Source organism: Euprymna scolopes, chromosome 45, assembly GCF_053919585.1.
Source record: "Euprymna scolopes isolate OS-2025 chromosome 45, ASM5391958v1, whole genome shotgun sequence".
NCBI lineage: Eukaryota > Metazoa > Mollusca > Cephalopoda > Sepiida > Sepiolidae > Euprymna > Euprymna scolopes.
The window spans coordinates 38666873-38802731 of NC_136526.1; the positions used below are offsets into that span (position 1 = coordinate 38666873).

Genomic DNA, 135859 nt, shown 5'->3' on the forward strand with positions numbered 1-135859 from the left:
AGAAGAGAACACCGGTTTGGCTTCGTAGTTCTTTCATGTGAAGTTATTTAAAATCACTAAACTAAGCTGCAGTGCTCTGTGGCGTAGTGGTTAGCGTGCTGGACAATTCACATTATATTTTCACGTTCGCGCCGACCTACCGTAGTCGTTTTTTTTTTTTCCTAAACAACTGGAATGGACTTTTCTTGGTGGCCGAACTGTTAACGTTGCAGATGTTTTTTTTTTGTTTTTTTTTCACACTTTATTTTCCTACTTTTACTCATGACTCCGGGTTTGATCCTTCCTACTTACCTACCATAACATTTTTTAAAACTCCCCTCCCCCGTCCCGTAAACCAACACTCGGACAACGCCGGGTGCCCCCGCTAGTCTATCTATATAAATAAAATGAACTCATTTTTTCCCGTCGGATTTTGACCTTAATAGGATTAAAAATCAAGATATTTCATGCAAATATAATATGCACAAACGGCAGAACAATATCTGAGGTGTGTTATAGGCTTATTATTTCTCAAATTCCTCGATAATCTTAGATTTCTATACTTTTTCTGCTGAGAAGTCACGGCCAAAATCGGTTAAGATCAATGGAAGTGGTAAAATATTTTCTCTCTAATAAATTCCTCCTCCCCCTGCCACCACTTAACACCGTTTGGGGATCGTTCACAGGGAACAGTTGAGAAGAGAACACCGGTTTGGCTTCGTAGTTCTTTCATGTCAAGTTATTTAAAATCACTAAACTAAGCTGCATTGCTCTGTGGCGTAGTGGTTAGCGTGCTGGACAATTCACATTATATTTTCACGTTCGCGCCGACCTACCGTAGTCGTTTTTTTTTTCCTAAACAACTGGAATGGACTTTTCTTGGTGGCCGAACTGTTAACGTTGCAGATGTTTTTTTTTGTTTTTTTTTCACACTTTATTTTCCTACTTTTACTCATGACTCCGGGTTTGATCCTTCCTACTTACCTACCATAACATTTTTTAAAACTCCCCTCCCCCGTCCCGTAAACCAACACTCGGACAACGCCGGGTGCCCCCGCTAGTCTATATAAATAATCTATATAAATAAAATGAAATCATTTTTTCCCGTCGGATTTTGACCTTAATAGGATTAAAAATCAAGATATTTCATGCAAATATAATATGCACAAACGGCAGAACAATATCTGAGGTGTGTTATAGGCTTATTATTTCTCAAATTCCTCGATAATCTTAGATTTCTATACTTTTTCTGCTGAGAAGTCACGGCCAACATCGGTTAAGATCAATGGAAGTTGTAAAATATTTTCTCTCTAATAAATTCCTCCTCCCCCTGCCACCACTTAACACCGTTTGGGGATCGTTCACAGGGAACAGTTGAGAAGAGAACACCGGTTTGGCTTCGTAGTTCTTTCATGTCAAGTTATTTAAAATCACTAAACTAAGCTGCAGTGCTCTGTGGCGTAGTGGTTAGCGTGCTGGACAATTCACATTATATTTTCACGTTCGCGCCGACCTACCGTAGTCGTTTTTTTTTTTTCCTAAACAACTGGAATGGACTTTTCTTGGTGGCCGAACTGTTAACGTTGCAGATGTTTTTTTTTTGTTTTTTTTCACACTTTATTTTCCTACTTTTACTCATGACTCCGGGTTTGATCCTTCCTACTTACCTACCATAACATTTTTTAAAACTCCCCTCCCCCGTCCCGTAAACCAACACTCGGACAACGCCGGGTGCCCCCGCTAGTCTTCTATATAAATAAAATGAACTCATTTTTTCCCGTCGGATTTTGACCTTAATAGGATTTAAAATCAAGATATTTCATGCAAATATAATATGCACAAACGGCAGAACAATATCTGAGGTGTGTTATAGGCTTATTATTTCTCAAATTCCTCGATAATCTTAGATTTCTATACTTTTTCTGCTGAGAAGTCACGGCCAAAATCGGTTAAGATCAATGGAAGTGGTAAAATATTTTCTCTCTAATAAATTCCTCCTCCCCCTGCCACCACTTAACACCGTTTGGGGATCGTTCACAGGGAACAGTTGAGAAGAGAACACCGGTTTGGCTTCGTAGTTCTTTCATGTGAAGTTATTTAAAATCACTAAACTAAGCTGCATTGCTCTGTGGCGTAGTGGTTAGCGTGCTGGACAATTCACATTATATTTTCACGTTCGCGCCGACCTACCGTAGTCGTTTTTTTTTTTTCCTAAACAACTGGAATGGACTTTTCTTGGTGGCCGAACTGTTAACGTTGCAGATGTTTTTTTTTTGTTTTTTTTCACACTTTATTTTCCTACTTTTACTCATGACTCAGGGTTTGATCCTTCCTACTTACCTACCATAACATTTTTTAAAACTCCCCTCCCCCGTCCCGTAAACCAACACTCGGACAACGCCGGGTGCCCCCGCTAGTCTATCTATATAAATAAAATGAACTCATTTTTTCCCGTCGGATTTTGACCTTAATAGGATTAAAAATCAAGATATTTCATGCAAATATAATATGCACAAACGGCAGAACAATATCTGAGGTGTGTTATAGGCTTATTATTTCTCAAATTCCTCGATAATCTTAGATTTCTATACTTTTTCTGCTGAGAAGTCACGGCCAAAATCGGTTAAGATCAATGGAAGTGGTAAAATATTTTCTCTCTAATAAATTCCTCCTCCCCCTGCCACCACTTAACACCGTTTGGGGATCGTTCACAGGGAACAGTTGAGAAGAGAACACCGGTTTGGCTTCGTAGTTCTTTCATGTCAAGTTATTTAAAATCACTAAACTAAGCTGCATTGCTCTGTGGCGTAGTGGTTAGCGTGCTGGACAATTCACATTATATTTTCACGTTCGCGCCGACCTACCGTAGTCGTTTTTTTTTTTTTTCCTAAACAACTGGAATGGACTTTTCTTGGTGGCCGAACTGTTAACGTTGCAGATGTTTTTTTTTGTTTTTTTTTCACACTTTATTTTCCTACTTTTACTCATGACTCCGGGTTTGATCCTTCCTACTTACCTACCATAACATTTTTTAAAACTCTCCCCCGTCCCGGAAACAAACACTCGGACAACGCCGGGTACCCCCGCTAGTCTATCTATATAAATAAAATGAACTCATTTTTTCCCGTCTGATTTTGACCTTAATAGGATTAAAAATCAAGATATTTCATGCAAATATAATATGCACAAACGGCAGAACAATATCTGAGGTGTGTTATAGGCTTATTATTTCTCAAATTCCTCGATAATCTTAGATTTCTATACTTTTTCTGCTGAGAAGTCACGGCCAAAATCGGTTAAGATCAATGGAAGTGGTAAAATATTTTCTCTCTAATAAATTCCTCCTCCCCCTGCCACCACTTAACACCGTTTGGGGATCGTTCACAGGGAACAGTTGAGAAGAGAACACCGGTTTGGCTTCGTAGTTCTTTCATGTGAAGTTATTTAAAATCACTAAACTAAGCTGCAGTGCTCTGTGGCGTAGTGGTTAGCGTGCTGGACAATTCACATTATATTTTCACGTTCGCGCCGACCTACCGTAGTCGTTTTTTTTTTTTCCTAAACAACTGGAATGGACTTTTCTTGGTGGCCGAACTGTTAACGTTGCAGATGTTTTTTTTTTGTTTTTTTTCACACTTTATTTTCCTACTTTTACTCATGACTCCGGGTTTGATCCTTCCTACTTACCTACCATAACATTTTTTAAAACTCCCCTCCCCCGTCCCGTAAACCAACACTCGGACAACGCCGGGTGCCCCCGCTAGTCTTCTATATAAATAAAATGAACTCATTTTTTCCCGTCGGATTTTGACCTTAATAGGATTTAAAATCAAGATATTTCATGCAAATATAATATGCACAAACGGCAGAACAATATCTGAGGTGTGTTATAGGCTTATTATTTCTCAAATTCCTCGATAATCTTAGATTTCTATACTTTTTCTGCTGAGAAGTCACGGCCAAAATCGGTTAAGATCAATGGAAGTGGTAAAATATTTTCTCTCTAATAAATTCCTCCTCCCCCTGCCACCACTTAACACCGTTTGGGGATCGTTCACAGGGAACAGTTACTTTTACTCATGACTCCGGGTTTGATCCTTCCTACTTACCTACCATAACATTTTTTAAAACTCCCCCCCCGTCCCGTAAACAAACACTCGGACAACGCCGGGTGCCCCCGCTAGTTTGAAATAAATTAAACTACTTTTGCTTGTTTAAAGTCAAAGGTGTGGTTATGTTGCAATGAATGAGAGAATAATGCACTTAGAGAATTGCTATTTTTCTATCTTTTTTGTGTTCATTGAGCCTTTTTTCCAATTTACGCTGAGTTTCACCAACGTATTTATGATGGCAATTATGGCACGGAATAGTGTATATACCTCCATCGGAAACTGGTTTCTCATAGAGATGTTTCGTAGTTTTTAATATATGTCTTATGGTTAGTGATGTGGTTTGTACGATAGGAATTTTTAGTTTGTTTAGTGTGTCATAGATTATTGTATTATTGGTGTGTAGGTAAAAAAAAATGTCTGTTTATGAGAGAAAGGTCTGGTGTGTATGATTTTTTATTATTATTTATTCTGAAAATATTTGTGTGGCTTTTCTCTGAGGGACTCCAGCATTAATACTGTGAGCTTCTGATTTTTGCCCCTCAACTACTACTCTTATGAACCTATCAGAGAGAAATGATTTAATAATTGAGAAGACATTTCCAGCTCTACCGTAGCTGGAGATCTTGTGAAGTAAACTTTTCTGCCATACCCTATCAAAGGTCTTTGATATGTCAAGAGCAATTGCCCTAGAATGGTTGCCCCTGTCGAGAGATTCGCTAATCCTATGAGATATAACTGTAGGCACATCTGCTGCAGATCTAGGAGAACGGAAACCATATTGAGTGTCACTAAGAAGGTTATTTTTGCTGAGATGGTTGATTACTTCTCTATTTAAAACAGATTCCAGCAACTTACAATGTCATTTGAGTTATATATATATATATATATATATATATATATATATACATATATATATATGCAGAGAATGGTAGGCAGCTTAGGATCCCCGTTTTCTATTTAAAACATTTATATAATGGTTTTCTTTGTTCATCCTTTTATAGTTGAATTCTATTTTATAATTGAAGACTTTTGAGAAATCGACTTATTCAAGTGCTAAGTCTATTTCTCTTTAACAATTTTAGGTTCATCCATATAGTTGAATTCTTTCACACACACACACGCATATATATATATATATATATATATATATATATATATATATATATAAGTTGTTTTTGTTTATGTTTTTGTTTAAGTTGTATATGTTTTTGGATATGTTTTTTGATATGTGCATATATTTATGCATGCTTGTGTGTGTTTGTATATATACGTATATATATATGTGTGTGTGTGTTATTGTATATGTATACATATATGTATATATATGTATATGCGTGTGTGTATGTATGTACCTGTATGTGTGCATTTGTGTGTCTGTGTGTATGTATATGTATGTGTGTATATATATATATGTATATGTATGTGTGTATATATGCATATATAGTTTTTATTTTTAATTTTAACTTTTTAATTTTCAATTTTTAATTTATTTACTTTCATTTTTTTTTTAATATAATTATCCACTGACTCGTGTCTCGTCGTCTACGGCTCATCAGAGTGGCTAAATGTAGCGAGATTCGAAATCGCGACGTAATGGTAAGAAGCCTAAACTCTTACCACTGGACCACATCGCACGACGTTATTTTATTTATTTTTGTTTTTGCGATAGGTTTTGAATAAATTCAATTATTTATACGAAAAGGCTCCTTACCATGAGGTCCCAATTTTGAATCTCGCTAGTTTCAGCTACTCTGATGAGTCGCAGACGATGAAACACGTGTCAGTGGATAATTCTACTTGAAAAACAATGTATAATATGTATAAAACAATATATATATATATATATATATATATATATATATATATAATGTTTTGAAAACATTTTAGTAATGGTTTTCTTTTTATCCTCATATAGTTAATTTCTCTTTTATAATCGAAGATTTTGAGAAATCGGCTGATGCAAGAACTAAGTCGTTTTCTATTTAACAATTTTAGTTAAGGCTTTCTCTCTTTTTTCTTCATCCATATAGTTGAATTCTCTCACATATATATATATATGTATATATATATATATATATATATATATATCCATAATTCACACACACACGCACACACACACACACACACATATATATAATTTATGTTTTATTTCTATTGTTTATTTTTCACTTTTCACCTTAATATTTTGTTAATTAAAAGAAATGCTGTTATATTTTTTTATTGAAGATGTACAAAACAGAAATGTTATTGTTATTTAAATAAAATAATTGTACAAATGTTAACTTTGATATTGTTGGATATTGTGATTGCCAGGCGACGCCGGATGACTCGATGGAACGAGGAGACGAAAGATGGCACTGTTATTGAAATACGAAACATTTCAATAGCAGATGTTTAAATTGCAATAAATTATTTACCACGTCAAACTTTTGAAGGAAGAAATATTTTTAAAAATAATAATTTCTACAGGGTTTTGCGATAAACAAATATGATTGGAATTTTGTAAAGTTTGTTAAATATTTAGATAATAAATTCATTCGAAATTCTAATTACAAAAATAATAATTTACCAAAACAATAACATAGGCCTGGTTGCGTGACGTAATGTAAAAAAAAAAACAAATAAACGAGTTCTCATAAATTCACGAAACACAGAAAGAGAGAGAGAAAGAAAGACAAAGAGCGAGAGAGAGAGAGAGAAGAAGAAGAAGAAGAAGAAGAAGAAGAAGAAGAAGAAGTTGTTTGCCAGTTACAGTCGAGAATGGCTGCCAATTGATCCGATAGAGATTTTATTCATGCGGTCCGTGGAAGCGTCTACTAGAGACCATGTAGCAACTAATAAAATGTTTGAAAGTTCAGAGGAAACGGGAATAAAGTAATCGTGCTATAATAAATAAATAAATAAATAAATAGAAAAGAAGCTTGACTTTTTTTTTGTTGTTTTTGGCCTTCGGGCCGGGATCAAATGTAGTATCTGTTCCGGCAGATACTGTAACCCCACATATCAGACCTTGGTCAATGGAGGGGCAACCCTTCATACCAATTGTCACTATCCAGCTCCCCTACTCCCCGGGGAGTTGGTCCCCATTTCCCCATCACTCCTCACATTAAAAATCGACCTTGTGCCTAATTTGCTCAGTGGGGGAGCAAATAAATACTTGGTCAATGTGGGGGCAACCATTCATACCAATTGTCACTATCCAGGAGCTGGTCCCCTTTCCCCCTCCCTCTCTCTCTCTCTCTCTCTCCACATTAGAAAACGGCCTTGTGCCTAATTGGCTCAGTGGAGAAGCAAATAAATACTTCTTGGTCTTTGGGCCAGGATCAAAGTGTAGTATCTGATCCGGCAGATACTGCAGCAAAGACCATATTCGGGAGCAATCCCATATATAAGACCTTGGTCAATGTAGGCGCAACCCTTCATACCAATTGTCACTATCCAGCTCCCCTACTTCCCGGGGAGTTGGTCCCCATTTTCCCTTCACTCCTCACATTAAAAATCGGCCCTGTGCCCAATTTGCTCGGTGGGGTGAGAAAATAAATACCTTGGCCTTCGGGCCGGGATCAAAGTAGATACTGCACTTAAGTTAATTTGTACCAGTCAATTGAGGGGAAACCCTCTATATTGGGAGAATTATTAATTTTGGCAACCAGAGTACCCTCTTTTTGCCTACTTTTAGGGGAGCTGGTTTTTACCCCACATTAAAAACGGCCTTGTGCCTAATTTGCTTTGGTGGGGAAGCACATAAATACACTTAGTGCCATGTCGTTTCTCTCGGAGGAAAAACATCTCAACAAAAGGACTTCAACGAAACGACCGACTGCCTTACAACAGCGACTATGAAAAAGCTGTGTTTTCCTTTTTTCTGCTGCCAATCAGACAAAAAATATTATTCGTCTCGCATACGTTATTTGTCCCTTTTGTGAACAGACTTAATAGCTGTAAACACCCATATACGCAAACATACAGAAAACGACGAAACTATATATATTAACAATACCGAAAGAGATTAAAAGAGACTCGTCACATATATACACAATCTAGATGAGACGATATGCTATATAGACACGTTATATACGAACAGTTATAAAGAAACATACACAACAGACGATACGTATATATATGATGATAGCAACGTCTTGTCAGACGAGTGCCACTCCCTCAGACACTTAAAGTCAATGAGCCCAAAAATGACCTTTTTTTAAGTCCTACCGGTGAATTCACACGCTCAAGCAGGCATGACACTGAAGACGGTCATTGAGATCAATTATTACATGCTTCCAGCATTTCAAGCTTCCACGCGTCACAACTTTTCCATCGCCACAGGACCATTTGTATAGTCAAATGCCTAAGGGAGTATCTATACAAAGATGATGTTACAGAGTCTTAGCTTTGTACGACAGCTAAGTCTCTCTCTCGGTTGAAAATGTCGAGATCCAGCCACAAGCAAGAGCAAGATAGCCAGCAACAAGTTAAACTGCAGACCAGCTTGATGCGGGTACTGGTCTCTCGCTTTATGGTTTTTTAAATCAGAGATTCTCCTAGAAAGGTTGCCTTCACCACGGCATGCAGGAGCCCTCTCCACCCTCAACAAGCACACATACATACACACAAACACACACGGTGCTAATTGGCCGTTGACGCTGAAAACGGGTTCATTCGCCCTTTGGAAGGTCTTATTTTTTAATGCTACAGGGAGACTAGCCACCCTCCTCACCAAAAAAAGTCTGGTGGTGGGGGGGGGTACCAGTTTAGTCGCCAGTGACCCGACCATGATGCAGGTAGTACTGGGTTACATGGTACCAGTAGCATATGACATGACCTGACATATATATTTAGGCATACATACATGATGATGATTGCAACGTCTTGTCAGACGAGTACCACTCCCTCAGTCACTGAAAGTCCATGAGCCCGAAAACAACCTTTTTTTTTTTTTTTTTTTTTTTTTTTAGTCCTGCCAGCGAATTCACACGCTCAAGCAGACATGACATTGAAAACAGTCCTTGGCATACATACATATATATATATACATATACACACATACATACACATAAACATACCCATAAACACAGCAAAAGACATAACATGACATACTGTATATATGTACATGTGTATATACACACGCACACGTGTATACACACGCACACGAGTATACAATATGAATTCGGTTTGATTTACAGAGTGTTAGCTAAACATTTTCTCTTGTGAACACATCAATTGACAGTTGTAACTTTTCCGTTGCTCGAAGAGATATATTACTAAGGAATCTCTACTTTCCAAGGCTAAGGTCTACGTGAGGACAAGAGTTAATTAGGTGAGTACACCCTAAGTTGTATAATAAAAATGTTATCAGAAAAAAAAATGAATGAAATGAACACAATTAAAAATGCAGTTAGAACACTTTAGGACAAGTATTTGTTGATATTGTAGTCGAAGAAGATATCTTTGAAGCCTACATAGTAGCATTTTTGTCGTAGTTTGCTCACCCTATGTCAAGTCATTGGAAAGAAACTCTGTTTATGAAAATATAGCCTACATAGTAGCATTCTTGTGGTAGTGTGTTCAGCGTAAGTGAAGTTATAGGAAAGAAACTCTGTTCATGGACATATTGTTAAATGTAAACCATATGGAGCAAGAAAAGAAAGTTGTTTTCAATTGTTTGTTTTAAAGTATGTTGTTTTTTTTACAAGGTTGTCACCACTTGTCAAGGCTCGGAAGCCACTCGGGGATAAGGGTTATTGCGTGTACAGTACGTTAGTGTTGAGATTTGATAAAGTGTCTTACTTAAGGGGGCGGTTCATCAGGAATTTGTTTATGTTGGACTTGAAGACATCCAGGTTGTAGTCAGGTGGGAAACTGCTGGAACAGAGTTCAAGCAGTTATTGGAAAGAAACTCTGTTCATGGAAATATAGTTTAATGCAAAACATATGAAATGAAGAAAAGAGAGTTGTTTTCAGTTGTGGTAACACAGGTGCAACTGACATCAGTAATTAATTATCTAATAAAATGGCCATGCAAACGATTTCATTTTAATATATTCCAATCAAATATTTGATGATTAATATGTGCGCTTGAGTTGGAGAGTAATTAATCTCAACTAATCATTATCATCGATTTTATTCTATCTTTCTGATTTACATGCAATTTCGATAAAGTTTAATTTTGCATTTTTGTTAATCAAGATAAAATTAAAAGAAAATGTATTATTTTGAATTATTTTTTCAACAGACTACAGGCTCCCTTCAATAAGTTTCCAAACATTTTCGTAAATGAACTTTTATTGATAATACACACATGAGACTCTAGTGGCCTTCTAAGTAATCTCCTCTGGCTGCAATATACTTATATTGTTCCAACAATTTCTGGAAGAGCCATGGAAGTCCTCTTATGTGAGCGTGTCAACGACTCTCGTCACGGCCTCTTTAATCTCCTTAATTTTCTCATAACGGCAGCCTCTTAGATTCTCCTTGAGCTTGAGGAATAACCAAAAGTCACAGGAAACAAGGTTTGAAATATAGAGAGGGTGAGGAACTGCCTTGATGCCCATCTTGGTTAAATATTCTGCGACAAGGATAGAGCACTCTTGGAACAAACTTCGCGCAAATATTCCGCATCTTCAGTTCATCGTGTACAGTTCCCACACTGGCATCAAACTGTGCACTTATTGTCTCTATAGACACACGACGGTTCTTATCCATGAAATTCTTTATTTGGCCAATCAGCTCTGGTGTTTTAACTTCATTACTCCTCACACTCCTCTCATCATCTTTCACAGAATCCCTGTGTTTCTTGAATCGCTTATGTGACTCAAAAACTGATGCCTGATTCATGCAAGTTGGTCCGAAAGCAGTCCGAAGCATCCCATACGTTTCGGTGCCATTTGTTCCAAGTTTAAAACAGAAGTTTATTGCATATCGTTCTTTTAATGTGTCCTCACACCTGGATTGCGGTTTGGAAAATTATCAGCTGTGACAATCAGGCTTTAGTAAGGTATATTCCAATTCCTGCTGTAGCTGTTTGTTTAAACTTGAAATCATAAAAATTGGTCAGTTATCTCATAAGATGTATAACAATAACATACTGAATTTTTAAGAGTAGTCTATGAATATTTTATGAATATTTTAAATGAGTACACAAAAGAAGTCTGGAAAATTATTTAAGGCATCTTGTATGTAGACTTTTTCAAAAGATTAGCTTTTTATATAAAATTAAAAAAAAAATAATAATTAAAAATGTAAAAATTGTAACTGAATGGCATTAAATACGATGTTTTATGTATAGCTTGCAGAATTTTGAACTTTTATTAAACGAATATCTCAACTTCTTTTATAAATTGGAAATATTGCAGCAATATTGAACTGAATACATAATAACTTCCAAACTGATCACTCTTACATCGTACTAGCAGGGAGACCTGACGTTGCCCGGGAATGAAATGAGGATCACAAAATATTCTAAACTTCCAATACTTTTATTGTCATAAAAAACGTTAAAATCGCCCATTCTTCAATCAAATCGATCCATTGCCTGCTCTATTCGGGAACGCACCGAGGTGTACACGGAGAAAGCTTCACACGCCTCATCATAGTGATGTAGTCTACAATGCATTGCACTGTAGAGAACCTACTGTTGATTTTATAAAATTAATTTTATATAATGACACGAATTAAAGTTTAAAATGTAAAAGTCCAGTATCATTGTTCTTTTATGCACTAAACAGAAATATTCATTTCGAACGCGCCCCCGTCTTGTCAAAGAATATACTGTTGATTTTATACGCCGGGCCATTCTGCTTGTGCGGTGATAAAACTCTTCAAGTACACTGGTAATGTTATGCTGTATAAAGTGTAAACTTTGATCCAAATCGGAGTGTTCCTTGTTTTATAAGATTTTTTCGATTATGTATTTCGATACAACACCTGTCTAAGAACACTCTCAGGCACATGAAGTAAATTTGTGTGAAAGTTTAAAAGATAAGCCAAGCCGTTTAAGAGTCCGTGGGGAACGAAGTCACACATACGGAGACAACGTGCCTTTTATATGTATGTAGAGCTATGTACGTATTCTCAGATTCTCTTATGCGATGCCCGATTTGGTTTATTTGCAAACGTAGGTTTTGCAGTTTCTAATAAATATTATGTAACATACATTTATAGCGCTGTTATTTTTTATTTGTGCTGTTCTTACGGTACTGTTACATTAGAGTATTAGCATGATTTTATATTTTTTCAAACTTGACAATTCGTTTTCATCTTCTGCCGACATCATACTAGTGCACGAAAACAAAAAATATATATACCAATTACGAGTAGACGCTCTCCGTCCAAAAATGAAAGCTAAAATAATGCTTCTCTTGTTCTTGCTATAATATTCATACTTCTATAAAAACGTCTCAATCAGTAAAGTTAAAAAATATGGATACCAAAGAAAGAAAAAGTCTAAGCCTAGAAAGTTTAAAGAAAAAGGGGTGTTTTGATTGGAATAAAAAGAAAAGGTTAAAAACAACAAAGAAAACTACACATTTTGGAGATAGCATTAACGATTTCCTTCCAAATTAATTTTATATGGCGGGGAATATAAGACCTAATATTCGCTTTCACCCTTCCTTTAAATATAAGGGGAAAATAGCGTTGGTTTAACGGACAACATATTGCGACTATATGCAATTACCGAGCTGTTAGCAAAGCTAATATCGTAAATTTCAATTCAACACTAAAAAACTCCTTTCAAGTTAATATAGTACATGGTCCTTAATTGCAAAACTAGACGATCGGAAAATGTACGTAGTTGTTAGTAAAAATAAAACCACAGCATAATTGGATATGTTTTTATTTAAATTATAACGTTTTTACTTATACTATGACGGTCTTAACAGAGCTGAAAGAGAGAAACAGACCAAATACCAAGGTCTCATGTATGATATGAAAAGAAACTGGAATCTTAGGGAGATATCAATCATACCAGTTATGATAGGTGCCACAGGACTTATGAAGAAGAACCTGAAGTCCTATCTAACTAATATTCCTGGTGAACCAAGTGCAAAAGAGATTCAGACAATTGCACTTAAGGGAACAGCGAGGATACTAAAAAGAGCTCTCGGTTGGTTTCAATAAAAAAGCTGGGCAATGTTGGCAGCTGGTTTGGCTGCCCCATGCCCAGCATTACAATTTTCAAAGGAAGAAAAATAAAAAAGGGTTAAAGCATAATAGATAATTCGATATCAATCGGCCACCATTGCTTTTTGTATGTAGAAACTCTAATTAGTTTCACATTTGTTGAAAAAGAAATTCCTCCTTTTCCCGCGGATTATCTCTTTTTCCTTGTGAGTTTTTGGGACTGTAAAGATTCTGTAAGAAAGGAAAAACAAAACGTTATGAATGAGATGACGAGATTAAAAAATCAAGAAGTATAAGCTATGGCTGCAATTACTGAAGAAAATATGAATTAATTTTGATATTTTATTTTTTAAAAAATATCGAAAGCAAGCGTTTTCCCGTGTTAAGATTTTGTTTTAATTAGAAATCGTGAATATAATAGAAAAATATGAATTTATAAAAACAATTAATGTCCACATAGCAAAACTTTACATTGCTCCACACACACACACACCTTTCACCACTCCCGGGCAACGCCGGATACCCCCGCTAGTAACAGATAAATGACAAAAGTCAATATGTTTAATTACTTGCTTAACACACATTTTTCTTTATAAATCAAGCTACAAATGGCTAAAATTAAGCAAGACCAGCAGATTTAATACATAAAGAATGTCGGCTCTCACTGTTTACTTTATTGAACAAGCGAAAAAAAAAGGCAGAAATTAAGTACATTTACAACAGTCCTTTAATTACTTACAGATATGTAGAAAAATCGATTTTTTCTTGATAAAAAAAAGCTAAAAACTGCTAAAATTATGCAAGATTAAAAAGATAGAATACAGAAGAATGTCGGCTTTCACTGTTTTATTGAACAAGCTAAAAATTGGCAGAAATTAAGTACATTTATAACATTCCTTTTAATATACAAGTATTTAGAAAAACCGCTGTTTTCTCTATATAACGAGCGACAAATTGTAAAAATTATGCAACATAAGCAGATTTAATACATAAGAAAGTAAGCTTTCACTGTTTACTTCATTGAACAAGCTACAAAGAAGCAGAAATTCAATACATTTACAACATTCCTTTAATTACTTACAGTTTGCTTAGAACAAATTGTAAGATATTCAGCATCGTCAAATTTGTAATATAGACTTTTGTCATTTATTTGTTATATAGGTGTGTGTGTGTGTGTGTGTGTGTGTGTGTGTGTGTGTGTTTAGATATGATAAATGCTTATTATAACCTACTTAATATGAAAGACATCGGGAAATTCCAGTAAGAGAATGAACAGGACACAATATAATAAACGGACGTTTTGAATAGTCAAACTGCCAATTTCTAAAATATTTTATTGTGGGATTATTTACCCCTGCAGTTAACATTTAATTGACATTTTTAAAAGTCTTGTAGACGTTTGTAGACGCCATTTTTATCACGACAGAATTTTTTCACTTGTATTCAAAACAGGAATTGACAACATAAGAGTCAATAATCTAAGACAACAATAGGTCGAAATGCATACAAAAATATATAAGTTTATTCACTTTCATACAAGTTGAAACGTAATAAAAACTTACCTTCGCCTAATTTGTTTAAACAATTCTAACTATGATACTTTGCTGGCCATATCATTCAAACACGGTAGTATTTAAATATCTGGTTAAGTGGCAGATTTAGTCATTTAGAACTGCTTTAAAGCTTCACCGCTCATTCATTTTTCGACCAAATTTCAAACAATTCTTATAGCTATATCATCTTCTCAACTATATTGTGAAAAAATATTTTCAATTTTCGTTCAGTAAAACAAAAGTTATGATGAATTTTCTGGTGTAAAAAAGCGTAAAAATATATAAGGATGTGAGCGACGTTTTTATGACTAGTTTCCATAGCAACCACGTTGCTTCAGCGACTACTGATGCTACTAATTCGAAAAGAGAAGTAACGAGTGTAAGCTTACACATGGAAAAGTAAAGGGCTGGTTGTTAAAACTGGAAAAGGAAAGCCACCCTTTAATTAATATTGCTCCCAGGTCCACTCTGACCCGGAGTGGTAGTACCTGTTAGGGTTCCAACTATGGGTTAAACAGAAACCGACTTGAAAACAACAAATATATTCTATTAAAGAATTTTACTTCAAAATTTTTGGATTCGACATTAAATAACCCGAAAAGGGTTGATATGCCGTAAAACCAAAACAACCAACCAACCAATATATATATATATACGGCATAATCGCGTTAACACACGAGTTCTTGTCAGATTACCCAAGTTAAGCAACGTTGAGCCTGGTTAGTATCATATGGGTGACCATTTGGGAATTCTAGGCGCTGTTTGTGCTCTCCGCTTATCTCGGCATTTGTTTCCAGTCGTCCTGTACATACACTTCACTTGCCACTGGTATTTTACAATGTTGACTCAGGAGATGTATGGTTGGAGATTGCGCACCTCTTGCCACAAACATTTCATGCGCAGACACCCCTACGTGGGTATCCATAGTCTGTCAAAGACTGAAGGAGCTTGCTATATATATATATAGGGTAGAACGATAAAATTGTCGACCTAAAAAAGACATGATACTATAGCTGTTTGGTGTAAATTACATTGAATAGGTGTCAGCTCTGCTACATAATCAAGTTATCTGAATTGATTTAAAAAAAAAAAAAGTTTTAAAAAAAAGAAAGCTGTAGTGTTGTTTTCTTAAGAGCGACTCTTTTATCGTTCCACCCTTCACACACACATATACATATATATATATATATATATATATATATATATATATGTGTGTGTGTGTGTGTGTGTGTGTGTGTGTGTGTGTGTGTGTGAAGGGTGGAACGATATATATATATATATAACTACTTCATTTACTCACATAAAATTAATATATAAATTTATGCGTAAACATTAAGAATTTACTTCAAAATTGCTCAATACGTAGGTAGAGCTAGTGAGTTAGTTATAAAATATATATGGCGATTAAGCTACACTGAATATTCCGCGTTTCATCCACTCTAGGATTTTCAGGCTTATGCGCATAAGCCTGAAGAATCCTAGAGTGGATGAAACGCGGAATATTCAGTGTAGCTTAATCGCCATATATATTTTATAACTAACTATATATATATGTGTATATATATATATATATATATATATATATATATATATATATATATATATATATATATATATATACAGGTGGCAAAAAGAAAGTCTGCATTTTTTTTCAAAAATTGCAAATTTGAGCTAAATTTAATGCAACTGTTTAAACAAATATACCTCATTTGATTCGCCTTTTATTTCTGTATAATTTTGCCTGTTCATATTTGATTTCAATTAAAATATTCTAGTGTTCACGTCAATTTAGAAAATAACTTCAAATTCAGGACGTAAAAAGAAAGTCCGCACAATGGAAAATCGTTATTTAAATGTAACTTTAGGACATTAATCCAACACAAACACAACAGGAACACAATGAACTAGTTAATATTTAGTACCACAGCCCTTCTGAAATTTGGCAGCTTGCACTCTTTTAGCAATTCCTTGAATTAGACTGCAGCAATACCCCGGGTAAAGGGCATCCCACTCTTCTTTAATTTATGTCCAGATTTCTGTAAAATTTGAAATTTTATCATTGCGTAACTGTTGCTTGATGTAATGCCTTACGTTTTCGACAGGATTGAGGTCTGAAGATTGTGCAGACCAATCCAAACACGGAATATCATGCTATCCAGGAATCTCTTGACAATGCCAGCAATGGAATGGGAGCATTATCCTGCATGGAGATGGTATTATCATCCAAATTCCGACCAAAGTAAGGTGGAAAATGCTCAGTCAACATATTAATGTACTTGGTCGATCTTGCAAGCGAACTATATGCCATAGACCATTGGTACTAATAATGCTTTTCACCAAAACTGAACCTCCACCACCTTGCAGCGTTGAAACTGAGCACCTAGAATTAAATTCTTCGTCTTTCCTCCGATGTTGCTTTCTGTTCTTTACAGAAATCATTGGTTTGCGTCTTGCAACATATCCTCACAAAGTAAATTCATTTAATCTGTTCTTGACAGTAGAAAGAGTGGAGCACTTTTTAACAAGATTGCACTGTTGTTGGATTCGGGGAGCCGTTTCAAATCTGTTTCTTAGGCTGCGGATTTTGATAGCATTGTCTTCCCTGTTAGAAGTAACGACCAGATTTAGGGGCATCACAAACACTGCCGTGTTTTTGTTGTTTTTGCGCAGTCTTTCGTACCATTTTCTCAATACATTTCAATCTGCGGCACATTTCTCGATTGGATAAACCAGAAAGGTGGAGATTAATGAGCTCCTGACGATCACTAAGAGAAAGTCGTGGCATATGGACTAAATGTTACGTGGTATAACCTGAGAAAACAAAAATTAAGATTAGAGATGCTTTGTTGCCTGTTGGTAGATATTTTAAACTGATTTCGGAGCTGGTTTTAAGCGAATTTGTTGCTGCGGACTTTCTTTTTGTCTCCTCAATTTGAAGCTATTTTTTAAATTGAGGTGAACACTAGAATATTTCAATTTAACGTCAAACTTGAACAGGTAAAAGTATAAAGGAATAAAAAGCGAATCAAAGACATATAGGTTGTTTAAACAGTTACAATAAATTTAGCTTAAATTTTTTTTTACACAGTGGTCACCACTTATCAAGGCCCGGAAGCCACTCAGGGATAAGGGTTATTGCAAGTACAGTACGTTAGTGTGGAGATTTAATGAAGTGTTTACTTAAGGGAGCGGTTCATTAGGAATTTGTTTACGTTGGACTTGGAGACATCAAGGTTGTAGTCAGGTGGGAAGCGGGCAGACGGAAGAAAGTTCCACAGGCGTGCAGTTCTAAGAAAGAAGCTTTGTTCATGGAATTTACGTGTTGATTTAGGGACAGATAAAGGTTGGGGGAAATTTTTGACAGTGGATTCAGCATGACGCGTGTTTTTCGTAAAAGATTGGCGAGGGGGGACCAGAGTTTGGAGTTCTGACGAGCACCTGCCATGGAAATAACGATAAAAAAAGACTCACAACGTCTCTTCTGTGGGAGAGAGGTTGCAGGAAAGAGAAAAGGGCATCCCCCACTAAGCCACGAAGTCTATTTTGTACTCTGTCAAGGCAGGATAGGCTGTTTTTAGCAGCTCCTGCTCAGATATGGCAGCAGTATTCCATCCTTGGACGTACTTGGCTTTTATATAGATAGAGAATTGCATCAGTAGTGAGATATCTTTTGGAGCGGTAGAAGGATCCCACAATCTTTCCAGCGACCTTGGCAACAGACTTGATGTACGTGTTCCATTTCAGATCAGGAGTAAAGGACAAGCCCAGAAGCTTGTCAAAACATGGAGCTTCTCCTAGACGAGAGCCATCCATTTCAATTGTTGCCAGATGGGGATCAGAGCGTTGATGATGTAAAGATAGTTCTTTGCAGTTCTTGACAAAAATTACAAGTGCGGACTTTCTTTTTGCCGACACTGTATGTATACACACATGCACACACACACACACACACACGCACACACACACACACACACACATATATATATGTTTTTATTTTTAATTTTATTTTCATTTAATCTTACTTTTTTATGAACATCAAAAATGAACTATTTTCCTTTATATTTTAAATATTTTCTAGATACATCTGCCTTACTTAAAAAATACTAGGTTTATTTTTGGTGCTTTTAAAAAAACTCACCCAATATGTTTTGCTGATGAGGAGACTTTGTTTAAAAAAACTATATGATAAAATTATTGTCCGAGACTTATTGTCTATCTAAATAAAAACATCGTTTCCGAAACGATCGTACAATTTATTGATTTTGTTTGTTCTTCCTTATGAAACAGATTTTTAATTTTAATTATAAATTATCAATCATCTTACTCAACATTAAAATAGCTCTAGGATATATATGCCTATCGAGCTTATATATATACGTTACAACGAGCACTGCTTTCTTTTATTTTAATTGTATTCATGAATTTACTAATACATTAAAATATACTCTCCTCTTTAGACTGTTTTTCTAATCCCTTAATATATATATATATATATATATATATATATATAATATAAAGCTGAACGTGTGTGTGTGTGTGTGTGTGTGTGTGTCTGGTCACGAATAAGCTCCTATATGGTTGACTATTAAAGAAAATTGATCACATATAATGATAGAAGATGTATCAAGACACAGGAATGGGTATGTTTGATCTGGCAGAACGGTAGTTCATTAAAATTGTGGGGTCTTCGTACGCGCCTGGTTAACAAAGTAATGAAATAAAAATATTAAAAATTTAAAAAAAACGTTTACAAGGGTTTTTTATATAGATGTACATAATAATAGTTTGATAATTATGTTTTTACTTAAATAGGAATGGTATAACAAAATTGTTGGGTCTGCGTTCGCGCCTGGCCTCCATGGAATAGAAATAGGCACAAATTTAATAAGGACTTTTCATATCTATTTGCGTAAGTATACTTTGATAATTATGTTTCAGTTTGAAGAAATATGGTATAATAAAATTATGGGGTGTTCGTTCGCGCCTGACCTCCATAGAATGTAAATATGTCACAAAGTTTAACAATGTTTTTTAATATAGATCCACGGAATATTCTGATAAATGTTTCAGTGTGAACAGGTATGGTATAATAAATTATGGGGGTTTATCTATTTTATTTTTACTTTCATCATATTTTGCTTTGGTTTTGATACCCCCAAATTCGAAGCTATCTCTTTACAACCCTTCCTTTTCATAACTTATCATACATTCATAAATCAGAGTCGATTTTCTGTAGGCTTTTTTTTTAACCCAGTCAACGACGGGTACTTTTGCTGGTATATATATACATATATATATATATATGTATGTGTGTGTGTGTGTGTGTGTGTGTGTGTGTGTGTGTGTTTCAGGTCAACTGGTAAAGGCGTAAAAATTGTATACGTTTATAAGTATGAAAATACATACGCATGATCAATGACGAAGTATAATTCGTTATTATTTGAAAACGCAGCGTCGACTGTTAAATCGCTCAGTGGACTTTTAAGGTCACTGTAGTCCAACACAACAGCCGTTTCGAATGGCCTGAATTCATATAAATATCCTCTCTGCAAAAAAAAAAAAAAAAAAATGTAAAAAATCTGTCAATTCAGCCACCTATACTTTGAATTATAACGCCCTCGTTATGTAAAATGTAGAGTATTTTCTTTGGCTATGAGGAAAACTTGTCGTCAGATTATAAAGAACTCAAGCCAAAAACTATATCGAACCATAATAATGTAAAACATGAGGATAAAACAACCAAAATGACAAACGATGCATTAATTTTAATTCAGTGCTATTCAAAACCTCTATTTATACACAAGTATGAGTTTTTGGAGAAAAATAAAAATGAGTCCCGAAAGGGATGTTTTTACCCCTAAACCATCCCAGGTCTACAGCTCCACAATTTCCCCAGGGTAAAATATTACGTTTCCAGAAGTATATTTTTATGGTCTTGCGTTTGGGTAATTTTCAGCAACATCTATGAGAGGCGGAAACGATTGGGAGCCTATAGATGATGAATCGCCTTTCAGCCAATTATCCTGCTTCATCCCTCAACGGGGCCTTATCTGGTTGGTTAGTTAGCCAACATATCCCTGCATATTAATTAGGGACCTTCATAAAGAAAACAAGCAAAAAACTATATCGTCCACTGACTGATTTTGGTTATTTTTCCCATTTTTAAACCTTGGCCTGATGCAAAACATTACGTTTACAAGAGGTAAATGACACATTCAGTTTGGTTCCATTCTTACAAGATCCTTCGGTCTTTGACAGACTGTTGATACCCACGTAGGGGTGCCTGCGCATGAAATTTTTGTGGCAAGAGGTGCGCAATCTCTAACCACACCTCTCCGGAGTTGACATTGTTAAATACCATTGGCAAGTGAAGTGTATGTACAGGACGACTGGAAACAAATGCCGAGATAAGCGGAGAGCACATGCAGTGCCTAGAATTCCCAAATGGTTACCCATCTGGTACTAACCAGGTTTAACGTTGCTTTACTTGGGTGATCTGACAAGAACTCGTGTGTTAACGCGATTATGCCGTCTATATATATATATATATATATATATATATATATATATATATATATATATATATATATATAGTAGAAATGGTAATTAATAAAAACCAGAAGAAAGTGCTCAATACTGTGGTAGAGAAAATATGCGTTTTATTTTTTATTACCGTATTTTTCTGTTTAGTTACATTATTGCTTCAGCTACACGACCGTTTTTTTTGGCCGTCATGTAGCCTCAGATTTTCTGTAAAAGTCTGAGGAGGCTACATGACGGCCAAAATCCGGTCGTGTAGCTGAAACAATAATGTAACTAAACAGAAAAATACGTTAATAAAAAATAAAACGCATATATATATATATATATATATATATATATATATATATATATATATATAGTGAATAAATGACAAAAGGCTATACTCCAAAGGTGCGCAATCTTCAACCACACCTCTCTTGGGTCGACATTGTTAAATACGAGTGGCAAGTAAAATGTATGTATAGGACGACTAGAAACAAATGCCGAGATAAGCGGAGGACATACACAGCGCTTAGAATTACCAAATGGTCACCCATCTAGTACTAACCAGGCTACACATTGCTTAACTTTGGTGATCTGACGAGAACAGGCGTGCCAACGCGATAATGCCGTATATTGGTTGCATTCAACAGCCCTATTTAGACACAAGTATAAATTTGGGGAGAAAAATAAAAATGAGCCCTAAAGGTTTGTGTTTTACCCCTAAAATACATTGCGGCTCAAGCTCCATAATTTTCCCAGGGTAAAATATTACGTTTTCAGATGTATATTTATATGGTCTTTCCTTTAATTAATTTTCAGCAAAATATAAGGGTCGGAAAAGATTCAATTGTGAAAACAACTACCAAGATGAGAGCGATAGTCCAAAACAATCAGAATTGATACAAATCCTCATCTAAAAAAATAAATTAAAACAATTTATCGAACCATAATAATGCATCAAATTTATAGAAATTTTGTTCAAATGAAAAAGAAATGAATTTGAAAACTTTACAAAACCGATTAATGCTGACAATTTTTGTTATTAAATAAAAAAAGTAATAATTTGTCGGATTGCCGCGTTAATTCTTATTTCAGTCAAATAAATTCTTTAGAGTGAAATGATTTTGGCATTTCTTCCAAACAAATTATCTCTACTTAAACAATGATGGTAATAATGATTAAAATGATAACTTAAAAAGAAAAAATTAAAGCGGTTTTTGGCACTTATGTATGACGCAGGCCGAGATATACAGTTGCCTGACTATGATTGTTTTTGGCACTTATGTATGACGCAGGCCGAGATATACAGTTGCCTGACTATGATTGTTTTTGGCACTTATGTATGACGCAGGCCGAGATATACAGTTGCCTGACTATGATTGTTTTTGGCACTTATGTATGACGCAGGCCGAGATATACAGTTGCCTGACGATGATTGTTTTTCAAGGTCAAATATTTAAGAAAAACAAAAGTAAATTAATTTTTTTTTATTAAAAGTCTACTTTTCACCTAGAGCGACTTCTTTACGTTAAATAGTTTGAAAAAAGGTACTCTTACATAATTTGACCCGAATTCTCGTGAATTCCCGTCAAACATGGATCGGCCGAGACCGGCAATCACAGAAGGTTTGAGGTTTAAAACGGTACCAGCCTCGTGAAAATCCGCCGCCTGTGTCGAAAGTTTTAAACATACATACATACATACATACATACATACATACATGCATACATACATACATACATACATACATATGCATACATACATTTAAACAGACAGATGTGATTATATTATAGACTAGCCTGGATGCCCGGCGTTATCCAGGTGTTTGGAGGTGTGTGTTAAGCAAAAAAGTGGTAGCAAGCAGGCAGGCTCGAAGGGTTGGCTTTAAAACGATATGGATCTCGTGAAAATCCGTCGCCTCTGTCGAAAGTTTAGGCAGACATACAAACATACATGCATACATACATGCATGCATACATACATACATGCATACATACATGCATGCATACATATATACATACATACATACATACATGGCCAATTTTTGGATATTTGTCGCCCGAAGGGTCGTGCATAAAAATGATACCGACCTCATGAAAATCCGTTTCGTGTTAGAAGTTGTTAGCAGACATACAAAAAATGTTCTTTTACTATTGCCAACCAATGCACAAAAATCCAAATTTATATATATATATATATATATATATATATATATATATATATATACACACACACATTTAAACAGACAGACGAAATTTATATTATAGATTCCCTGGTCAGATTAGTTAGATCTCGAGATATTCTTTGCTTTGTTTATAATTGGGCCAACTGATTATACTATTATTATTATTTTCTACATATTTATTTATGTATTGTTAGAAGCTATTATAGTTGTAGATGTTTTGATGATTTGGGTGTGATAGTGTAAAAGTGTTTTATTAATTACACTACCCCATTTTACTTTTTTATGACTTTCTGTACCTGTTGTAGATATGCACTATGGATGTATTTTGAATTCTTGTGGGATTAGATTATTCGCTCAGTGTACAAGACAGAGCTCATGTAGTTTTATTGTCAGGAACCAGACTGTAATTTTTACAAGAATTTTGTGTCAAGTAGGATACTAAAAATTAAAACGAAAAAACATATTTGAATGAAACAAAATACGCATCAAGTGCGCTTGAAAGCCAAATCACAACGTAATATTAAGGAAAATAAACAAATATTTTACATTCTTGAAATTTATAACATAAATATATTTCCAAGCTGAACTCCATCCTCAGTATATTGTTTTCTTTCTTTTTTTTCTCTTCTTCTTTTTGGGTTGCTAACGAACAGTTCTAACATTTTAAAATACTTAAAACAACGCGCAGATCTTTACAGACTTTTCTTTCTCCAACTTTACAATTTTGGCTAGAAAGAAGAAGAAAAAAAGAAAGACCACAACATACTGATGATGAAGTTTGGCTCCGAAATATATATTTATATTATAAATTTCAAGCAAGTAAAATCTTTGTTTATTTTCCTTATATTACGTTGTGATTTGGCTTTCAAGCGCACTTGATGTGTATTTTATTTTATTTAAATTAAATCAACGTTTCTACAATGGAACTCACACCTTTGACGTTGAAAACATATTTATTTGTTTTTTTTATTTTTTTATTTATTTATTTTTGACGAACATTAAATTCTTGGCAATTATTAAAGTCTTAAATTGTGTTCTCTATTCCCGACTTTGGTTGTATTGAGTTTTTATTTGGTTGTTATTACTATGTGACGACATGACCATCCACGGGGTCAAATCCTCGGCCGCGGGTTCAGTGGGTGTTATGCCAGTGTGCAATAGAGATACGGTATTCTTCATTCACTTCTTGAACCAAGAATTGATATGCTGTCCGTCCTCTATTGCCAGTTATTGGCTGAAAATTCAACAGCTACAAGATGCCGCCACACAGCGATAAGAGACAAAAATCAACTGTTTCCTACACTAATTATTAAAGTAAAAAAAAAAAAAAATATCATTTACAAATCCTTTTTTTTTTTTTTGCAATAGCTTGATAAATTATTTTCAACAGTCAGTTATATGAAATTTATTGCTCCTCAGTTGACGGGTGGCGACGGTTAACAGGTAGGGAGAAGGTGTGGCGAACATAGCTGGGCAACTTAAACTGGTTATTTATATGTTTCCCACGAAACAAAATGTGACACAAGGTCGGTTTAATGTGGGAGATAACCAGCTCCCCTCAAAAGGGGATTCTGCAAAAATAAACAGACAGAAGTATATGGAAGCCAGAAGTAACTGTAAGAAAGAAATAGCGACACCTAAGAGAAACTTTACCGAAACCACCAAAAAGACACATCGAAGCACAGAAATTGGAAACTCTACAACAGTGCAGTAAATAATGGGCAATCAACTATACCCCCATTATCCAACAATCATGAGTTTGTTTGCTCAGCAACCGAGAAGGCTAACATGCTTGCCAAGTCGATTCGCCTCCAACTCCACATTGAACCCTGCTAACTACCCCCCTCCCTAACTTTCCTTTGCGGACAGACGCTACACTAGACGATCTGAAAATCACCCCTCTTGACACTTCAAAAGCATGTGGACCTGATCTCATCCCGGCTGTGCTATTAAGAAAATGCTCCGCCGAAGTAGCTTCAGTTCTCTCCAAACTTGTTAACAAATGCCTTAATGAATTTTGCTTTCCTGCTTGCTGGAAAACTGCTTCTATGGTAGGAGTTTTCAAGAATTCTGGCGAAAGAACTGACCCATTAATTTATCGCCCCATTAGCCCCCTCTCACTTTTCGCCAAAATATTTGAGTCCATAATTAACCAAGCTATAGTCCATCACCTTACAGTTGCTAAACTTCTTACAGACCAACAATATGGATTTAGGCAGGCCCGTTCCACAGCAGACATCCTAACTGTAATCTCTGAACGTATATACCATTCACTGGACAAAGCAGGGAAGTGTAGAGCGGTAGTCCTAGATATATCTAAGGCTTTTGACAGGATATGGCATTAAGGTATTCTCAGAAAAATCAGATCATATGGTATCACTGGAAAAATATTTAACATAATAAAATCCTTCTTAGATAAGAGAAAAATCCAGGTTGTTCTCGACGGTCGTACATCTAAACAATATGATATAAATGTGGGAGTGCCTCAAGGGTCTATTCTTGGACCTCTATTATTCCTAATATTTATAAATGACCTCCCTGACAAAATTGTTTGTGAGATGGGTATATATGCTGACGAAACCACGCTCTATAACAGACACGACACGAAAATAAACGGATACATATCTAAAGAAATGGCAGAAAAACTAGAGGATGACTTTTGATTTGTAGTGGAATAGATACAAAAATGGATGGTCACCTTCAATGCTGCCAAGACTTACTTGTTTCCTTCAATAATTACAAGAAACCTTCTCTACCACCAGTAGCAATGGCCAAATACTCTTTATCTGAAAGTAATCTTTTAAACTCCTTGGCCTAACGTTCATAGGAAATATGAGTTGGAACAATTACATTGAGAGCATTGTCAGGACCGCTGCAAAGAAGGTAGGTTCTCTCTACCCTGCTAGAAAGCTACTAACGCCCGAAAGTATCCTGTACCTCTATAAGGCCACCATTCACCCATGTATGGAGTATTGTTGTCATATTTGGGCTGGTGCATCTGCTACTAGTCTCTCGCTCCTGGACAAAGTTCAAAAGAGAGTCGCCAACCTGATAGGTCCTGAACTGTCATCTAGGCTTCAGCTTCTGTCCTATCGACGAAATGTTGCATCCGCCTGCCTGTTCTACAAGTACTTTAACGGTGAATGCTCCGACGAACTGCAAGCACTTGTACCCCCTCGACGTAAATACCTCCGACGGACCCGACAAGCAGCAAAATTCCACCCCTTCACAGTAGAGATCCCTAGATGTAAGAGAGCCTTCTACTCTGGTAGTTTCTTCCCCAGAACTGCTAGACTTTTGAATTCCCTTCCGGGACCCTGCTTCCCCAACTGTACTGGCATGCAGAAGTTCAAGTGTAACGTGAACCGACATCTTGCTGCCCAACTCCCTGCATAGTACCCCTGTTGTTTATATCCCTGATAGTAGCTCTCTACATCAAAGTGGCGATGTGCCTTGTTTGGGACGAAAATGTAATAGAATATATATGTATAATTATCCACTGACACTGACATAATGTTTTGTCGTCTAAATCTCTTCCCCGCGGCTAACTCGCACGACTAATAAATGCATCATTTTTATGTAGATGTTTTTATTTGTTTTTCTGAGCGATATTTTAAAAATAATATATATGCTGCTCCCATTTAGCGGATACAACGGGAAAATTATCCCAAACTCGTATTTGGGTAAAAATGCACTTTCGTATAAATAATTGAATTCATTAAAAAAAAATAATAAATAAAGTATCGCTAACAAAAACAAATAAAAACATCTACATAAAAACGCGATACATTAGCCGGATGGTAGAGGTTGAGGCTTCTTATTAGGGGGTCCGATTTCGAATCTCGCTAGATTCAGTCACTCTGATGAGTCGTAGACGACGAAACAGGTGTCAGTTTATATATATATATATATATATATATATATATATATATATAGAGAGAGAGAGAGAGAGAGAGAGAGAGAGAGCGAGAGAGTAATCCACATACAGTAGTGTTTCGACAAGCAACTACCTCAAGCCAGAACTCAACCACCCGAACAACAGTCAACGCTTCCTACCATTACGCTATACGGCTGCTGCTATGCGGGTAGTGAATTAACGATGTTTTCACACAAAAGAGCATCGCTTAATATGCTAATAGCAGTTTGTATATCATTACCTATATATATATATATATATATATGCGTGTGTGTGTGTGTGTGTGTGTGTATATATTTATATATATATATACAGTCATCCATATGCAGTACTGTATATATATATGTATATATATATATATATATATATATATATATATATATATATATATATATATATATATATAATAAAATAAAAATTACAATTAAATTTACCAAAATGATCCAAGATGGTAAAACTAAAGTATATTATAAATATTAAAGATTTAATCTTTATAAAGTTATCTCAGCCAGATGTAAAAGCTCAATAAAACCAAATAGGAGATAGAGCTTATAATAAGGGCAAACAGTTAATAAAACATGTTAAATAAACACTTTGAATAAGAGTTAAAGACATATTTAATTTGAAAAGGAAACACTTAATAAGTGGATAGTCCTTAATCTGCGGAGTTTCGAAGAAATACTTTCTACTTTTTAAGTGTTTCCTTTTTAAATTAAATATGTTTTAAACTCTTTTTCAAAGTGGTTTTAACATGTTTTATTAACTATTTTCCCTTATATATATATATATATATATATATATATATATATATATATATATATATATATATATATTTATAGTCATCCACAAACAGTAGTGTTTCGCTGTTTCACAGCTCATCAGTGCGGCTAGACAAACAACAACAACAACAACAGCAACAACCTCAAGCCAGAGTCGAAACCCGATTCCCCATACGGAAATCGGAGCTTCTAAGCGTTGCGCTATACGGGCAGTGAATTAACAATGTTTTGACATTGTCCAAAGTATCTAAGCTCAATTTGTTTACACGAAGAGTATCGCTTCATACGCTTATTCCTTCCTAAATGCTCAACGTAAGATAGGGAGCATTATATATATATATATATATATATATATATATATATATATATATATAAAATTTCAATTAAATTGGTAACGTAGAAATATGGTTTTATTCGCTTATAACGAACCAAGAATTACATTTATATATATATATATATATATATATATATATATATATATATATATATATATATATATATAAATGTAATTCTTGGTTCGTTATAAGCGAATAAAACCATATTTCTACGTTACCAATTTAATTGAAATTTTCAGAATATTTATCTGTAAAGTCAAAGAATGTTTGCATGTTATTAAAATAAATTAACATCGCAAATTATAAAAATATATTAAATAAAATAAAAATATTTTTCGTAAATGCAGAACTATGTTCCATTTTATTTCCGGTTTGCAGGCAATTCACGACGATTTGACGATTTCGAATTTCGGATTAGAAATGTAATTCTGAGTTCGTTCGTTATCAATAAAACCATATTTGTACATTACCAATTTATTTGAAAGCTTCAGACAGTCTATAAATTAACATCCCAAATTATAAAAATATATAAAATAAAATAAAAATATTTTTCTTAAATGCGAACCTGTGGTCAAATTTTATTTCTGGTAGAATGCACGTTGGAATGATTTCACTACGATTTGACGATTTCGCATGACAACATTTTCAGTGTTATAATAGGCATCTCTTATTTTTACATTTTTTAATTTCATTTGTTTATCCAAAATTTACATTTATAATTCATAATTTATAATTCATTTATTTATTTCATCCATCAAAAAATAAGTTTTATTTGTTTGTTTGTTTTTTAACGGTATCTCGCATTCCAAAATTCCATTTTTTTAATTCAAATTTCAAGTGTTTTGGTTAAAGCCAAGCCTACCTAAAATAAATTTAATTCTTAAAAATTGTTTCGATCGAATTCATTTGCTTTCTTCTTCACGTGTTTCTTTCCGTTTATTTTTTATTTATTTTTTATTTTTATTCTGATATTCAACAAATTCCTTGGTAAGTTTTTTTTTTCCATAAAATTCATTTGCTGTTTTTTTCATTCAATCTTATTTCTACATTTTTTTACGGCATCTCGCATTCCAAAATTCCATTTAGAAGTATTTAGTCGAAAATTGTAAAAAGCAAGAAACAACAGCAAAAAATATACCAATACAGTAGAATGTAATTATCTACCAACCTAAATACTTTTCACATGCTAAAACAAAGTTTTTTTGTGTTTTTATTTTTCTAATTTCAAAATATGTTGCACCATTATTGTGATGTTTAATTTGCAGTATATTTCAATTTGACTTTTATTATAAAAAGTTTGAGTGTAACACTAAAGAGAGGCCACATCAGACCTGTAGGGTTGATGTGACGTTTCTTTCGGTTAAAAGTAATTTTTTGTTCCCGGACGATGATCGGGTTGAGGCAATAAAAAATTATTATTAATTTTTTTTTTTTTGTGAATAAATTCTGAGCTAAGTCTGTCTTTGAAATGGCGGCGGCAAGAGTGCCTTTGTAGCGAGAGGTTAAATCACATTATAGACTTCAAAAGCGAAAAAGAATGCATAAAATATTTTTGATCTACGATGGCCGGAATCATAGTGGTACCGTAGCCGGAGGGGTGGGGATTTCACACCCGCAATTGGCAAAACTATGAGCCAAAGTTGACCTGTGAATTTGACAAGTTGAAAAGTCGGGTCGTTTTTGATCTAAGAGAAACACACGCAGTGATTCGGCATTATGTTTAGAACAAAGAATAGGAAAAAAAATGAATTGTCCGAAATTTCAAAACAATAAGATAACGTATCGAGAATTGTCATTTGGTGAATCAGGTCGACCGAAAATGTAAGTTATGAAATATTTTTGCTCGGATGGAAAAATGTGTTGTCCGATAAGTTCAAAGCGACAAATGCATTCTTGGTCTTTTGACGTAAACAAAATGTCTGATATAATAGAATAGCCGACAACCAGAACTTAATTCAAAGGTAAACTAAAATTCCTTTGAATTATCAAAGTGAAAAATGAGATCAATAGATAATTTTAAAACAAATAAAATCGCGTGATTTGCTTTAAGTCAAAGGAAAATAATTTTCTTGGATATGGAAAAAAATTCCGTTAGTAAGCCAGGGAGGAGTTAATTAATACAACGTGTAAGTTGGGCGTTAATTAAAGGAGGAGTCAGTCCAATTTTGGAAATGGACCAATGAAAAAGGGCCCTGTCGAAGTATAATCAACCAATGAGAAAAGGCCCCGTCGAATTATAATCAAGCAATTTGATTGGTCGATGACGAACATGGGTGTCGTCATCATTCCATAATTGTATTATAAAAGAAATGAAAAATCAGAGATTAAGTCAGTAAGAGAGAACGGAAGAACAGAAGAAGAGAGAGTCCGGAATCAGAGTCTCGGCAGAATCACCTCTCTCTCTCTCCCCCTCGCTTGTTGCCTGATAACTCAACGCTTATAACGTGTCGATCACTTAATGAGAATTACGCAAAATCCGCGATACCGACCAGGTATTTCAACAACAGAAGCTCAGTTGTAGAACTAACTGCTTGCTTGAATTAATTGTCAACTATATGTATATGCTGTAAATACTTCTTTTATGAATTTCCGAAATATATATTATATTAACCAACCTCCGGAGTTTTGTTGCTGATGTGCGTTGATCCCTATATATGTACATTCTTTATTTGCCATTTGTGACACCGTATCCGTCAACGAACACCCAGGATAATTAGACGATCCACGGAGAACAGGCCTTGAGGACCGAGCATCCGAGAAGAATCCCCAACGCCTTAACGAAGAACTCACTGGGTGACGCGACGTACTAACGGTTGGCAGACCTGGTTGCCCAGTCGACATATCATAACTGTACCGACCAGGGTGCAGAGCATAACTGGGCCGCGATCAGGGGTCGAGGACGTGTAAGGTCACGTTGCAAGGTCACATGAGTTTATGATTTGTTTCCTGCAAAAAAAAATACCCTCTCTGAAGAAAAACAGGCAAAAAGCCTTCTGGGGAGCTAACCGCTTCAATATAATTCCATAAACATTTTATATATTGAATATACTAGATTTATAATTTTTTATGGTAGGAAGTTAAAATATGGAGTTTGGGGGGGGATTAGCGATTTTAGAAAATGTGAGATGATAAAAGTTAAAAATCTAGCGATTTTCTGGACATTTATTTCTCCTGATCTCGCGGGTTTTTTTTAAATCTCAGTTGCCAACATTGCATCACTAAAAAACACTACAGGCTTAATGTAAACAGAATGTGTTTACAATATCGGTAAATTTTCAATGGGTTTAATCACATGATTATTGATAATGTAATCATGTGATCTAAGTTTAATTTAAATTAACCACACGTGGTCGCTTTCATATCAAATATTCATCGAAAAATGGTAGGTACACACAAAATGAATGCCGATGCTCAAAGTGTATAAACATTTTGACTCCTCACTTTACTTAAAAATTCACGAAAAATCAGGAAATTAACAAATTCTAATGAAAATTGCAGTATTTTTCAAATAATGATCGCAGAATATAATGAACTAATTATTTTTACTTAACTCTTAGTGAAAATGTTTTATTTTGTTTAAACAAAAAATACCTTTACTAAACAAAAAAATTAGTTTAAACAAAAAATACCTTTACTAAACAAAAAATACCTTTACTAAAGTTTCAGTAGTAAATAAAAAACGCAAGAATTTATTTTTGCTTTTTTTTATATAAATAAAGCATCGGAATTTGTAGCAATAAAAAATAATTTTTACAAGAACATTACGAAAAAAGCCCCTAAAGTCCGTATTAATGAATTCGATATAACTCGAAGAAAATGAATTATTGGATATTATTCAGGAAATTAAAGATTCAATTATATTCCTATTTCAGTCACCTAAATTATTTAGGGTGAACTGAGTTTAGGAATTTATAGCCAAACCTAAATATTTTTTTGGGCTTAAAAAATAGCATTAATGCAGTAACTTAGGTAAAATTTGCATAGAATGCTCTGCTTTACGGTTGTAAAAATGGAATGGAAATTTGAATTTCGTTCCCTTTTAAATTCGGTACATTCGGGTATTCTGGCAAGGTTAGGGGTGTCTATTCCGAAAGCCGTTCTTAACATGAGTAGATTGGTAGGTGTGTCAGAAATTTCGTGATAAATAGTGAATAATTCCACCCCGTCTTTCTAAGCTTATAACTCCTCGAAAAATGTAACTCAAGCCCTAATTTTTTTCCAATTAAAGGAGCAAGGACCGAGGTTTTATTAAAAAAAAAAACATGTTTTTTTTTTAAAAAAAAGGTTTTAACTTCGGACTTTACAGGTAAATTTCTAAAAAACATTACTTTTTTTGTTTTAAATTTTTATATATTATTTATTGACTTTTTCTCTCTAATTTGTGATACATAACAGTTTGGTGAATAAATTGTTTACTTTTTAATAGACATTTCAAAATGGGAGGCGTGAATTATTTTACCCCCTGTCTTTCCAAGCTTATAACTATTCGAAATATGTAATTCAAGCCCTAATTTGTTTTTCAATTAAAGGAGCAAGGACCAAGGTTTCATTAAAAAAAAAGTAAAAGAAAAAACAAACAACGTGGTTTAAAAAAAAGGTTTTAAACTTTGAACTTTACAGGTAAATTTCTAAAAAAAAAAACACTACTTTTTTGTTTTAAATTTGAATATATTACTTATTGACCTTTTTCTCTTCAATTTGTGATATATAAAACTTTGGTGAGTAAATTAATTATTTACTTTTTAGTAAACACTTGAAAATTGGGGGGGGCGTGAATTAAAAAAAACGTTTGTCTAAAATATTATATTCAGTTTATTGGGAAGAGCATAAAATTTCACATTGACCCTGAAAATATCGTAAAAATAGAATCAATAGAAAAATTTTGATAGATTTTTAAAATTTTAAAATTGAAAAATATTGAGTTCGTAAAATTCATTACTGTTTTTTAAAAAATAAAAAAAAGATATTTCTATTACGTTTAAAACAACTTTAATAGTTTATTTTGGAAGTATAATCCATAAAGAAAATAAATAACCCACAGAAATTATGAGATTTTTATATTATATTCGCAGTTTCGTGATAGGGGTGTAAATAATTCCTACAAAAATTCTGATACATCTACTAGATTATTTATTCGTTGTAAACGTATCCGACAACCTATAAATGTCGACATTTCCCATGTGAATGTTAAGCTGGACTTATGTAAAAAATAACAAAAAGATATACCAAACTGACTTTTTCGTTTAAAAATGGAATTATTTCCCTTTTTTTCCTTAAAAAAAATTTTTTTTTTTTTAATAAATATTTTGTGTTTTATATACATAAAATACAATTGTTGAATGTTACTGTTTTGATTATATTCGTTTTTTGGGGGTGGCACCATTAAAAAATTAAGAAATATTAAAACGAGGCGAACTTTAAGTTTCCATTCCATTTTTACAACAACCGTAAAACAGCGCATACTCAGCAAGTGATTTATAAGCATAATATTGAAACACTAAATCAACATTTTATTTATTTTTTTTGCATAATTAATGATGGAAGTATTTTTCTGTTTATTTTCTTAACATCTGTTAAAAATAAATAAATAATTTGTACATTCTCTTGAAAAAAAGAATCAAACTGTTCTTTACTTTCACATGTGTTCCATTTTAAAAAACTGAGCCACAGCAACGCGTGGCCGGGTACAGCTAGTATATATATATATATATATATATATATATATATATATATATATATATATATATAAAGAGAGAGAGACAGGGAAAGAGAGAGAGAGGGGGGGATTTATAAGTATGCAAAATTTGACCAACCTTCATGAGATATATAATGCCATAATCAAAGTACTTGAGAGCACATTCAGGGTCGTGCGTAGCCCCATTAAAATTTGTAGAAAACTTTACTAGTTGGAATTCCGTCATGCCAAAAGGCTCGAATGCATATATCATGTCATCTGAATAATAATAATAATAATAATAATAATAATAATAAGAAGAAGAAGAAGAAGAAGAAGAAGAAGAAGAAGAAGAATAGTATATAGCAGAAACCTAATAAAAGGTAAAAATGCATGGGCAGTGTCACTAGTGAGATACTCTGGGCCGTTTATAGGACGGACAAAAGAAGAACTGAGACAGCTCGACCAGAAAACCAGGAAACTCATAACCATGCATAATGCACTACACGCAAAGGACGATATTGACAGACTCTATCTGAAATGGAAAGACTGCGGGAGAGGACTGATCTGTATAGAAGACTGTGTGAAGGACACAAAAAAAAGAACTAGAAAGATACATAATGCAAAACACTGAAAGGATAATTATGGCAGCGAGAGATACGGAGAGAACCAACAAAACAGAAAACAGAGAGACAAACGACAAAACGAGAAAAGAGAAATAGGAAGAGAAATAACTCTACAGAAGATTCATAAGAATGACAAAAGATGAGAATAAAGAAAACACCTGGACATGGATGCGAAAAGGACATTTAAACCGAGAAACTGAATCCCTAATAACTGCAGCACAAGATAACTCGATAAGAACCAACCATATCAAAGCAAGGATCGATAAAACACAAGAAAACAGCAAATACAGACTCTGTGGACAAAGAGACGAAACGATAAACCATATAGTAAGTGAATGCAGCAAACTGGCCCAAAAGGAATACAAAAACAGGCATGACCAAATGGGGAGGGCGGTGCACTGGGAATTGTGAAAAGACTGCATTTTGAGCGTACAGATAAATGGTACAAGCATAAACCTGCAACAGCTCTCGAAAACGAGAACCACAAAATCCTATGGCACATGGACATACAGACGGACAAACTCATCCAAGCACGAAGATCAGATGTCGTAATAAGTAACAAGAAAAATCCTGTCAAATCGTTGACTTTACTGTCCCAGCTGACCACAGGGTGAGTATGAAAGAAAAGGAGAAACGAAGCAAATACACAGAACTAGCCAGAGAGTTAAAAGGGGTTTAGATGATAAGGAAAATCAAAATAGTACCGATAATAGTAGGAGCACTAGGAACAATCCCGAAAAAAAACATAGAAAAAAGAATGTTAGAAATTGGAATCAGAGGAATAGCTGTAAAAATACAACGCCTAACGATAATGAAAACAGCTGAAATATTAAGGAAAACCCTAGAATGCGGAGAATAACACAATACAATATAACGAAGAAGCGTTACAGGGAATGAAGAACAACGAAGCTGCAGATCTACACGTTCTATATCCTCCATCATGCACCCCTCCATTGTTTCACCACCGTTCCCCCCAATAGGAAAGTGATACCAAAGAGCCGAGAAGGGTCAAGGAGGATGGAAAGACCGAGGAGGGAGCACTGGCCAGACCTCCGCTGGACAAGTGCGAAGAGAACTGGGATCGTGGGGAGGGTTAGTGCCACTCAAATTCCAGTATAAATCAATGGGCAATGCCAGCGAGAAATCAATGTTAAGAGGCTGTTGCGATGATGCAAATATATTTGCAAATGCTATCGAAGGAGGAGGAGAGAGCTGGACGTCTGGGGAGACTTGTTGTCACTCAGCTTCCAGAGAACACCACAGGTCGCCAATCAGATCGTTTGCTGACTTGTGTGAAAGTTCCAGGTGAGCCAATAATAATAATAATAATAATAATAATAATAATAATAATAATAATAATAATAATAATAATAATAATAAAGGCGTGCGACAGTATTTATACGAAAGTGCATTTTTACCTAAATGCTTGTTGGAAATAATTTTCCCATTGACCAATCTGGTACGCGTTAAATTCAGCCACTCTGATGAGTCGTAGACGACGAAACACGTGTCAGTGGATGATTATATTTTTAAAATAATATATATGCCGCTCCCTATTAAGGGGGTACCAGATTGGTCAATGGGAAAATTATTTCCAACACGCATTTAGGTAAAAATGCACTTTCGTATAAATACTTGAATTCATTCAAGAAAGTATCGCTAATAAAAACAAATAAAAACATCTACGTAAAAACGCGATACATTTAGTAGTAGGGCGAGGCAGAGGTTTAGGCTTCTTATCATGGGATCTCGATTTCGAGTCTCGCTAGATTCAGCCACTCTGATGAGTCGTAGACCACGAAACACGTGTCAGTGGATAATTATATATATATATATATATATATATATATATATATATATATATATATATATATATATACATCGAGTTATCGGTTAATGATTGTGACTATCATTAGTTTTGTCGTGTTATGGAAGAATAATCACACACATGAATCACTTCAGTAGGAATACCATGGTATAGGTTCGATTCGTAGATAGCGATTAAGAATGATTAGTTACAACAATACAATATATATAAATATGAGGTAACTACTGTTGCTTAACGCTTTGCTTGCCTTTCAGAAACTAAGTCAACGGTTAGGGATATTCCAGTACTGTTAGATTAAGTCATGTGCAAAAACATCGACCGATCAGTTAATGTTGTGGCCATCATTAGTTTTGTCGGGTTATGGAAGAATAATCACACACATGAGTCACTTCAGTACGAAATACTATAGTATAGATTCGAGTCATAGTTAGCGACTGATAGTGATTAGTAACAAAATACAATCTATATATGTAGATAAAGGTGAAATTGTTTGTCTGTGTGTGTATGTGTGTGTACATTTCCCTAACGAATAACTCTGTCAATTTTCGATCTACAGACTCGACATTTGACATAAGGAGTATTGAGATTTGGGATAATCTTTTTAATCGGTGTTTGGCTAGAAATTTAGCTGTCAAGAAGTGAAAGTCCAAAGATTTGACCTTTGAAAATTCTACCAAACTCCTCCGCCAATTTTGAGTCTAAACATTTGAAAATTTAGATATAGGTTACTTGGGCATGGATCAAACGTTGTAATTCGATTTGAGCCCGAAACAATAAATGTTAAGGGGTGAAAATTCACCTCAAAGTTTTAAAAAATTGACCCCTGGGGTCTCTACCAAATTAGCCAATTTTAAGGCTAAACATTTGAAATTTTACATAAAGTGTATTCAGACATAGGGCAAGCTTTGTAATTTGTTTTCGGTCAAACATTTGGCTACCAAGGGGTCAAAGTTCAAAAGAACTTTGCGGTCTCTAGTAAAATATTCAACCAATTTTTGGTCTAAATATGATTTTTTTTACATAAAAAATATTCAGACATTGCAGCAAGCTTGTGAATCAGTTTATGAGCGAAAATTTGGCTGCCAAGAGGTCAAAGTTGAAAGAGTTGACCTTTACAGACACTAACAAACTCGTCCGCCCATTTTGGGTCTAAACACTTGAAATTTTAGATGTACGTTTTCTGGACATGAGTTAAACTTTTTAATATATATATATATATATATATATATATATATATATATATATATATATATATATATATTCACATTCAGTTATGAACAGTACATAAGGCCCGAGCAAAGACGGGCTGAACTGCTTGTATTTAATATAGACATTTTCTTGAAATTTTGATTATACGTTTGTTATGATGAGGTGCAGCGAACAAAGTATAGTGTTATCCGTTCGAATCACAGAATTAATATTTAATACAAAAAAAAGCTCAAATATAACCATATTAAACAATCGATTCCATAGAAAGCACTCACTCTTAATAACGGGTTATAAGTCCGCCAGCACCTTAATAATCTAAACTTATTTTAAAAAGCTCAAACAAAAAAGCTGAGACCATATTTTTAAATACCGCTTGTCTTTCAATTAAATTTAGAAGATAACGAAATTTCAATCAAGCCTTTATATATATACTAGCAGTTCAACCCGGCTTTGTTCGGGCCCTATGTACTGTTCATAACTTTACGTGCATATGTGCACATATATATTAAAAAGTCCGACTCATGTCCAGGTAACTACATCTAAAATTTCAAATGTTTGGACCCAAAATTTGCGAAGGAGTCTCCTAGAGACTGCATAGGTAAATTCTTTTGAACTTTGACACATTGGCCGCCTACTTTTCCGCTCAAACCCAATTAAAAAGCTTGCCCTCTGTTTGAATACATTTTATGTAAAATTTCAAATGTTTAGACCTAAAATTGGCTGAGTCGTTTGGTAGAGACTGCAGAGGTCAAATCTTTTACAATTTGACCCCAATTTTGATCCCTTAACATTTATTGTTTTGTGCTCAAATAAAATTAAAATTTTTCATCTATGTCTAAGTAACCTACATGTAAAATTTTAATTGTCTATACCCAAAATTGGTGGAGGAATTTGGTAGAGATTTCAAAGCTCAAATCGTTAAACTTTGACCCCTTGACAGCCAAATTTCTGGCCGAAAACCTATTTAAAAGATTATCCCAACCCTATATACCCCTTCTGTCAAATCTTGAGTCTGTAGACTGAAAATTGACAGAGTAATTTGATAGGGAAATGTACACACAATGACACACACGGATAATTTCACTTTTATAGATATACTAGAGTACCCCTGACCCGTTGTGCCAGTATGTTATATTAGCTATGGAATTAATGTATGAGCGTGACATTTGTGACGCAAAGAAAATAGTTTTTTGTGACATAACAGAAACATTTATATGAAAGTATATTAAAATGAAAAAAAGAATATAGATAGATTTCTATGAGTCGTTCTGTTTATAATTGTTTATTTTGAAAAAAAAAAACTTACAGCAATTAGATTATAATTGAATTATATGTGGTTTGCCATACTTATAAGTAAATGTGCACTGAACAGATACCATAATACTTATAGGGGTCAATCCTGGGCCCAACTCTCTTCCTGATCTACATCAATGACCTCCCTAAACACATACTTAAATCATTCGTTGACATCTATGCTGATGATACGACCATCTACGGCAACACATCAAAGGCTGTAAATGACAAAGTTCTCTCTGATTCTCTCTCCTCTGATCTCGAGAGCGTGGTTCAGTGGGGGAAGACGTGACTGATTACCTTTAATACATCCAAAACCAAACTCCTATCCTTACATCATCAACGCTCGGATCCCCATCTGGCATCAATTGTGATGGATGGCTCACGTCGTGGTGAGGCTCCATGTTTTGACAAGCTTCTGGGTTTGACCTTTACTCCTGATCTGAAATGGAACACGTACATCAAGTCTGTTGCCAAGGTCGCTGGAAAGATGGTGGGATCCTTCTACCGCTCTAGAAGATATCTCACTACTGATGCAATTCTCTATCTATGTAAAAGCCAAGTACGTTCAAGGATGGAATACTGCTGCCATATCTGGGCAGGAGCTGCTAAAAACAGCCTATCCTGCCTTGACAGAGTACAAAATAGACTTCGTGGCTTAGTGGGGGATGCCCTTTTCTCTACCCTGCAACCTCTCTCCCACAGAAGAGACGTTCCGAGCCTATCCTTGTTTTATCGTTATTTCCATGGCAGGTGCTCGTTTGAACTCCAATCTCTGGTCCCCCCTCGCCAATCTTTCACGAAAAACACCCGTCTAGCTGAATCCACTGTCAAAAATTTCCCCCACTCTATATCTGTGCCTAAATCAAAACGTGGATTCCATGAACAAAGCTTCTTTCTTAGAACTGCACGCCTGTGGAACTCTATTCCGTCTGCCTGCTTCCCACCGAACTACAACTTGGATGTCTTCAAGTCCAATGTTAACAAATTCCTAATGAACCACCCCCTTAAGTAAACACTTCATCAAATCTCCACACTAACGTAATGTACTTGCAATAACCCTTATCCCTGAGTGGCTTCCGGGCCTTGATAAGTGGTGAACCTCTATCTCACAGAAGAGATGTTGCGAGTTTGTCTCTGATGTATCGTTATTTTCATGGAAAGTGTTCAACTGAGCTTCAATCTTTGGTCCCCCCTCGCCAAACTTTCACAAGAAACACTCGTCTAGCTGTAAACACTATCAATAATTTCCCCCACTCTTTATCTGTGGCTAAACCTAAACGTAGATTCCATGAACAAAGCTTCTTTCTTAGAACTGCACGCCTGTGGAATTGTCTTCCGTTTTCCTGCTTTCCGGCTGACTACAATATGGTTGTGTTCAAGTCTAAAGTAAATAAGTTCTTGATGAGCCGTTCCATATAAGTTATTAAATTTACCAAATTTTCATTACTAATGATTACTATATTGACCAATTTCTACTGTACACTCTTTAACCCTTATCCTTGAGTGGCCTCTGGGCCTTGATAATGTGGTGATGCCTTTGTAAAAAAAAAAAAAAAAAAAAAAAAACCCACTCTTCTCATGTTAAATAATAATTTCGAAATAATAACATTAATATTTCAGCGTCCCAATTGTATTTTTGTTTGCTTCTTTTTCGCGTTTAAATTATCCAAATAAACAATTGTTAATACTGTCTGCTTTTTTTTTGTTTATATCCTTCATTTCTGTATTACGTTTAAGTTATTTTAACCGCCCACTCTTCCCATGTTAAATAATAATTTCGAAATAATAACGTTAATATTCCAGTGCGCGGGTCATTCGCGCATGCGCAACCGGTATGCCGTAAACCGGAAAGTGGGTTACATACCTCGTTACAAGGTCATTTGAGTTTTATAATTATATAGATTATTCACACACACACACATACACACACACACACATGTAATGAGTCAAATCTTTTAATTTAAACGCGAAAAACAAAAAACAATTGAGAGGCTGAAAACGTACACAGTAAAACAATACGTTTTATTGTCGCGTTGATTATTTATTTTTAACGCAATTATAAAAAAACATATTTTCGGGATTATTTATTTATGTTGGTAGCGCAGAAGAAAATGTATGAATATTTTTTCAGAAAGGTGTATAAAAAATGGAGAATAAATTAAAAAAAAAAAGGAAGGTTGTGGGCAAATCGCCATTGTAATATGCTATTATGGCTGTCAACCGGTTAAAGTAGATTTATTTTAAGAAAATTGCATTAAAATAACTTTAACACAATACGGAAATGAACGATGTAAAAAAAATGCAGAAAATATCAACAATTGTTTATTTGGATAATTTAAACGCGAAAACAAAACAATTGGTACGCTGAAAACGTACACAGTAAAACAATAGTTTTTATTGTCGCGTTGATTATTTGTTTATGTACGCATGCGCAACCGGATAAAGGTCATTGGAGTTTTATAATTATATAGATAGATTTTCCAAAATCTATATCAGTAAGATCAAGTGTGATTTCGAAATATACTTACGCTTAAATAGATATGATTTTCGAGTCTTTTCTGAATATACTGCGGCGTGTACCCATTTGGGACCGCTTGGGAAGCGAGTTTCGACATACGTCTTCAATCCATCTCGCTCGTCAATAACATGGCCTTTGTCAACAAACAAAATCGCCTTTCCGTCAACTGAAAGACAAAAATAATTAAAATCTAAACGTGTCTGCTACGACTTCCATATCTATGTTTTTGTGGACATATTTGCTTCTCTGGATACAGGTAGTACCTTTCAAGTCTCACCAAGCTGTATTCTACACAGTAGGACGGACGACATTGAAGGTCCTTGTCCATCACCCTAAATCTCTTATATGAGAACACGCAGCTCCATATTTATGGAAGCCGCTCAATCTAACGGGCAATGCATTATGAAAAGCTGGTTTACACGGCACAACTAGGCATATAAATCTATTCAACACAGATCACCGACTAAAGCAGAGGAGCTTAAAAAAATCAATGTCAACATAAAATTTAACTATTGAAGTATGAACCCCGTTGCATAGTGGGTATCCCTGAAAGGAGAAAAAGTTATAGATGTACATCCCTAATAGAGCTCCTAATGCGATTGTATATCACGATCGCTTCTTTCTGACAACCCTTTTCAGCCAAGATACGATCAAATATATTCCTCAGATTTTTTTTTGGACTACATCAGTTAAGTTTAGAGTAAAACTCCGAAGTCTGCGAATCAATCTAACGGGCAATGCATTATGAAAAGGTGGTTTACACGGCACAACTAGACAGATAAATAAGGTGGTACCGGTTTACTTGAAATTGAAATATAGAATTGATTATCTCCCTTCGACCTTGTGAAACGCTTTCAAACATCTAGTCGTTCACAGAAAGCATGTTTAATATTTGTAAATATTGTTTTGTGTTCCTTTATGTTAAAATAAATGTTTCATTGTTTACGACTTGTTTTATGCGCAATAGATATTTCTTGTTTGTTTATAACTCTGGTTTTATTTACACGTTAATTGTTGGGTTAGCAGAGTGCATCACATGTATAAACCCACTTGTCTTTAACATTTTCAGAAAGGGCAGACGTGCGCGTCCTAAGGGTGTTAGCGAAGCACCCACACATGCTTTCTAGAAGGCGCATTGTAATTCACCAGAGGCGCGAGTACTGATTATCTTGTTGTCCTCGGTTAATAAACATAATATTAGTGATTTTATATTGCTTTATTTGCTACAGCGATTCAATATGTTTATTCCATAGATCGAAGTATCCATTTAAGCCAGGTAGACTGTGGTGGGTTAGTACTTTTACAGTTGTTAGCTCATAGGCTTAGGGCAGGCAGTGAATTATCTGTGTTACTGCGTCCACTAATCAAAGCCCGCTACTAATTCCTCGCTAAAGGCTAATTTTTTAAAAATTATATTTTCACCCCAAACAAGGCACATTGCCACTTTGATGTAGGGGGCTACTATCAGGGACATAAACTACAGGGGTACTATGTGGGAAGTTGGGCAGCAAGATGTCGGTTCACCTTACACTTAAACTTCTGCATGCCAGTACAGTTGGGGAAGCAGGAACTCGGAAGGGAATTCCAAAGTCTAGCGGTTCTGGAGAAGAAACTACCGGAGTAGAAGGCTCTCTTACATCTAGGGATCTCTACTGTGAAGGGGTGGGATTTAGCTGCTTGTTGGGTTTGTCGGGGATATTTACGTCGAGGGGGTACAAGTGCTTGCAGTTGGTCGGAGCATTCACCGTTAAAGTACTTGTAGAACAGGCAGAGGGATGCTACATTTCGTCGATGGGGCAGAGGCTGAAGCTTAGATAACAGTTTAGGACCTATCAGGTTAGCGACACTCTTTTGGACCTTGTCTAGGTGCGAGATACTAGTAACAGATGCACCAGCCCAAATGCGACAACAATACGCCATATATGGCCGAATGGTGGCCTTAAAGAGGTACATAATTTCAGGCGTTAGTAGCTTTCTAGCAGGGTAGAGAGAACCTACCTTCTTCACAACGGTCCTAACAATGCTCTCAATGTAATTGTTCCAACTCATGTTACCTGTGAACGTTAGACCGAGGAGTTTATAAGATGTACTTTCAGATAAAGAGTCAGTGGCCATTGCTATTGGTAGTAGAGACTGTTTCTTGTAATGTTTGAAGGAAACAAGTTTAGTCTTGGCAGCATTGAATGTGGCCATCCATTTTTGTCCCCATTCCACTACAGATTGGAGATAATCATCTAGTGCTTCTGCCATTTCTTTAGATATGTGTTTATTAAAGGATAATAACCATGTACAAGAATCATGGCAACAAATTACACAATTGACGTGGAATATCGTCTTCAATCTTACTCTCCTAATCATTATTAGAATAATTCCATGATAAAATCAACAAGATATTGTTACGTGCTTATTTCTAGGAAATATTAAACATGCAACAAGTCAGACGAATTGTTTTTTCTGGAGTTATTTGGTAATATCAATCCGAATTTACAATTTTTTGAGTTTAGGCTGGTCTTCGTTCTTTTTTTTTTTTCTTTTTTTTTTTTTTTTGAAGAGTGTTCAGTCACGTGGGTATCTGAGGATGCTTCACGAATCCTTGAAAGTCTTTAAGATTTCATCAACTTTACTTTACGCCATGGATAATTGCAACCTTGTGCGATACTTCGCGAACTCTGCTGCTCCCATCTGTGGCTGCAAAAAACTGACTAAACCGTGTGTGCAGCCTTGTTTATTTTTAATCGGGGGAGGTGGTCGGATCAATGAGACGCACCCTTTTGCATCCACCAATTAAAGTCCGTTACTTATCCCTCGGTAAAGGACAATTAAAGCATAATAATCATGTACGAGAATAAAGGCGACAAATTCAACAATTTACGTGGAATGTCGCTTTTAATTGTCATTAGAATAATTCTATGATAAAATTGCTTGTTTCTAGGGGATATTAAACACGCAACAAATATTTGCTAAACATTCAGAATTAGAAAAAACAAGAAATATTTATTGTACATAAAACAAGTCTTCAACAAGGAAACATTTATTTTAATATAAAGAAAAACAAAACAATATTTACAAATATTAAATACGCTTTCTTCGAGCTACCAGATGTTTGAAAGCGTTCCACAAGGTCTAAGAGAGATAATCAATTCTATATTTAGAAGAAATGCCGAGTAAAAGAGAATATTGAATTTTTATTTCTTTGGTCAGAGGAAAAGACCGAAATCTTTACAGTTTTCAGAGTTTTTTTTTTTTCTTCGAGGTAATTGATTCATTTAAATGTTTTTTAGCGACTGACAACGCAACTCGCTTATTATTTGCTTAAATAATTTAACTGAGAAGTTTTCGCGAATAGCGTTGTTTTATAGTTTTGGCGGATGGAACATTCCAGAATTGCTATAAAATAGAATACTTTGACATTCACAATTTTAGAATATACAAGAATCACTCCAAGTGGAATATTTTAATATTCCATATTTTAGAACGTTATGGAATTACTCCAAATACTATACTTTAATATTCCATATTTTAGAAATTTCCGGAATCTCGCTCAAAAGACCATTTCTTATATTCTATAACTAGCGGGGGTACCCGGCGTTGCCCGAGTGTTTGTTTTCGGGACGGGGGGGGGAGTTTTAAAAAATGTTATGGTAGGTAAGTAGGAAGGATCAAACCCGGAGTCATGAGTAAAAGTAGGAAAATAAAGTGTGAAAAAAAAACAAAAAACATCTGCAACGTTAACAGTTCGGCCACCAAGAAAAGTCCATTCCAGTTGTTTAGAAAAAAAACAAACACTATGGTAGGTCGGCGCGAACGTGAAAATATAATGTGAATTGTCCAGCACCCTAACCACTACGCCACAAAGCACTGCAGCTTAGTTTAGTGATTTTAAATAACTTAACATGATAGAATACGAAGGCAAACCGGTGTTCTCTTCTCAACTGTTCCCTGTGAACGATCTCCAAACGGTGTTAAGTGGTGGCAGGGGGAGGAGGAATTTTTAAGAGAGAAAATATTTTACCACTTCCATTGATCTTAACCGATGTTGGCCATGACTTCTCAGCAGAAAAAGTATAGAAATCTAAGATTATCGAGGAATTTGAGAACTAATAAGCCTATAACAAACCTCAGATATTGTTCTGACGTTTGTGCATAATGTATTGCATGAAATATCTTGATTTTTAATCCTATTAAGGTCAAAATCCCACGGGAAAAAATGAGTTCATTTTATTTATATATATATATATATATATATATATATATATATATATATATATATATATAGAAAGAAAGAAAGATAGAGAAGAGAAGAGAAGAGAAGAAGAAGAGAAGATAGAATAGATAGAAGAGAAGAAGAGAAGAAGAATAGATAGATAGAAGAGAAGATAGAATAGATAGAAGAGAAGAAGAGAAGAAGAATAGATAGATAGAATAGAAGATAGAATAGATAGAAAAGAATAGAGAAGAGATAGAATAGAAGATAATGTAATATTTTTAATAATAATTACACATTTTTAATATTATTGTAATTTCTTAATACTTTTATAGGGGAAAATATCCTCCGTTGACAAATGTGACTAAGATTTTCCAAGTGTTTTTAGGTGTTCACCGTGTAGTAGATTTTATACCAGGCGTCGTTTGCAAATGTTTCGCGATTGATGTAATATACATGGACTACTCTATATGCCATATATGAGTAACATTCAATATTCTATCGTAAAAATGTCCCCAAATACGGCGTCTCCCGTCATACAAAAGTAATATAAAAACTAAAAAAACAAAAAAACAAACAAACTTACTTTTCATGACTGCATCGATTGTTGTGTATGTATGATTGCAAAAACGACCTGGCGTGTCATCTATGAGCAAAGAATAATAAAAAAAAGATAAAACTCTTGATAATTAACAGGAATAGCAAGTGCGAAAAGTGCAAAACAAAATAAACACAAAAACAGAATAATCAACACAGCATACGTTATAATCACGCTCACACACAGGTTCCCGGTGGATCACCGAAGTTAAGCAACGTTAAACATGTTCAGTACTTAATGGGTGACTATTTGGGACATCTCGGTGGTGTATGCGCTTTCCGCTTATCTCGGCATTGTTTCCAGTCGTCCTGACAATCCTCCGTGCCACTGATCTCAAACACTGCCGATTCAGAAGAGGTGTGATTAAGGCCAGGTGTGGTAGAGATTACGCAACCCTTGGCTCATAATTACATGCGCAGCTGCCCCTAAAGAGGTATCCTTTGTTTTTCGTGACTCAATAGAAGTACAAACCCCCTATTTTCCTGTGTAAATTTCCTAATCTTATATTTTTTTTACATAGTGGACACCACTTATCAAGGCCCGGAAGCCACTCAGGGATAAAGGTTATTGCAAGTACAGTACGTTAGTGTGGAGATTTGATGAAGTGTTTACTTAAGGGGGTGGTTCATTAGGAATTTGTTAACATTGGACTTGAAGACATCCAGGTTGTAGTCAGGTGTGAAGCAGGCAGACGGAATAGAGTTCCACAGGCGTGCAGTTCTAGGAAAAAAGAAGCTTTGTTCATGGAATCCACGTTTTGATTTAGGCACAGATAAAGAGTGGGGAAAATTTTTCACCGTGGATTCAGCTAGACGGGTGTTTTTTTGTGAAAGATTGGCGAGGGGGGACCAGAGATTGGAGTTCAGACGAGCACCTGCCATGGAAATAACGATAAAACAAGAATAGACTCGCAACGTCTCTTCTGTGGGAGAGAGGTTGCAGGGTGGAGAAAAGGGCTTCCCCCACTAAACCACAAAGTCTATTTTGTAGTCTGTCAAGGCAGGATAGGTTGTTTTTAGCAGCTCCTGCCCAGATATGGTAGCAGTATTCCATCCTTGGACGTACTTGGCTTTTATACAGATAGAGAATTGCATAAGCAGTGAGATATCTTCTGGAGCGGTAGAAGGATCCCACCATCTTTCCAGCGACCTTGGCAACAGACTTGATGTACGTGTTCCATTTCAGATCAGGAGTAAAGGTCAAACCTAGAAGCTTGTCAAAATACGGGGCCTCTCCCAGACGAGAGCCATCAATTTCAATCTATGCCAGATGGGGATCAGAGCGTTGATGATGTAAGTATAGGAGTTTGGTTTTAGATGCATTAAAGGTAACCAGCCACTTCTTCCCCCACTGAACCACGCTCTCGAGATCAGAGGAGAGAGAATCAGAGAGAACTTTGTCATTTACAGCCTTTGATGTGTTGCCGTAGATGGTCGTATCATCAGCATAGATGTCAACGAATGATTTAAGTATGTGTTTAGGGAGGTCATTGATGTAGATCAGGAAGAGAGTTGGGCCCAGGATTGACCCTTGAGGGACTCCAGCATTAATACTACAGGCCTCTGATTTTTGTCCATCGATCACTACTCTTATGAGCCTATCGGAGAGAAATGATTTAATGATTGAGAAAACACTTCCAGTTATACCGTAGCTGGAAATCTTGTGAATTAGACCCTTATGCCATACATTGTCGAAGGCCTTTGATATGTCAAGAGCAATTGCCCTAGAAAGGAAGCCTTTGTCAAGAGATTCACTAATCCTGTGAGATATAACCGTTAGCACATCTGCGGTAGATCTTGCAAAACGAAAACCATATTGTGTGTCACTAAGAAGGTTGTTTTTGTTGAGGCGGTTGACTATTTCTCTATTTAATATGGATTCCAGCAACTTACTCATAACACACAGGAGACTTATTGGTCTGTACTGAGAGGGAGATGATTATCACCTGAATTCTTAAATACAGGGCAAACTGATGAGGTTTTCCAGAGAGTCGGAAAGAATTTCTCTTAAGGCAGCGCTTAAACAGTTTCGTAAGTATGGGAGCAAGTTCTGGTTGAAGCTTTTTTAACCCTATAATTGGGATGCCGTCAGGGCCAGTTGCTTTACTGGAATCAAGGTTCTTGATTAGCTTGGCGACCTCATGCACGGATATTTGTATATTACCTAGCGTGTTCTGTGTTATAGGAGGAAATATGGGGAGTTGATGGCCTTCGTCGCATATGGTAGAATTGGCTGCAAAGTTCTTTGCAAATAGTTTGGCCTTGTCTGATGCTGACGAGATGACCTCTGGTCCATTGATAATGGTTGCGATAGAACGCACACTTCTGTTCAGGATCCTATTTGTTATTTTCCAAAACTGGTGGGAACCAAGCCGCTGATCAGCTACCTTGGATTTAACAGACTCTTGCATTTTGTATTACTCTTTTACAGTGGTTGCTGGCAGTCCTGAAAGCAGCTTTAGTCTCAGTGCATCTATTACGTTGGTAGTTATGGAAAAAAGTGATTTCTGTGCGCGATAGCAGCAGCACATTTTGGGGAGAACCATGGCTGGCTGTTAGGTTTTTTTGGAATTTTTTAGATGGTATGAATTGGTCTATGCCTACAATTAACCATTCGGTCAGATCTGATACTATAGAGGACACATCCTTTTTAAACATGGAGTGTAGAGGTAAATCAGATATGAATGTACGGAAGCTATCCCAGTCAGCCATAGAGTATCGGTATACAGTACGGTGGAGAGGTACGTCTGGGGACTTATTACATTTCGTTTTTATCCTAACTGATACGACGGAGTGGTCGGAGAATCCTAGAGGAGAATGAACGGAACATGAACATAGCTCAGGGGAAGTTGAGAGAAAAAGGTCTAGGAGGCTTGCATATTGACCGGGTGTATCGGGAACACGGGTGGGTTCTCGAACAATCTGAGTGAGGTCATAAGCAATGGAAAAATCATGACAAAACCTCCCCTCATCGTCTGTCTTATTTGAATGGGTCAGCCATTCCATGTTATGGACGTTGAAGTCACCACAGATGTGGATGTTAGCCGAGGGATGTGCAGACAGGAGGTGGTCTATTTTCTCAGATATGCTCTTAAAGATAGTAACTCGGCTGTTATGGGGCCAATAGAGGGAAAATATAAATGCAGTGGTGTAGGCAAGTGCAACTCGGAAACACATATATTGCAAATTAGGATCTTCTCTAGAGATATCCCTGCCACACGGGAAGCCATCTTTAATGTAGGCACATATTCCATGCCTATGGCGATCTTGGGGGTCAGATTTAGCTGTTAAGTTAGAGTATCCGTTAATTATGAACTCATCTATTGGTTAGAGCAGTACAGAGAGGGAAAGTAAGCGAGAAAAAGACAGGAATTTTTTTTGTAGCACATGAAAAGGTAAAGCCGTAACAATTACCCACTAGTATGGCATCGAGAGGCCCCACCAGAGACTACTGCATGGTACAGATCCATTCACCAAATGGAAATACAGCAGTCCCAGTACTTTGCACCTGCTGATAGGACAGCCTCCGTAGTGGTTAATCCAAGGTTCGAGTCCCTGACTATCAGGCGGATAACGTCAGCCCAGACAAAACGTTTACCTCCAGCACCCTTACTAGTGACATGGCCACAAGGATAGACATAGAGACAGAAAAATATGCAAATGAACAAGGTTGTGTAAACGATTGAGTTTGTAAAATCGATATTTGATTCTAACTTGTCTATTTTACTTTTTTTTATCGTTCCACTATATCCTTTAGAAAGCAAACATTTTTTTTTTTTAAATACTCATTCCGACTAGAAATATTTTAGTAAATTGAGTCATTTTCAATACTGTCTCAAATAACACCGTTAGTTTATGTCATAGTACATAGTAATTATACTGAGACAACTACTATTTTTTTGGATACTGCCAGAGTGCCCCCTTTTTGTAGGTGCTGATTTCCCCCACATTAAAAACGACCTTGTGTCTCATTTGCTTTCGTGGGGAAGCAAATAAATACCACGATATAAAGCCGGAAGCTTAACTGGCCCCCGCCCAGGTTTAAAGCAATGTTAACTTCTGCGCATGCGTAGCGACTCCTATCATTCTTAACTTAATTACCAGCTCAATAAATTCACTGTCCTCTTTGGCCTAATGGTAGCCGAGGAAGACTAATTTTTAACGTTTTCGAGTTCGATCCCACTTCTCTCGATCTATATTTTTTTTATCCTTGTGCCATTATCCTCCACCCGGGCAAAATTTAATTACCAACACATTGAATTCACTATCCTCTTTGGCCTAATGGTTAGTGTGGAAAACTAACTACCCACCTCTCTCTCTCTCTATCTTTTTTATTTTAACCATGTGTAAGCTATTCTTAACATCGCTTCGTCCTTGTGCTAATATCCTCCACCCGGGCAACGCCGGGTACTCTACGCTAGTATGAATATAATTTTTTTTTCTAATACAACGTTTCTTTTCTGAGAACTGGTTGTCTCCTAGATGAAACTGAACTTCTGCCACATTGACCCATTGTTTTTTTTGGGGGGAGGGGGGGCAGATAAAAGTATCGTGTGACGTCACACCTCCCATTTTCATTCGTTTTCTTAAAAAAAGTCGAACTTGAAAAACGTTTTGTATAGATAATTATATAAAACAAATCCAACTGTAATAACATTCACACTGACAGGAAGACGTTTAGTTCCAGAGCAAGCACTCTTTATCTGTGCCTAAACCTTAATGTAGATTTCATGAACAAAGCTTCTTTCTTAGAACTACACGCCTGTGGAACTCTTTTTCGGTTGCCTGCTTTCCATCTGACTACAATTTCACTGTCTTCAAGTCCAATGTAAACAAATTCTTGATGAACCGTCCCCCATAAGTAATCCAATTTACAAAATTCCCACCGCTTATATTTACTACGCTATAATCACATTGACTAATGTATACCCATTAACTCTTATCCTCGAGTGGCCTCCGGACCTTGATAAGTGGTGATTCCTGTATAAAACAAATGAGAATCTAAGTAACCATCTGATCAAATTCAAATCAAATTATTTTTACTCACCTTTTCTCTTTAGAGGTTGTTTCGGTTTCGTTATCTCCATTATTTTAGATACCAAATCCCAGTGTAAACCCAGGTTCGTTCTGTGAATAAGGCAAAGTGAAAAAAGTATTTAAATAAATGATAAGTTCTCGATTGAAATCGAATCTCTGATTCCTTGTATAACCATTGTAATGAATCCCCGTTTCTTTATTTGCAATAATATGAAATAAAAAAAAAATAAACAAATAAAATAACACAAGGGTGTGATCACCGAAGGTTGGAAGGTTCTACTCATAGACGCTGGCAATTCGAAACTGACGAATCAAATGGAGCCACGTCCTGCGAGTAACCAATCAGAAACCGGAATTGCTCCGTAGAAGTGTTGAGTCTTTTAGCATTCTGACAGATATTTTTTTCTTATCAACATGAGAAGGATCTTTTACTCTTTTCCTGCAGCGTTATAGAGTCCAAGACTTGTATGGAGCAGCTGCCCACCAACGGTTCTTCGTCTTTGAAGTTGTGCGGGGCAATTGATCACAGAAAACTCTTAATCTCCACGGCTTTTTTTTAGAGTAACTGCCCATCGTAAACTCTTCTGAAGTTGAGCGTTGATTTAAATTCAAGATAAAGATATACGTGCGCAAGCACTGAGCATCAATAAATAAATAAAATAACACAAATAAATCAATAAAAAATAAAACAACACAAATCAATAAATAAATAAAATAACACAACAAAAACTCGTCTTCCTTATAACCATTGTAATGAATCCCCGTTTCTTTATTTGCAATAATATGAAATAAAAAATAAATAAATAAATAAAATAACACAAATAAATAAATAAATAAAACACAAATAAATAAATAAAAAACACAAATAAAAAAATAACTAAATCACAAAAATAAATAAATAAATAAATAAAATAACACACATAGATGAATAAATAAATAAATAAAATAACAAATAAATAAATAAAACAACACAAATAAATAAATAAATAAAATAACAAATCAATAAAAAAATTAATAAAACACAAATGAATAAATAAATAAAATAACAAATAAATAAATTACAAAAATAACACAAATAAATAAAATAACAAAAATAATTAAATAAATAAATAAAATAATAAATAAATAAATAAATAAAACACAAATAAATAAATTAATTAAATAACAAATAAATAAATAAATAAAACACATATAAATGAATAAATAAAACAACACAAATTAATAATAAATAAAATAACATAAATAAATTACATAACAAAAATAAATAAATAAATAAAATAACACACATAAATTAATAAATAAATAAAATAACAACAATAAATAAATAAATAAATGAAATAACAAATAAATAAATAAAATAACAAATAAACAAATAAAATAAAAAATTAATAAAACACAAAAAAATAAATAAATAAAATAACAAATGAATAAATAAATAAAATAACACAAATAAATAAATAAATAAAATAACAAATATAATTAAATAAATAAATACAATAACAAATAAATAAATAAATAAAACAACACAAAAAATAAATTAATTAAATAACAAATAAATAAAACAGCACAAATAAATAAATGAACAAAATAACATAAATAAATAAATTAAATAACAAACAATAAATAAATAAATAAAATAACACACATAAATAAATAAATAAATAAAATAACAAAAATAAATAAATAAATAAATGAAATAACAAATAAATAAATAAAATTACAAATAAACAAATAAAATAACACAAATAAATAAATAAAATAACACAAATAAATAAATAAATAAATAAACAAAATAAGAAACAAATAAATAAATAAATAAAATAACACAAACAAATAAATAAATGACCTACGCGCAGCAAAATCTCGTCTTCCTTATAACCATTGTAATGAATCTCCGTTTCTTTATTTGCAATAATATGAAATTAAAAAAATAATAATAATAAATTGGAAACTGACAAATCAAACCGAGCCACGTCCTGCGAGTAACCAATCAGAAACCGGAATTGCTCCGTAGAAGTGTTTTAGTCTTTTAGCATTCTGACAGATATTTTTTTTCTTATCAACATGAGAAGGATCTTTCACTCTTTTCCTGCAGCGTTATAGAGTCCAAGACTTTATGGAGCAGCTGCCCACCAACGGTTCTTCGTCTTTGAAGTTGTGCGGGGCAGTTGATCACAGAAAACTCTTAATCTTCACGTATTTTGTAGATTAACTGCCCATCGTAAACTTTTCTGAAGTTGAACGTTGCATTAAATTAAAGATAAAGATATACGTGTGCAAGCATTCAGCATAAATAAATAAAATAAGACAAATAAATAAATCAATAAATAAAATAACACAAATCAATAAATAAATAAATAAATAAAATAACACAAATCTATAAATACATAAATAAAATAACACACACAAATAAACAAATCAATAAATTAATAAATAAAATAACACAAATCAATAAATAAATAAAATAACACAAATCAATAAATAAATAAAACAACACAAATCAATAAATAAATAAAATAACACAACAAAAACTCGTCTTCCTTACAACCATTGTAATGAATTCCCGTTTCTTTATTTGCAATAATATGAAATAAAAATAAATAAATAAAATAACACAAATAAATAAATAACACAACACAAATAAATAAATAAATAAAATCCCAAAAATACATAAATAAATAAAATAACGCACATAAATAAATAAATAAGTAAATAAAATAACAAATATAATTAAATCAATAAATAAAATAACAAATAAATAAATAAATAAAACAACGCAAATAAATAAATAAATATAATAACAAATAAAAAAAATAAAACACAAATAAATAAATAAAATACCAAATGAATAAATAAGTAAAACAACACAAATAAATAAATAAATAAATTAATAAAATAACAAAAATAAATAAATAAAATAATAAATAAATAGATAAATAAATAAAACAACACCAAAAATAAATAAATTAAATAATAAATAAATAAAAAATGAAACACAGATAGATAAATAAATAAAACAACACAAATAAATAAATGAATAAAATAGCATAAATAAATAAATTAAATAACAAAAATAAATAAATAAATAAAAGAACACACATAAATAAATAAATAAAATAACAAAAATAAATAAATAAATAAATAAAATACCAAATAAATAAATAAAATAATACACATAAATAAATAAATAAAATAACAAATAAATAAATAAATAAAATAACACAAATACATAAATAAATGACCTACACGCAGCAAAAACTCGTCTTCCTTATAACCATTGTAATGAATCTCCGTTTCTTTATTTGCAATGATATGAAATAAAAAAAAAAAAAATAAAACAAATAAATAAACAAAAAAACAACACAAATTAATAAATAAAATAACACAAATAAATAAATAAAATTACACAAATAAATAAATAAATAAAACAACACCAATAAATAAATAAATAAATAAAATAACAAATAAATAAATAAAACACAAAATAAATAGATAAATAAATAAAATAACAATATAAATAAATAAAGTAACAAATTAATAAATAAATAAAACAACACAAATTATTAGATAACAGATAAATAAATAAAAGACAAATAAATAAATGAATAAAATGACATAAATAAAATAACAAAAAAAAATAATTAAATAAAATGACACACATAAATAAATAAATAAACTAACAAAAATAAATAAATAAAATAACACACATGAATAAATAAATAAAGAAAATAACGAAAATAAATAAATAAATAAATAAAATTACAAATATATAAATAAATAAAATAACACAAATAAATAAATAAGACACAAATAAATAAATAAATAAAATGACACACATAAACAAACAAATAAATAAAAACAAATAAAATAACAAAAATAAATAAATAAATTAATAAAATAACAAATAAATAAATAAAAGAACGCAAATAAATAAATAAAATAAGAAACAAATAGATAAATAAAATAACACAAATAAATAAAATAACAAAAATAAATAAATTAATAAATAAATAAAATAACACAAAAAATGAATAAATAAAATAACAAAAATAAATAAATAAATGACCTACAGGCAGCAAAAACTCATCTTCCTTACAACCATTGTAACGAATCCCTGTTTCTTTATTTGCAATAATATGAAATAAAAAATAAATAAATAAAATAACACAAATACATAAATAAATAAAACAATACAAATAAATAAATAAATAAAATAACAAGTAAATAAACAATAACACAAATAAATAAATAAGTCAAATAACAAAAAAATAAATAATTAAATAAATAAATAAAATGACAATAAATAAATAAATAAATAAAATAACACAAATAAATAAATAAATGACAAGTTAAGCATGCATGGTCCCCCGTGAGTTCACAGTGAACGAGGCATAAAAAAACGAATCCCTGTTTCTTTATTTGCATGCTCTTCAGATTTTACGGTTTTAGATATGGGCGTATGCATACAGGAAATATTGCAATATTTTTTTATACAATAAGGTATGATCACCGAAGGTTGAAAGGTTCTACTCATAGACGCTGGCGATAGGAAACTTACAAATCAAATGGCGCCATGTCCCGCGAGCAACCAATCAGAATCCGGAATTGCTCCGTAGAAGTGTTGAGTCTTTTAGCATTCTGACAGATAATTTTTTTCTTAACACGAGAAGGATTTTTTGCTCTTTTCCTGTATTGTTATAGAGGCCACGACTTGTATAGAGCAGCTGCCCATCAACGGTTCTTCGTCTTTGAAGTTGTGCGGGCACGTTGCGCACAGTAAACTCTTAATCTTCACGGCTTTTGTAGAGTAACTACCCATCGTAAACTTTTCTGAAGTTGAACGTTGCATTAAATTCAAGATAAAGATATACATGCGCAGGCATTCAGCATAAATAACACAAATAAATAATTAAATAAATAAAAATGACTAAGTTCAGAAATTTCCCCCACCCTAATTTAGTTTGGGGCTAAATTAAGTTGAGGGAAAATTTCTGAACTTAGTCATTTTTTTATTCTCGTTTACTGTGCACTCACGGGGGACCATGCATGCTTCACTTGTTTTTTATTCATGTGTGTTATTTTATTTATTTATTTATTTGTGTTATTTTATTTATTTATTTATTTATTTGTGTTATTTTATTTATTTATTTAATTATTTATTTGTGTTATTTTATTTATTTGTTTATTTATTTTTGTTATTTTATTTATTTATTTAATTATTTATTTGTGTTATTTTATTTATTTGTTTATTTATTTTTGTTATTTTATTTATTTATTTAATTATTTATTTGTGTTATTTTATTTATTTGTTTATTTATTTTTGTTATTTTATTTATTTATTTATTTGTTTTTGTTATTTTATTTCTTTATTTATTTATTTGTTTTTGTTATTTTATTTATTTATTTGTGTTATTTTATTTATTTATTTATTTATTTATTTGTGTTATTTTATTTATTTGTTTATTTATTTTTCTTATTTTATTTATTTATTTTTCTTATTTTATTTATTTATTTATTTATTTGTGTTATTTTATTTATTTATTTATTTATTTATATCTCACCAGGATTTATTAATTTCACCAGGATATGACGTCATATCCTGGTGAAAATAAACAAAAAGTCCCAAGGTCTTAACATATTTAAATTTGAGTTCAGCACCATGCAAAACTGCTAAATAGACATACACAGGAAATTTTGAACAAATATGGTAAAATAGTTCCCAAAATGGAATATTTTTATAAGCCCTAATAAAAGCCCCTGAGGCACACCCAAGAGTTTTCGCGAAGTATAAACAAACAAAATTATATAGAAATCAGTTAGTTACAACTTTTCATAAAGTTTTATAAAAATCCAAGGCATCAATTTTTTTAATAAGCACAAAAGTGTCAATTTAAGTCATTTTAACCCGAAAGCTACCCGTGGCGTGCAACCGAAGTTTCCCCAGAAAATCCGTTCTGTTACTTTTTTTACTAATATCATGTTTAATGTTTGTGCAAAATTTTAAAAAATTCTAAGGTGTAGTTATTGAGAAAAGTGCGGACAGATGAACGGAGGAACGGACAAGAGTGAATTTACAGATCAACCTTTCTTTTGTTCGGGGGTCCAAAAAAGTAACAGTGTCAGGTTTTGCTCTTTTAAATTCTGCATGTAGCGAGCGATGTCCTATTTTTATAGTTGAGATTATTGAAAGAACATTTATTACCGGGAAATCTCTCTTTGAATGTATTATCATATATTAATATTTGGGTTTTCCTTAGAGGTGATTGTTGTTTTATATACTAAGAATGTGATCAAACAATTGCGCTTAAGTGGGCATTTTTATTTATTTAAACAAGTACAAACTCTTGTAAATTTGAGTTCATTTATGTTGGATTCTTCTCCGTTATTAAATATTTTCCCCATTACGTTTTTTAATAATTTTTACAAGATTGTCACTACAATTATAACTTCATTTTACAGTATTTTTGTCAACGTGAAAACCCGGCGTTTGAAACTGATGGCAAACACCTCGAGGAGAGACAGACAACGTGAAAACCCGGCGTTTAAAACTGATGGCAAGCACCTCGAGGACAGACAGACTAAGTTTCACACGGTCCTTTTTATCTACTAAGTATTATGCAATAGCTGATTCTACTAATTGGAAACCCCTGGAAATAAGCTGATGATCCCGGATGAAATGAGGCACATGCTGGGCGATTCTAACCTGAAGACGCTTGGTTGTCTTGCCTATAGACGGCACCACACCGATATTGACATTTGTAAACAATATTGCTTGACTGTCAGATAGACAACACGTCCTTGCGAAATGAGGGAAAGGCGCACTTTGTAAAACAAGTAATTCGTGGGGATAAAACACAAAATTAGAAGTGACAGGAGAGGAAATCTTATCTCCAAGACGTTGGTATTCAGGTCCAATCATAGGTAACTTGAAGTATACCAGAAATCCGGATGGACTATATTTAGATTGCTCAGGAAATTATTATATTTTCTTGTAGATAACTGTTGACCAATGGAGGCAGATACCCATTCATAATGAAAATAATTTTAATATTATCGATTTCAGAATATATATAAGAAGGATAGCAAATGGCAAGTGCTCGATGGGTTAAGTTTCTAATAATGTTGGGTTTGCTGGTTGTTAGTGCAAAATATATGTATATATATATATAAGTCCAGTAAAAGTAGGGTTTATATATATATATATATATATATATATATATATATGCATTTGTATGTGTGAGCATATGTATGTATGTATGCATGTATATATATATATATATGTATATATATAGTAAAATGTATAAAAACATGAAAAGTAAACAAGCTTATAACTTTTCTTTATTCGTTTTATATTGACGTGCAGGAATACAAAATGATATTATGAAAAAAAATTTAAAAACTTTTTACAAGTACATAATTTCGACCGACCATTCAGTCTTCATCAGTGTAGTGAAAGTGATGAGCATACATGGGGGAAAGGGGGGAAAGATAAAAAAGGAGGGGGTTGAGGAGGTATAGCAAATGAGAAGGTGTCACGTCAGTTTTAAATATATACGCATATAAGTATGCACATACACACATGCACACAGTACATATACACATAAAAAAGAAAAATCCAAAATTAAACATTAAATAAAAATGAAGAAACGCGCCTTTAACTGTCAATATTTTGAATTAATTAATATTATTTATTCCAAGAGAGAAGAAGAATTCAAAGGATATAAGACATTATGAAGAGAGACGCTATGAATTCATTTGTAAATCAACGGCTATTTCTCGTTCGAAAAAAGAAAGGAAACGTCGTATATATATATATGTATATATATATATATATATTCTCGTTCGAAAAAGAACGAAAACTTTGTATATAAATATATATGTATATTTATAAAACTCAAATGACCTTGTAACGGGTGTTATAACCCAACATCCGCTTTACGATTTACCCACTGCTTTCCTTTTTTTAAAAAATTTATTCCCCGCTTTTTAATACACCGTTCTTAAAAGAATTAATACATTTTCTTTTACACTACCAACATAAATAAATATGTTTTAATTTGCGTTACAAATAAATAATCAACGCGACAAGAAAACTTATTATTTTACTGTGTACATTTTCAGCGTCCCATTTGTTTTTTTTTTCGTGTTTAAATTAAAAATATATGCAAATTTGAATTTAACTATGTTCAGTGCACTTTTACCTATGAGTCTGGCAAACCATTTATAATTGCTGTAAGTTTTTTTAATAAATAATTATAAACAGAAAGATTCATAGAAATCTATCTATATTCTTATTTCATTTTAATATACTTTCATAGAAATGTTTCTGTTATGTCACAAAAACTATTTTCTTTACGTCACGATCATACATTAATCTCATAGCTAATATAACATATTAACCCAACGGGTCACGGGTAGTCTAGTATATATATATATATATATATATATATATATATATATATATATATATATATATATATATATACGTTTTATTTTTTATTACCGTATTTTTCTGTTAAGTTACATTATTGTTTCAGCTACACGACCGATTTTTGGCCGTTATGTAGCTTCCTCGGACTTTTACAGAAATGTTCGTTTATCGTGGAATGAAAGAGTGTATGATATCAGGGGAGGGGTGCGAGAAAAGCGGAAAAAAAGAAGGGGAGAAGGGGGAAAGGTGTGAGGGGGTGCTTGGTATGTTGGTAATGTTTTAGTTTTGGAGTTTAAGAACATTAGGTGGTTTTGGGGGGCCTGGGAAGTTCATCTCTGGTGTGGCTGAGGGAAGGGGGATACATGGGAGGAGGGAGATATGTGGGGGTAGGAAGAGGAGGTTACTTTAGATTTCGAGTCCTAAGGTTTAGGTTGTTAGCGTTCTCGTTGGTGAGATGATTTCTGGATAAGTATGTCTTGACCTGTTGGGTGTTCGCTTAGGTTGGGAGGCGAGAGGGCTAGGATTTTGTTTATCTATTTGATTTTTATTTGTTGTTAAGTGCTTGGAGAGGGTTAGCTTGCGGCCGTACGCACGAGCACACACATGCGCACACACACGCACACAAACGGTTAAGGCACCAGACTGTGGTAAACATGATCTGAGGTTCGATCCCTAGAAACAGTTGAACTACGCTGACGAGAGGTAACGACCTCGAAACACGCGTGTACGTAGATTACTGTTTTAAAAAATAATAAATAAATAATATATATATATATATATATATATATATATATATATATATACTAGCAAAAATACCAGTCGTTGACTGGGTTCAAAAACAGCCTACAGAAAATCGACTCTGATTTATGAAAGTATGATAGGTTATGAAAAGGAAGGGTTGTAAATAGATAGCTTCGAATTGGGGGGTGAAAACAAAACCAAAGCAAAATATGATGAAAGTAAAAATAAAATAGATAAACCCCATAATTTATTATGCCATACCTGTTCACACTGAAACACTTATCACAATATTCTGCGGATCTATATTAAAAAAACCTTGTTAAACTTTGTGACATATTTCCATTCTATGGAGGTCAGGCGCGAACGAACACCCCATAATTTTATTATACCATATTTCTTCAAACTGAAACATAATTATCAAAGTATACTTACACAGATAGATATGAAAAGTCTTTATTAAAGTTTGTGCCAATTTCCATTCTATGGAGGCTAGGCGCGAACGCATACCCCACAATTTTATTATACTATCCCTATTTAAGTTAAAACATACTTATCAAAGTATTATTATGTACATCTATATAAAAAAAAACACTTGTAAATGTCTTTTTTTTATTTTTAAATTTTTTATTTCCATACTTTGGGGGCCAGGCGCGTACGAAGACCCCACAATTTTAATGAATCATCATTATGCCAGATCAAACATACCCATTTCTGTGTCTGGATACATCTTCTATCATTATATGTGATATGTTTTCTATAATAGTCAACAAAATAGGAGCCTATTCGTGACCAGATGGTATTTATTTGCTCCCCCACCGAGCAAATTAGGCACAAGGCCGATTTTAATGTGAGGAGTGAAGGGAGGGGGAAGGGGAAAAGGGGACCAGCTCCCGAGAGGTGGGAAATGGGAACTGGTTAAATGTCAGGCATGTGGGGTTGCCCCCACATCTGGTCTTTGCTAGTCATGGCTAGTCATAGCTTGCAGTATCTGCCGGAACAGATACTACACTTTGATGGTATTTATTTGCTTCCCCACTGAGCAAATTAGGCACAAGGCCGTTTTTAATGTGAGGTAAAAACCAGATCCCCTAAAAGTAGGCAAAAAGGGGGCACTCTGGTTACCAAAAATAATAATTGTCCCAGTATAGAGGGTTTCCCCTCCATTGACTGGTACAAATCATCTTAAGTGCAGTATCTGCCGGAACAGATGGTATTTATTTGCTCCCCCACTGAGCAAATTAGGCACAAGGCCGATTTTTAATGTGAGGAGTGAAGGGAGGGGGAAGGGTAAAAGGGGACCAGCTCCCGAGAGGTGGGAAATCGGAGCTGGTTAAAGGTCAGACATGTGGGGTTGCCCCCACATCTGGTCTTTGCTAGTCATAGCTAGTCATAGCTTGCAGCATCTGCCGGAACAGATACTACACTTTGATCTTGGCCCGAAGGCCACGGAGGTTGCCTAGTCGTGACCAGGTACACACACAGACGTTCAGCTGAATATTATAGATATATAAAAATGTAAATTGAACCAAGTAATAAAGATCGTTCTTACGAATTTGAATCTGCAAGTTTCGCATCTTTGGAACTTTCAGATTTTTCTTCCGTAGGATATCCCTGTTAAGCAATGAAAAATATATGTATTAGTTGTCTTTACAGAAACGTTTGGTACTGATAACAAAGTTGAAATATTCAAGATAAACAAGTTATTTAATAAAGATAATTGTGTATGTGTGGAATATAACTATTCACATCCAACAATTCTACACAAAAAAACTGCAATTTGCTCGGACCCTATGTACTGTTCATAACTTGCCCTACATGTGAATAAATTTTATGTAAAATTTCAAATGTTTAGACCAAAAATGTCTGAGTAATTTCGTAGGGATCGAAGATCTAATTTTCTTTTTACTTTGACCCCAATTTTGACCCCTAACCATTTATTGTTTTGGTCTGAAATCAAAATAAAAAGGTTGGCCCATGTCAATGTTACCAATATCTAAAAGTGCAACTGTTTATACACAAAATTGACGGATGAATTTGGTAGAATTTGCAAAGGTCAACTCTTTCAAGTTCCGCTCCAAAACTGATTCAAATGCTTACCGCATATCTATATAAAATTTCAAATGTTTAGACTCAAAATTGGCACAGTAGTTTGCTAGATACCGCAAAGATCAAATCTTTTGAAGTTGGCAGATAAATTTCAAACCCAAACTGATTAAAAAGCTTGCCCTATTTCTGAATACACTTTATGTAAAATTTCAAATGTTTAGACCACAATTTGTCTAAGTAATTTGACCGAAGAGATCAATTTTTTAAAACTTTGACTCCAATTTTGACTCCTTAACATTTATTGTTTTGGGTTCAAATCAAATTAAAAAGTTTGATCCATGTCCAACATGTCTTACATTATAAAATTTCATGTGTTAAAACCCAAGGTTAGCGGAGGAGCTTGGTAGAGTTTTCAAAGTTTAAATCGTTGAACTTTGACCCATTGACAGACAAATTTCCGGCCGGAAACCGATTAAAAAGATATTCCCAAATCTCAGTACCCCTTTTGTTAAACCTCGAGACGGTAGACTGAAAATTGATTGGGTAAGTTAAAACTCAAAGTTAGCGGAGGAGCTTGGTAGAGGTTAAATCGTTGAACTTTGACTCCTTGACAGCCAAATTTCTGGCCAAAAACCGATTAAAAAGATTTTTCCAAATCTCAATATCCCTTATGTCAAATCTCGAGTCTGTAGACTGAAAATTGACAGAGTAGTTTGGTAGCGAAATGTACACACAGACACACAGACACACACTCACACACAGAGACAATTTCACTTATATATATGTATATATATATATGTGTGTGTGTGTGTATATGTGTATATATATATATATATGTATATATAAAGCCCAACGTCTGCGTGTGTGTCTCTCTGCACACGAATAGGCGCCTATAAGTGGGCACTATTATAATAAACTCACTACATACAGTAAAATACAAGTATTGCTTTTATATGCACGCACACACACACATTTATATATATATATGTGTGTGTGTGTGTGTGTGTGTGTATATTCATTTTCTTCTTTTAATTGTTAGTGGGTGTAGTAGTAGTAGTAGTAGTAGTAGTAGTAGTAGTAGTAGTAACTTAATATATTATAAATTTTCAACCGTATCGTACATTAGGATTATCTTTCAGTGGTAACCTTCAAAACTATATGCCAGCGTTTTTCTTTTTATGGTTGTTTTTTCATCTCCGAGCATCGATTTTGCTGAAAGCGAAAACTTATCTTGCGTCATCAAACTTATATGAAAATGTATGATTATATTTTGTTCTAAACCATGTTTTCTTCACATGTTTTTAATGTGAAAGCATTATTGCAACAAAGTAACTAGACATGTTATCGAAATGTGAAATTTTATCTCCTATTCTTAATCAGTTTTTTTTTTAAATTTATTCTAAAGGATAATATAATTTTGATGGTTTAACATTGTACTGCATAAGATTTATGTCAAAGGACGTTAAATAGATGAGTGAAGACAGTGTAGCGCCAGTTCTCCCTTAGCTTTCTTGGTATTGATTTGAAAGACGTAATGCATGATAAAATCGCACTGACGAAAATATAGCGAGTTAAGGTAAGAGGAGCGTGAAGCCCTTACAGTATCACCCCTCCTACTGATGTACATATCACTGAAAGGTAATAAAACAAATAAAAATCTATAAGGGTTTTTTTTTATCAAAACAGCGTATGGGTCACAAAGACAAAATATAGGTTGTTTACTGCAATATATATATATATATATATATATATATATATATAAATATATATATATATATATATATATATATCAAAAGTAGTGTTGGGACGATTTATTCAGTTTTTTTTTAGGATATAATTTTGGTGGTTTACCATTGTTTGACTCACACGGAAATATATGATGCAGGGTATGTACTGCATAAGATTTATGTCAAAGGACGTTAAATAGACGTGTGAAGAGAGTGTAGCGCCAGTTCTCTCTTAGCTCTCTTGGTATTGATTTGAAAGATGTTATATATGATAAAATCGCACTGACGAAAATATAGCGAGTTAAGCTAAGGGGAGCGTGAAGCCCTTACAGTATCACCTCTCCTACTGATGTACATATCACTGAAAGGTGATAAAACAAAATAAAATCTATAAGAGATTTTTTTTTATTTAAACTGCGTATGGGTCACACAAAGACAGAATATAAGTTGTGTATTGCAAAAAATATATATATATATCAAAAGTAGTGTTGGAACGATTTACCGGAATCAGAAATCGGAAAAATTGGAGCTTTTGGGGGTATTGGAATCGGTATCGGAATCGGAAAAATTTGCGCATATTTTCCGATACCAAATCCGATTCCTTAAATTATCTTTTTTTATTCGATTTTGGTTTAAGAAAGATTTTCCACTGCTTGAAGTAATAATAAAATAATAAATGTTTATTGATTTTAAACTTCCAGTATGACATAAATCTCTAGATCACCCCCTCATAAGTGTGTTTTTACGTCTAAGAAAATATATCCACAGTTAAGATGTGTTTTTACAATAATCGGAATCGGTAATTGTATCGGAATCGGGAATTTAGTACGGAATCGGTAATTGTATCGGAATCGGGAAAAATATTGGAACCGTCACACCACTAAAAGAAAATTACATAAAGGTGGAAGACCATCTAGCGTTCTCACTTTGTACTAGACTTATTTATTTTTGTCTGATTCAACTCTTTTGTTCGGGAATAGAGTAGGCATTGATTTTATAAACATTATACGAAATATACAGCAAGGTAGGGTTCAATGGAGTGTGTAAGCCTTATAGGATGATTCCTCATTGATTGAGCATAAAATAAAAAAACATATTAGAGAATTTATTATTAAAATTAAATTTAATTATTTTTATTTAAACGTATTAGATATCATTGTAAAAAAAGATATAGAAAAAATAAAATAATTCAATCTCTACGTACCTCTGCGTTCAATGTAAAACAAACCAAACCAAAAGAAATGACAGTAAGCGTCAAAATGTAAACTGAGTTAAGCTTAGGGAAGCGTGAAGCCCTTACAGTATCACCCTTCCTACTGATGTACATATCACTAAAATGCGATAAAACAAAAAACATCTGTAAAATTTAAACTGCGTATGGGTTACACAAAGACAGAATACAGGTTGTGTATTGCAAAAAAAAAAATATATCAAAAGTAGTGTTGGAACGATTTATCGGAATCAGAAATCGGAAAAATCGGAGCTTTTTGGGGTATTGGAATCGGCATCGGAATCGGAAAAATTTGCGCATATTTTCCGATACCAAAACCGATTCCTTAAATTATCTTTTTTTATTCGATTTTGGTTTAAGAAACATTTTCCACTGCTTGAAGTAATAATAAAATAATAAATGTATCGGAATCGGGAGATTAGTACCAAACCTGTAATTGTATAGGAATCGGGAAAAAATATTGGAATAGTCCCTACCACGAAAAGGAAATAATATAAACGAGGAAGACCACCTGGCCTTCTCGCTTTATACGATAATGCCTCATTATTGATTAGCGATCAAACAAAAACTATTAGTGAATTTATTATTAAAACGTGATTTACATGAACTAATTTTTTCTTTATTTAAACGTATTAGATTTAGAAAAAAAATAAAATAATTCAATCTCTACGTACCTCTGCGTTCAATGTAAAGCAAACCAAACCAACAGAAATGACAGTAAGCGTCAAAATGCAAACTGATCCACATTTTGCCATTTTTTTTTAAATAGTTAATTAATTAAATAAATGTTAATTTTTTTGTTCTTCAGAGTCGACGTCAATTTTTTTTTACATTTGCTTAAGTTAGTCGGATTTTATTTTTATATATAAGAAAACGAAACGAAAACGAAAAAAGAGGCGTGGCTTTCTTTTTTGTTTTCGTTATAAAATGACCGAGTGAAAAATAAAAAACGTGCGATCAAGAGGCGGGGCTTTAATAACTTTACCGTGGTTATCCATATAGAATGCGCCACGTAGACGGAGACAAACAGTCAGACATATAACCTTTTATATATAAGATTATCCATTTAGAATGCGCCACGTAGACGGAGACAAACAGTCAGACATATAACCTTTTATATATAAGATTATCCATTTAGAATGCTCCAAGTTACACAAGGACCCCACTCTGCCATGCGTTACGTTTGAGGAGGGTGTTAGATTTATTACCAATAGCATTAAGTACCCTTATCGAGAAATGCTTACGACTTTTTTCACAGTTATTTTTTGAATCAGCCTGAATGCTTTTCCCTTAGGCGACTAATTATCTCATCTTCTTACATTGTTCCAAATTTTGTTGCATGGCGAAACGAGTAAATAGAAAATTATATTGATAACAACAATTTTGATTCTGAAAAGACTGTAATTTCTGAGTGATAATAGTGGTTGAAGCGTATCATTTCTTCATGGTTTTTGACTTCTGTGTAATCTTGATCTTTGGAGAGATATTTTAATGACAAAATATAAGAAATAAATGCTTCTTAATAATTGTGAGTATATTATCTCTGAAAACTCGAGCGTTACATTTACTGCTACAAATTTGCGGATTAAAATACAACTGTGTCAATTGTAAATTCAATTGCTTTATATTCTATAATTATTTTCGAATTTTTTCTCATAATAAAAAATTATTTCGTTAACAGAGAGAAATAGTTATAAAGCAATTCAAGAATTTGTTATATAATGTAATAAATTGAATTTTAAAGAAAAAATTATAATGCTGCAATATTTTATATATATATATATTTACATAGAAGTCAAGGGCCGAAGGCCACTCGAGTATAAAGGTTATTACATGTACAGTGGTCAATGGAATTATATCGTAGTAATCGTTAGTAATGGAGATTTGATAAAGTGTTTTATTTAAGGAAGCGGTTTATCAGGAATTTGTTTATCTTGGACTTGAATACATCCAAGTTATAGTCAGGTGGGAAACAGGCAAACGGAAGAGATTTCCACATGCATGCACTTCTAGAAAGAAGCTTTGTTCATGGAATCTACGTTTTGATTTAGGCACAGATAAAGAATGGGGGAAATTATTGACAGTGGTTTCAGCTTGACTGGTGTTTTTCGTGAAAGATTGGCGAGGGGGGGACCAGAGATTGGAGCTCAGACGGGAAATTCCAATAGAAATAAGGATAAAATAACGACAGGCTCGCGACGTCTCTTCAGTGGGAGAACGGTTGCAGGGAAGAGAAAAGAGCATCCCTCACTAGACTACGAAGTCTATTTTGTACTCTGTTAAGGCACCTGTTTTTAGCAGCTCCTGCCCAGATATTGCAACAGTACTCCATCCTTGGACGTACTTGGCTTTTATATAGATAGAGAATTGCATCGGCGTGGGCGGTGTTCTGTTGTAGCGGATCTGTATATTTACCGATTTTTCTTCGAGTTATATCGAATTCATTAATACGGACTTTAGGGGCTTTTTTCGTAATGTTCCTGTAAAAATTATTTTTTATTGTTACAAATTCCGATGCTTTATTTATATAAAAAAAGCAAAAATAAATTCTTGCGTTTTTTATTTACTACTGAAAACCATAACTTTAGTAAATGTATTTTTTGTTTAAACAAAATAAAACATTTTTACTAGGAGTTAAGTAAAAATAATTAGTCCATTATATTCTGCGATCATTACTTGATAAATACTGAAATTTTCATTAAAATTCGTTAATTTCCTGATTTTTGGTGAATTTTTAAGTAAAGGGAAGGGTCAAGATGTTTATACACTTTGAGCATCGGCATTCATTTTTCGATGAATATTTAATAGGAAAGCAACCACGTGTTGTAAATTTAAATTAATTTTCAATCACATGGTTACATTATCAATAATCATGTGATTAAACCCATTGAAAATTTACCGATATTGTAAACACAGTCTGTTTACATTAAGAATATCCTTTTAGTGATATATTTTTTTAAAAAACCCGCGAGATCAGGTGAAAGAAATCTCCAGAAAATCGCTAGATTTTTAACTTATCGTCTGAAATTTTCAAAAATCGCTAATTCACCCCCCTAAAAAAAAACTCCATATTTTAACTTCCTACCTAAAAAAATTATAAATATAGTATATTCAATATATAAAATGTTCCGAGTTTTCTTACTATATGTTTCTGGAATTATATTGAAGCGGTTAGCTTACATATTTTATTAGCTAGTTTTAACCTGTTTTTTCAGAGAGGGTTTTTTTTGCAAGAAACAAATCATAAACTCAAACTTTTTATAATAAAGGTTAAATTGAAATATACTGCAAATTAAACATCACAATAATGGTGCAACATATTTTGAAATTAGAAAAAATAAAAAAATAAAAACTTTGTTTTAGCATGTTAAATGTATTTGGTATAAGTTTTTTTTTTTGCTGTTGTTTCATGCTTTTTAGAATTTTCGACTAAATACTTCTAAATTAAGGGCATGGCTTAGATCGTATTTTAAACTAAACTACGGAGGTTGGAAACTCCCCCACCCCACCACACCCTCCATAAAATGTACTTGGTAAAATCGATTTTATAGCGAGATTTAAGAATAGTTAGCCGAAAAAAAGGTGAAAAACAAAATAAATAATCAATAAATAATTGTTACCAAAGGCAATAATGCTACTTTTTTTTACTTACATGAATGAATTTATTTTATGTTTTAAAGTATTTTCAAGCGCTTTTCTTTATTTTTTAATCTAAAATTGCGGGTGTGTGGTGCCAAATATCTCCAGATTTTTTTAGAATTCCCCGCTAGATTGTAAACGAAATCTCCAGATCTAGCGGGAAAACCGCTAAATTGGAAATACTGGTTACGTGATGGAAAGCGGTAATAAATAATTGTCCCTAAATAAAAAAAAATGAACTATCGGTACAAAGAATACCACCTATTTATTATAGAAAAATTAAGTATAAGGTTATAATTAAAAAGAAATATATACAAACACGCATGGATACAGTAAACATATTATACCAAAACGTGGAAGCCATCCGTCCAGTGGTTCTTTAGACTATTAATTGCGAACGAACCAAGAGTTACATTTATATATATATAGATATAGGCAGAACAGAACTATTTTAACTGACGTTAAAAATCATATTATATGTATTTCTCATCAGATGAAGTAATGCATTCGTTCAATTATTTACAGAAAGATATCATAATAAAATTTATTATGCAGGGTGTTCTAAAAGATACTGACGGTTTTTAAATTTGATTAACTTCCTGATTATTTAAGTGATTCTTACCAATTTTCATATGTAGATAGACGAGCCTCTCCGTCACTTTTTGAGATACAGTCAGATATCATGGTCTACTTACACAACTTAATATAGAGTATGTTTTTCACAAGGTCTAATTGTGGTTATTAAAAATGATGTTACTCAATTTTTTTTTTACATGGGTATCACCACTTATCAAGGCCTTGAGGCCACTCGAGGATAAAGGTTAAACAGTGTACAGTAGAAATTGGAAAATATAGTAATCGTTAGTAATGGAAATTTGGTGAATTTGTTAACTTATATGAAACGGCTCATCAAAAACTTGTTTATGTTAGACTTGAAGACAACCATATTGTAATTAGCTGAAAAGCAGGAAAACGGAAGACAGTTCCATAGGCGTGTAGTTCTAATAAAGAAGCTTTGCTCGTGGAATCTACGTTTATGTTTAGGTACAGATAAAGAGTATTGATAGTGATTTCTGCTAGACGGATGTTTCTTCTGAAAGTTTGGCGAGGGGGGACCATAGGTTGGAGCTCAGTCGAGCACTTGCCATGAAAATAACGATAAAGCAGAGACAAACTCGCAACATTTCTTCTGTGAGATAGTGTTAAAGAGCATCTCTCCACTCTCTCTCTCTCTCTCTCTCTCTCTCTCTCTGGCTCTTTCATACTCTCTCTATTTTCTCTCTCTGTGTCTCTATTAGATAGTAGATCGAGAGAGAGAGGGAGAGGGTGGGAGGAGGTCAGAGAGATATTTTTGTAGTAAATCCACGTTGCAGGAAGTGACGTTTCATCTAACCGGATGTCATGTGATGCTACGTGGCAAGGTTGGTGAAACGTTGAGTCTCTCAGAAAAAGCCGAGCCGAGTAGAAGTCTAAAATGATTCTCTCCTAAGTAAGGGGGGAGATGCGCGCCCCAGACGTGGGACGTGGTAGGTACCCACAGTGGAGACCATCGATGGCGACATCTGCAGATCATGCCTGGGAGAATAAAAGGTTGAAAACCCAACATCTGTCTTCATCTTGTGTATTCCGGCAAAAACAACAAGAGAGCTCCACCCAGTTGAAGACTCTCCCAGAGCAGCAAAACCAGGTATGAACTTCTATATATAAACACATACATCCACAAAAAGTGTCTTAACCACCAGACAAACGGTTTAAGGGATCTTGGGTCCCGTTCTCTCGTCTCTTAACACTTGTAATATCTCTCTCATCGTCGTAAACTTTTTCTCTTCATTAGTAAAATGGACACGTCATCACCAGGGTACCAGTATCCCTCAAGTAAAGTGTCCAAGACCAAATCCGTTTCTTCTCCCTCCCTTATGTAACAATAGAGGTTGCAGGCAAGAGAACAGGGCATCCCATACGAGGCTACGAAGTCTATTTTGAACACTATCAAGGCAGGATAAGTCCTTTCTAGCAGCTCCTGCCCAGATGTGGCAACAGTACTCCATCCCTGGACGTACCTGACTCATATAGATAGAGAATTGCATCAGCAGTGAGATATCTACTGGATCGATACAAGGATCCCATCATTTTTCCAGCGGCCTTCGCAACGGATTTTATGTATGTGTTCCACTTAAGTTCAGGAGTAAAAGTCAAGCCCAAAAACTTGTCAAAACATGAAGCCTCCCCGAGACGAGAGCCATTCATTTCAATTGATGCCAGATGGGGATCAGGGCGTTGATGACGTAATGATAAAAGCTTGGTTTTAGATGCATTAAAAGTTACCAGCCACTCCTTTCCCCATTGTACCACATGCTCATGATCAGAGGAGAGAGTATCAGAGAGAACTTGGTCGTTTGCGGTCTTAGATGTGCTACCATAGATGGTAGTGTCGTCAGCAAAAATGTCTACGAATGATGTAAGGATGTGATTTGGAAGATCATTAATGTAGATCAGGAAAAGAGTTGGGCCCAGGATGGACCCTGAGGGACTCCAGCATTAATACTGAGAGCTTTTGATTTCTGCCCATCAACCACTACTCTCATGAACCTATCAGAGAGAAATGATTTAATAATTGAGAAGAAATTTCCAGCTATGCCATAACTGGAGATCTTGTGAAGTAAACCTTTATGCCATACTCTATCAAGGGCCTTTGATATGTTAAGAGCAATTGCCCTAGAAAGGAAGCCTACATCGAGAGATTTGCTAATCCTATGAGATATAACTGTAAGCACATCTGCTGTAGATCTAGCAGAACGGAAGCCATATTGCGTGTCACTAAGTAGCTTATTTTTGCTGATGGTTGATTACTTCTCTATTTAACACAGATTCCAGCAACTTACTCATGACGCACAGGAGACTTATTAGCTTGTACTGAGATGAGCGATCACCTGAATTCTTAAATACAGGGCATACTGATGAAATTTTCCAGGGTGACGGGAAGCAATTATCCTTAAGGCAACGTTTAAACAGTTTTGTAAGGATGGGCGCTAGTTCTGGTTGAAGTCTTTTGAGTACTATAATTGGAATACCATCAGGGCCGGTTGCTTTACTGGAATCAAGGTTTTTAATTAGCTTGACAAAATCACGTACAGATATTTGTATATCACATAACGTGTTTTCTGATACAGGAGGAAATATTGGAGGTTGGCGGCCTTGGTCGCAAAGGGTAGAATTTGCTGCAAAGTTCTTGGCAAAGAGTTTGGCTTTGTCTGATGCTGACGAGATTACCTCAGGTCCATTGATGATAGTTGGGATTAGCACACGTTTCTGTTCAGGATTCTGTTTGCTATTGGCAAAACCTGGTGGGAACCAATCCGCTGCTAAGCTACTTTGGATTTAACGAACTGAGCATATAACTCACTTGCTTTCTTCATTACTTTTTACAGTGGTTGCTGGCAGTCCTGAAAGCAGCTGTAGTCTCAGTACATCTATTACGTTAGTAGCTATGGAAAAAGTGATTTCTCTGCGCAAAGGCAGCAGCACATTCTGGGGAGAACCACGGCTGGCTGTTAGGTTTTTGCTGGAATTTTTTCGAGGGTATGAAACGGAATATACCTACAATTAACCATTCCGTCAGGTCTGATATTATAAATGACACATTCTTTTTAAACATGGAACGCAGAGGTAGATCTGATATAAATGTACGGAAGCTATCCCAGTCAGCCATAGCGTATCGATATACTGTACGATGGAGAGGTACATCTGCGGATTTATTACAGTTTATTTTTATCGTAACTGATACAACAGAGTGGTCGGAAGATCCAAGTGGAGACAGAGCGGAAGCTGAACACAGTTTAGGGCACGTTGTGAGAAAAAGGTCTAGGAGACTTGCATACTGGCCGTCAGAATCGGGCACACGGGTGGGTTCGTGAACAATCTGGAGAAATCATGACAGAACCTCCCCTCATCATCGGTCTTGCTTGAGTGAGTTAACCATTCCACATTGTTAACATTGAAGTCTCCACAGACATAAATATTAGCTGAAGGATAATCAGATAGGGCGTGGTCAATTTTCTCAGATATGCTTTTAAAGAATAGTAACTCCACTGTTGTGGGGGCGATAGAGAGCAAATATAAATGCAGTAGTTTGAGCAAGTGCAACCCAGAAGCACATATAGGGTAAGTTAGGATCTTCTCTGGAGATGCCCCTACCACATGGAAACCCATCTTTTATATAGGCACATATTCCATGCTCATGGCGATCTTGCGGGTCAGATTTGGAAGTTAAATTAGAGTATCCTTTAATTACAAACTCATCTATGCAAATACATAATTCCCAGCCGCCATAAAGGCAGGACGCTGGGAAGTGTGTAGCGGGTTCATATTGAAGACATGGCGGGTTCATATCGGAGATGTATTAACAGGACATGTATAACGGGGATGATAACAGAGATAATGACGATGATGACAATTCTAAGAGGACTTTATATTAATACATACTAAGAGATATGATGCAACAGTTCTTTACACTTATAGAGGGAAGGGAAGGAGATTCATTATTATGATGAAGGAGGCACATTACTTTTAAGGGGGTTATACAAGAGTTCGTTTATAGATGAATATACAAAACACATTTACCTTTTCAGTTATAAAGACGACATGAAAGACAGCAGTTACAAAATATAGATGACTTCTTTATTCCTCAACCGGCCGATTAGTGATATCAGGAATTCAAGCCTTTTCGACTACATGGTCTACTCTTCGCCGTTCGCCATCTATAGGTTCCCAATCTCTATCACTGTATCACCGTGTGTGATCTGCTCCGATTATCTGATCCTAATCCAACCGACTAACTTCGAACCCTCGATTCCTATATTGAGAAATCTCCTTTGTTTATGACGTCAGAAGTGTGGTTCCCAAAGTGACTACTTTCACGTGGATTTACATATGTCTGTCCAAACACACTTTTGTCAAACAAAGAATCCTCAATTTTAATTGTTTAATATCTAACCTATTTTTAAACAATATTTTTAACTCGCGTTGTTCATTCTTTTAACTGGCATATTTACTATCCAGTTATTCTAAAAGAATGGACAATAGCTTTGTTTTCGTCATAAATAATATTTAACTATTTCTAAAAGAATTAAAATTCCTAGGATTTCTATTTTAACACTTGCCTTACCGGGTTCGATTCTAGCCTTTTCCTAATATCATTTTCACTTATCTAGTCTGTCTGCTTACTTACATGTAACAATAAGAGAGTAATTCAGTACAACAGGAAAACTATGGACAAGTAAATATAAAGACTAAATGTTTATATAAAAATGAATGGCGTGGACACATCACGAATTAATGATTTGTTTGATCGCTACATTCATAGCTGAAATAATTGTAGGGTTATACGACAGTAGTTTGTATTTCGCAGTTAATTTATATACCTATAAAAGTGAGAATGTGTGTGTATGTGTGAGAGGACATTTCTCAACCTATATACTCAACGAACTTTTGACCTACATACTTGAAATTTGATATATATGGTATTCAGATATGTAGAAAACTTTTTAAAATCAGTTTTCACTCGGTAAAAAGGGCTACTAAGAGGTAAACATTGAAAAATTGGTACGTGTGGGGTCTTCAGATTGTGATCTGTTTTTCAACTGTTTCACGACTGCGCATGCGCAAATCGTTTACATGACAGATTACTTATTTTAAGAATAAGTAGATTGAAAACGCTCTTTAAAGACTCCGGAAAGCTGGCTTAATGGTTATTGTACTTGACTCACTTTCTTTTGGTTTTGGTTTCGATTTCAGCTCGAGTATTTTTTTTTATTTGCAAAAAGTGAAGTGTTTAGAAAAAAAAACAACATAATACTCGCATGCACATGTCTCAGTATTTTTTTCGTTTTTCACTTCATTTTTTCTACAAGAATTTAACATTACATTTAATACTTACTGTATTTCCGTTTATAGTAAATAAGAATTCTGCATGAATTAAAATATAATATTTATGCGTATTTTACGACCGGGTAACGCCACACGGCCTACTAGTTGTAGTGATAAAAATCGTGTAGTCATTTCGTAAGTATGAAAATGACTCATCAGTTTGATCCGAGTTTTGAAGTGACTGCTTCATTTCGCGCACCTGTGGGATGATTCCCTAGCATCGGAGCTGACTCCATTCTCATTTCCCGTTCGAGAATGCGTGCCGATTAAGCAGCTGTAGTCTCATAAGTAGGACTGGGACAACAGACTATTCTTTTCATTGTTTTGACTCTTCAGTATGTATAAGTTAATATTTTATGTTTTTTATATAGAGTATGTATAAGTTAATATTTTATATGTTTTTTATATACAGTATGTATAAGTTAATATTTTATATGTTTTTTATATAGAGTATGTATAAGTTAATATTTTATATGTTTTTTATATAGAGTATGTATAAGTTAATATTTTATATGTTTTTTATATAAAGTATGTATAAGTTAATATTTTATATGTTTTTATATAGAGTATGTATAAGTTAATATTTTATATGTTTTTATATAGAGTATGTATAAGTTAATATTTTATATGTTTTTTATATAGAGTATGTATAAGTTAATATTTTATATGTTTTTTATATAGAGTATGTATAAGTTAATATTTTATATGTTTTTTATATAGAGTATGTATAAGTTAATATTTTATATGTTTTTATATAGAGTATGTATAAGTTAATATTTTATATGTTTTTATATAGAGTATGTATAAGTTAATAATTCAGATGTTTTTATTTAGAGTATGTATAAGTTAATATTTTATATGTTTTTATATAGAGTATGTATAAGTTAATATTTTATATGTTTTTATATAGAGTATGTATAAGTTAATAATTCATATGTTTTTATATAGAGTATGTATAAGTAAATATTTTATATGTTTTTTATATAGAGTATGTATAAGTTAATAATTTATATGTTTTTATATAGAGTATGTATAAGTTAATATTTTATGTTTTTTATATAGAGTATGTATAAGTTAATAATTCAATTGTTTTTATATAGAGTATGTATAAGTAAATATTTTATATTTCTTATATAGAGTATGTATAAGTTAATATTATATATGTTTTTATATAGAGTATGTATAAGTTAATATTTTATATGTTTTTTATATAGAGTATGTACAAGTTAATAATTTATATGTTTTTATGTAGAGTATATATAAGTTAATATTTTATATGTTTTTATATAGAGTATGTATAAGTTAATAATTCATATGTTTTTATATAGAGTATGTATAAGTTAATATTTTACATGTTTTTTATATAGAGTATGTATAAGTTAATATTTTACATGTTTTAATATAGAGTATGTATAAGTTAATATTTTACATGTTTTTATATAGAGTATGTATAAGTTAATATTATATATGTTTTTTATATAGAGTATGTATAAGTTAATATTTTATATGTTTTTTATATAGAGTATGTATAAGTTAATAATTCATATGTTTTTATATAGAGTATGTATAAGTTAATATTTTACATGTTTTTTATATAGAGTATGTATAAGTTAATATTTTATATGTTTTTATATAGAGTATGTATAAGTTAATAATTTATATGTTTTTATATAGAGTATGTATAAGTTAATAATTCATATGTTTTTATATAGAGTATGTATAAGTTAATATTTTACATGTTTTTTATATAGAGTATGTATAAGTTAATATTTTACATGTTTTAATATAGAGTATGTATAAGTTAATAATTCATATGTTTTTATATAGAGTATGTATAAGTTAATAATTCATATGTTTTTATATAGAGTATTATAAGTTAATATTTTATATGTTTTTATATAGAGTATGTATAAGTTAATATTTTACATGTTTTTATATAAAGTATGTATAAGTTAATATTTTATATGTTTTTATATAAAGTATGTATAAGTTAATATTTTATATGTTTTTTTATATAGAGTATGTATAAGTTAATAATTCATATGTTTTATATAGAGTATGTATAAGTTAATATTTTATATGTTTTTTATATAGAGTATTATAAGTTAATATTTTATATGTTTTTATATAGAGTATGTATAAGTTAATAATTCATATGTTTTTATGTAGAGTATGTATAAGTTAATATTTTATATGTTTTTTATATAGAGTATTATAAGTTAATATTTTATATGTTTTTATATAGAGTATGTATAAGTAAATATTTTATATGTTTTTTATATAGACTGATGCAGTTTTCAGTTGATTGGCTGTGTCTTACTGCGTTGGATATATATATACGTGAATCAAAACAATGTCACAGCCATACTCATAATGTCTGGTAAGTAGAAACAAAGAAAATTGCGAACATTCTCACGTCATCCGCATAACTTCTTAAATTCAGCGTGTTTCCTTTTCTGTTAAACACTTGACTTTCGCGTGTCCCTAATTCGTCCTTCTTAATGCCACTAATTCGTTCATAAGCGAATTAATGCATTTATTACGTTGGTACAAAAATAATGTCGTTTTTTTACGTATATATATATAACCCCGACGGGCCGGAGCAAGTGCACAGGCTTGGAAGAAACATGCACCTGGCTCCAATCCCTGTGGCGTCACCTTTATCTCCGTCCAGTGCTCGTATTGCTTTCGCCGCCGAGGTTCGTTCACCTACCTAAAAATATTGGTCCGGCTTCCAAACTGCGTCAAAAAATCCGATCTGAAATGGACTACACTTCCATGCAACAGGCGTTCGACACACAAAGACAAAAGAAGTCAAGGATCAATTTTTTTTCATAACACGAAATAATTATTGCATTAAAGATTGAATGTTCATAGGCGTTGGTTACTTTGTACAATTTATAGGGGCTGACAGTCATTCGCTAACGAAGTTCTTTATTTCTTTATCATCAATGTATATTTTAGAAAAAAATCAATTTAGAAAAATCCAGTGGCAAGTTTCAACCAGGATCAATGAGAAGGGGGAGGGATCGCCGAAGAAAACGCGTTGCTGTGTGTCATCTTAGATATCTTCGCTTTTCGGTTTATTAGGAATCGGTTCGTTTTAACGTCGCCTTCTTATTACGAGTTCCAAATGGCTATCAGCCAATCAGAAGCCATCCATTTGTCTTTCGCCCTTCGCTAGGTCCAGTCACGTTTCGTCTCCAAATAAGAGAATCCAAGTATTTTCAGTACACCCAAAACTTCGGCAACACCCACCCAATCGCTGAACAATAACTGCTCGAACCGGCTAGCCAATCTCGAACGACCCGGCTGTTTTACTGAGTTTCTCTTTTATGCTTGGAAGAAACGTGCAGCTGGTTCACTTAAATTCTAATTTCCCGCATCAGTAAAAGGCAATAAATATCCACACGTTTTATAGCTTCATTCCCAGCTGTCGTCTTACTTTGATGACCCTTTCCTCTTCTATCTTGACTCACACATTTTCGGCTGACACTCAGAACAATCTGCGGACAACCAGGAATTATTTCTAAGGTCGGTTTCATAAGAAACAGGCTTTATCTTGAAATAAACAGTTTTTTCTCTTTAGTTTTTTTCTCTTCCAATGCCCACAAATGTGTGTGTATTGAATTTACGCCATATCAACATTTTCTACAATGCTTTAGTTTTGCATTCTCGTTATCGTATCAGCGTCATCGCTGCATCCGTAAACTTGCCACACACGCCCCCTATCGCTCTCATCCTTTACATCGTAAATGATATCCAAGCACCCACTTTCAGGAAATATATTAATCAGACGAGAAATTAAAAAATACGTCCCAAAGAAGATCAGTGTTAAAGTTCTCAAGATAACTTAGGTTTTATGCAAAAGAAAAATAGCAAAAAAAAAAAAAATTATTTTATTTTTGTGTGTGTTTGTATGTCGAGGATTGTAGACATTGTGAGGAAATGGAACGACTACGCATGTTTTTCGAGCTGAATAAACATTTTACATTAAAATTAAAAAAAATTTTTTTTTAATTATCCAGTAAGGTGGAAAAGTGACTTTTCTTTCCTTTAATAACATTAATTTGCTATATATTTGTTTTTTAATAAAACAACCCCCCTTATTTTCTTAATAATCTGATGATGGATACTTCGCATTGGACATGGATAGGAAATTAAAATAAAAATTATTTCTGCAGAACAGATAACTATACGAATTCAAGCAGGGCTCCAAGTTTTTTGTGCCGGGCGAAAGTAAGCTACGAAGTCCATTATATGATCTTCCATGTGATGGAGCAGTTTCTTCCAATCACAAACTATATTTCATTATCGAATGTAAGTATGTATATATTTTCATATTAATAAGAGAATTCACTTAATGCGCACGTACCTGTTGATCTGAAACACATGCATTCACGTCTATATATATACAAATATATATATATATATATATATATATATATATATATATATATAATGAAATACGTATTATATACGTTTGAAGCCAAAACAACGCATTATTACAAAATAAACAGACATTTATTTTGTTTGAAATTTATATTGAAATTCATAATTAATTTGGCTTCAAACGTATATAAAACGTATTTCATTTTATTCAAATTAAAACAGCGCTTCTAAGGAACAATATCTTAGCTTATATATATATATATATATATATATATATATATATATATATATATATATATATATATATATATAAAACTACTTAATTTACTCACATAAAATTAATATACGAAAGTATAGATTTATGCGTAAACTTTAAGTATTTACTTCAAAAGTGCTCAATACGTAGGTAGAGCTAGTGAGTAAGTTATAAAATGTATATGGCGATTAAGCATTATTATACATTTTATAACTTACTATATATATATATATATATATATATATATATATAGAGAGAGAGAGAGAGAGAGAGAAAGAGAGAGGCGTGGATGGATAATATATATACCATTATATACATAATGGTACGGCACAATCGCGTTGACACACCGGTTCTCATCAGATCACCGAAGTTAAGCAACGTTGAGCTTGGTTAGTAGGAGATGGGTGACCATTGGGGAATTCTAGGCGTTGTATGTGCTCTCCACTTATCTCGGCATTTGTTTCCAGTTGTCCTGACCATACATTTCGCTTACCATACATACAGAGTTCCAGCAGTTATTGGAAAGAAACTCTGTTCATGGAAATATTGTTTAATGCAAAACATATGAAATGAAGAAAAGAGAGTTGTTTTCAGTTGTGGTAACACAGGTGCAACTGAGATCAGTAATTAATTATCTAATAAAATGGCCATAAAAACGATTTCATTTTAATATATTCCAATCAAATAGTTGGTGATTTATATGTGCGCTTGAGTTAAAGAGTAATTATTTATTACATTTTCACCCCAAACGAGGCAAATTGCCACTTTGGTGTAGGCGCTACTATCCGGGGCAAATTTCGATAAGATTTAATTTTGCGTTTTTTGTTAATCCAGATAAAATTAAAAGGAAATGTGTTATTTAAAACTTTTTTTTTTCAACAGACTACAGGCTCCCTTCAATAAGTGTCCAGACTTTATCTTATGGGCCCTTTTTATTGATAATACACACATGAAACTCTAGTTTCCTTCGAAGTAATCTCCTCTGGCTGCAATGCACGTGTTATACCGTTCCAACAATTTCTGTAAGACCATGGAAGCCCTCTTGTGTGAGCGTGTCAACGACTCTCGTCACAGCCTCTTTCATCTCCTTAATTGTTTCATAACGACAGCCTCTAAGGTTCTCCTTGAGCTTAGGGAATAATCAAGTTACACGGAACAAGGTCTGGACTATAGAAAGAGTGAGGAACTGCTTTGACGCCCAAGAATAGAACACTCTTGGAACAAACTTCGCGCAAATCTTCTGCATCTTCAGTCCATCGTGATTAATTGTTTGCATAGTTCCTACACTGACATCAAACTGTGCACATTGTCTCTATAGACACACGACGGTCCTTATCCATGAAATTCTTTATTTGGCCGATCAACTCTGGTGTTGTGACTTCATTACTCCTCCCACGCATCTCATCGACCTTCACAGAATCCCTGCGTTCCTTGAATCTCTTATGCCATTCAAAAACTGATACCTGATTCATGCAAGATGGTCCAAAAGCAGTCCGAAGCATTCCATACCATTTCTGTGACATTTGTTCCAAGTTTAAAACAGTTCGTAAGTTTATTACATATCGTTCTTTTTGCGTTTTTGAAAATCACAAGCTGTGATAATCAGGCTTTAGTAGGATATATTCCAATTACTGATGTAGCTGTTCATTTGAACCTTAAATCATAAAAATTGGTCAGTCATCTCATAAGATTTATAACTTTTTTACATGGTGATCACCTCTTATCAAGGCCCGGAATCCACTCGGGGATAAGGGTTATTCCGTGTACAGTAATCAAGGGGATAATATCGTAGTAATAGTTGGTATCAGAAATTTAATAAAGTGTCTTTCTTAAGGGGGCGATTAATCAGGAATTTGTTTATGTTAGACTTGAAGACATCCAAGTTGTATAACAATAACATACTAAATTTTTAAGGGTAGTCTATGAATATTTTAAATGCCTATACAAAAACGTTATATGTTTCAGATGTTGAACCGTGTTTACGATCTACCAGCCTCGTCAGACTTACACCTCTGATCCCTCACATACTTTCTGCCTTCCTTGAATCTCTTATGCCACTCAAAAACTGATGCTCGATTAATGCAAAATGGTTCAAAAACAGTTTCGAGCATTCCACATATATCTGTGGCATTTTTCCAAGTTTAAAACAGACTTTCTTCCAAAGTGTCCTCACGTCTAGATTACATTTTGGAAATCTACCAGTTGTGTCAATCAGACTTAAGTAGAATGTATTTCAATTCGTAATGTAACTGTTCATTTGAACCTGAAATCATAAGATTTAGTCAGTCATCCCATAAGACGCATAGCAATAACATACTGACTTTTCAAGAGTCTACAACAATTTTAAATGCCATTAACAAAAGCGTCTAGTCACTTATTAAAGACACCTCGTATATTTTTAGGTGGAGAAATCAAAGGAAGTGTTCTCCAATCCATAAGGAAGCAATGGGGAAAAGGGTGGTTGCTTCTCTCTTTCATCATAATTTCTCTGCTCTCCATAACGCCCAACTTCAAATGAATTGATCTAGTGTTAGGGAAGTATCATGCCTTGACAAGCTCCTGAGACTGACAACTTCTGGTCTGAGATGAAACACATACATCAAATCTGTTGCCAAGTTTGCTGGAAAAATGGTTGGATCATTTTAACGCTCCAGTGCGTATCTCACTGCCGATGCAATTGTGGTCCGATACTGGTTAAACAGCTCAATATTTGCAGATACCCCCGTCGCAGGTCATCCAAATGTGACCCGTGCTTATCCCTCGCAGGAGATCCTCTACAAGACATTCCAGCCTAGTAGGACCCGCCAATCGATATGGTCGGAATCAATCTCACCCTCGGACCGACATGCCGCCGCCCCGTCGATTTGTCACGCCGGAAGGGAACCCATCCCATGCACACAAAAGAAAGACAGACTCAACCATCCACTCGACCGGCCAATTCAAGACAGATGTACAAAATATACACTTATACACAATTGACTCCACTAAGCCAAAAAAAATAACAGTACATCTATTTCTCTCTCTCTCTCTCTCTCTCTCTCTATATATATATATATATATATATATATATATATATATATATATATATATATATATATATATATATATATATGGCGGTGGAAGGCCAAGGGAAGGGAGGAGGCGCAACGACCCCTCAACCGTATCCGATTCTCTCAGTCTCGATTTCGGCGCGGGAACTCGTTTATGTAGTGAGGTAACGGGATGGTCAGGGCCGCTTTCTTGACCGATCGCAACTAGCAACGTCATCACAGGGGAGGTCCCATCTTCCACTGATTGCCCCTATCGATTGCAGGCTCTGTTCTCACGATCGAAAGATTAACCACGTGACCTTGTCGGTCTGGCAACTACACTCAAAGGCCAAACAACACTGAGTCATCACTCGTTGGCATCGGAAATGAAAACATGTTGTCGTTACGACTCTCACAGTGACATAGAGGTTGTTGTTTTCATGAAAGTATGGAATTTATAAATCAAATCTTTCTTTCAGCAGTGTTTGGTTGCTGTCACCCGGGAACACAGCGATACTTAATGAATAAAACAATCATATCTGCTCGGCATTCTCCAATTTTTCCGGAGTCTCCCCCTCCTCCTCCAGGGGCGGTCACGCCACACAATCCTCTATCTGTATAAGAGCCAAGTACGTCCTACAATTGAGTATCATTGCCACCTCTGAGCAAGAACTGCACGGCGCGCCCTATCTTGACTTCGAAATCTAGTAGATTATGTTCTTTTTCTTTTTTCTGCAACTGGCTGAGCTCCAAATATATGGCCCGCACTTGCCAAACTACTACAAAAACCACTTGACTAGCTACAACCACTAGCAAAACTTTTCCCCCATTCTTTTACTGTGCCTAAATCGCAGAGTTCATGAACAAAGCTTTTCCTCTTGAACTACTTGCCTGTAGAACACTGTTCTGCTGGCCTGCTTTCCAGCTGTTAAAAACATGGTAGTTTTTAAGTCCAATGTCATAAGTTCTTTGTTGAGTCGTTCCCTTAAACAATTAAATTATACTCAATTTCTGTTAATGTCCTGATCACCACAGTACACTCATTAACCTTATCCTCGAGTGTCCTTCGGATCTTAATAAATGGTAACTCCATTCTGGTAAACAAAAGAAAACGGTAGATTCGATTGCATCTGGATTAATTTTCATTGTCTGCTTTGAGTGCGACTGACTCTAGCTATCCAACAAATTTGACAAAAACTTCCAAAAGTAAAAGAATCAATTGGATTATACTTACGAATGTTGAATAATTTTGTATAAAATTTAAAAAAGCTAATAATCTATATATATATATTTATATTTTTACTCCGTCATTTTCTGGCTAAAAAAATACGACAACCCAATATCAGCGAGGTCTTCAAAAGAAGCGGTAATGCTTTGGAGAGTGCACCTACAGTTCTTATTTATCTTCTTCATTACTACATTATTACAAATGTTGGGACGATTAATCGAGATCGGAAAAATCGGAGCTTTTTGGTTGGTTGGTTGTTTTGTTTTACGGCATATCAACCCTTTTCAGGTTATTTAATGCCGAATTTGGTACTTTTGAAGAACGGTTTTTTGATATAGTATATTTGTTTTTTTAAGTCGTATTCTATTTAACCCTAACAGGTACTACCACTCCAGGTCAGAGTGGACCTGGGAGCAATGGCATTTAAAGGGTGGCTCCACACTCCCTAAGGCCTACAAGCTGGGGCCTCACCATCGGATATAGTTTAAGGGCATATCCAGGACCGGAGCTTTTGGGGGTATCGGAATCTGTATCGGAATCGAGAAAGTGTGTGCCTGTTTTCTGATGCCAAAACCGATTCCTTAGATTATCCATTTTTATTTGATTTGGATTTAAGAAATATCTTCCACTGCTTGTAGTAATAATAAAATAATAAATATTTACTGATTTTAAACTTCCAGTAAGACTAAAATCTCTAGACCATCCCCCTGTTTTTATGTTTGAGAAAATACATGCACAAATAACACTTTTATAGTTAAATATTTAGAGCTTCATAAAGAATTGGAATTTTCTCTTCATCATAATTACTAGTGTTTGGACGATTAATCGGAATCGGAATCGGGAATCGGAAAAATCAGAGCTTTTGAGGGTTCGGAATCTGTATCGGAATCGAGAAAATTTGCGCCTATTTTCCGATGCCAAAACCGATTCCTTTAATTATCCTTTTTATTTGATTTTGGTTTAAAAAAATTCTTCCACTGCTTGTTAGTAATAATAAAATAATAGATATTTATTTATTTAAACTTCCAGTAAGATTAAAATCTCTAGACCACCCACTCACAAGTGTGTTTTTACGTTTGAGAAAATATAGGCACATTTATGATGCGTTTTTACTGTAATCGAGACAAAATAACTCTTTTATACTTAAATATTTAGAGATTTATAAAGAATCGGAATCGGTAATTGTATCGGAATCGGGAAAATTATTGAAATCGTCCCATCACTAATTATTACTATGCTTGTTTATCATCTTTATTTTTATTACCTACATTTCTTTTTCTCTTCATCATCATATGATATTGTGTAGTTTATTCTACTATATTTATTGTCCACCTCCTTTATGTATTTGATCTTTCCTTATATATCCTGATCTAGTTAATACTTCGTTATAGTATTCCTTATTTTTATCGAATATATTCTCGTTTTGTGATATTATAGATATTCTTTTTTATATACTGGTCATGATAGCTTTTCCATATACTTCAGATGGTTAGATTTATAATGCATATAAAATAGTGGTTGGTTTGGTTTGTAATACGGTTCATATATATTGTTGTTTAAGGCTTATAGTTAAAGTTATATCCCCCTTCCAAAAATATCACTTTTAAAATTGCAGTTTAATGATATTTCTAACTTAAGTTCATTAAAGAATAATTTAATTTTCTCTCTAACTTTTTCTACTTTCACTTGCATTATCTAAAAATAATGCATCATTTCTATAAAGTCCTCCATTTAAGACCAATATTTTTTTTATTCATCTCATTTTGTATATACTTACCTATTAAGTCTGTTATCAACGTAGACGCCGCAGAGTCAGGATAACCTATGGCAACATCAAAGTGTTTTTTCTATCTTTTCTTGTCCATGATGCGGTATCGTATCTTATTTAGTTTTTTTTGTTTTTTTTTTGTTCTAGACGATATTTTATGCAAAGAAAGATAACGTGCCACATTTTACAAAGCCTCCGTTCAATCTCAAGAGACAATGGATACTCCCTGTAAGGGTAGCTGCGCGTGTAATTGTGAAGCAAGAGATGTGCAATCACTCACCACCCCTCTACTGAATCTTTATTACTTAAACCCAGTGGCAAGAAGTGCTAGACGACCGGAAACAATGTCGAGATTCTCAAAGAGCACATACACAACATGGAATCCCCAAATGCTATCCTATTTTAATACTGACAAGACCCAACGTTGCTTAACTTCGGTGATCTAACGGAAACTAGTCTGTCAACATGAATTATGCCATATACCGCATTCTAATTGGATAATGACGTTGGAATTATTTAATATACGGCATAATCGTGTCGACACACTGGTTCTCATCAGATCGTCGAAGTTAAGCAATGTTAAGCCTGGTGAGTAGCAGATGGGTGACCATTTGAGAATTCTAGGCGATGTATGTGCTCTCCGCTTATCTCAGCATTTATTTCCGGTTGTCTTGTACATACTGTTATTTAACAATGTCAACTCAGGAGAGGTGCGGTTGAAGATTGCGCACCTCCTGCCACGAATATTTGACGCGCAGGCACCCCTTCGTGGGTATCTATAGTCTGTCAAAGACTGGAGGAGCCTGTGTGTATTGAAGCTACGACCCTGATCGATATATCATTCAAATTATTACTATGAAACGTCAGAAACAACGCCACGCCTTTCTTCATTTTTCTTTTTTCTTTATATGCAAACAGGTCGAGTATGTCTTGTATATTTTAATACGCCATTTTTTTTTTTTACTTAAAAGCAACGCCACGCCTCTTTTCTCTTTTTCTTTTTCATTGGCATATTAAGATGTCGATTTAATGGAGAAAACTGAGATAAACTCCTTATTTTTCACATTATATACAATGTTAAAAGATTTTAAGCCCAATATAATTTTTCAAAAGACAATTTTATACAAAAAAAGATAAAACAGCGGTAAAAATAGCTTTAACTTACTTGATCGTATAATTAAGTTTATATCTAATTTATCAAACTTCAAATGGATGAATATGAACAAAAGCGAATCAGTTTGTGTTTTAGCGCTCATTTTTATTGTCTCAGTTTTCGCTCGGCTGAAACCAGAGGTGAGTAGAGATGATAGCATTTTATACCTTCTCCCTCTATGAGTATAAATTTGTTTTCAAATTCTTTAAGGTCTTTCTTCAGTTACTTCTGGGGATTGGGCAGAAATTGAGGCCCGGTCTTAACTTTTTGTTAGTGTGAATAGATTTATGACTTTATGTTTTATGTTGTCTAGTCTAGAGAATTCCTAAAATAAGATGATATGTGTTGTTGGTTACATTGTTTTGGTTGGGAGGTGGGTTATGTTGTTGCATAGGGATATGTGCATTATGGGTAGTGCCTGAAATAGTTTGATAGGCTGCCTTGGCATGGAGGATATTTTGGAGGTTTGTTTCCTTGTGTGACGTACTAGGGTTGACTGTTGTAGGGATTATTTTGGGTTGGGTGTTACATATGGAGGTGGTTTGGGTTCGTGGGGTGGATCCATTGGGAATTGTTGAGCAAGGAATTTCTAGTGGTTTGTCGTAGTTGTTTCTATTCCGTTGTGTTATAATGTTTGATGACACATCCAAGTTCATTTTCTGTCGACGGAAACCAACGACAATAGGTTATATAGTTGATTACACTTTATTTGCGTCTCAAAGTTTGCGACGCTTAAGATGACGTTTCTCCCCAGAGGTGAGTAGAGATGATAGCATTTTATTGTTTCTCCATCATTGCCTTCTAATCGATATTGCTAATACGTAATCATAAGTCGTAGTTGTTTCTATTCTGTTGTGTTTTAATGTTTGATGACATATCCAAGTTCGTCTTTTGTCGAAGGAAACCAACAACAATAGTTATATATTTGACAAAACTTTATTTCCGTTTCAAAGTTTGGGAATGCTAAGGTGGCGTTTCTCTCAAGCTTCCAAACGCAGGGACGATATCTTCCGTGCTCACTGTCTCAGTCTTAATCTCGTCTAAACTAAACTCCTCATACATCTTCTAAACTATCTCATTATGTCACTAGTACACGTAGGATTAAGATCACCTGATACGATCACTACATCATCTAAAGTCTTTTTGTTATAAGATTCCACGCTAGATTTCTACCATAAATATTTTTTCCTAAAAATATCATTTTTCGGCTTTATACATATTTTATAGCATTCTATTTTCCAAACACCAAAAAAAAAGAAGAAGAAGAAGAAGAAGAAGAAGAAGAAGATGATGATGATGATGATGATGATGATGATGATGATGATGATGATGATGATGATGATAATAATAATAATAATAATAATCGTTCAGGTTACTTGACATCTCCCCTGGCCATTCTCTAGGTAACAGATTATTATATACAAAGTGAACGCTAACATATACAGCCCGGCTTAATATTTTTTAGGTAGCTGGTGCCCATAGCCTTATGCCACACGCAGCCATAGGCAATCATTCTTATTGAATAAAGTCAAGTTAATAATGGTTGACAAAGCGTGCTGTCTCACACGCGATAAATTTTTGCTGAGTTAAATGATTTTTTTTTTTAAATGTCAAGATAAAAAGTGTCGATATGTTACACAACTGGTGTATATAGCGTCTGGTTTGTATGTGTGTGATTGTGAGTGTGTTTCCTTACATGTGTGCATCAACAAAAGCTTCTTTAATGGTTAATGTGTGTGCTAAACGTCTATATTGTAACAATGTGTGTGTATGTGTTTGCACACATATAATAAACAGTTCATCAACATCACCAACCAATGTGTCATCTTCTCTTCTTATTATTCTAATTAATCTCCTGTCGCAAGAAACCAAGAACAATATGTCATATATTTGACATAACTTTATTTCCTTTCCGATGATTGCAACTGCTGATGCAATTCTCTTTCTCTATAAAGCCAAGTACGTCCAAGGATGGGGTACTGCTGCCGAATCTGGGAAAGAGCTGCTAAAAAAAGCCTATCCTGCCTTGACAGAGTACAAAATAGACTTCGTGGCTTAGTGGGGGATACCCTTTTCTCTTCCTTGAAACCTCTCTCCCACAGAAGGGATGTTGCGAGCCAGTCTTTGTTTTATCGCTACTTCCATGGCAAGTGCTCGTCTGAGCTCCAATCCCTAGTCCCACCTCGCCAATCTTTCACGATAAACACCCGTCTAGCTGAAACCACTGTCAAAAATGTTCCCCACTCTTTAATTGTGCCAAAACCAAAACGTATATTCCATGAACAAAGCTTCTTTCTTAGAAGTGCACACCAGTGGAACTTTCTTCCGTTTGCCTGTTTCCCACCTGACTACAACTTGGATGTCTTCAAGTCCAACATAAACAAATTCCCGATAAAATAGCCCCCTTAAGTAAGACACTTTATAAAATCTCCAATACTAACGATTACTACGATACTATCCCATCGATTACTGTACACGCAATAACACTTATCCCCGAGTGGCTTCCGGGCCTTGATAAGTGGTGATGTTCATGTAAAAAAAACTGCTTCTTTTAATTCCTGCATCTTGATGAGATCGCGTTTCTTCCAGCTTCCAAACTCTCTGTTTGATTCTCAACTCTAAACTGAAACCGTGCATGTATCTTCTAAATGGTCTCACTACATCCTTAATATACGTAACATTAAGATCACGTGATGCTAGTACTAAAATCATATCCATTGTTTATATTCTAGCAATCGTGCGGTAATATTCCGTCGATACATATTTCTAACATTAATATTTTATCCTATGTTCTGACATTTCACGTTAGCCTTTCTTGTTCGTCCTGATACATATGTCCTAGCATTAACCACGGCATGGATCGACTACAAAAAGCCGTACGACAGGATCCCACAAACATGGCTAATAGAATGTTTAAAAATGAATGAAATATCAAGTAGGATCATCAACGTGATTGAAAAAGCAATGAGACCATTCAAACTGGAATTGACAAATGATGGAAAACACATAACAGAAATTACCATACAAAGAGGAGATTTACTATCACCATTACTTTTTATCATAGCCATGATGCCCCTTAACAATATACTGAGAAAATTCTAAGCTGGATACAGGTTCTCTAAAACAGAGGAAAAAAAACGAACAACCTAATGAACATGGATGACCTGAAACTTTTTGCAAGGACCGAAAAAGAACTAGAGACACTATGAAACAATACAAGGATCTTTAGCCAGAATATACAAATGGAGTTTGGTATGAAAAAATGCGCACTACAAGTTATAAGAAAGGGGAAACTGGAGACAACAGAGGACATGGAACTACCCAACCAAACAGAGATGAGGGCCCTAGGGGAACAAGACGCTTATAAATATCTGGGAAACCTGGAAGCAGACATCATCAAAGACGCACAAATGAAAGAGAGAATTGGAAAGGAATACTGCAGGAGAACAAGGAAACTTCTAGAAACGAAATTATATAGCAGAAACCTAATAAAAGGTACCAATACATGGGCAGTATCACGAATAAGATTCTCAGGACCTTTCATAGAATGGGCCAAAGAAGAACGGAGACGCGCCGATCAGAAGACCAGAAAAATCAGGACCGTGCACAAGGCACTACACCTAAACAACGATGTCGACCGACTCCATGTGAATAGAAAAGAAGGCGGGAGAGGGCTAGTTTGTATATATTGAAAAATACATAACGCAAACCACGGAAAGGATAATCATGTCAGCGAGAAACACTGAGAAAATCGACAAAACAGAAAACAGAGATAAAGAATAACACGGGAAAAGAAAAATGGGAAGAAAAACAACTACATGGAAGATTCATAAGGATGACAAAAGATGAGAATAACGAAAACACTTAGACATGGATGCGAAAAGGACACATAAGCCGAGAAACTGAATCTCTAGTAACCGCAGCACAAGATAACTTGATATGAACCAACCACATAAAAGCAAATATCGATAAAATACAAGAAAGCAGTAAATGCAGACTCTGTGGACAAAGAGACGAACTGATAAACCATATAATAAGTGAATGCAGCAAACTGGCCCGAAAAGAATAAAAGAACAAACACAAACAAGTGGGAAGAGCAGTACACTGGGAATTATGCAAACAACTGCAGCTCGAACGCATTGACAAGTGGTACAAATATAAGCCGGTAACAGTACTTGAAAACGAGAACCACAAAGTCTCATGGGACATGGACCTAAAAACTGATAAACTCGCCCAAGCAAGAGGACCAGTTTTCGCAATAATTAACAAGAAAGAAAAATCCTGTCAAATCGTAGACTTTGCTGTTCCAGATGACCATAGGGTGAATATCAAAGAAAAGGAGGAACAGAACAAATACACAGAGCTAGCCAGAGAGATAAAAACGATATGGAAGATGAAGAAAGTCAAAATAATAGCTGTAATGGTAGAAGCACTAGGAACAATCCCGACAATCTTTGAAAAAAGAATGGGAGAAATTGGAATCAGAGGAATGATTGGAAAATACAGCAAAAAGCAATAATGAAAACGGCTGAAATATTAAGGAAACCCCCTTGAATGTACAGACTAACACACAGTAACCAAAAGCGTAGAGCAGACAAACAGCTACAGAGACAAAACATGGCACTAAGAACATTGAAGCTATATACCTACAAGCTCTCTAACCCACCTCATCCCACATTACCAATCACTGCCCCCCCCCCAAAAAAAAAGAGCGAAACCAAATAGCCAAGTAGTCAAGGAGGAAGGAAAGAGCGACGAGTGAGCACTGACCAGACCTCCACTGTATAAATGCGAAGAGAACTTGGATTTGGGAAACTTATTGCCTCTCAAATTCCAGTAAAGACCAATGGCCACTGCCAACGAGATATCACTGGCAAGCAGCTGTTGCGATAATGCAAATTTAAAAAGAGACAGATGGAGAGTACTGGAAAATCTAGGGAGACTTGTTGTCACTAAGCTTCCAAGGAACACCACAGGCTGTATTCAATGGGATCTTTAATAACCTGTGTGAAAACTCCTTGCAAGCCCTTAATAATAACAACAACAACAACAACAACAACAATAATAATAACATTAATAATAATAAGAAGAAGAAGATTAATAATAGTCGTTCAGGTTACTTGACAGCCCCCTGTTATATTATTATATACAAAGTCAACGCCAAAATATACAGCTCGGTTTAATATTTCTAACGTAGTTGGTGTCCATAGCCTTATGCCACACGTAGCCATAGATAATCATTCTTATTGAATGACTTCAGCTTTATAATGGTCGTCAAATTTTTCTTTCTCTATGTGATCTATCATTTTTATATCACAGAATATCTTTCTCGGTATGAATATTTGGAAGTAAAACCTAGTAACAACTGGAACCACCAAAACGTGATAAAAGCTAATTCGTAAGTAGATTCTTTCTTAATTTATGTGTTCAAGATATATATATATATATATATATATATATGTATATATATATATAACTACTTCATTTACTCACATAAAATTAATATACGAAAGTATAAATTTCTGCGTAAAGTTTAAGTATTTACTTCAAAAGTGCTCAATACGTAGGTAGAGCTAGTTAGTAATTTATAAAATATATATTGCGATTAAGCTACACTGAATATTCCGCGTTTCATCCACTCTAGGACTCCTCAGGCTTATGCGCCTGAATCGCGGAATATTCAGTGTAGCTTAATCGCCCTATATATTTTATAACTTATATATATATATATTTAAGCACGTCTGCTTAACTACAGAGTTATTCTTTTTTCCGATTTTCTATTTTTTGCTATCCAACATCCCATAGCAAAAAAAAACATACAGTCGTCCGACATTAGAAATATCTTAACTAACAATACTAAAATAAAGCTTAACAATTTCACATAACGACTAAAATTACTAGAAGCCATACTTATAAAAAAAACTACGCACCCTTTTCAACAGGATCGTTTTTTTTTTTTTACACCGGGACAAATACAATAACAATATTTAATAACTAACAAGAAACCAAATAAACTATAGTAAAAGTAAATCTAACTACACATAAAAATAATTAACAATCTTGCACCCACGTTTATAACCAATAAAAAAAACTCTAAATGCACCAAGACTCAAAGGAAAAAAATGCCAACAACAATCGCTCCTGATATACTTATAGAATATTACTGCCAATAATATTTTGTAAGACCTATAATCACAGGTTTCCATACCAGTTGATTGTTAGATAATTTTATTTTGAAGAGTGTGTACTGGGTGACCCGAAAAAACGGGCCCCAACTCTAATTAGGCACCGTTTTTTAGTTTTTCATCTGAATGAAATGAAACTTTGATCATAACTAGTTTATTATATTCCAAACATCACATCAAAATACTAGGGTCTTTGGCCTTTTTTTTCTCCATTCTACAGCATATGTTCTAGATGGCCTCCATTTAGCTTTTGTTTTTTTTGGGGGGTCACCCCCTCTCTCTCTCTCTTTCTCTCTCTCTCTCTCTCTCTCTATATATATATATATATATATATATATATATATGTATATATATATATATATATGTGTGTGTATAAACATATATATATATATATATATATATATATATATATATATATATATATATATATATATATATATATATCAAGTATGTTGCCAAGGTCGCTGGAAAGATGGTGGGATCCTTCTACCGCTCCAGAAGATATCTCACTACTGATGCAATTCTCTATCTATATAAAAGCCAAGTACGTCCAAGGATTGAATACTGTTGCCATATCTGGGCAGGAGCTGCTAAAAAAGCCTATTCTGCCTTGATAGAGTACAAAATAGACTTCGTGGCTTAGTGGGGGATGCCCTTTTCTCTACGCTGCAACCTCTCTCCCACAGAAGAGACGTTGCGAGCCTATCCTTGTTTTATCGTTATTTCCATGGCAGGTGCTCGTCTGAACTCCAATCTCTGGTCCCCCCTCGCCAATCTTTCACGAAAAACACCCGTCTAGTCGAATCCACTGTGAAAAATTTCCCCCACTCTTTATCTGTGCCTAAATCAAAACGTGGATTCCATGAACAAGGCTTCTTTCTTAGAACCGCACGCCTGTGGAACTTTGTTCCGTCTGCCTGCTTCCCACCGGACTACAATTTGGATGTGTTCAAGTCCAACGTAAACAAATTCCTAATGAACCGCCCCCTTAAGTAAATACTTCATCAAATCTTCACACTAACGTAATGTACTTGCAATAACCCTTATCTCTGAGTAGCTTCCGAGCCTGTATAAGTGGTGACCACTGTGTAATATATATATATATATATATATATATATATATATATATATATATATATATATGAGGTTAAAAAGCACGACATTCATAGTTTTGGTGACTGTGATGTTTTTGTGTGTGAGCAATTTCGACATGCTTATCTTCTTAAAGTCATTAACCAAGATGTTGAGTAAAAATAAATTTGTTTCAATTATTTCGGCAGAAACAAAGATGATATCATGAGAAAGAATTTTAAGCGTTTTGCCATTTTCCAGAAAAAAAACCAAGACTCTCATGGATTCTATCGTAATACCGGCCGGTGATGGAAACGGTAGGTTTTATTAATTTTGCCCTCCTCTTAGTTTATTTCTTTCTTTCTCTCTCTCTCTCTCTCTCTCTCTCTCTCTCTCTCTCTCTCTCCTTCTTAGTTTATATGTAAATAGACATATTCAAGCAATAACTTTTCCATTTGCCAAGCGGTCTTTTTTTTATTTTGGCTGGCATGTTATATATTATGGCGCCCAGTAGTTGTCGGTCGGTTATAGTCTTCTCAAGCGATTTCGGCAGAAACAAAGATGAGACAGAATTTTAAGCGTTTTGTCGTAATTTTAAGCGTGCTGCCATTTTCCAGAAACAACACAGGACTATGATGAATTCTGTCATAATACCGGCCGGTAATGGAAGCGTTAGGTTTTATTAATTTTGCCCACCTCTTAGTTTCTTTCTCTCTCTCTCTCTCTCTCTCTCTCTCTCCCTTCCCCTTCTCTCTCTGTCTTAGTGTATATGTAAATGTACATATTCAAGCCCATCTGACTGAACACGACAGAGTTATTTTTCCAATTTTGTTAGATAACTTTTAAATTCGTCGCGCAATCTTTTATATTTCGGCTGGCATATTATATATTATGGCGCCCAGTAGTGGTCGTTCGGTTATAGTCTTCTCAAGCGATTTCAATCGGTACATCCGATCGTCGCCAGGAGCTATTGTTGCAATAATTTTTTTTATTGAAAAAAAACTAGAACTAACTAAAAATACACTAAGCCTCAATAAAGAAAATGACAACAACAACAATCGCTCCCGACGGACGGGTGTACCGATTGAAATCGCTTGAGAAGAATATAGCTGAAAACAATAACGGACGCCATAATATATAACATGCCAGCCGAAATAAAAAAAAAGACCGCTTGGCGAATCGAAAAGTTATCCAATAAAATCGGAAAAAAGAACTCAGTCGTGTCCGATTAGACGTACTTGAATAATGACTTGCTGCCAAAATATGCATATATAAATATATATAGATGTTGTTTTGTTTTGGTTTTAGCGATATGTTTTGAATGAATTCAATTATTTACGAAAGTGCATTTTTACCTAAATGCGAATTGGGAATAATTTTCCCTTTTAACCAACTTGGTATCCCCGTATGGGGAGCGGTATATATATATATATATATATATATATATATATATATATATATATATATATATACTAGCAATCGGTGCCCGGCGTTGCCCAGGTGTTTTGAGGTTAATGCTGAGAAAAAAAAGGTCAATTTTTTAAAACTTTGACCCCTATTATGACCTCTTAACATTTATTGTTTAGGGATCAAGTAAAGTTAATAAGTTAGATCCATGTCCAAGGAATCTATATCTAAAATATCACGTGTTTACTGTTTAGACCCAAAATTGTAGGAGGAGTTTGGTAGAGTTCTCAAAGGTCAAATCGTTGAATATTGACCACTTAATCGCCAAATTTCTGTCGAAAACCTATCACATCGATTTTTCCAAATCTCAGTACCCTGTATATCAAATTTCGAATCTCTAGGCTTAAAATTGACAGAGTTTTAGCGTAGGGAAATGCACACAGACACACAGACACACACAGACACTTATATATATATATATATATATATATATATATATATATATATATATATATAAACATGTGTGTGGCATCCGTCAGTCGAAACGACTATGGATCAGCAGCGCCGTATTAAGATGTTGTTATAAACATAAACATCATATATATAAGGATAATAGTACGCCATATATATAACAAAATACCATTATTTACTCAAGTGAAAGGAAAACCCGGGGGAACTTTACACAAAAATAAATCTATATTTTTTGTGTGTAATGATAGTCTTATAAGCGAGTAATTAATAATTCAGCCATCTTGATTCTTAACCAAACAGAAAGTTCAAGTAGGGGGAGTTCCCTTTTTTTTTGATAGCGAGGCCAAATTTCGCGAATTTGGCCTTTTTTTTTAAAGCAGTTTGGCCTTCAAAATTTCTGTTTGCCCTTTTTCTTCACCGATGAAATCTGGAGACGCAACGGGAATTTTCGGCAAAAAAATGTTGTTACTATGCACATCTATGTAATGAAATACAATTTGTGGCAAAATTTCAGGAAAAACTAATGGATGGTTATCTCGCAATAGTCCGGACAATTCGCTAAATTATCTCGTCAAAACCTTAAATCTCGAATTTTTGTGCATTTTTTTGGGGGGGGGGGCTAATTTGGCATAATAGTGTCCATTTAATAGTATTATCTTGAAAAAATAAAAAAATAAGGAAAATTACCAAAAAAAAAACAAACAAGAACAACAAAAGTGTGCCGTATTTTTAAAAGTTTTATTGCGTTGTTTTTATTTGCTTTTTTTTATTTCATCGGTGAAGAAAATGGCCAAACAGAAATTTTGAAGGCCAAACTGCTTAAAAAAAAAAAGGCCAAATTCGCGAAATTTGGCCTCGCTATAAAAAACAAGGGAAATCCCCCTACTTGAACTTTCTGTTTAATTTCGCTTGTAGCGTTGATTTTTTTTCTTTTTTCGCTATAAAAAAATAACTACTTGATGAAATTACGTGATTTTTTCTGTAGGAAAACTTTATCCCATGACGAGTACGTACAATATATTTTTTTTTAAATATTTCCATTTTTTGATGTCAATGAAAAACTGCACAAGTACCCAAACCCGAAATGTAAAGACCACGAGTGAACGCGCGTTTTTTTTTTTTAGTTTAGTTTCATAATGGCGGCCGTAATGTCGGAGGGTCGATTGTTAGATTGTAAGTTAGTTTCGTATTTTTGTAATTTGTAAATCGCAAGTTAGGAAAAAATTAAACCCTTCCAAGATGGACAATAAATAAAGCCATAATATTTTATGGTAAAGTTAAGAGCCTACGAACCATAGTTTTTTAGGAGATGTGATTATTGGATTAACCAATCAGAAATCGTCTGTGGCACACACATCTCTGTTTTTATAGATATATATATATATATATATATATATATTATTATTATTATTTTTTAAAATGTAATTATCCATTGACACGTGTTTCGTCGTCTACGACTCATCAGAGTGGCTGTATCTAGCGAGATTCGAAATCGGGACCCAACGGTAATGAGCTTAAACCCTTATCCCTGGACCATCTCGCCGACTGTCTGGATATATCGCGATTTACTTAGATGTTATTTTGTTTTTGGTTTTAGCGATATGTTTTGAATGAATTCAATCATTTACGAAAGTGCATTTTTACCTAATATATATATATATATATATATATATATATATACATACATACACACACACGCACACACACACACACACACACACACACACATATATATATATATATATATATATTTATATATATATATACAAGCAGTTTAGCGCGGCTTTGCTCAAGCCTATGTAGTGTTTATAACATTATGTGCATATGTATATATACAATAAATAGTTTGACTCATGTCCAGGTAACGTACATCTAAAATTTCAAGTGTTTAGACCTATAATTGGTGAAGGAGTTTGGTAGAGTCTACAAACTCTTTCAACTTTGATCTCTTGGAAACCTAATTTTCGCCCAAAAAACTGATTAAAAAGCTTGCTGTATGTCCAAATACCTCTTTAAAAGTTTACACCCAAAATTGGCTAAATAGTTTGCTAGAGACCACAAACGTAAAATATTTGGAACTTAAACCCCTTGGAAAAAAAATTTTCAGAAAAAAATAATTAAAAATCTTCCTCTATCTCTGATTATCCTTTATGTAAAATTTCAAATGTTTAGATCAAAAATTGGCTTTGAGTGATTTGGCAGAGACCGCATAGGTAATTTTTAAAAAAAGTTTGACCCCAGTTTTTGCCCCATAACATTTATTGTTTTGCGCCCAAATCAAATTAAGATGTTTGACTCATGGGTAAGTAACTTACATCTAAAATTTTAAGTGTTTAGATCCAAAATTGGCGGAGGAGTTTAGTAGAGCTTTCAAAGGTCCAATCGTTGAACTTTAACTCCCTGGCAGCCAAATGTCCGGCCGTAAATGAATTAAGAAGATTTTCCTAAATTTCAATACCCCTTATGTCAAATCTTGAGTCTATAGACTGAAAATTGATAGAGTGGTTTGGTAGGGAAATGTACACACACAAACACACACAGACAATTTCACTTTTATATATATATATATATATATATATATATATATATATATACTAGCAGTTCCACCCGGTATGGCTCGGGCCCTATGTACTCTTCACATCTTTGTTTGTATATGTATATATAAAAAGTGTGAATATGTACGGTAATGCCTTTCTTTATAATAGGATTCCTAAAGTACCATAAAGAAAAGTTGGTAGAGACCGCAGATGTCAATTCTTTTTAACTTGGGGCCCAATTTTGACAACTTAAGATTAATCGTTTTGGGCTCAAAGTTAATTACCATGATTGATTCATGTCCAAGTAACCTACATCTAAAATTTCAGGTGTTTAGACCCCAAACTGGCGGAGCAGTTTGGTAGAGTCTGCAAAGGGCAACTCTGTAAACTTTTACCCTTTGCCATCCAAATTTATGCACAAAAACTGATTAAAAAGCTTGCTGCATGTCTAAATACCTCTTTAAATGTTTACACCCAAAATTGGCTGAATAGTTTGCTAGAAACCGCAAACGTAAAATCTTTTAGCCTTTAACCCCTTTGAAGCCAAATTGTAAGCAAAAAAATGATTAAAAAGCTTGACCGATATCTAAATACCCTTTATATAAAATTGCAAATGTTTAGACTAAAATTGGCTGAGTAATTTGGTAGAGACGGCAAAGGTCAATTTTTTAAAAACTTATACCCCAATTATGACCCCTAATAGCGATATAAACATATAATGAATTACTAATAATAGAGGACAGAATAGCAATAAAATATATTGCTAATAATATCATATCAGAATAGCAATCAAATATATTGCAATAGTATCATAGCAGAATAGCAATAAAATATGTTGCTAATAATATCATAGCAGAATGGAAATAAAATATATTGCTTATAATATCATAGCAGAATAGCAATAAAATATGTTGCTAATAGTATCATAGCAAAATAGCAATAAAATATGTTGCTAATAGTATCATAGCAAAATAGCAATAAAATATGTTGCTAATAGTATCATAGCAAAATAGCAATACAATATGTTGCTAATAATATCATAGCAGAATAGCAATACAATATGTTGCTAATAATATCATAGCAGAATAGCAATAAAATATATTGCTAATAATATCATATCAGAATAGCAATCAAACATATTGCTATTATTATCATAGCAGAATAGCAATAAAATATATTGCTAATAATATCATAGCAGAATAGCAATAAAATATGTTACTAATAATATCATAGCAACATAAACATAAAATAAATTACTAATGATATAAAAACAGAATACAATAAAATATATTGTTTATAATATCATAGCAGAATAGCAATAAAATGAATGACATCGTAGCAGAATAGCAATAAAATACATTGCTAATAATATCATAGCATCATTTCTTATAACTGCACGCCTGTAGAATTGTCTTCCGTGTTCCTGCTTTCCAGCTGACTATAATATGGTTGTTTTCAAGTCCAACGTAAACAAGTTCTTGATGCGCCATTCCACTTGTTAACAAATTTACCGAATTTTCATTACTAACGATTACTTTATTGTCCAATTGACTATTGTACACTCTTAACCCTTATTTTCGAGGTGTATCTGAGCCTTGATAAGTGGGTATTCCTATGTAAAAAAATGGCATTTAAGTGAATAGCTTATGACATCGTAGCATAATAGCTATAAAATATATTGCTAATAACATCATAACAGCATAGCAATAAAATACATTGCTAATAATATCATAGCAACATAAACATAAAATGAATTGCTAATGATATAAAAAGAGAATATCAATAAAATATATTGTTTATAATATCATAGCAGAATAGCAAAATATTAATTTCTAATAATATTGTAGCAACGAATAATAGCTTTGTTTAGATTTTAGTCGCGATTTTTAAACGGATTGTAGTCATAGTTTTTTTTTACAATTTTATTCGTTCAATTGCTCTCATTGTTCTTTAAGCTTGTATCGAAAATGCCTTCGTTCAAAAACATCAAGCAAAAACTATATTGAAATGAAATAAATGCTTACTTGTAAAGAATGTGCTGGATGGATCTAAAATAGAAAATAGGTTAGTCAAAATAAAATATCAGTTTCAATTTTTCAAAATTCAAAGCTTTCAATATCATATAAAGAGATAGATCATATGCACTTGCAAATAAAATTAAGGAAATGTAAGCACGAGAATTGCGTTTTCATAGAGTTTTTTTTTTTCAGTCGTACGTGATATTCCTTTAATTTTCTAGGGTTTTATTTTCTTCTTTATTCTCTGCCTATAGGTCAGACTAGAGTTGGGTTTTGCAACCACTCGTACTACATTATCGATGCGGCCATGAGAAGTAAGTATTATTTTACGGTTTATATTTGTCAACATTTTCAGAAGATAAAATCCAATGTATGACTTTGTGTATTACATATCTACTCCATCAGTCGAAATTTTTACAGGTTTAATAAATTGTTTAATTATTCGACAATACGGATATTTTTGCCCCAAATTCCTTTATCCATGAATTTTCAATGAATGGCTCATTTCATTAGAGGAAATTTAGTTAGAAAAATAATATTTATTTATGCCTCTTGATGCGAGTTTCGTTTTCTGCAGATTAGCTACTTCCATGTTGAGCCTTATGAGCTTCCGGTCAGTGACAGCTGTTTTCTAGAGTCATCAACCTGTTACAGATAATCAGAGTGCACATTAGACCAACGTTGTAGCTTGCGTTTCGCAAGATTATTGATATTATATTTCTTTGTTGGTTATGGCTAGACGTTTCAGTCTGCTTGTTTCGTTTTCCTTAGATCAAAGCATCAATTAAAGTAGTTAGACTGTTGTGGGTACAGCACAATCACGTTGGCACACCGGTTCTCGCCAGATCATCGAAGTTAAGAAACGTTGAGCATGGCCAGTACCAAATGGGTAACCATTTGGGAAGACTAGGCGCTGGGAAGGTTGGACGTGGGACCAGTACCCTCACCCCGAAAAAAAAAGAAAGTCTCGCTATAAAAGCATCTACAAAGTTGTGAAACCTATGCCCCTCTAGGGGCTCAAGGCTATGGATTGTGGCCATAGTTAAAAGTTAATTAGTTATTATAGATCTATCCGTCGATCTATTTATTTATTTATCTAATCAATGATATTCTTAAAATAGTTTATATTATGTGTTATTTATTGTTTACAGAATAAAGTGTAGCAATGGCTGTTAGCTGAAAATGTTGACATAAATTAGGTAGGTAAACAAAATAACCTCATGCGGGCAGACGTGGAAAGGTCACACGTCAGGGATACGTGAGCTTTTTGAATGATGACGTAACGAAACTGAGGTCAGGAGGTTGGGAAGTTTTAGGCAGTCGAAGAGAGTTGGAGTTTGGTCACGCAAGTAGACAGACGCACTTGAATCCAGGAAGCGAGGCTGTGAAGAATAAGCATGTAGACGAAATGTAGACTCTTGTGAAGACCATTACAGCTGTGAAGACATTACAGCTGAAATAAATTTATATTTTAAAAGTATAAAGTGTTCTGTGGTTTCTCAAAAAAAAAGAAAAAATTGATTATGATGTTGGTCATTTCATGTTTCATCACGGAGCTCAGCAGTGAAGATAGAACTTTTGAAGAAAGAAAGGTATGAAACATATATTATTCTTCTTATAAAAAAAAATGATACCTTACATAAATATGAATTGTAATATATATATATCCGTGTGATAACTCTCGGATACAACATGACTTAGTTTATACGTCGATATCATATCCTCTGGCTAAACAATAATACGTACAATTTATACGTTTATATCTGATCTCATTATAAGAAAAATATCTTCCACCTGACGATGTAATATGAATATTTTGGGCGCCAACCCACCTCCCTATACAACAGTAAACTGTTGCGGGTTATCACTTTTCTGGTTCGGAACTACTTTAGGCTTGAGGCGAGTGGAAGCTGATTAGTGACACTGATACCATCCATCCTTGTACTGAACTTCTTCGTAACTCGAGTATTTTTTGTAGCGATTTCTCTACGGCAGGTGCTTTTAATCATAGTTTGTTCGTTTTCAAACTTTGCAACATAATGGCAAAACGAGTAGGAATCGAACACTTAAAAATTAAATATTTTCAATCGTCCGACAAAATCGCAAAGTAAAACTCGACTTTTTTTTTGCACGAGATAATTTTTGAATGGTTTTAATTATTTTCTTTTTAGTTTTAATTATTATTTTTTTCTCTCTTTCAGTTCAGGGAACGGATTTTGTGTTTGTTGACGAAGGCCAAGTTATTGACAGGCGGACTGGAGAGAAGATGCCAGTCAATTTCCTCTTCAATCAGGGTCCCGATTGGCCAGAAGCCGCTGTTTATTCAAAAAGGACCAAAAAAGCATATTTATTTAAGAGTAAGTGTCCTCATATCATATGATCTTACGCGTATGGATTTTTTTTTACGCGTATGGATTTCGCAAAATATGAAATAACTATAATTATTTATATATAAAAATTTGTCTGTGTGTCTGTGAGTTCGTCCCCCTATGGACTCCAAAACGGATGGGCTGATTTTTATAAAATTTTACACGAAGGTACATCATGTGCTTGGCAGTGTATTCGGGATGTCTTCGATTCCTGTTATAGAGTGTTGTGTCATCAGTATATATACCCATCTCAGAGGCAATTTTGTCAGGGAGGTCATTAATGAATATTAGGGACAATAGAGGTCCGAAGATAGATCCCTGAGGCACTCCCGCATTTATATCATATTGTTTAGATGTACGACCGTCGAGGAAAACCTGGATTTTTCTCTTATCTAAGAAGGATTTAATTATGTTAAGTATTCTACCAGTGATATCGTATGATCTAATTTTCCTGAGGAGACCCTCATGCCATACCCTGTCAAAAGCCTTAGATATATCTAGAGCTACTTTTCTGTCCTCCTCCGCTTTGTCCAGTGAATGATATATACGTTCAGAGATTACAGTGACGATCTGCTGTGGAACGGGCTTGGCTAAATCCATATTTGTTGTCAGTCAGAAGTTTAGTATCTGTAAGGTGATGGACTAGAGCATGCTTAATTCGCAAAATATAAATAACTGTATATATATATATATATATATATATATATATTTATCTATATATATATATATATATATATATATATATATATATATATATATATATATATATATAAATTTGTCTATGTGTCTGTGAGTTCGTCCCCGTATGGACTCCAAAACGGCTGGGCAAATTTTTATGAAATTTTACACGAAGGTACATCATGTGCTTGGCAGTGTATTCGGGATGTCTTCGATAAGTATCGATTATCAATAATCGATTTAATCCGGTAGAAGAAATCTTCGATAAGTATCGATTATCGATAATCGATTTAATCCGGTAGAAGAAAGAACAGGTAATTTTGACCATAATTAACACCTTACACAGCCTAACATCACGAGTGCATTTCAGGAGTTTTACTACCACACAAGTCAGACGCATAAATTTAACTATGGTTCTTTGATATGACAGGGGCGCGTTGCAAATGATTTTACGTTATTGAACATTCGCTTGCCATTGAAGTTATGCTGTCAATCACCATTGGTCTTCACTAGAATTTCAGTGGCAATAAGCCTCCCCAGTGTCCCAGTTCTCATCACACTCTTCAAACAGTGGCTCGGTGAGTGTTTTTTCCCCTCAGTCCTCCGATTCTCCTTGGCCTTTATCATGTGTTTGTTGCGCCGATCTATTCCAATATTGCACTTTTTTAATGGGAAAGGCTGAAGTTTTTTTTTAATGTTTTTTCAGCCCCCTCCCCGGTTTCCTTGGTTTACTGCGGGTTTTTTCTGTTTGCTTTATTTCTTTTGACGGTGCTACTAAGGTGTAGTATCTGTTCTTCAAATGCTGCACTTCAATTTCTTGTTCTATGTCAGTGAAGGAGCAATCCTTCACGACTGAAACAATTTTTTTATTATTTTTGTTCCTTTTCTCTACGTTAAAAAACAACCCTGATGTCTAACTCTGTTTCGTGGGGGGGGGGCATTGTAAATAGGTACCATTATTATCCGTGTGCTTCCTCTTCCTCCGTCTCTTTCCCGGTCCGTTTTCTTCTTCTTCTTCTTCTTTTTCTTCATCTTTTTCTTCATCTTTTTCTGCATCATCTTTTTTCTTGTTCTATTTCTTCATCTTTTACGTTTTTTTTCTTATCTTTATTATTCAGATGACAACATATGGCAGTACGAATACGATATTAATGGAACATTCAATTTTACGAGGACTATTTTAAATAAAAACAGTGATAGTCACAACCCTGAATGTGGATTCCGGTACTTTGGTAGTAATATGCTTTTTATCTATAAGGTTTGTAAATTGATTCATTCGTTTATATATATATATATATATATATATATATATATATATATATATATATATATATATATTTGTATATATACATTCTGTAAAAATATATTTTCTTATAATATATATCAGTCCTTATTTAAGAAGCTTAATGTAATTACAGAACAATATAGAGAATAAATAACAAAAAGTTATATTTCAAAATTCATGATGTTGACAATCTTATAATTTATTCCTTTAATTCAGTTGACTTATACAATTCTTGACAGTATCTGTTTCGTAGCGCAAAATCAATCACTTAATTATTATATCAATCAGTGAATCTATTTTGCCCTTAACTCATCAACTTATATAGGCCTAATGAATTTAAATAATGATAGAATATAGGATGGCAAAATATATCTAAATAAATATTTAATATGAACAATGATGATAAGTATGTTGATATATTTCACATAATTTTATTTTACTGTGGAGTGATAAAATAAAGCCAATAGAAAAGAGAATACATATACCCAGGGTGACCCAAAAGAACGGGTCCCAACTCTAATTAGGCCCTGTTTCTTAGTGTTTTGTCTGAATGAAATGAAACTTTGGTCATAACTAGTTTATTATATTCAAAACATCACATCAAAACACTAAGGTCTTTGACCTTTTTTTTTCTCCGTTGACTGTAAAATGCCCAGAAAAACAATTGAATGTCCTCTGTTCTTTTTTTTTGGCGGGGGGTCACCCTGTATTATATAATTAGGAGTGAAGGCAGAATTAAATATTAAACTAGTATAGGGAATAGAAACGGATCATGATATTATTACGTAGTTTGATAGCAATGTTTATAGATGGTAAAGTTGAGTTTGTTAAGTAAGGTAATTTATGGATTAGAAAAACGAAATGGTAATAATCATGATATTAAAAATGTATTTACAGCAATCAGACTCCAGATATCGATCTAAAAATGAAATGTTTATGATGCAACAAGTGATTATTTGATTGATAAGTTGTTCAAACTGTATAAACCAAATGGTTTAACTGTTAGAATTAATATAAAAACTGATGTTATAGTTATAATAAGATATATCTACTACAAATCTATGAAGATAAACTATATATCCTTATATATACATTCATTAAATTAACGTCTATAAATTCATTTTGGAATTAAGAGTTAGATAAAAAAAATTAACTAAAGTATATAGGTGAGAGGGTTTAAAGTATAAGGAAAACCTGAGTTGGATGTGGTCTAGAATTTTATAGCTTAAACAATACTTATACATCTTATTAACAATAATAAAATCAGAATTAGTTGTAACTTAAGTATACATTTATCTAATTATAATTAAAATAACATGTTATCAAAGTTAGAAACCCTGAAACATACTTATTAGAGAATTAGGATATATACTAGGATAAACAATCATTATACTAAAATAAGTTTGTATTCAATGCTTAAATATTAGATGTAAAACATTTTTGAACACAAATTGCATAGTCGGACTGACTTCCTCATCTTGGTTGTTATTCTCACAACGTTTCGGCCGTTTTGCCCTCCGGCCTTCGTCAGGTGTTTTGTATCGAACTGGGGAACCGTTTTGTTAGGAGTCTCGAACTCAACCCTTTATTATTATGAGGGTACCGTGTTAATAAAGGGTTGGGTTCGAGACTCCTAACAAAACGGTTCCCCAGTTCGATAAAAAAACACCTGACGAAGGCCGGAGGGCAAAACGGCCGAAACGTTGTGAGAATAACAACCAAGATGAGGAAGTCAGTCCGACAATCTCCATCAATGAAAACACCTCATCTCAAAAATACAGACAATTACCAACAAATTGCATAGGTTACCCAAAATTGTTGGTCCCCCGACAAAAAAAGGACCGGTAAATTCACCATTGTCCGTTCGTCCGTTCGTCTGTTCGCACTTTTCTCAATAACTATGACTTGTATTTTTTGAAAATTTGCACTAACATTAAACATGATATGAGTATAAAAGTAACAGAACGGATTTAGTGGTGCCTTTTGGGTTTATATTTATATATGTTAAGGCCTTGCGTACTTTGGAGGCTAAATAGGGAGGGGGTAAATTGTTAGCAGGATTTGATGCCCCCTGGGGACATTTGGGGCCAAATATTTATGAAAACTAGATTGTCGTATATATAATTTAGTAAAGTTTGTGAAATATAAAATTAAAAATATTACTTTCAATTTAAATAAAATAAATAAATAAAAATTAAAGTAACTGTAAGTAACTAATTAATTAAAAATTCAACATTGTATAACTTAACTTAACTTAATAACTTATGTAGGATATGAAGTATAACTTAATAACTTATGACTATAGATTTTTAATACTAACATTTTATATTGTAAAATTAATTAATTAATTTATAATTTCAATCGTTTTGAACGTTTTAACTAAAATAAAGTAAAGATATAAAAACTATATTAAAATTACTGATTAGTTGAATTTGGATATCTATGTGTTGGTTAAATAAATAAATATATATGGCTACTCTCTAAACTACTTAAACCTCTACTCTCCTCCTTCCCCGGACACGTCAGCAGTTCCGATGAAGTACTCCGCCGTCTAAACACCCTCCAACCACAACAACTAAAACAAGGTAAATACGCCTTTAGCATTGATTTACTTGCCCTATACACCACAGTACCTGCACACCCAGCAGTAGATCTAATCACCGACCACATCTCCTCCTGCAACTTACACTGCTTCAGCCTCACTTCCTCAGACATCCACAAACTCTTACTTATAATAGTAGACAACACATACTTTATCTACCAACGCCAAACATACAGACAAATTACAGGACTGCCCATGGGTTCCAGTCTCTCAGGAATACTGGCCGTCTCGTACATAGACAGACTAGAACGCCGAGCCCTTAACACGTGCAACTCGGTCATGTTTCTCGCGAGATATGTCAATGATGTCCTGATCCTCACATCATCACACGCCGATGCTGAGAACATCTACACCATATTCTCTGATATCAACCCACACATAGAATTCACCATCGAACGCCCCAGTGATGACGGATCCCTATCACTCATAGATTTCACCCTCAAAATATCAGACGAGGGGGCCGTCACTACTAAATTCTACCGAAAAGCAGCCAGCCGGAGTATATTTGTACACTACAAGTCGACCCTCCCTACTAAGGCCATTATTGGATATGCAAGGAATGAGATCATCCGCATCCAAAACAAGTGCAGTAAGCCTAAGGACAAGACAGAATGCACAAAACAGTTCCCTAGAGACAAACGGATAACCCAGCACTGTCATTAAACACCTCTGGAACACAAGAAAACGAGTAATAAGCTTCCCCACTAATACCTGCTTCCTTAAAATGCGACAGCGACAAGATCATAACGGCTATCCGCAGGGCAATCAGAAGGGAGGGTCTCAATATGCAACTAGCCCACTCCGGACCATCCCTTAGAGAGCAGCTTTCTAAACGCAAGCATAACGATGACACACCACCATGCACACTGACAAATTGCCCAGTATACCCCGCAACCATATGCCACCGCGCACATGTAGTCTACAAACTAGAATGCTTTGCCTGCGGAAAATTCTACATGAGCAGCACCACAAGACCCCTACACATAGGAATCAAGGAACACACACACAAACACAAGCATTATCATTCCACAAACACCTCAACACTTGCAGAAACATTAATATATCTATTAAAGTCGATATTTTAACCACAGAACGCAATATTGGGAATATTCGCATAAAGGAATCATTACTAATATCCAAATTACGACCAGAACTCAACAACAGACTGGAGCTCGGATCATCATTCATTATATAACTTTACATCGGCTCCCACCAAAGACTTACCATTACAACCCTTACCCATTAGAACAGGTACACCACTACACACCGCCCATACACTAACTCACAGACCAGACAGGGCCTTACCACAAGACCCCCGCCCATATAAATTATATATAAAAAATAAAAGAAATTAAATAAATAAGTAAATAACAGCAATATATATATATATATATATATAAATAATGATAAATAGTTAGCTGGAATAACATAAATAAACCCACCTATTCAAACCCAAATAAACAAATAGATTAATAAACAAATAATAAGAAGAATTAAATGGAAAAAAATGTTCCATCTATAACCACTTATAGTTTTATTAAAATAAATAAATTAACAATTGCCAATCCAGCGCCCCCCTTCCCAGCTACCTTCCTATTCCTGACGACCGCACCCCTAACCTAAACACCCCAACAGTCGACTGAGAGCGCCCATCTCGCACCCCTCCCCTCCTCTCTCACATAACCCTTACACTTCTCTCCTCCAAAAGCTAACCAGTACCAGCCTACTAGCGACTTATGTGACCTAGATGCACCAAGTCATCCCACTGAATATGCTAGGATGTTAATAAATTAAACAAGTAAATGAATAATACAGCGCAGCAGAAAAAATTATAAAGACAACAAAATATAAAGAGAACATACAAAATTAAAAAAAGATTACGCTAAAGCAACAAGTTATAAACTAATATATATATATATATATATATATATATATATATATATATATATATATATATATATATATATATACAAACAATTTTTATAAAGGAAAAGGAACAAAAAAATGTTAAAACTCTTCCTTACATTTGCTCCGAAGCTCCACACAGCCATCCAATTTCCGCTCCATCATCTAGCATGCTTTGAATCGATCTGTTATGTCTACCATTTGAAAAGGGAATTTTTTTCCGAAATTAATGATGGATATTGTCGCAGACATAGCAAGTAAGACATTTGCATTTAATACAACTGAATAAATATATGTATATATAAAATATATGTATGTACTTATTGATTTAAAAATCGCCACTTGTCTTCGTCTTCTGTCAACAACAACGACTATATCTCATTTCTCGCATTGTGATAGCCTTCTAATTCTCAACTACATATCTATCCCACACAATGCTTCAAGCAAACTACATGTCAATTATAAATAAATATAAATAAAATTTAATATATCATCTGATTTGTTCCAACGGAGGCATCTTCTGCATGACTTTGCTAAGTAAATTTAATTGTTCATAACTACGATACCATGAAGTTTCCAGATCATATTTAAACTTAACAAAACATAAGTATAGTTCATGAATTGCATGATTTTAACAATTATAATTATAATGTTTGATAAGTTTGACTATATTAGCTAACAGAATTGAATTATGTATGGTTTCCAATTCAACTTAATTGTTTAGTTAGAGAACCGACCGTAATGATCGGTGGTTTTTGTTTTTTGTTTTTTTTTAGTTTAGTTAATTTCGTATATACAAACATGTATAATAGTTTATATGTTGATACTATTTTCATAAGTGTGCATGCACAAATTAAAATTAATAAATTTCCTAATTATTAAATAGAAAATTTTGAAAATAGATTCATAAATTAATTAAATTTGTTCGTACGAATAGTTGGATTTAATGACTTTGTTTGATAAAAATTCAATATGGCGGAATGGAAAAATGAAAAGGTACTTGCAGTTTATCTTCCAAGTTTGGGATTTTAATCATGTCAATCACATTTCAGTTCCTTTTGAAGGATTGATTGTTGCTATTTCTTCTGATGAGTTAGGGGTATAATAGATTAACTTATTGATATAAGAATATAGTGGTTAATTTTGTGCTACGAAACATATACTGTCAAGAATTGTATAAGCCAACTAAATTAAAGGGATAAATTATTAGATGGGCAACATCATGAGAATATAACCTTTTGTCATTTATTATCTCTCTCTCTCTCTCTCTCTCTCTCTATATATATATATATATATATATATATATATATATATACTTGCAAAACCCCAGACAACAAGGAAAAAATACATCGTTTAAAATTGTTTCGACATCAAACAATTTAAAACGTTATCTTGTTTAAAAATGTTCGATGTTGAAATCTCGTCAGACTTATTGAAAATATTACCAGGTTAATACGTATCTAAACATGTTTTCATCTTGTTATTAACGGTACCAAGCAGTGGGACCGTCTCAGTGTGTTTGGATAAATCCTCTTCCGGTGTTGATAAATTTTTTTTTTTTTGGGGGGGGGGGGCTATTTTCGTATTGCAGCTTTAAATTACGATGAAAATTGCTAAACTCGAACTGCCTTGAATCCGGGCATGATGCTGAATTAATTAGATCTTTGGTTTATTAATTAATTAGTTTATTAATTGATTAGTTTATTAATTAATTAGTTTTTGTGTTTATTTGTTTCTCAACTTCAAGTATATATATATATATATATATATATATATATATATATATATATATATACACTCATATGAATTATTTTTTGCGTGTATGTGTGAATTGATATTCATATTAAACACCTTTTTCTATTTATTTTAAATGAAAATATAACTTTGTTATATATGGATTTTGGAATTGCAAACGATCTAAATAATTTGCATATTCTTTTAAACATTCATTTTAATTAATTCCTTATTAGTTTTTTTCGTTTTTTATGGGATGATCACTCTTAGTTACCTATTACGTGTAATTATATGCAACATGATTTATACTTTTTTTCTGAATTGTTACAAATTGTTTCGACATCAACTAGACAATTTAACACTTTATATTGTTCCAAAATCTTCAAGGTTGGCATCTCATCAGACTCATCGAAACAAATATAAGGTAAATAAGTATCTGAAAATGTTTTCATCCTGTTACTAACGGTATCAAACAGTCTTGTCATCTTTTGATAAATCCTCTTCCGGTGTTTATCAAATTTGGGGGGTGGGGGTAATTTTCGTATTTCTGTTTAAAATTACATCGTGTTTTGATTTTTGATTGTTTTTTGGAATTATATATGATTGCTTGATTACAGAAATGTTAATCATGTTGCTTGATATTGGAGTCCATTTACCCGGTTTATTGTTTTATCGAGGTATGTACATTGCCATTGGCAATTTTAAGATATTAAATTTGCATGAATTAAGCGTATCTTACGACCGTGCAACGCCGAGCAGCCTGCTAATATTTACTTATACAACCACATATATTATTTATATTATTTTTGTTGTCAGTATTTATTTTAACGTTGGTTAATACATGAAAAAGCTTAGTTTTATATTAAAATATAGTTATGCCGGTCGAAGACTTTGTGTTTTGCTGCAATGTCGAGTTCATCAGGCTTCTTCACCGTTCATTTTCTGTGAGATTCGTCTCTGTTATTTCAACAGTTTATTTGATAATGCGAACGTTTAAGACAAGCACTGTACATTATATACAACATCTATGTTTTAATTTTTATTATTCTGTTGTATTTAATTGTTATGCTGACTTAAGTTCTTTTTGGGGGCGTATTTTTTATTATTAATTTTATTTTATTAAATATTGAAATATTTTCTTTATTTAAATATTTCTCAAATATTTCTTACGTGCACAAAAGATATTTATCTGTCGTCAGCATGGCTTAACTTTTAACAAGGATCGGACCAAGTTCAAACAGTGAATGCGTTTTATTACTTTGCAGATTTGTGTTTTTTTTTAGTAATTTACGAATTTATATTTTTTTTATTAATTTACGAATTTGTGCTTTTTTATTAATTCACGAATTTGTGTTTTTTGTTCATTTTATTAATTTACGCATTTGTGTTTTTTTATTAATTTAGGAATTTCTGGGTTTTTTTAATTTACGAATTTGGTTTTTTATTAATTCATGAATTTGTGTTTCTTGTTCATTCTATTAATTTACGAATTTGTGTTTTTATGGATTTTCTTAATTAACGAATTCGTGTTTTTTTAGTTTTTTATTTACGAATTTTTGTTTTTATTTATTGAGGAATTTGTATTTTTTATTCTTTTTTTGAATTAATGAATTAGTGTTCTTTTTGTTTTTATTAATTTAAGAATTTGTGTTTTTTGTTTTTTTATTAATTGACGAATTTGTTTTTATTTTTCCAATTATTTACGAATTTGTGTTTTTTGTTTTTTTTTTTATTAATTTACGAATTTATTTTTTATTTTATCTATTACTTTACGAATTTCTGTTTTTATTAATTAAAAATTTGTTTTTTTATTAATTTACGAATTTATGTTTTTTATTAATTTACGAATTTGTGTTTTTATTAATTTACGAATTTGTGTTTTTATTAATTTACGAATTTGTGTTTTTATTAATTTACGAATCTTTGTTTTTGTTATTAATTTACGAATTTTTGCTTTTTTTGTTAATTTACGAATTTGTGTTTTTCTTTATTAATTTACGAATTTGTATTATTTTGTCTTTCTAATTTATGAATTTGTGTTGTTTTTATTAATTTACGAATTTGTGTTTTTTGTTCTTTTTATTAATTTCCTAATCTGTGTTTTTTTGGGGTTTTTTTTTTTATTAATTCACGAATTTATGTCTTTTGGGTTTTTTTAATTAATTTACGAATTTTGCTTTTATTAATTTAAAAATTGTCTGTTTTCCTTTTTCGTTTTTGGCTTTTTTGCAGGATAGATATTTCTTCAAAATAATTCCGTCCTTGTGGTATAATTTTGTGCAGCCTAAGAGATGAATACTTGGGTTTTTTCGTCCAGCAAAAGCATCGACGCGGCCATTACAACTGATGACAAAATATACTTCATCATTAAAGACGAGTAAGTTACTACCGATGTACAAGTTTATGTGAACCCTCATATATATATATATATATATATATATATATAACACGGAAATTACATAATTGTCGATGCAATAATTTATTTCAACCTTATGGTATTTTCAAGCATCTAAACTAGACAATTACATTTTTGATACTGAAATAAAGAAAGAAAAAGAATCGGGCCCCGACCGTCAAAAACCAGAGGTGGTGGTAGTAGCAATCGACTTAATACATTTTATAGAGAGGGTGGGAGGGATTTATTAAAAAAAGCAACAACAACAACATTATGACACTTATAACGGCTGTCCGGTAGCCCGACGTAACAACAGACACACACACACACGCAAAACACACACACACACACACCTAAATATGCACGTTCTTACCCGTAAATGACTTGACACGCGTTTACTAACCTAGAAAGAAGAGGGAGAAATATACGGATATAGAGAGAAGGAAATAAACTGCGCGTAAGGGAAAGAGAAGAAGAAAGAAAAAGGAAGAGAGTGACCATCTAGAATCTCTGAGAAAGAGAAGGGAAAGAAAATGAAGATTATACGCGCGTCATAGAGTTAATTAAGTCATGGAAAATAAGTATATTAAAAGATAAATAAAAAAAGGTTATATACAAAGTTTTAAAGCTATCTGTGTGTTATCATGTTAAAATTAGTTAGAAATAAATATTATCTTATAATACATTTAAATTTTCTATATTGTATTTGTAATATATTACTATGAATTCAAAAAATTGAGTCTATGTAGTAAATATTTTATATATTTTTATGCAATTAATTTTATTGATGATTATAGCGGTCGATGTAATTTTGCTCACTAATATTTCACTTCCTAATTGATTAAGATGCAGAAAAGTCGCCCCCAATTCCATAGGACGTATATAGTTTCGGAATAAAAAACAACAGAATACTTACCATAAATTTATATGTATAAATATGTATTTTTTCAAGTAAAGATTCATTTGTATGCAGTAATTTTTTTTTTCATTTCGTTTGTTCAAAAGTTTTTTTTTTCTTTCAAGGCAAAAATTAATGTTTTTAACCGAAAAATGTTAGGTGAACTAAGAGTAGAATTTTTCCCCAAAAACTAATATTTGGGGGGAGAGGAGGTCACGAAAATCTGCAGTAAACGCTATTTTTGTCACCAAAAGTTATTTGTTTAATATGAAAAGATGTATGATTTTTAGGAAATTTTAAGAAAACTTGCACTTTTTTGACAAGTGTTTTTTTTTTTCTCCCATGAATTCAATTAAATATGTACCTGGAAGATCCCAGTTTGTTCCGCATTCTTTCCTGTATCACTTGTTTGATTTCTTCCACATCATTCGACGGGGTTTGTTGTCTTCGTCGGGGGGTCTACCAAATGCAAACTATGATGAACAAACAGGTGGTAGAATCCTTCTCCTCCAATTTTTTTATAGACAATCCAACAGTCGGATACGATTGTTGTCCGTCGGCAGAATATATTTGTTTATTATTGGAAGGAGGGTTTCAGCGTTTCGCTTTGGTACGATTTAGCGTTTCAACATTGGAACAATGCTCGGCTTAATCCGATGATTGCTGGTCAAGACGAGCCAGGATTGATGGAAAATCCCGAGGATCCGGGTCACATACTGCAAGAGTACCTTCTTTTTTTTGAAACCCAAAATTTTATTATACCATCCCTATTTAAGTTAAAACATACTTATCGAAGTATTATTATGTACATCTATATCAAAAACACTTGTAAACTTTTTTTTTAATTTTTAAATTTTTTATTTCCATATTGTGTGGACTAGCCGCATACGCAGACCCCACAATTTTAATGAATAATCATTATGCAAGATCAAACATACCCATTCCTGTGTCTCGATACATCTTCTATCATTATATGAGATCAGATTTCTATAATAGTAAACCATATAGGAGCTTATACGTGACCAGACACACACACAGACGTTCCGCTTTATATATATATATATATATATATATATATATATATATATATATATATATATATATAATCTTCCAATTACCCGATTTCCTTGGATTTTACTTGTGCGAATGGAAAATTAGTTAGCAAACTTAAAATATATTATAAATATTAAAAACTTAATATTTTTAAGTAATCCTAACCAGATATAAAATTTCAATAAAACCAAATAGGAAATAATAATCAATAAAAAAAACTTTAAGAAGAGTTAAAAACATATTTAATTCTAAAAAAGGAAACACAAATTAAGTGGATTGTCCTTAATCCGCGGACTTTTGGAAGAAATACTTTCCTTCTCATCAGAGGGTAGGAAGTAGCAAAATTGCGGAATCGGATTTTGCTTGCAAAGTATTTAATGAAACTAAAATAAGCCATAGACCTTATTTGACTAAAAAAAATAGTGAAGTAGAGGGAATGGGGGAAAAAGAAAAAATGATTTCACGTGAATGGTGAAGAGTATATATATATATATATATATATATATATATATATATATATATATATATATATATATATGGGGTAAAAGTATGGTAACACACTTTTTGAATTAAAGTGTCAGAAATAATGCTAAAATCATTTTATTTTACCTTTTTTGGCAGAGGAGCTATCGACGATTTTTACCTAGGGGCACTACACGTTCCACATCTGAGACGCTCCCCTCTTTAAGAGGAGAACCCTTTGAGATCATTTTATTCTGTTGGCCTCCTAAATCCAATTCCGACTATTTTCTCAGCTAACTAGAACACATGACGACATACGCGTACTTCCGGGTCAGCTATAAGACACTCTTCCGGTGCAATTGATCCGTCAAGGAGTTTGCTGTGACTTTGACATGTTTTAACAATACATCAAAACACAGATCACACCTGCCCATTCGCCACGCCAGTAAGATAGATAGATCGAATAAATAAATAGATAAAAGATATATATATATATATATATATATATATATATATATATATATATGAATAATACACATAAATATCAGAGAGGCGGTAGCACTCTCTATATAGGGATGGCCCGTACACGCCTATATACGCCTACAAAACGAAACTATCCAAATCTCAACTAAAATCAACTCATAAGTTTCAAAAAGCACATATTCTTACAGAGAAGTGTCTTACGAATCCAGCGAGTGTCAGAACGTCGGTTAAAATGTCAAAAGAGAGCAAAAAAAAGGGTACAAAAATGACCAATTGTTCTTCTTTCTTCTTTCTTCTTTCTTCTTCTTTCTTCTTTCTTTTGAGACGATGTATCTCGGTGTACGAACGGTCTCTGACAACAGTTCAAGCATCAATCGACTGCTCTTTACACGGAGAAGTGCAGTGACCCATCGCTTTTTAGCTAACTCCATAATTAAATAAGATTACGTGTAATAAAAAGTTTTAAACACTATATACCCAATGTAGACAGACCACTTCGAACACGGAACTTCTCTCAAAAGGGACAGCTCCAAATAATACACCGGATGCTCACAGACGTTCCAGTTTGCCAGTGGCCTATATTTCTTGGACGCTGAATATTTGAGGTGAACGTTAAGGTTTTTTCTTTAAACAGTAACCCACCAGCGTTAATGAAACCACGAAATCTTTATCTCAGTTGATCAAAATTGTTATAAGAGTAACCTATCAGCAAGTACGACGTCAAAAAACAATGTTATAAAAACAAATAATTCTTCAGATTTATGACTGTAAAATATGTACAAAATGTCAATGCTGTGACCAGGATTCGAACCTAAGTTAGCACGGCCACAACGTGGGGTCATAACCTCTAGACGATCACGGCTAACACTGACGTCTGTCGCTCTTGGCAGAAAGACACATGACTACTGTCAAACTATTGAAAAATAAGGAGGAAACTTGAAATTCTCACGCATGCGCAAAAATACACTATAGCAACCATTGTTAAATGCAGCTGAATCTCTTCGCTCGCTAAGAAAAGTAGATCAGACCAGTTATTCTAAGAACTCACCAAACGCCAAAGGAAATAAGTTAAATTACCCGCAAAAGAAACTGCAAGAAAGTCAAGAAAAATTTAATAGTGAAGGTATGAACATTTTAGAACTTTATAATACTCTAACTGTTTTATCAGAGAGGCGGTAGCACTCTCTATGTAATATAGAACCGATGGAGGACCAAGAGGCAACTCCTAAGGCCCAAAACCCAAAGACCTAAAACCCAGCAGGAAGCGACCTGCTACTAATAGAGGCGGCTCATTGCCGCCTCCTAAAAAAGACAATACTACCATGAATGTAAGTTTAAAAATAAGACTGTAAGTAAAAATACTAATTAACAAGAATAAAAAAGCATTGGAAATGCAAAAGGATATAGGGATGGTATGCCAAAAAGTATACAAACAAGATAGCTATGAATGGCTAGGCACATGGAAATAGAATTGCATCCAAAGTATAGCCCTATAGCTTTTTACAACTGTAATGATGGCACGGAATGAAGATTGGAGAAAAGCTATAGGGCTATACTTTGGATGCAATTCTATTTCCATGTGCCTAGCCATTCATAGCTATCTTGTTTGTATACTTTTTGGCATACCATCCCTATATCCTTTTGCATTTCCAATGCTTTTTTATTCTTGTATTAGATAGATCGAGAGACAGATAAATAACAAACAATTTCTTGCGTTCCCAACTACATAATACACTTATTATATGGGCAGCAAATGAAGCTCCTCGACAAAATTGCATTTGAGAGCGTATATATGCTAATGACACGATGCTCTTTAACAAGTACAGCAGGAAAACAAATGAACACATATCTAAGGAATACTGTAGTGGATCTGTAGTGGAATGGGGAACAAAAATGGATAGTCACATTCAATGCTGCCATGACTAAACTTATGTTCTTCAATAATTACAAGTAACCTTTTCTACCACCAATAGCAATGGCAAAATATTCATTATCTGAAAATACTTCTTTTAAACTCCTCGCCCTAAGATTCACAGGAAACATGAGTTGGAACAATAACATCGTGAACCTTGTCAAGACCGCTGCGCAGAAGGTAGGCTCTCTCTACCGTGCTAGAAAGCTACTAACACTCGAAAGTATCCTGGACCTCTATTCACCCATGTATGGACTACTGTTGTCCTATTTGGGCTGGTGAATCTTCTACTAGTCTCTTGCTCCTAGACCAGGTCCAAAAGAGAGTCTCCAACCTGGTAGGTTTTGAACTGTCATCTAAGCATCAGCCTCTGTCCCAGTGACGAAATGTAGCATCCCTCTGCCTGTTCTGCAAGTATTTTAATGCTGAATACTCTTACGAACTGCAAACATTTGTGCCCCCATGACGTAAATACCCTAAACAAACCCGACAAGCAGCTAAATCCTACCCCTAGATCCCTAGATGTAAGAGAGCTTTCTGTTCCAGTAGTTTTCCCCCAGAACTGTTAGACTTTGGAATTCCATTCCGGGTACCTGCTTCCCAAACTGTACTGACATGCAGAAGTTTAAGTGTAACGTGAACCGAAATACTGCTGCCCAACTCCCTAGCCCCGATAGCAGCCCCTTACACCGTAGTGGCAATGTGCCTTATTTGAGGTCAAACTGTGATAAAAATGAAATAATAAAAATCTATATAACAACGTCTATTGTTCCATATTTGTAATTGACGACATTGTTTCTTTATTCGGACTTCTAGAATTTTTTTAAAATCCTACCTGCGTTCTACTCTCCTGGCTATATTAATATTACAGAAGTTTAAGCGTGTTGTGAACAAACATCTCGCTGATTAAACTCACCCGGCAGCCCCTCTCTCTCTTTCTCTCTCTCTCTCTCTTTATATATATATATATATATATATGTATATATATATATATATATATATATATATATATATATATATATATATATATATATATCCCAAGCAGTCGCTTCTTACGTACCAGTGGCAATATGGATTGTTTGCGGTAAAGAAAAGGGTCAGGTTTGTTCCGAATGAAAAGGAGTAATAAAAAGATCCGCTCAATATTGAGCTAGAGCTATATAAATATTAAGCTAGGACTATATAAATATTGAGCTGGCTATATAAAAATTGAGCTAGAGCTATATAAATATTGAGCTAGAGCTATATAAATATTGAACTAGAGCTATATAAATATTTAGCTATATAAATATTGAGCTATATAAATATTGAACTAGCTATATAAATATTGAGCTAGAGCTATATAAATATTGAGCTAGAGCTATATAAATATTGAGCTAGCTATATAAATATTGAGCTAGCTATATAAATATTTAGCTAGAGCTATATAAATATATAGGGATGGCCCGTACACGCCTATATACGCCTACAAAACAAAACTATCCAAATCTCAACTAAAATCAACTTATAAGTTTCAAAAAGCACATATTCTTACAGAGAAGCGTCTTACGAATCCAGCGAGTGTCAGAACGTCGGTTAAAATGTCAAAAGAGAGCAAAAAGAAAAGGGTACAAAAATGGCCATTTGTTCTTCTTTCTTCTTCTTTCTTCTTTCTTTTGAGACGATGTATCTCGGTGTACGAACGGTCTCTGACAACAGTTCAAGCATCAATCGACTGCTCTTTACACGGAGAAGTGCAGTGACCCATCGCTTTTTAGCTAACTCCATAATTAAATAAGATTACGTGTAATAAAAAGTTTTAAACACTATATACCCAATGTAGACAGACCACTTCGAACACGGAACTTCTCTCAAAAGGGATAGCTCCAAATAATACACCGGATGCTCACAGACGTTCCAGTTTGCCAGTGGCCTATATTTCTTGGACGCTGAATATTTGAGGTGAACGTTAAGGTTTTTTCTTTAAACAGTAACCCACCAGCGTTAATGAAACCACGAAATCTTTATCTCAGTTGATCAAAATTGTTATAAGAGTAACCTATCAGCAAGTACGACGTCAAAAAACAATGTTATAAAAACAAATAATTCTTCAGATTTTGGACTGTAAAATATGTACAAAATGTCAATGCTGTGACCAGGATTAGAACCTAGGTTAGCACGGCCACAACGTGGGGACCTAACCTCTAGACGATCATGGCTAACACTGACGTCTGTCGCTCTTGGCAGAAAGACACATGACTACTGTCAAACTATTGGAAAATAAGGAGGAAACTTGAAATTCTCACGCATGCGCAAAAATACACTATAGCAACCATTGTTAAATGCAGCTGAATCTCTTCGCTCGCTAAGAAAAGTAGATCAGACCAGTTATTCTAAGAACTCACCAAACGCCAAAGGAAATAAGTTAAATCAACCGCAAAAGAAACTGCAAGAAAGTCATCTTCTAAGAACTCACTGGAAGCTGACCAAAAGAATCAAAATCCAAGCCCTAGCCACAAAAATAACTAGATATTGTGGCTACTATACACAATCTACTAATAAAAACAAGTAAGTTTTCTAAAATAAACTACAATAATTTAACCAAGTAACCTCACACTGTCACTGATTAGGACTTCATATAAAGATAACAACTACACTATTGGTGTATATACCGTTCCACACTTTAACTATTGGTGACGGGGCAGTATCTCAATTCTACGAGAGTTTTCTTGCTATAAGATAAGTGATATTATAGTAAGATACACATAAGTGTTATATGTTTACATTTAATAAAAAATGCCAAAGTCAGCACGTAGTAAAAAAGCTCAGAGAAATATAGACTATGAAAAAAACAAAGTCAAGGTATTATCTGAGCAAAAAGAATACTATCAGAAAAATGCTGAAATAATAAAAATTAAGTATCATGCAAATCCTGAGGCAAAGAAGGCTGCCTCACGTGCTGACTCAAAAGCACGGTATAACAGGGATCCCGAGGGGGAAAAAACTGCCTCACGTGCTCTTTATAACAAAGAACCAGAAAAAAGAAGGCTGCCTCACGTGCTGACTCAAAAGCACGGTATAACAGGGATTCTGAGGAGAAAAAAGCTGCCTCACGTGCTCTTTATAACAAAGAACCAGAAAAAAGAAGGCTGCCTCACGTGCTCTTTATAACAAAGAACCAGAAAAAAAGAAGTCTGCCTCACGTGCTGACTCAAAAGCACGGTATAACAGGGATCCCAAGGGGGAAAAAGCTGACTCATGCACAAACTATTATAAAAAGACCTAAAACCCAGCAGGAAGCGACCTGCTACTAATGGAGGCGGCAATGAGCCGCCTCCTAAAAAAGACAATACTATCATGAATGTAAGTTTAAAAATAAGACTGTAAGTAAAAATACTAATTAACAAGAATAAAAAAGCATTGGAAATGCAAACGGATATAGGGATGGTATGCCAAAAAGTATACAAACAAGATAGCTATGAATGGCTAGGCACATGGAAATAGAATTGCATCCAAAGTATAGCCCTATAGCTTTTCTCTAATCTTCATTCCGTGCCATCATTACAGTTGTAAAAAGCTATAGGGCTATACTTTGGATGCAATTCTATTTCCATGTGCCTAGCCATTCATAGCTATCTTGTTTGTATACTTTTTGGCATACCATCCCTATATCCTTTTGCATTTCCAATGCTTTTTTATTCTTGTATAAATATTGAGCTAGATCTATATAAATATTGAGCTAGCTATATAAATATTGAGCAAGAGCTATATAAGTATTTAGCTAGCTATATAAATATTGAGCTAGCTATATAAATATTGAGCTAGATATATATAAATATTGAGCTGGACCTTTATTAATATTCAGTAAAACGACTCATAATTGTGAATTAAACCTCAGTTTAAAAAGGTTTTATTTTGTTTAGTTTTTCCTTTTTACTCAATAATATATATATATATATATATATATATATATATGCATATATATGCATATATACATATGCATATATACATATGCATATATATATAATTATATATATATATATGTGCATATATATATAATTATTTACTATAATGAATTATTAAATACATACAGCCGCTAGCGTTTCATCCTTTGTGAATCATCAATGCAGGGTGTCAAGATTAACGCCAGTCGAGAGATTCGAACCCCGGCAACAGAAGTCATGTCGGGCTTCATTAGCAAGAACCTCAACTACTAGGCTTCCGTAAACCGCAAGAGATACAGTTGAAATTAAACATTTATTCTTATTAAATGCTTTTAGCGTCAGCCAGAGTGACCTTATCATTATATGACGATCTGCGCGTATTAGCTCAGTTGAATGACTTTATTATAACTTAAAGTGCTCCTAACAAAAGTGCGTTATTACAACTGAAAGTATTATATATATATATATATATTGTTATGTCTGAAAGTATTATCTTCTCTTCTATTTCTATTCTTTCTATCTTCTATCTATATAAATAAAATGAACTCATTTTTTCCCGACGGATTTTGACCTTAATAGGATTAAAAATCAAGATATTTCATGCAAATATAATATGCACAAACGGCAGAACAATATCTGAGGTGTTTTATAGGCTTATTATTTCTCAAATTCCTCGATAATCTTAGATTTCTATACTTTTTCTGCTGAGAAGTCACGGCCAAAATCGGTTAAGATCAATGGAAGTGGTAAAATATTTTCTCTCTAATAAATTCCTCCTCCCCCTGCCACCACTTACCACCGTTTGGGGATCATTCACAAGGAACAGTTGAGAAGAGAACACCGGTTTGGCTTCGTAGTTCTTTCATGTGAAGTTATTTAAAATCACTAAACTAAGCTGCAGTGCTCTGTGGCGTAGTGGTTAGCGTGCTGGACAATTCACATTATATTTTCACGTTCGTGCCGATCTACCGTAGTCGTTTTTTTTTTGTTTGTTTTTTTTCCTAAACAACTGGAATGTACTTTTCTTGGTGGCCGAACTGTTAACGTTGCAAATGTTTTGTTTTTGTTTTTTTTCAAACTTTATTTTCCTACTTTTACTCATGACTCCGGGTTTGATCCTTCCTACTTACCTACCATAACATTTTTTAAAACTCCCCCCCCCGTCCCGGAAACAAACACTCGGGCAACGCCGGGTACCCCCGCTAGTATATATATTGTTGAACTGAAAGTATTATATATATATTGTTATGTATTAAAATATTATAATTATATATTGTTGAACTGAAAGTATTATATATATATTGTTATGTCTGAAACTATTATATATATATATTGTGGAACTGAAAGTATTATATATATTGTTATGTCTGAAAGTATTATATATATATATTGTTGAACTGAAAGTATTATATATATATATTGTTATGTCTGAAAGTATTATATATATATTGTTGAACTGAAAGTATTATATATATTGTTATGTATTAAAGTATTATATATATATTTTTTTGAACTGAAAGTATTATATATATTGTTATGTCTAAAAGTATTATATATATATATTGTTGAACTGAAAGTATTATATATATATTATTATGTATTAAAGTATTATATATATATATATTGTTGAACTGAAAGTATTATATATATATTGTTATGTCTGAAAGTATTATATATATATATTGTTGAACTGAAAGTATTATATATATATTGTTATGTATTAAAGTATTATATATATATATTGTTGAACTGAAAGTATTATATATATATTGTTATGTATTAAAGTATTATATATATATATTGTTGAACTGAAAGTATTATATATATATATTGTTATGTCTGAGAGTATTATATATATTATGTTGAACTGAAAGTATTATATATATTGTTATGTATTAAAGTATTATATATATATTGTTGAACTGAAAGTATTATATATATTGTTATGTCTGAAAGTATTATATATATATATTGTTGAACTGAAAGTATTATATATATTGTTATGTATTAAAGTATTATATATATATATTGTTGAACTGAAAGTATTATATATATATTGTTATGTATTAAAGTATTATATATATATTGTTGAACTGAAAGTATTATATATATATTGTTATGTATTAAAGTATTATATATATATTGTTGAACTGAAAGTATTATATATATATATTGTTATGTCTGAAAGTATTATATATATATTGTTGAACTGAAAGTATTATATATATATATTGTTATGTCTGAAAGTATTATATATATATATTGTTGAACTAAAAGTATTATATATATATTGTTATGTATTAAAGTATTATATATATATTGTTGAACTGAAAGTATTATATATATATATTGTTATGTATTAAAGTATTATATATATATATATTGTTGAACTGAAAGTATTATATATATATTGTTATGTACTAAAGTATTATATATATATATTGTTGAACTGAAAGTATTATATATATATATATTGTTATGTCTAAAAGTATTATATATATATTGTTGAACTGAAAGTATTATATATATATTGTTATGTATTAAAGTATTATATATATTGTTGAACTGAAAGTATTATATATATATATATATTGTTATGTCTGTGCGTTTAGAACAGATTCTATCGATTGTTAAGAGCTGCACGCTTTTCAAATTCCTGTAAAAGATTAAAATTCACGCATATCGATTTTTTTGTCATTGCATCTCCTAATGTTTTCATCACATTAATTAAGATTTCGTTGTATTTTTTCTTCCTTTCAGAACCTACGCACGGGGAACTAATAAATACGTTTCAACAAATACGGTTTTCAATCCATGCAAAACTACTTAACTTTTCTCATGAAAATAATGGTGGACAATTGATGCGGAATTTTCGATTATATTTTAAAGTACGAATAAACCTATAAAAACAGCAGTTTACATTGTTCTTTTTTATTGACTCTAACTGTGCATATATAGTTATTTGTGAAAAGATATCATGCTGGGTAACTGTGCATATATAGTTATTTGTGAAAAGATATCATGCTGGGTAATTGTGCATATATAGTTATTTGTGAAAAGATATCATGCTGGGTAACTGTGCATATATAGTTATTTGTGAAAAGATATCATGCTGGGTAACTGTGCATATATTGTTATTTGTGAAAAGATATCATGCTGGGTAACTGTGCATATATAGTTATTTGTGAAAAGATATCATGCTGGGTAACTGTGCATATATAGTTATTTGTGAAAAGATATCATGCTGGGTAACTGTGCATATATAGTTATTTGTGAAAAGATATCATGCTGGGTAACTGTGCATATATAGTTATTTGTGAAAAGATATCATGCTGGGTAACTGTGCATATATTGTTATTTGTGAAATTAAATCATGCTGGGTAACTGTGCATATATAGTTATTTGTGAAATTAAATCATGCTGGGTAACTGTGCATATATAGTTATTTGTGAAAAGATATCATGCTGGGTAACTGTGCATATATAGTTATTTGTGAAATTAAATCATGCTGGGTAACTGTGCATATATAGTTATTTATGAAAAGATATCATGCTGGGTAACTGTGCATATATAGTAATTTGTGAAAAGATATCATGCTGGGTAGCTGTGCATATATAGTTATTTGTGAAAAGATATCATGCTGGGTAACTGTGCATATATAGTTATTTGTGAAAAGATATCATGCTGGGTAATTGTGCATATATAGTTATTTGTGAAAAGATATCATGCTGGGTAACTGTGAATATATAGTTATTTGTGAAAAGATATCATGCTGGGTAACTGTGCATATATAGTTATTTGTGAAAAGATATCATGCTGGGTAACTGTGCATATATAGTTATTTGTGAAAAGATATCATGCTGGGTAACTGTGCATATATAGTTATTTGTGAAAAGATATCATGCTGGGTAACTGTGCATATATAGTTATTTGTGAAAAGATATCATGCTGGGTAACTGTGCATATATAGTTATTTGTGAAAAGATATCATGCTGGGTAACTGTGCATATATAGTTATTTGTGAAAAGATATCATGCTGGGTAACTGTGCATATATAGTTATTTGTGAAAAGATATCATGCTGGGTAGCTGTGCATATATAGTTATTTGTGAAAAGATATCATGCTAGGTAACTGTGCATATATAGTTATTTGTTAAAAGATATCATGCTGGGTAACTGTGCATATATAGTTATTTGTGAAAAGATATCATGCTGGGTAACTGTGCATATATAGTTATTTGTTAAAAGATATCATGCTGGGTAACTGTGCATATATAGTTATTTGTGAAAAGATATCATGCTGGGTAACTGTGCATATATAGTTATTTGTTAAAAGATATCATGCTGGGTAACTGTGCATATATAGTTATTTGTGAAAAGATATCATATATAGTAATTTGTGAAATTATATCATGCTGTCAAGGCATGATAAGCTGCTTCTAGCAGCTCCTGCCGAGATGTGGCAACAGCATTCCATCATATGATGTACCTGGCTTTTATATAGGTAGAGAATTGCAGCAGAAATGAGAGATCTACTGGAGCGGTAAAAGAATCCCACCTTTTTCCCACAACCTTGGCAATGGATTTGATATATGCGTTCAATTACAGATCAGGAGTAAAGGGCAAACACAGAAGCTTGTCAAAACATGAAGCCTCCCCAAAACGAGAGCGGTTCATTTCAATTGATGCCAGATAGGTATCAGATCGTTGATTTACAAAAAGAACATGAATATAAAGATTTAAAGTAAAATAAATTGCTTTTCACTCTGCCACATTTTTACAGGGGGGTCACCACTTATCAATGGCTAAGAAGTCACTAAAGGCTTGAAGAGCATTTTGCTATAAATAATTATATTTTTATTTTTATTTCAGATATTTTACGGATAATATTTTGGAAATTAATTTTGGATAAGTATAGCATTGAACAACATATGCAAGTTGTGAAATTGTTTTACAAAAATCAGGCAATGTTTTGGTGACAACATTATCTCTTGCTATGGCAATGTCAAATTGCCACCATGTTCCCCGGACTTAACTACACCCGACTTCTTTTTGTGGGGATATCTTAGAGAAAGAGTCTATGTTAACAAACCCCAAACCTCGCAAGAATTGAAGGAAAACATCCGGAACGAAATAAGGGAATTCAATCGCAATCCAGAGATTCTGCAATCTTTCATGAATAAATGTTTTGGAAAGAGCACAGATAAGTGAAGCTGAAAATGGGCAACATTTAAAAGACATAATTTTTTTTATATAATTAAGATTATTTGAATTTTACATTTTTTATTTAAATTTCACACACACACAGACATATATATATATATATATATATATATATATATATATATATATATATATATATATATATATATATACAGCGTGTAGAAAATGTCACTGGGGGTTTTGAACTTTATAAGGTTCTTTATTTTTTCTGATATATTTTTGTAATCAGATTGAACAGAGGGAAAGTAAGAAAAACAGGAAATGCAGGTCATCGTTGTCGAATGCTTTTCACGCTTTACTCTTTATGTCTGTGTGTTCGACAGCCAGTGATGAATGCATTCCTACAATACTCCCCTCCAAATAGCCGCAGATGGCAATGTAGTGTAGCATACGTGAAAGTAAAAAGGTTCAAAGTCTGCATGAAGTGAATATAAGCAACAGCAGGAATATATCGTTGCTGTTATTATGTTTTCACGCTTTACTCTGTATTGCATGTAAACGATGTTATGTCTGTGTCTTTGACAGCCTGTTATGAATGCATTCGTACAATACTCCTCTCGAGATAGCCGCAGAGCGAATGAAATGCAGTGTAGCGTATGTGCAGAAGGTACTGGAATATGAAAGTTCCGATTATTATGCGAGAAGCAGGTTTCATGAATGGGTCTGGATCCGGTGTGACGGATCTGGTATGGGTGCAATGATGGGCATTGAATCAGAACAAAAACTCGTAACAGGAAATGCAGGTAACACAGACATGCACCAATACGCGTACGTGTGGCCGTAGGTCATGAAGTCAATATAAGCAACAGCAGGAATATATCGTTGTTGACTGCTGTTATGCTTTCACACTACTCTGTATTGCATGTAAATGATGTTTTGTCTGTGAGTTCGACAGCCTTCACCAGTTACGCTGACTGTTATAAATACTAACTCCAGCTAACATGAGTCAGCTGCAACAGGCACACTAAGACACTAATCACTGGGGGGTTCATGATCCGACCGACTCACTGGGTACGCTTATCACCTGAACAACGCGCTTTCTAAACATTCCTCACACTGCAACCATACGTGCACATTCGCGAGTGATGCGAAATAGCTTCAAGCAAGCTCAACCCACTGTCGACACTTGCGCACGTTTCATAGACTCCGCGGCAGTACAGTCTATGACCGCAACACTTGCTCTCAAACTCGCAACGTCATCCTGTGACCGTTCCGCAGTTACGCAAGCTTCGAACTCTTCACCTGATATCCTTTCACGTTACAACTCTTTCCTCGCTATGACATTTAATAAAAACTAAAATTCTTTTTTAGTTCTGTATACAGCGGACACACATATCTATGCAGATTTCCTCAATTTTTATTTTCTTTCCTCTAGCTTCCAGCTTACTAGGAGGGGGAGTATTATGAAAACTTAGTTCTTCACACGCGGACACGCAGTCAAAAAGGAAGGACCTTAAGCTAAACACGATTATCGCTCCTCCACTCTAGTAACTAGTAACACTATGCTTTACCACTAGGGGGCGATACAAACTGTTTTGTATATTTCTTCCTCTTATCGCTGGTACTTTCAACAAGGAAAGATGTGCCGATAACGCACTCCGGGTTGGCATAGTCAGCCAGTTTTCCAGACTGCGCCGTCGACCTCTCAGCAAATACTAATGTTACTAATCATCTCTTCTCACTGAACTCTTATTATCTCTTATTCTTACTTTCTGTTCTTTTGTATTTTGCTGTAAATAAATCTACATTTATTTGTTATCCTATATCGGTATATTTCGTGTTTTCATTATACGACCTTTGCTTCTCTCAGCTACCTTACAACAAGGAGAATTGGATTGCCAATTGCATAGGTAGGCGACTCTGTTCTTCAGAATTTCTTTTTTACGCGTCTGACTACAGTAAGCAATCAGTAATTACAGATATTATTGATAAGTGGTGACCTCCATGAAAAAAAAAAACAGTAAGCAATCAATAATTACACAAGATTGAATTTGAATAAATTTAAAGGCAGTGTTAGATGATTAGTCTGCCATTTTAAATTGAAGAGTAATTAACCGTAATATATTTTATGATTGATATTTTTCCCCACTCTGACATAAATTAATCGATTTAATTCCATGACATGTGTACAGTGTCCTTGAATAACCCTTATTCTGGCTCAAATATAATACATTATATGATTATATATTGATTCTTTTAATCTGAGATTTCCTTGGTTTCTACCATTTATTATGATGATAGAAACCAAGGAAACTTCAGATTAAAAAGATCAATACTGATCGAAAAATTAAAATCAAAAATTAATAATAAAACAGAAAAATCTAACATATTTCTAATAAATACAAAAGCAATCACATTTCTTAGAGGGTCACGGTGATAATTCCCATAGTTTCAAATATATATATATATATATATATATATATATATATATATACATACATATATATATACATATATACATTTCTTATCGTTGAGCACCTTCAGTTGAATTAAGTTCGTCAATTTAGCTCTTATGCATAGATCATCGTATAACGATTAGATTACTGTTCTGACGTAAAGAATATTTAAAATTATAAAATGTTTAAATTCAACGTTATTTCACGCGGTTAATGGTAGCCGAATGGATACGATCTTTGCTAATCTTGCTTGTGTTGCCGAGTTCGAATCTGCACTGAAGATTCCCGAAAGGATGAAACACTGGTGTCTGTAGGTATTTAATTATCATAGTAAAATAATTATATATATATATATATATATATATATATATATATATATATATATATATTACCGAATTCCATACTAAGAGATAATTGCTTCCCTAAGATTAGACCAGAAAATGTAAACAGAAATACAAGATTACTTCCCTTAAATCAGAAAATGCATTGAAAAGTCAAAAAACGGAATTACCTCCCCTTAACAATTAACGTAATTTTTAAACTTAAAACTTCGTTCAGAATAAAAGTTTAAAAGTAACGGCCGCTTGGGTTAAATCAAAGTCGACAGCCTAAAGAGTGAATGCATATTTGTACTTCTGAAGTTGAGAGATGCTCTTGAAAAATTCTTTTGGAATAAATGCGATCTACGGTTGAAAAATAACATCTATAATCAGGTAAATAAATTACAAATATAATAGAATTATTTTGTTATCATTTATTTATTTACCTGCTTACAACGGCTGTATACCTCCTGCACATTTTATACGTAAGGGAGTTACTTTATAACAATCTGTGTTGGTTAGTTTATAAAATTTTCTTTTATAACGAGAACAATTACAAAGAATAATAATAGAACAAAAGTGATCAAATTAAAATACAATTTCAATAATTGTATTTAAATCCATAACTACACAACATTAAATATGACGCTCGAGTTTTTACGGACAACATAATGAGAACTACGTAGGAGCATCTATTCTATATCTTTTAATCTTTAAGGATTTATATCACACAGAAATTGCAGTCTTTTCGAACTCAGAATTGATTACATCTCAACACAATTTGGTATTTACTCGGTTCCCATTGCAAAAAAATTTGAAACAATGTTAGAAGGTGGGGTAACTAACCATCTTTAAATGAGATGCACTGCAAAAGAACTCTTAGGCATTCTAGGGTACTTAGTGCTATCGGCCATAAACCCAACAACCTTCTCAAAAGGAGGGCGTAATGAATGGCAGGGTGCAACTCTAAAAACGAAGCTGAACAAGACATCAATCGAACATATATTATTCTAAGAAAACAGGTTCGTGTGGAACGTGGCACATTCTAATTGGGTAATCGTTAGTGACCACCAATTGATAAAAAACTGCTTTTTCTAAAGCTTATTAAAATGTATTATAATCCGTTATTTTTTTTAACAACTTTTGAAGTTTATTATCTTAAAAGCAGAATAATATAATACTTTTCTATAGTTTTTAATAGAATTGTTATTTTTATTTTTTTCTAAAAAACAAGTTTGACACAATTTTCGACGAATGTAACCAAAACATAAATATTTATAAATAAAAAAAAGAAAGATTTTCGAATCAATTAAAATTATTTTTCATGTCTAAATAACATTTACTATGATTAGCTATAAGAATATACAAAAATATTAGGATATAATTACCTTATATTTAAATAAATTCAAATAATTCAATTTTAAACAGGATCTTGTACAGTGTATAGTGTTAAACCAATTCAATTAAATTATAATTACAAACGCCATTTATGGTAAAATATGTCATTTTTAGCTTTATAATTTTTTCTTCAATCAAGCTTTAAATTTTTTCCTAATACTTGTTAAAGGTAAAGAAAAACTGCCTTTTTTTCTATTTTTACGTCAAACATAATTTTTTATATTTTTCAGTTTTAATATCACTTTTAGTCGATTTTTAATTTCATGATTAAAATCATTTTTCCTTTTTTATTTTCTAATTAATTAATAACCAATGAGCCACACTCTTTTTTTCATAAACTAGATTATACTGTATTTTCCCTAATTTTTTATTGCATAAATCAAGTTGACAAAGACTTTCATTAGAATTTGGTGGCCATGAAAAGGGCCGTTTTTTGGTAACCCTCTGGAGGAGTGTAACTTGTTGGGATGACATAACCATCATTTACGGAAATCCATGTCTTAATAGTAATAGTTAATTTTCAAAAAGGGAGATAACAACTGTTGTAATTAATAGTAAAAGAAAAGAAATGGTAAATAAATATGCAACAAATAGATGTTACCAAAGGCAAGACACTTCTACATATCTGAATAAATTTATTTGTGTGTAAACTTCTTTTAAAGTGTGCTTTTGATTCTAAATAAATTTAGTGTCTCAATAACCTAGGCAGGCGGGCCTTTATTAACCGCTCAAAATTTAAAATTAAACTAACGCTTGTAGAAACACATAAATAAATGTTAACAATCGATCGAAAACGTAATGGTGTACAAGTATTTTGTTTAATTTTTGATTTTTGAGCGATTAAGCAAGAATGGGCCGGAAATGAGTATTATTTTACGTTAATTTTATGTACGAAACAATTTCCCTTGGCGAAATTTTGAAATATTTTTTTTTGTCTTTACGCCATATAATCATTTTAAAATAGAGAATTTAGCCAAAGAGTCATAGATTTGTTGCTGCTATTATTATTATTATTGTTATTATTATTATTATTATTATTATTATTATTGTTATTATTATTATTATTATTGTTGTTATTATTATTATTGTTATTATTATTATTATTATTATTATTGTTATTATTATTATTATTATTATTATTGTTATTATTATTATTATTATTATTGTTATTATTATTATTGTTATTATTATTGTTGTTATTATTATTATTGTTATTATTATTGTTACTATTATTATTATTATTGTTATTATTATTATTGTTATTTTTATTATTATTGTTATTATTATTATTATTGTTATTATTGTTACTATTATTATTATTATTATTATTATAATTATTGTTATTATTATTATTGTTATTATTATTGTTATTATTATTTTTATTATTGTTATTATTATTATTATTGTTATTATTATTATTATTATTATTGTTATTATTGTTACTATTATTATTATTGTTATTATTATTATTATTATTGTTATTATTATTGTTACTATTATTATTATTGTTATTATTATTATTATTATTGTTATTATTATTGTTACTAATATTATTATTATTATTGTTATTATTATTATTATTGTTATTATTATTATTATTGTTATTATTATTATTATAATTGTTATTATTATTGTTACTATTATTATTATTGTTATTATTATTATTATTATAATTATTGTTATTATTATTAATATTATTATTATTATTATTGTTATTATTATTATTATTATTATTATTGTTATTATTATTGTTATTATTATTATTATTGTTATTATTATTATTTTTTTATTGTTATTATTATTGTTACTATTATTATTATTATTGTTATTATTATTATTATTGTTATTATTATTATTGTTATTAATATTATTATTATAAGTAGTAGTAGTAGTAGTAGTAGTAGTAGTAGTAGTATCTGTAATTTGTGTTTGTTTTACAGTAACACAAATCAATCGACGAAATGTATATAATTCTAAGAAAAAGAGGGAAAGGTACAAAATAGCTAATAGAAATCCCTTCTAACATTAAAAATGCTTTTTCTAAATATTACGGCATTATGTCATTCTTGACATTAGACGGGCTTTCCTAACTCCTCTCTCCCTACAGTGATTTCTTATTTTGCATAATAATCGTCGGGTAATTCTTCTTGGGCACGTCAGCACGCCAGCGCGCCAGATTTCAATCCGCCATTTTGGTTCGTCAAAAGTACACCAAAACGTACATCAAATTAATTTCGTCATAAAAAATGTTCTACAAAAAAATTATATTTTATCCAGTGAATTATTTTTAGCTTTACAATTTTTTCCTTCATAATAATAAATCGATGGAAAATGTTATGGTGTACGAGTATTTTTGTTTAATTTTTGATTTTTAAGCGATTAAGTAAGAATGGGCCGGAAATGAGTATTTTTTTACGTTAATTTTATGGCGAAATTTTAAAATATTTTTGTGTCTTTTCGTCATATAATCATTTTAAAATGTAGAATCCCATTTTGGGAAAGTGATTTAGCTAAAGAGAGTATTTTTTTAACTTTGACCCCTATTATGACCCCTTAACATTTATGGTTTGGAGCTCAAATAAAGTTATTAAGTTAGATCCATGTTCTAGGAACCTATATCTAAAATTTCAAGTGTTTATACTCAACATTGGCGGAGGAGTTTGGTAGAGTTCTCAAAGGTCAAATCATTGAACTTTGACCCCTTAACAGCCAAATTTCTGGCTGAAAACTGATCACAAAGATTTTTCCAAATCTCAGTACCCTGTATATCAAATTTCGAGTCTGTAGACGTAAAATTCACAGATTTATTGCGTAGGGAAATGTACACAGACACACACACAGACACGTTCACTTTTATAGATATATAGATAGATTATTATTATTATTAGTAGTAGTAGTAGTAGTAGTAGTAGTAGTAGTAGTATCTCTAATTTGTTTTTGTTTTACAGTAACACAACTAAATCGACGAAATGTATATAATTGTAAGGAAAATATGAACATATTTCAAAGAAGAAAAGGTACAGAATAGTTAACAGAAATCCTTCCTAACGTTAAAAAAAGCTTTTCTAAATATTACGTCATTATGTAGAAACTCATTCTTGACATGGCACGGGCTTTTTGTACTAAACATAGAAAACAATAAATGTTTTACTAATGTTTTAATAAGAAAATAATAATAAAAATTAAATTTGAAAATAATTAAACAATAAAGATATTTTTGAAGTAGTAATTTTGAATATTCACGAACGTTTTAATAGTAAAAGAAAAATAATTATAGTTCGAAAGCAAAGCATAATCATTTGGACTTATGTTTTAAAAAGACAACGACTAATATTGGTAAAAAATATTCCATGTGTGATTTATTTAAATACAGTTCAGTATTAGAAAAATAATTTTATATAAAAGTTATCGTATTTTCTATTTATACTCTACGAGCGGGGCGTACCCGGCGTTGCCCGGGTGTTTCGAGGTGTGTGTGTGCTCGAGCGGGGAAGGGGGGGGTAATAAAAAATATTAAATATTAAAATGTTAAAACTTAAAAAATCGAAAAAAAAAACACAAAAAAACTAACGTAAGGAAAACGAACGATGTTAAATGTAAAACTCGGAAAAACAAAATAGAAAACGCGAAACAGAAAAACGAACGTAAAAAAACACGTGATAAATGGCTTAAATAACCCTGTTTCAATATTAAAATCTACAAAAAACGACATCTCACACCACGATTCGAACCCAAAACCTTTATATAATGACGCCGCCCTCTAAGCAACTTAGCTAAGACGACGTCGACGAAATTGGATAATTTTTTTTTCAATATTTAAACTAAATCATGTTCCGACGTCATTTACGCATGCGTAGAACCGAACTTGTTGACCCCTGATGATGTTGGAGTGAAGGAATTAATGTTTTTGTCCAATTTTTCGATATTTGTTGGGCGAAGGTTGGAACTTTAAAATGATACCAATCGCGTTAAAATCCGTGACCCGTGTTGAATTTTTTGCGAGACATACAAACACACATACATACATACATACATACATACATACATGCATACATACATACATACAAACACACAT

The 135859-nt window shown here is 33.3% G+C and overlaps 2 protein-coding genes across 10 annotated transcripts; one reads left to right on the plus strand and one right to left on the minus strand.

Moving 5' to 3' along the window:
• Positions 1–12908: 12908 nt before the first annotated feature.
• Positions 12909–66602, minus strand: LOC145269464 (uncharacterized). 4 transcript variants are annotated; one of them, XM_080125162.1, is made up of 8 exons: positions 66344–66602; positions 62215–62276; positions 51504–51583; positions 46446–46505; positions 41666–41821; positions 34318–34457; positions 20171–20310; positions 12909–13442 (listed from the first exon to the last, which is right to left on the minus strand). In XM_080125162.1, the coding sequence occupies exons 1-8, from the start codon at positions 66422–66424 to the stop codon at positions 13352–13354; spliced, it is 810 nt and encodes a 269-aa protein (XP_079981288.1). In that variant the 5' UTR covers positions 66425–66602; the 3' UTR covers positions 12909–13351. The 4 variants fall into 4 exon arrangements, with proteins under 4 accessions (XP_079981288.1, XP_079981287.1, XP_079981290.1 ...); XM_080125161.1 differs by lacking the exon at positions 66344–66602 and adding an exon at positions 65643–66206; XM_080125164.1 differs by lacking the exon at positions 20171–20310 and having other exon boundaries at positions 66344–66520.
• Positions 66603–86983: 20381 nt separating this feature from the next.
• Positions 86984–125361, plus strand: LOC145269470 (uncharacterized). Of its 6 annotated transcripts, XR_013865065.1 has the most exons (7): positions 87100–87199; positions 94525–94632; positions 101003–101062; positions 102950–103105; positions 104914–105053; positions 113554–113698; positions 125208–125361. XR_013865065.1 is itself a non-coding variant. In XM_080125176.1 (5 exons), the coding sequence occupies exons 1-5, from the start codon at positions 87115–87117 to the stop codon at positions 125226–125228; spliced, it is 462 nt and encodes a 153-aa protein (XP_079981302.1). In that variant the 5' UTR covers positions 86984–87114; the 3' UTR covers positions 125229–125361. The 6 variants fall into 6 exon arrangements, 3 of the variants coding, with proteins under 3 accessions (XP_079981302.1, XP_079981303.1, XP_079981304.1); XR_013865064.1 differs by lacking the exon at positions 94525–94632 and having other exon boundaries at positions 86984–87199; XR_013865066.1 differs by lacking the exons at positions 94525–94632; positions 125208–125361 and adding an exon at positions 111939–111998 and having other exon boundaries at positions 86984–87199; positions 113554–113688.
• The last annotated feature ends 10498 nt before the right edge of the window (positions 125362–135859 follow it).

Excerpts from the sequence above, each read along its gene's own strand:
- LOC145269470 (XM_080125176.1), top strand. The coding sequence starts at position 87,115 with ATGGATGAATATGAACAAAAGCGAATCAGTTTGTGTTTTAGCGCTCAT. Across the intron at positions 103,106-104,913 it reads AAAAGCATATTTATTTAAGA|ATGACAACATATGGCAGTAC; the intron begins GTAAGTGTCCTC and ends TTTATTATTCAG. Across the intron at positions 105,054-125,207 it reads ATATGCTTTTTATCTATAAG|AACCTACGCACGGGGAACTA; the intron begins GTTTGTAAATTG and ends TCTTCCTTTCAG.
- LOC145269464 (XM_080125161.1), bottom strand. The coding sequence starts at position 65,795 with ATGTTTTTTGTTTTATCGCATTTTAGTGATATGTACATCAGTAGGAAG. Across the intron at positions 51,584-62,214 it reads AAACTTGCAGATTCAAATTC|AACGAACCTGGGTTTACACT; the intron begins GTAAGAACGATC and ends CCTTATTCACAG. Across the intron at positions 34,458-41,665 it reads AAAATCATATCTATTTAAGC|ATGACATGATATATGCATTC; the intron begins GTAAGTATATTT and ends ATTATTATTCAG.